Below are 144,179 nucleotides of genomic sequence, written 5' to 3'. Positions count from 1 at the left end.
GGTCTATAAGAATTAAAAATTAATATATACGATTAAAGCTACTAAAAATTTATATAAAAACCATCTTTGTATTCAAGGAAAGTAAGATGTATATTTTCAGTAAAGAAGGTGTAAAGCATGGAAGTATTTTTCTTTTGTTAAGAAAGATAAATTTTTCCTAAAGTACTAGAAGGGAAAAAAAGAAGACATGGGACACATTCTGAGTGTAAAAAGAAAGTTATAGAAGGTTTGTGAAAGAGGAATTATGAAAAAAAAAAAGGGTTTTGTATGTGGTCAAGTTGTCTAAGATTGAAATGAATTTAATTAAGTTAATAAGTTTTAAAATCAAAAGTAAACTAGTGTAAAATTAGAATGTGGTTTTTTTCCCTCTCTTAAAAGGAAAATTTTCTTAAATTTTTAGTCTGTTCTTTGCAGAGATTATGAAAGGATTGTATATTTTATCAAAACAAGTTTTCTGTATTGTTTTTATCAGATCTTTAATCACAGGCACTAAGGTTTTTCTTACAGCTATTTAATTCTCTGCATTCACCTGAAAATCTTTGTTACCATAGTTAAATGGATAGCTAAGCATTCTTTTATAGGGACCTATAATATTATGTGGGTAAATGTTATTTATATAAGTGTTTTAAAGATTATATAACATTCCTAAAATTCTGATCTGTCTTGGTTATCAGTCATAATTCTCTTTCTTATCTTATAATATTATCAAATATAATATCTTTGAATGTCACAAAATTAACTGAATTTCTTTGTCAATTGCCACTTCTAAGTCTTTTTTCATTGACCAATAGTTTTGTTTTACTCTGCTTTTACAAATGATTTCATCTTTAGAGAGATTCATGGAAAGGACTCTCACACTTACTCTAGAACACAGGTTTCTGATAAACTTTCAGATCATAAAACTGAAGTGGGTAAAAAATTGCAGAACTCTAACAGAGAAACTGATGACTTCATGAAACTGCTAACAGATCAAGATTGAGAGTGGATTACATGGGACTGAAAGAACTGATGCCGATGATTATAATTTTTATGACTTTTGTTTGAAACATTGCCTATTTTTTAAAGGTTTTCTATTTTCAGATTTAAGGAAAACTTTTTCTCTTTTCTCTTAAGCTAACTATGACTTATAGCAATTTGGTAAGGAGAATTGAAATATTTATCTTTTTCTCCCTACCTGATCCCTCCATAATTTGAAAACTCTAAGTGAGTATTGTTATTTTCAGGGCAATATAGTTATTTGCATAAGTTCAATAAGAATCTGTTCTCCTTGTAACTAGACACAATCAAAAACATTGGTTATATTACCAAAGCTTTGACTGGAATGTTGTATTTGAGAGAAACATGCATAGACTCAGATATGACCAGACAGCTTTTGAGGAACAAAGATTGGACTTTATGGAATAAAGCCACTTGGGAATATTGACCTGTTATCTTGTTTACAGGGTTCCCAGCAACTTGACTAGGTAAATAAAGATGGTCACTTCTCTGAGGGGTGCACGGAATCTTAAAATATTTTGGGGAACCTCAAAAGAAGAGAGAAATTCACCTAAATCTATAGGTATTGCAGGTGTAGTCTGATGACAAGTCCTTGGTTTTGCTTTCTTGGCCTCAAGAGGTCTTTACATTTCAATCTGAGATTCCTTATAAAAAGTTCCAGCAAAGCAGATTTAAATGAGCCTATATGATCAATTGCTATTCTTACTTATGTAAGATGTACTTATGTAAATAATTGGGCCAAATTTATTAAAACTAGACTTATTTTGTAAACCAGTTAGCCTTAATTTGGCTAAAAATGAGGGTGATTTTAGATAGAAAAATTATGTTTCAGTAAAAACTGTAATATATAATTGTAGCTATTAGATTCTAGTTCTGTTCATTGTCTTTGAGGTTTTTGTTTTCTACCTATAAATTGGACTGGATCCTGAATTCTTCTAGTCTCCTGAACTATCTGTCTACAAATCTCCAAACTAACATTTTAAATTTTTTCCATCGTTTTCATTTGGAATCATTGAGAACTAAAATCATCCTTATTCCTGAAGTCCTGCAAACTGAAGCTGGACAACTTGATATAAACTTTGCAGAGGTCACCAAGATAGCATGCCTGTTGCTGTGTAAGCCACTCAAAAGGGTACCTGAACACTCAATGACATCATCAAACACATGCAAGCTGCAAAAAATGCTTTGACCCTGACATCTCGAAATCTTCTTGACTGACTATCCCCTGGACTCAAATACTGTTTTAGAATTAGCTCCAACCATTAACCTTGTTTTTCTTTTTGTTTCTATAGAAATACTTCTTATTAAATATCTGATTGCTTGCTTACACAACATAGGCCTATTTTTGGGAGCCCACCTGCATCACTGCCTCCCAAAATGAATTTAACTGGACTGATCTATTATCAGGACTAAAAAAATGTGTTCAGTGAGATGGAACAATCTACCAACTCAACTTCTGGGCTATGAAACTTCTTAATGTTTCCGAGGACTGTGAAACTTCTTCAAGTTTCAAAGGTGGGACTGTGGGGGATCAGAATTGGCCACCCCAAAAGTGTCTCTTTGGTTTGATTATTTTTAAGAACAAACGACTCTGAAAAAACTTTGACCTTCTCCCTAACTGCCTAAAAGAATTTAAACAGAAGGCCTGTTCCAGGAAGGAGCTAATACCATAAGGTCACTGTAGTATAATGTAAAATGAGTCTCATTGTCTATAGAGGGCCCAGCAAACACTTGTTTAACCAACATTTACATTTCCATCTCCATGTAAATTGCCTTCCTCCCCTTTGAAGTCCCAAACCACCACCCCCAACATCCTCCTTTGTCTTTAGTTGAAGATGGTATTTAAGGTGGTGGCTTCAGCCATTCTGGCTGTGTTACTTAGTTTTCCTGAGTTTCTCTCATGTACATGTTATAACACTTTGTTTGATTTTCTCCTGTTATTCTGTCTCAAGTTAATTTAATTGTTAGAGCAGCCAGAAGGACCTATAGGGTAGAGGAATTGTCTTTATCTGCTACACCTTCAGCCTATAATAATTTTTACATCAAAGAGGCATATTTTGAGGTGACATATTCTGGTTTCCTTCATATACATACAACCTTCTCTTCCTTGCCTGTCTCTCCCTCTTGTACACCCTTTCCAAAACTCCAAACCTGGAGAAATCCACTCTCTTCCTATTCCATGCCTTCACTCAAGCAGTTGATGATGGATAGAAAGGAGCTAGGAGGAGTTACATTAAGTTTAGAACTCAAAGCTCAACTGGACCTCGACACTAGCAGGCAATACAAATACCCTTCCCTAGTCAAGTAAGTCAAGTAGTTCTATTACTATTTTATAGTCTTTTGTGTTTCTGGACCCAATTCCAACATGTGTGTGATGGGGAGGTGGGGGCTTCCCCATACTAACAAGCAATTCTCAGACACCAGCAGAGAATCTGAGAATTCAATTTAATCTAACTCAATTCTGCCACTATCTACCTGGAGACAGCCTTAGATTGCAGAGGCTGAGGGCTCAGTCTTAACAAGAATCCCCCACCCTCCTCCCACTTTTGGTGCCAGTTGCAAGCCCAGGTTGTCACCTGTATTTCTGACTGACACTATAAATCAGAAGTTCCCATAACCCCCTCCTTTCATTTTCCCTTAGGAGGGTGACCTTGAGTAAAACAATGCATTCTTTGCTAATAATTTCCTTTCTTTCACTCCCTCTCTGCCTCTGAAAACCTTTCCTTTTCTGCAGCTCCGTGGAGCTCCTGCCTATTGCTAGATGGGATGTCGCCTGATTCATGAATTGTTTAATAAAGCCAATTAGATCTTTAAATTTACTCAGTTGAATTTTTACTTAAATACATATATATGTATTTAAGTAAACACATATATTTGTTTCTCTAGTAAATTGCAAACATTCCCCAAAATGGGAATCACATCATCATTTTTGTATCTTAGAGTTTCAGACAATTGCAAGGGGATTCTTTAATACAATAAAATACAGATCTTCTGATGCTAGTGATTGAGAGGGTGTGTCCATGGGAGAAGTTTCTGACTTGTAACCTCCACTTGTCTCTGGAAGGTCACGTTTCCCCTTAGGAGTCTCTATGTGCTGTTGCATCAACATGTTAGCCTCAGAGTCATGGTTCTCTTTGGTTAAATATGGACCATTGTCTCTTCCCTTTGATACTCTTGACACAAGAGAGATGAGGTCAGGATATTTAAACAAGACTTTGCAAGAGATTAATAAAAGGAAAATAAATCCACAAATAATTCAAAACTTTATAATTTGGGATAAAGTTACCACTTGCTGTCTATGTTCAAGGCCTTGTTTCTGTGTCCTGGGGCTGCCCAGCATTCAAGAGCTAATGTCTAAACCTCTGCTTCACTAAAAGTCTAGTCTGAAGAGAAAAAGACCAAGTCTGGGGACAAGAATTCCTTCTTCAGCCTTTTCAAGGCCAGTCTTCCTAGTCCCAGCTCCCTACCTAAACCCCTGTCCTTTCTTCAAGGATTGACACTAAGAAGATTCACCCCTTCAAGGGAGACTCCACCCCCTAAGCACAGGGGTGTGGCTTTACACTGTGACTTCAGCAGGGCGTCCAGGTCATAGTAGAGATACATAGGGTAGTGATTAAAATGCAGGCACTGGAGTCAAATCCTAGGTTCAAATCCCCAGGCTACCACGTACCAGCTCTGTGATTTTGAGCAGGTTACTAAATCTGTCTGTACCTCTGTGCCCTCCTTTGTAAAATAGTGATAATAATAATATTTACCCCATGGGGTCAATGGAGGGATGAAGTGAGAAATAGATGTCAAACATTGGAAACAATGCTTGAGATATAGCAAGGGCTCCCACTGTTAACTACCTGTGACGCAGAGATATGACTACCACCCGTTCACAGGACACACACAGGTAACCTGGAGAAATGTTCTCTTGTAAGAATACTGATTATGGAAGACCTGGTCAGAATATATTTGTTAAGCTCAAAAGGAAAGTGAAAGCAGAGCATGGCAGAACCTTGACCACCAGGTGAAGCAATCCCCACAAATCCCCTCTGAAAATGCTCATTTAGAAATGATGGTTTCCAGTTCCCTCATCCCAAGCCTCCTTTGCCTCATCCCCATTTAGAATTCAAAGCTATTGACCTTCCTTCTGTACCAGGATCCTTTGAAGTGCAAGTTTTACTCTAATCTTTAGTGGAGTCTCAGGACCTCAGTAATTCATCTGCTCCTTTTATTATGCCAGTGTTTTTGATCCAACAGAATTTGAGGAGGAGACAGACTCCATCCTGTCAAACAGTAAAGAAAGAACCTCTCATAATAGCCCAGTGTTGTCACATGGCCTTGAGCCTTAGGTGTCCTGGAATGTTCCTGATCTGTAGAAAGGCACTTAACTGTCTTAAATACAGAAAAGGGACAATATAGTGAAAGGACAAGTTTAGCTGTTAACTGTATCTGTGCCTTATAAAGTGTTGGGGAGAAAGAATTTTCCTCCACCCTACAAATGTTCTTTTGGCTGGTCTAATAATCAAATTGACATAAGACAGATTAACAGGAAAAAAATAAAGTTTAATTTCATATGTACAGGAACTCCACACACATGAGAGGGTCAGAGACCCCCACATACATGAGAGATTTGAAGACAGAAAGGTAAAATGAAGTATTGCCCATCTTGAGCTGGGCAATGGGATAGGGATCTGGGGCTCAGAGGTGAGGAGGATAATTCACTGGATGATAAGAAGAGCAGATGTTTGGTAATTAGATGTTTGCCCTATCATACAGATAGGTCACAAAAAGTTATTTCTGATAACAACTGTTACTATGGGCAAGGCCTCTAATTTAAATTCTTTAAGGAGAAGATAGCTTCTCTTCAGCCCACAGGGTCTCGATTGCCTTTAGCTCAAAATATATCACATGCCAAAGTGGCACATCTTAGGGAAGCCTGTTCTGAACCCCTCCAAAAGTCATGATTATACTGATTGTTAAGTTTTTAAAAATGCTTTAATAGTATAGCTTGGTAGAAGGGTCAGCAAAGTTTTTCTGTTAAAGGTTAGATAGTAAATATTTTAGGCTTTTAGGGTTATATAGTCTCTGTCTCAACTACTCAACTCTACCAGTGTAAGGGAAAGCAGCCACAGGCAATAATAAATGAATGAGTATGACCGTGTTCCAATAATATGTTATTTACAATCCAGCAGGTGGAGAGCTGGATTTGGCCCAAGGGCCATAATTTGCCAAACACTGGCCTAGTCTTATGTTTCTCAAACTTGACTAATGTCCATACCACCCTCATAGTTTTTTCTAAATCTATGCACATCTATAATCACATTGATTATAAAATTAAAGCTCACTCTTTTTAAATAAATTGATTGTAAAATAAAAATACTACTACTGTAAAAGGAAAACTAGTATTGCTTGTACTAAAAAGGTCACCTTAAAAAATAAATATAATTAAAGCAAAACATTGCAATTAAAATGCTAATTGAAATTTCAAGAAGAAATAAGATTTACTGCTAAAGGCAAAACTCCTTAACAAAGCTGGTCTATTGTACCTCACCCACTCCCACTGGTCTCTCCACCTTAGCCACGGTAGCATTCTTGAAGTCCCTCCTTCCTGCATTATCCCTACCACCATAAAGAACATGCACATGCTGTTTTGCCTACTTGAAATGCTTGTCCTTGCCTCTTGGTTCACTCTAACCCATCAGGGAAGCCTTCCCCCTGAATAAGCCAAACCTCCGATTATAGCTGTTCATAGACCAGGAGGCCATTCCTTGGACGTACATGTCACAAATGCTGTTTTATATTGGCTGGGAAATTATTAGATTATTTTCTGACTCCCCTGCTATAGCATCTTCTTCTTGAAGTCAAGGGATCAGGATCTAGCAGGGTACCTCACCACAGCAGCTTCTGATAAATAATTACTGCAGTGAATGAGAAAATGAAATAACTAAAATTTTAAAAATATCAATTAGTCAATTCTGGTTGTAACTTTTCTTTTCCGTAATCTAAATCTGCATTTTATCCCAGAGGCACTGTATAGTTGTATTCGTATAATTAGTTAAAAGCACTTTCTTAAGAGAAATGTTTAGCTGTTTCCAGCAAAGTCAGAGGTTGAGATTACTTCCTTAAGATATGGAAGAGAAAAGGGGAGTGATTCTGGGCAGTTTGGAGGTTTGGCTTTCTCCAAATCTTCCCAGATGTCACCAGTCCGAACATGAGGATCCCTTTCTTTCTTGATCGGTGCCCTCACATCTCATGAGACCTAGTGAGAATGTCAATTTAATGCTTTAAAGTAAATACACAATTCTTAAAATAAAAAATGTTCATGCCCATACCACCAAAAACGATCTTGCATTTTACAACTGTGCTGTGCATCCTTAGGAACAGTGGTAAATTAAACAGCAAAATTCTGGACTAAAGCCAATGTGGGTTAGAATCTTAGTTCTGCCATTTACTAACTTCTGTAATCTGGGTTTCCTTACGTGTGACACAGGGATAACAAGAGCTACCTCACCAGACTATTCTAAGGATATTGTTAGGATAATAATATAGAGTAAATGCCAAGCCCAAGAGCTTACTGGTATATGATAAACACTAAATAAATATTCGTTATCGTTGTTAGTGTTCTTTATATAATTCACATGCTACATTCTCTTAATGAAGATGAAAACAATGCTATGCACGTCAAAAACATTTTTTTAATCAGGAAGAAAAGGATTACCTAAAATGAATTTCCTAACTTAAAATACAGCATCATTTCTTCAGCATTTCCTTTTGCCTTCATTTAGTACAAAATATGAAAAAATAAATCACAAAACAATTATATAATAATAAACTCAATTTTATGTTTAACCAATATAAATACAGATGAGAAGAACAGAAATGTAAAAACTGCTAACCCATAGATCCGGGGTTGATATCAAAAAATGTTAGGTGCGGGGAAATTTGTGATGCTTTCTTAATAGTTTAAAAAAGTGTTGTTTTAATGAAAAGTGTGTCGTTGTTGTTGTTGAATAAAAGCTCCTTCGCCACTTCCAGTCTTTGTTTAAACGTCGCTTCTCAATGAGGCCCACCCTGACTATCACATTTACAACTGTAACCTGCCCCACAACTCCTCCAGGAACACCTGACCTCCCTTACCCTGCTCCATTTTTCCTATTTTCTATAGCACTTGTTGCTTTCCAATATTCTATTTAATTTGTCTATTTATTATAATTTATTGTTTATCTCTGCACTGGAACCTCCACAAGCAGGAATCTTTGTCTCTCTTCTTCGCAGATGCATCCCTACTGTCTGGAACAGCGCCTGGCTATATTGGTACTCAATAAATACATGTTGAATAAAAGAATTAAAGACAACATAGACTACAAAATGCCTTCCTATAAAACAGTTATGTCCCACAAAGATTTAACAAAATCCTGAGAAAAAAGTAGAGGGAAATAGCAGTGTATAAAAGATATTGTCTTAGTATCATATGTGAGTCCATACTTCAGGCAATGAAAAGAGCTAAACTGTGGCACTAAGACGTGAGCTGGGTTGACCTTTTGGTGCATGACTAGGAAACCCTGCAAAGGAATAAATCAGGATCTAATTCCAATTCCCATCATGATTTGCATGTAATTAGCAAGATAATTTTCCATTTATGAATTTAAAAGTCTCCTATTCAATAAGAGATCTTTGGGTAGAAATCAATGTCTTGTCTTCATAATACACATTTTCAGAATTAAGCTTAAGCTATCACCTTATTTCTGCAGAGGTCACATCAGTTATTCAGTGTTGTCAACTGACCTAATTAAACCAGTGTCAAAATTAATAGGAAATAGAAATCTAATGAATAATATCTTTATTTGGTTTCCAGACACGTCTAGAAACTAGAAAATTATAATGCATATAACTTCTCTCTTAGTGCACATATGTATTATCTTTTTCAAAAAGTCGTAGATTCTCTTCCATATGTGAATACTTATTTTTCTTTAGAAATTTGATGTAAATAATTATTTTTGCTTTATAAAATGGATTGTTCCAGGCACAATATGTTAAATTGATTCATAGTCAATCCTATCACATTTTAAATGCTCAAGAAATTCCTTATTCAAAGGAACCCTGGAGTGGAAAAAGAATTGACTTAAACAATTGTTTTTTTGTTAATTTAAAACCTATTAGGAATATGATATACTAATTTTGCTTCTTTTCTGTTCTCAGAGCAATAGAAAAATCCTTTGATGATAGGATTTAAGCAGACAGTGAAAATGGCAGCTTACATCATCAATTCAAATGAAAAATGGTAAATGCTCTCAACCAATGACAACTTTCACTTTTTGTTTACACATAAACTTTCCCTTACTCCAAACACTGTCTTCTCCTTCATTATGTGGTCTTTCTCATTAATATTCCAAATCAGTGCCTCTTTACTCTTCTTTAAATATGCAAGGCATTGGGCCAGCCCCGTGGCTTAGCGGTTAAGTGCTCGCCCTCCGCTGCTGGCAGCCCGGGGTTCAGATCCCGGGCACGCACCGATGCACCGTTTCTCCAGCCATGCTGAGGCGGTGTCCCACATACAGCAACTAGAAGGACATGCAGCTATGACATACAACTATCTACTGGGGCTTTGGGGGAAAAATAAATTTAAAAAAAAAATAAATAAATATGCAAGGCATCTTCATTGCTTAATACCAAACAGCTAAGTCCCAACCGGGAACAGGCTCAGAGTTTGAAGAAATGGTCTGAGACCTTCCTTTTATGCAACATCTGGTGGGAGCTGTTGATAATAGGGGAGCCTGTGTGTATGTGGTGGTAGTAGGTATATGGGAAATCTCTGTACATTCCCCTCAATTTTACTATGAATCTAAAACTACTCTAAAAACAGTGCCTGAATTTTTTAAAAAAGGAAATTGCAAATCAGTATGTGAGTATGATTCCATTTTTTGGTAAACTATATAAAATTATATATGTTTATTTATATGCTTAAGAACCAGCCTAGAAGAATTTTTTATTTACTTATGCAATTCTGCATTGCTTACATTTTTTTCAGTATTTCCTACTCTCATACTTAAATTTTTTCTTATTAATGCTAAAACAGATTTAATTCACAATCACCTAAGAAGCATCAAATTATAGATAGTTTTATAATAAGTAAGTATAAACTTACTTATTTTAATATCTGTTACATATGTCTACTAAATAGGCCTTTAAGCCATAGCACTCAGCCAAAGAAGCCCATCAACCCAAGCATTTGCCTTAACTGGATATTATATTAATGAACACCTTCTTATCTGTAAAGAATGCCAGGAACATTGAAAACAGCTAAGATTAGAATCACGGAATGTTAGTGTTTGGAAGGAACTAATAATACCCAACAATTATTGTGTTTAATATTTGCCTTCCATTGTTCTAAGAATTTTTCAATATAACTCATTTTATCCTCCTAACAACCTTATTGTTATCCCCATTATACAGCTAAAGAAATTGAAAAACAGAGAGTTTGAAACACATGCCCAAAGTGACAGGTAATACGTGGTGGATCCAGGATTTGAACCAAACAATCCAGCTGCAGACCCCACACTATTTACCACTCACTAACCAGAACTCATTCCAGGGGAATTCTTTAGATAGTTTAAACAATAGCATACATCATAAGGTGGACTTTTAATGAGGGTAGTTCTAAGTATTTGAGAGGTTTTGTTTTTAATCATATAGACCCAAAGTTGGCTTCCCTTCGACAGTCTTGGTACTTCCATGTAGAACAACATAGAACAACTCAGAAAATCAGAAATCTTTGAGTGGAAAAGAACCTTAAATTTACGCTGTTTGAACATCCTTCAAGAGCTTCCTCATCTAAATGGAATTTGAAGAGAGCTATCATATCTTCCTGCATTATCCTCCAAGCTTCACTTTCTCAATTTTTTCAGCCTAGGCTCCTTCTTTGGGTAACACAGCAGTTTGCCAAACTTTCTCTTGAGTTTTGATATGCGGAATTGAATTTAACTTTCAATATTTGGTATACTTCAAAATCAGAGACATTATTTCTTAATGCTGGTGGTAATATGGTTTTATGGAAAGGACATCTCTGCTCTGTTCATATGTGTGTATCTTGTACTAGCATTGGTTTATCATATTATGACAGGTTGTCTTATTAAGGCCAAAGTAATGCCAATCACAGGAGTAGAAATTGGGGTCTCACTGTAATGAAGCAGTCATTCCCAGAGTCGTGTCAGTTATCCACGGAAAAGAAACATCTTGGGAATAGAATTATAGCTTGCAAGGGAGTATACAATGAAAAAGAAATGGATCATCTGCCTTTCTCTACTCTGGGTCTTTAGAAGTGTACGGAGGCCTCTGGGGGGTGGAGAAATTAGACACTGCCCAGAGAGGAAAATGAGTGGTTAGCAAGGAGATACAACTCTGGGGCTGGACGGAGGTTACACCAGCAGGGGACCCTGAGGAAAGCTAGGATTCTGTTCTCTGAGAAGAGCCATTCCTAGAGGCTGATTGTGTACAGTAGTCCGTGTGGAAATTCCCTCCAGTTTCCTGGAGCATTTAGTTAAATTATGGCTTGTTCCAGAATAAGGATATATGGGGTACAACTTGTTGGTGCCAGTGGAATCTCCTAAAGGTCCTAAAGGATAAGAGAAGAGCAGTGAGGTCCATTCACCCCTCCCTAACTGGAGACTGTCTACTCCCAAGCCTGGAGAATTAGAAAATTTTTCTATTAACGGAGCTGGTGAGTTTCCTTGCAGCATGCTAATACTTTTAGCTTTTCAACAGTTACATTACAACTTATAATTATGGTAAACTTCAGATCAACTAAAATGTTCAAGACTTTTTCAGATGTCTCAACTGTGTACATACACCACGCCAGTTCAAATTAAATTTTTTAACCAAAATATGACAGCTCACAGTTTTTCAATTAATTTTTTTTCCCTAATGTTCCAGAATGTCAAGATCATATAGCTGATGGTGCTCAGGGCAGGCCACCCCAAGAGGCACCACTCCGGTATGCAGATTATTTCGAGCTGCGGTATGCAGATTATTTCGAGCTGAAGACGATAAAGACTCAGAAAACTCAGGAAGAACATTTGAGTTTCCCCTCCCAAACTGCCTAAAACACTTAACATAAAAGATCTGTTTCAGGAAGGAGTTACTATCATGATGCCTGTAATAAAATGTAAAACAGGTGTTACAATAGGAAAGGCACCAAGCCCCTCTTATCAAAATTCTGTCTCTTCCCGGCCACATTCTCTGGGTGGCCCTGCTGGGAGTTGCCAGACAAACATTTACATTTATAAGGGAAATCTCCATTTGTAAAGGTATCTCCCTCTCTGTACTGGGAGGAGGGGAGGATGACCTCATCTCTAAAAACTTATCAATGTGAAAGGTGAGGCCTTAAATCTGCATAATAACTTGACTCTTGTTTACTGTGCTTTTCTGGTAATCTCCCGGAACTGATTCCCCCCACCCCCAACATCCTCCTTTGTCTTTGGCTGAAGATGGTGTTTAAGACAAGAATCTCTGCTATTGTGTTGAGAAACTCAGTTTCCCTGGTTTCTCCCATGTATACATGTTATTAAACTTGGTATTATTTTCTCCTGCTAACCTGTCTTTTTAATTATTTGGCCAGCCAGAAGAACCTTAAGGGAAAGGGCAGAGGGGGATTCTCCCTCTTCCCCCACATAGCCAATATTAGTTTGATTGATTACAGTGCTAGTGAGCCCTCCCAGCTTTGGTCACAGTCAAACTGGACAAGTGTGTGTTATTATGTCTTCAGTCAAACAACTTGTAAAAAAGATAAATAAGATAGGGTCAACGATAGAACCTTGCTTTATTTATTTGGCCAGACTTGAAATAAATTCACTTAATATTATCTGGGATATCATTCATCATCAAATCCTCAAGGATATCATAGGAGGCTTGTCAAATGCCTTGCTGCACTTAAAATACACTATGTATAACCTAGTAATCTTACTTGACAAATAAAAAGAAGAAAAAACAAGTTAATTTGGGTATCAAACTTGTCTTATGATTCTTGTGATCAACTTATTCCTTTCTAAAATGCTAAACTATCTGCTTAATACTTGTTTTAATCTTTTTGCCAAGAATTAATTTCAGTGTTAATAGAATTCACACCCCCAGTCTTTGAATATATGAACAGCATTAGTCTATCAATCCATTTTCTTTTTACAGAAGAGTAAAGAAAACAGTAACATACCGGGTGGCTCTCCCACTGACATCCCTTTTGCTGGTTCTAGAGGTTAGGTGACAGCCACAGAGCAATAGAGATGAAAAGTCAATTATCAGGGGCCGCCCCGGTGGCGCAAGCGGTTAAGTGCGCGCGCTCTGCTGCGGCGGCCCGGGGTTCGCTGGTTCGGATCCCGGGCGCGCACCGACGCACTGCTTGGCAGGCCATGCTGTGGCGGCGTCCCATATAAAGTGGAGGAAGATGGGCACAGATGTTAGCCCAGGGCCGTCTTCCTCAGCAAAAAAAAGAGGAGGATTGGCGGATGTTAGCACAGGGCTGATCGCCTCACAAAAAAAAAAAAAAAAGTCAATTATCAGAGATGAGCTTCCTCTGGTCCCTTAGTTCCCAAGTATGAATGACCAGCAGAACTGAGTGGGAAGTGTTTTTTAACTTGCTGTCTGGTTTGTTTGAATATACATTCCTCGAACTCGTCCCCCAGTATTCTGATTCAGCAAGCAATGGGAGGGATCCAGAAATCTGCAGGTAGTTCTGATGAACACCTGAGTCTGGGGACTACCATGTTCATATCTATACGTTTTTTCTTGGATATGATGCTGCAAATCATTTAGTTAGAGAACTAATATGATTTCTTTTTTTTTTTTTATAATTTTATTTATTTATTTATTTTTCCCCCAAAGCCCCAGTAGATAGTTGTATGTCATAGTTGCACATTCTTCTAGCTGCTCTATGTGGGATGCGGCCTCAGCATGGCTGGAGAAACAGTGTGTCTGTGCGCGCCCGGGATCTGAACCCGGGCCGCCTGCATCGGAGCTCAAGCACTTAACCGCTAAGCCACAGGGCCGGCCCTATGATTTCTATATTTCATAAATTCCAAGACATTTTTATGTTTTAATATTTTTAAAAATTGGAATGTATCTTAGGATTGATGTTTCATGGTTTGACAGCATTTTTTTCTTTCTTACTGGTGTTTAACAAGATGGTGTATCTTATGTCAATGCAAAATAACCAATAACCATTCCACAGATAAGAGAAATAAGGTGAGTTTTACTTGCACCAGAGTGAGGATTATAACCCCAGAAGGCCTTAGAGAGCGTTCTGGAGAAGCACGGTTTTCAGTACAGTCTTATATCCTTTTAGAACAAAGAACATACATTAAACACACTCAGGATACATTTTCATCAAAACTTCAAAAGATATGCAGTTGCAAATTAGCAGGTCAACATGACTGTGATGTCAGGAAAGGGACTATCTGGGCGTTACCAATAGGGTGTTACCAATAGGGCGTAGGAGAGAAAGTACGCACTCATCTTAAGAGAGCGAATTCTTTACTTTAATGGTTAAGCAGATATACAATGTATGTTTGATAGACCATCAGTCAGGCTTTTTAGTTCAAGCCAAATCAGTTTTGAACCTGAATAGTTACCCCATATACCTCAATATGTGAGAATCTTGTCACATTAACTGATGACATATTAGATTCAATGAAACACAGTTGTAACAAGTTGCAAATTAATTTGACTGTGTTTCATAGTCACAACTTATCTTTAACCTTTAAGATCTTGGCAAATAAATACATGCCTTTGGTCAAAAGGTGGAACTAGGTGGGACATGTGAGAGAAACTACACATTTCCTTAGGACTACTGGAAAAATCAACACTCTTTGTATTGCAAGAAAAGCCAGTAATGTTTAGGGGTTTTGGTAACAAAAATTGAGGAAAAAAATGAGAGGGGTCTATGAGGAATTATAGACTATTCCAAGTTCTCAGTGTAATGTGGTCATAAGTGAATTTTTAGTAATAATAGTTTGAAAACTATGTTTAATAAATTACAGAGGATGAAAGCTTACTGCAAATGAAAGCTTACTGCTATGTAGTAGCCTTTTATTTTCTTGCCTTCGGGAAAGCTTCCTGAATAGGAGGTAAAGATAGAAATGAAACTAATAAGCCAAGGCCAAACTGTGGCACAGGTGTGCACCTGGGAGTAGGTTGCACAATGAAACACGTGACATAGTCACAGCAGGAAAAGGAAATAAGTACTGACCTGGACCACTAAATTGTATGAAAGAAGAAAATGAAGAAGAGTTGGAGAAATACCTAGTGACAGAGCAGGAATGGGAACCCAGGAACATGACTCCTAGTCCAGTGCTCTTTCAACTCTATCTCTCTATCAGGCTACCTCGCTTGACACCTAAGCCAAGTGTGTGATTTTCTTGAAACTTGGAAGTCAAGACTTTTAAAAAAACTTTACATTTTTTTCAATAATCTAAGAAACTTAAGTATCTTCCAGTTACGTGGTGCTAACTACATTTCAGTGACACCTGATTTCTTTTTTCTTTTTATGAAAGTACACATTTTTTCAGCAAAAATATATTTTATCTTGGGAAGGAAGTTTGACCTTAAGCATTATCCCTTTCATTTCCTGACAATTATTCAAAAAGAGGTAAAAGTAAAACAAAAGCCAATTTAAGTTGCTTTCACAAGACCATGGCAAAAATCCAAGACCACAGTCGAATCTTGTGGTGGTCTTGGTTTAAGGATCATTAAAATGTATCTCAAAAAACAAGTCCACATAAGCAAAAAAAAAAAATTTAGAGAAATCTTTCACCATAGATTCCAGATACTCACATAAACAAAAAGAAGTATAGGTAATGGAAAAAACACATTTTTCTCAGGTTTTACTCCATTTGGTTAGTGTTATTAAAACCAATAGAAAAAGGTGACACTGAAGAGCAATGATCTTACCACTAAATGGTGCTGGTTAAATTGGACATCCATATAGGAAAAAAAATGAATCTTGACCCTACCTTTTACCACAGAAAAAAATAAATTCTAGGCAGGTTGCAGGTTTAAAAATGAGAGATAGAATAATAAAGCTTCTAGAAGATAACAGAATGTATTAATGGCCTTGGGCTAGGCAAAGATTTCTTAAGCAGTTCACGGAAAGCACTATTCTTAGAGAATAAGACTGATAAATTGGACTACATTAAAATTAGGAACTTCTGTTCTTCAAAAGAAATCATTAAGAAAGGAAAACGGCAAGCCACCAGACTGGAAGAAAATATGCTGATGGATATTTAGGTTGGACTAGTGCAGCTATGAGCATTCTGGAATCTGTTCTTTGGTGCACATTCCACACATTTCTCCTGGATATAACCTACGAGTGGTTTGTTACATAAATTAATATGTATATATTCATACAATAGAATATTCTACAGCAATGAAAATGAACAAACTACTATTGCAACAATATGAATGAATCTCCCAAAAGTAATGTTGGGGGGAGAGACAGGCAAGCACAAAAGAGTAAATACTGTATTATTTTATTTATATAAATTTATCATACAGAAAAATAAAGCTATGATGATAAAAGCCAGACTAATTATCTTTGATGGAGAGGAGAGTGACTGGGAAAAAGACAAAGGCATTTCAATGAGAAAATACTCAACTGTAGATGTATGATCGGTACACTTTTCTGTATGTATGACACACTTTGTAGGGGAAGAGGGAGAATCCCGCTCTGCCCTTTCCCTTAAGGTTCTTCTGGCTGGCCAAATAATTAAAAAGACAGGTTAGCAGGAGAAAATAATACCAAGTTTAATAACATGTATACATGGGAGAAACCAGGGAAACTGAGTTTCTCAACACAATAGCAGAGATTCTTGTTTTAAATACCATCTTCAGCCAAAGACAAAGGAGGATGTTGGGGGTGGGGGGAACCAGTTCCGGGAGATTACCAGAAAAGCACAGTAAACAAGAGTCAAGTTATTATGCAGATTTAAGGCCTCACCTTTCACATTGATAAGTTTTTAGAGATGAGTTCATCCCCCCTCCTCCCAGCACAGAGGGGGAGATACCTTTACAAATGGAGATTTCCCTTATAAATGTAAATGTTTGTCTGGCAACTCCCAGCAGGGCCACCCAGAGAATGTGGCCGGGAAGAGACAGAATTTTGATAAGAGGGGCTTGGTGTCTTTCCTATTGTAACATCTATTTTACATTATATTACAGCCATCATGATAGTAACTCCTTCCTGAAACAGATCTTTTATGTTAAGTTCTTTAGGCAGTTTGGGAGGGGAAACTCAAATGTTCTTCCTGAGTTTTCTGGGTCTTTATTGTCTTCAGCTGGAAATAATCCACATACCAGAGTGGTGCATCTTGGGGTGGCCTGCTCTGAGCACCATCAACTTCAATAAGACAATAATTGTAATAAAGAAAAAAAACATCATATTAGTAACCATCAATTGTAGAATTGATCGTGAGTTGGAAATTCTACGAGTTGCAAGGTGGAGGTGATCCAAAAGAATCATTGAATTTCAGCTAAAATAATTACCTAACATGACTCTACACATTTCTGATTAAGGAGGAAATTTATTAATACATTAATCTTATTCTAGGTAAAATTCATTTTACTTTTGCAGTAATTCCCATTACTTCATTTATCAGGTGGTCTTTTCAAATTTTTTTATTTTCCTTGCTTCTATAACATAAAGTAATTCTGCAAAATTTGATGAATGGCAACTTTTCTTCGGAATTGGTTTTTCCTGATTAATTTTCTAATATTCAAGTTTTCAGTAGGAATTATATTCTGTGGTCTGTTCTCACCATAAAATGAAAAATCTAGTAGTTCAGATGTTCAACAGACTATAAAACTTTCCTTCTCTAAAGAATACACATTACATCCTCATTTGAGTTTGATGGAAAAATAAAAGAAAACACAGGCTTCACAAGAAAAGTACATTGGACAACAATGAAGGCAGTCCTTGGTCACATGTTACCCTTCAGAAGCCCCTCAGTGGTACAAAAATGGGCTGTGGGACACCTACAAGGAACCTACTTTGTGGAGTGTCTTATTGCTTTCAGACCACTAGAGGGAAGAACTAATAAACTATCAGATTAGAAATCATCTCACAAAAAGGAACCAATCTACTATTGAAATTGCACTTCCAGCAGAAAAATTTTCCTGGAGATTGGCATGTAGTTGCTCAGATTCCTAACGCAGACGACATACATCCTCATCAACATTTAGAGGATGAGTGGCAACTTTTCTCACCCTCTGGGAACTGAGGCCGGAGGAGAATGAGTAATCTTGCCCTTATGACAGTCAATAGTGGCTTCCAGGTCTCCTAAAATACACATCTGTAATGCTACTCAATGTTTATCAAATGGGAATAACAAGCTACATCCAGGAAATATGATTTGAAGAAATTATTAGTAATGATAAAGTAGAAGTTATACATGAACTAAATGAGGAATAACCCTAGTATAATAATAAATCAGCTATTTAGTTACATATTATTATTATTATCATGAAGCACTTCCTCTGTGCCAGGCAATGGACTGAGTTCTCTTATGCTTTATCTCATGTAATCCTCATCACAACTTCCTGATTTTACCAGTGAAGGAGGCTTAGAGATGAGTTAACACTTAGCCAGGGTCCACAGCTCCGAAGTGGGCATCCAGCTCTTAAACTGGCATTTGCCTGATTCCACAGTGCATACTGGCTCGTTACGTGGCAAGAATAAATTTAACAATTTAGAATTAGATATATGTCTTTATCTCTTCTTCACATTTTGCTCCGTTTTGATGTATATCTTCATTTGATGGATTTGCAAGTTGCCATACCCACAACGAAAATGGATAGCATTAATTTGGGTTGGAGTGACCACTTTTCCAGGTGTCATATGTGATGGCTGCCAAAGGGCTGCTTTCTCTTGGGCAGAGCCTCCTGGTGACAACATCAAGTGGAGGAGGGGGACTCTCCAGGAAACTTTGATGTCCTATGCCAAAAAGTGCCTTTTTTCACTACTTAAAGTGTTTTCTCATCTATTATCCATTTTCTTATTTTGTCCTCATAATAATCATGTGCATTAGATAAGATATTTATTAGCCTCCTCATATTAGAGAAGAAATTGTTAACATTCATACTAAGTAATTTGCGTAAAGTCAGAGAGCATGTTGATTGTAGCTTTGGGATGAGAACTGGTAGTTTTTTTTTTTTTTCTGGGAAAGATTTGCCCTGAGCTAACATCTGTTGTCAATATTCCTCTCTCTCTTTTTTTTCTTCCTCCCCAAAGCCCCAGTACATAGTTCTATATTCTAGTTGTAAGTCCTTCTGGTTCTTCCATGTGAGCCACTGCCACAGCATGGCTACTGACAGACCAGTGGTGTGGTTCCACACCTGGGAACCAAACTTGGGCCGCCAAAGCAGAGCATGCCAAACTTTAACCACTAGGCCATCAGGACTGGCTCTGATTTTTTTTGTGTGTGTGAGGAAGATTAGCCCTGAGCTAACATCCGTTGCAAATCCTCCTCTTTTCACTGAGGAAGATTGGCCCTGGGCTAACATCTGTGCCCATCTTCCTCTACTTTATACGGGACACTGCCACGGCATGGCTTGACAAGCAATGCATCTGTCTGTGCCTGGGATCTGAATCTGCAAACCCCAGGCCACTGAAGCAGAGTGCGTGAACTTAACCACTATGTCACCGGGCCAGCCCCCTCTGATTTTTTTTTTAACTGAGCTGTGTGTTATTTTCCTTCTTAAAATAAGATTTATTGAGTTAAACTTATATATAATAAAATTCATCAGTTTTTAAATGTACAATTCAATAAATTTTGTTAAATGTGTACGCTGTGTAACCGTCACTACAATCAAGAAACAGAAGAGCTCCTTCTTGCCCTCTGCGGTCAATCCCCCAGTGCCCGACAGCCACTAATCTGCTTTCTGTCACTCTAGTTATGCCTTTTCTAGAATTTCATATAAATGGAATCACACATTCTTTAGTCTTTTGTGTCTGCCTTCCATTGATTAGCATAACGCTTTTGATATTTATCTATATTGTTACATGTATCTATAGTTTGTTTTTTCTTATTGCTGAATAGTATTCCATTGAATGGATATACCACAACTTGTTTATTCATTCATCAGTTAATGGAAATTTGGGTTGTTTTTAGTTTTGGGCTATTATGCATAGCCATTATGAACATTCACAACAAGTCTTTGTGGGGATATATGTTTTTATTTTTTCTTGATTAAATACATAGGAGTGGAATGATTGGATTGTATGGTAGATGTATGTTTAACTTTATAAGACAGTGTCAGACAGTTTTCCAAAGTGGCAGTACTATTTTAAATTCCCACCAGCAGTGTGTAAGAGTTTCAATTGTTCTGTACCCTCACTACCACGTGGTATTTTAGGCACTTTAGTGAATATATAGTGGTATATCATTGTGATTTAAATCCCATTTCCTGGTAACTAAACCATTCAATTTTTTCCCACTACAAATGGTACTGAGGTATAGACATTGGAAGGAGGCCTTATGTTCCCCAACATCATGGGACAAGTTACACAAGCTCTCTATGCCTAGGTTTCCTCATCTTTAAATTGTGATTGATAACAATGCCAACCTCATAGGATGATTGTGAAGATTAAATGAGTTAAATATGTAAAATCCTTAGAACAGTGTCTGGGGCTTAGTAAATGTTTAGTGAATATTAGCTGGTTGTTTTGTTGTTACTGTTATCACTATTTTTGCTCAAAAGGGCGTTGAATACTTTTGCTATGAGGTCACAAAGATTATAAATAATCTTTCTGGAGCTATGAGATCTATTATGACTGTTTGATAGCACTAGAGGAGAAGCTTTAGTAAGGAGTGGTTTGGAAACATGTCCGCTTCTTCCGTCTCCACACACCCCAGATACCACATCCACTGGCAGGAAGCAAGGGGGAGTTAATCTGATTTCCGCACAGAGAATGGGCAAACTCATTTAAGCAGCCACAGACAATGGCAAATTGGAATGGGAGTTAAAGGTAAAAGAGACAAAGAAGCAAGAGAAAAGTACTTCAGGATAGATGTTTCAGGGACAGGAGGGGAAGGAAGAGGGAGAAAGTAGAAGCAAGTTGACAAGCGCAGAAAGGTATCTGAAGGTAAGGCTGGGGCACGCTAAAGAGGCTTCATGGACAGCTCTGGGAATGATGGTTTGGATGAGGTAGGAGAAGGCAGACAGGATGGGGAAGATTAAAAGTGCAAGATCAGGGCCAGCCCCGTGGCGTAGTGGTTAAGTTGTCGTGCTCCGCTTCGGTGGCCCAGGGCTTGCAGGTTCAGATCCTGGGCATGGATCTACACACTGCTCATCAAGCCATGCTGTGGTGGCAACCTACATATAAAATAGAGGAAGACTGGCATAGACATTAGCTCAGGGCCAATCTTCCTCACCAAAAAAAAAAAAAAAAGAGCAAGATCTATGCTGAACTAAGGAAAAGATCCAATTGGTGCTGGGGAATTAAACCAGATTTGGGGAAAGGGAACTTGGTAGTTTCTGTAGGCTGAAGGTAGACTCTTTTCCAAAATATACCAGTTCTTCCAAGTTGAGAATTATAAGCTTCATCATACCTGCACAAAAGCCAGCAAATATTTCTACAGACAAAACAGCAAAACCTCACAGTGGATGGAGCAAGCTGACATCAAGGACAGAAGGTGGGTCAGTGTTCTTTGCAGATAATTTCCCACTCCCGCCCTTTCCATTGTAGTCACTAAACGTCATAGTCTGAGTGACCTTGAGCCACATGCCCATCCACTCCAACCTCCCTGCTTTGCCTACTGGGCCAATCAAACCTCACATTAATCATGCTTTAGTTTTTTTACATGTTATGATGTTTTGACATCTTTTAAAAAGCCTTTCTGGCTGGGGAGAGACTGCCCCTTCCAGGGCTAACCAATTCTCGGAGACGGCAAAGGGCATGCTATTTGACATGCAAACTCATCACTCCAGAGGTCTACCCTCCTCTATCTTGCCTGTATACCCCAGGAGGCAATATTCCTCAGCCATAATCATCCCAGGGCCAGGTACTAGGCAACTAGAGACCCCATTGAAGCCCAAAGCCTCCTGAAATTAATCAGACTAACCAATCCTAAACTGTTTACCCTGCCCTGCCTTGCCTTTCCCACAGAAACCCCAGTAAAGTCCATGGCCTAAGCACTCATCCACCCACCCTCACCCCCACTCTTGCTTCTGCTTACTGACCAAAACCTGATGTTCCTCATGTGTCCGTGTGTGGCGAGACGTGCCTCTTGTTTCTAGAAGAACTGTGAGTAAAATTAAACTCCTCTTCCAATGGTATTGACCTCTCCACGTTGTCACTCAGTCTCTCTTACAAATTAAGACCCAGACACAAAACAAACCTCTTCCTACCACTCTTTCTAAACCTATGTCTGACTGCTTTTCCTGCTCTACTCCCCCAGCCCCATCACTTCCACATTCAGTCCCAGTGTCTCTCTACCTGCCCTTTATCCCCCCGTTTGACCTTTGATCCTGCTTTCTTCTTCCTGTCTCCCCACACTGCCCTTTCCTCATCCCACTCCATTCTCTGATGCCGTCTCAGTCGAGGAAAGGCACATAGCATACGTTTAGCATCCCCGTCCCCTGAATTGCAATGTCATCCTATGAAGAACACCTCCAGCCCTGCCACACCCCCCCGTGCTCATCTCTTTGACTTTGTTGAGCTAAGAGGGATTGGTTTGACATCAAGCTCAGGTCCTGTTTCTGTCTGCTCTGGCTCTGTCTGTCTCTCTCTTTCTCTGTGACCTTAAACAAGTCAAACAAATGTTTTACCTCCCACTTGGAGGCAGATGAAAAATGTCCCACTTCACAGGGGATTTACGAGGACTCGTTCAAAGCTCCTGAAATATTTTGAGAACCTGCTGGGTCTCAGGCAGAGGAAACAGAAGTTCTTGACAGCATGGCTGTGCATGCTCATTGTAAACATGGCAGCCCATAACAAGCTCTCATGACTGGGCTATAGAGACAACTTCCTGGAGGTAGGACCAGACTGAAATGAAATTGCGGCGTGGTGGGCCATCACTCCAGATGTAACCGTACTGTAAGTGGCCGTTGACACTGCAGTCCTTCTTGTGTGCAGAGTGCTTCAAATACAAATGTAGCATTTTCTTTATTCTGACTTCCTCATTTAGAGGTTTTCTTGTAGGAGACTCAATGGTTGATATATGCCACAGTGTATATGAATATTAAGTTATTATAGAGGTTTCTCTTATATTATTAAAGTTTTTCTTATATATTTGGCTGAAAGAAATCACTCACTAATCTATATCTGTAAATATGCCTTTGAAGCGACAACAAACCTAGCTCAAAATATATTGGATAGTCAAAATGTGGGTGAGAGACACTAAGAAAAACAAATTGTGGCACCCAGAAGGTCCATCTGTGTGACTTTCAGTGTAACTATCTCAGGCAGGAGGAAAGATTACATCCACCACGGCAGGGAGCACGAGACACTATTTTCAAATTGGAATCAGAAAGGAGCCCACAGGTTTTACAGGGCTGTGGATGACTGCACGCTTAGCCCAGATCTTCTCGACAGGGGTGGAGGGGGCAGGAATTCAAGATTGGCAAGTCCCGAGTTTAATTTTCTGCTTCTTTTCCTTTTTACTGTTTACCATGTTACTTCACAAAACCAACCTAAATAAAATAAAAAGGGCAGAAATCAACTGCCATGATTTGAATGTTTGTGCCCCTGTCAAATTCATATGCTGAAATCCTAATTCCCACAGATGATCCTATTCGGAGGTGGGGCCTTTGGGAGGTTCTTAGGTCATGAGGGTGGAGCTTTTATACATGGGATTAGTGTTCCTATAAAAGAGGCTCCCGAGAGCTCCCCAGCCCCTTCCACCACGTGAGGAAGCAGTGAGAAGGCACCAGCTATGAATCAGGAAGAAGGCTCTCACCAAAACTCGACTGTCCTGCTGCCTTGATCTTGGACATTCCAGACTCCAGAACTGTGAGCAATAAATACCTGTTGTTTATGAGCTACCCAGTCTGTGGTATTTTGTTATAGCAGCCCAAATGGACTAAGAGATCATCTAGGATGCTTTCATCCTGTAACCTCGAGCTGGATGGGTAAGATAATTTGGCAGGGAGGAAATTCAGAAATGCAAACAGTTAAATCAAGCTAGATCCAGTTGAAGTCATTTCCTTCAGGCAGAATGAGCTCTTCTATGGATTGTAATCTGACAAAATTCCTCAGAAGAAATGAAAAGAAACCCAGCACTTGTTTGTATAGACCCCAGAGAAATACCTCGCCTCCACTCCGTAAGCACCTTTTTAAAAAATCTGTTTTTTGTGTGTTCTTTTTCCTTTCTCTCTTTCTCTGTCCTTCGTGTGCTCAGTTTCAACATACAATTGAGACCCAGAGCAGTCACAGCTTTTGCTTAACACATTTTTCATGTCACTCAGAGGTAACAGGCACTTGTTTCTAGGATATTCCAGGAGAAAGTATTTTACTTGGGCCTGACAATAGCTCACTGGTACCTCGAATCGTCTCTCCCAGATAAACAGGGGCCTGCAGCCCTGGGCCCTAGCAGGGTCACAGTGTCCCTCAAAACCAGGTCAAGTGGGGCATGTGTCACTTGCACACAGACTGAGGTGTTTGCAGCCAATAGGAAGACCTGAGAAGCAGCCTCATGGAAAGAAATCAATCGCATGTGAGCAGAACACCCAAGGGAAGCATCTTTCTGAAGGGCTGGCCAGAGAGAGTGAATCCAGGCACAGAGCTCACTGGACACAATTGAAGACCAGCTCCCAGAGGAAATTTAAAATCAAGTATAGGAAAGACCCTGATTTAAATGCTGGCTTTATGGCTGCTCTTTGAGAAATTTTTACTATGTCTCTTAACCTATCTAAGCCTCAGTTCCTCATCATGGACATAATGACATCTTCTACCTCAGCTGTTATGAAGACAAAATGTGATGACACATGCAAAATGCGTATACAATGTTGTTGTACTGTATTACAAAACAGTAATACAATACTTGGCACAGAGTAGAGGCTCATTATAGTCCAGCCATTATAATTATTACTACTATTATTGTTATTGCTATTTAACTTACAACAAAGGGGAGGATGGCTGTATCATTTTTATAGGGTCTTCTTGTACCTCGTGTGGCCAGGAGGGATTAAAGAAATTCTGTTTGAACAAATACAAGATACCTGGCACAAGCTGACTCTCAAAGGCGGTCCCCATATTAGAAATGAGGAAACTGAGGCAAAAAGAGATTAAGTAACTTGTCCAGGGCCACACAGATAAATAGCAGAGTTAAAATTCAAGCCTAAGTAGTTTATGCTGTCTTTATAGCTGAACACTTCCGGTATAACTCTTAGAGCCATCCACACTATCCACATTTCCTAGATTATGGAGTCTCCCTTTTTAGTTTCTGTCTGGAATGTCCTTTCTCCCCCTCTCAACCTACTAAACTACTACTCACCCTTCAAGTTGTAGCTCCAATGTTATCTCACCGGGTCTTTGTGAGGCCTATTTTAAGGCCACCAGGAAAGTGGGTCTCTCCCACCATTGGGATCACATCCATCTTTGTCATCATGTTGGATTTGGGGTTTGGTTGAAGCTACTGTCCAGTTCTTTACAGCACGGCTCTTAGCTTGATGTCTATGGAAGGGTATCAGAGCGAGGTCTGTGAATCAGGCACATGGATATGCATGTGCACACACACATGTACTTGGACAGAAATGCACACACACATACACAGCAGTAATATTTTATGTGATTTTTCCAAATCATTTTGGTGAATACATTATTTTTACGTCTAGTATGGCTGCTCTTGTAGACAAACGCTGTATACTCATCAGTGTTGTCACGATATGTCAGAACAGCTTTCCACCAGTAGGAATTAAAAAAATATGTGCCCTGCCATTATGATGATGAGCATGTCTTTGTTTACTTCAGGGTTGGCTTAAGCTAGAAAATGTCAAAATAATAAAGAACTACTAAATATCCTTTGGCTTTTGCTTTCCGCCATGTGTGATAGAACACCAAAGCTCCAGTGCTTGTTTCACGGCAACATTCTTGCCAAGGGAAGGAGCATGAAGCCAAAAATGCTGAAGTAGCATCTCATGCTTTTGGTTCCACAAATATATTAGTACAGGTCTTTTTCAAAAAAATAAGGCTGGAGTTGAAAAGGCAAGACTTTACCAAAATTTGATCTGCCCTGATACAGCAGCCTGGTCTTAAAATAGCAACAAGATAACTGGTAAAATCTGTGTACCTCAGAAATGGTCAAGTTAGTGTGTGGTTTGGAGCAGAGGAGGTGGCTTAAAGCAGTTTCTTGAAAAATAAAATTATTCCATGATGGTTGACTTTTTAAAAATAATATTTGGAGGCATGCGATGGAGGAATTGAAAGCTTCTTTATGCAGCCAGCTGATGCCTTCAAAAATGAATTCCTCTTTAGCTAGTCCCTTTTTTAAAATTTTAAATCCATCAACATCTCTGAAATGCTGAAAAGTTCCTTGTGCAAATAAAACTCAGTGGGCACTTTGTGAACAGATAGGACACCTGTGGTGCTTGGTAACACATCTTAGAGGAAGTATCTTTATGCAGTAAGGTCTACAACCCATTGCTTTCTATGGTCCTGCTTCTCTAGAGCAAGGGATCAACTTCGTTAATGCCAGGGCCTTGACTCATTGCCTTTTCAAAGTGTTTTCTCATGAAATGAAAGCAAAATATGAACTTCTTCTCTTTTACAAATCTCTGATACAGAAATATGCAGACAACTTAAAACTCTGCATAACTCTTTTTAAAGTACTTCTGCTCAGACAACCCGAAAATCGAAACATGAGTTCTCAGTCCTCCTTTTGCTGACATCAACAGCATCCCCTCGCTGAAGATGAAACTCAGTGATGTGAAGCCAATTGAAATTAAAGGACATAAATACAATTCAGATAGTCTTGGAATATCTTGGTGTTGCCTTGTCATAAGCCCATTGTGTCATCTGTGAACATGAACTGATTCTGTTTGCTACAATGCGCTATTGTGAGCCCAGCTTTTCAGTTACCATCAAAACGGAAAGTCGACAGGCAAGTGCACGTGCTGCCATTCGGAGGACCCCTCCGTAATTTCAGCTTCTCATTCAAGCTGAGGGAGAGATGCTGTATCATTGAAATGTATTTTATAGTAAAACCAAAGGTTGTTTTTCAATTTTATTTGCACACTTTGGATTTCTTTCTTTCCTTCTTCCTATTTCTTTAAGACTATTACCTGAAATTAATTTTGCATGCAAAAGGTGATGAAAAAGGCACAATTCTTCATAAAAAATATTTTGATCCAGTACAACAAAATAAGTTATGTGCATAATTTTGCTTATAATCTTATATAAATACTCTGGGAAGAGAAGCTCAAGCTTTCCCCAGATTCCCAAATCTTCCATGATATGAAAAAGGTTAAGAAAAATAGCATGAAATTATAAATATCTTGAGGTCAGAGCCATCTTTGTAACCTGCCTCCTCCCACAGCACCTAGAGGAGTGTCCGCACTTATTACCCAGGGATGGTGGTCAAGGTGGTCATGGTTTTCCCATTCCCTAAAGGACATTGACGACAAGAGAGAGTTGGCTGAATGAACAGGTATACCTATTGATTTTAACTTTAAAACTGAGGCAAATTTTTATTCCTGACCAAGAGAATGAGGAAACCTCCTTTACTAAGGATCTTATGAATTGGAGAAGGAAAATCTGACTGGGAGGATGCAAAACAAAAATTTATTTCCTTTGGTTGATATCACAAAATGGTGGAGTAGCCACATTTCTTTACTTGTACTGCATTTCTATACTGGTTCCATCAAAGTCTTTAACAATTAAAGTAAATATCATTGGGATAGTGATATTGTTATGGGCTTAATTATGTCCACTCAAAACTCATAAAGTTCTAGCCCTCAGTACCTCAGAATGTGACCTTATTTGGAGACGGGATCTTTACAGAGGGAATTAAGTTAAAATGAGGTCATTAGGGTGGCTTGTGTCTGTGTCCTAATCCAATATGACCGTGTCCTTATAAGAAGAGGAAATATGGACACAGACAGGGACAAAGGGAAGTAACAGGGAGGAGAGGGCCATCTACAAGCTAAGGAGAGAGGCCTGGAACAGATCCTTCCCTCACAGCCCTCAGAAGGAACCAACCCTGCCGACACCTTGATAGACTTCTGGCCTCCAGAACCCTGAGACAATACACTTCTGCTCTTTAAGCCACCCAGTCTGTGGTACTTTGTTATGGCAGCCCTAGCAAACTAACACAGACACACAGAATAAATCCTAGGAAACTTCTGGCAAAGCCAGTGAATCCAGGCTAGGGAACCCTGGAGGAAACACTAAGCTGGAGCACAGAAGCAGATATGATTATTAATCCCTGTGGCCACTGCTCAGGGAGAGGAGAAAGCTCTTAGGACCTAACATAGACCAGCAGCTCTGAGGTTCTAAGTTTTAAGTACCTTCATTATACATTAAATATATTAGTTTATGTGATGCCTCGGTGTAGGATTCAAGATCCACGGGTCTATTTAGTTTGTTTTTTTTTTTTCACACAGAGAGGTGTAAAATGTAAAATCTCAATATTAGAGGTAATGGAAGAAGAGGGCTTAGAAGAACACACTGAAAAGGAAATGCTTATCTTACTGAACCACAGTTAACAATCGACTTGCTCTGCCCTCACCCCCTCTTACAGAGGAACGTTGGTATTCCCTGGCTTCCCTCCCTTTACACACTGTGTCCCCAGGTGGTTTCATTCACTCTCATGGTTTCAAATATCAGCTAAATAGGCTTGGACTTCTTTGTCCTTCAGAGTTGAGTTTGTATCCTGGCTCTGGCCTTTATTTCCCAGCGGGTTACTTTGGGAAAGTTGCTCAGCCTCCCTGAGGTCTGAGTTTCTTGAGATAATAACGGTGTCACCATCACAGGATACTATGGAGATTCACTGAGATATTGCCTATAAGCTCTTAGCACAGGGTTGGCCTAGAGTAAGTATCCAATAAATGAGAGCTAAAATAAAAATAACAATACAACAAACAAGCATATGGCGCTTATTATGTGCCAAGTACCAATCTGAAAGCTTTACCTATATCAACTCATTTAATTCTCACAACAAATGAGGAAACGAAGGCGCAGCGTAACTTGCGCAAGCTCACACGGTCAGAAAATGACAGACCTAGAACTCAAACTCAGGTAGTCTGGATCCGGAGACCTTCTTGTCAAACTATTAGGCATCCTATGTCCCTCTGACTATTATTAGTCATTATCAATGACACAGCCCTAATCTTTCCCTTGAGTTTCCAAATCATAGGGCTTTAAAAAAACAACTGTCTGATTACCCCACAGGCACATCAGGTACAACACCCTCCAACGAGTCTAAACCTGCTCTCCACCCGCGCTCCTTTCTCAGGGGTGGATCACGCTGCCTTCATGAGAAACTCAGTGTCACAGCAGGTTTCGTGCTTTCCTTTGACCCTCCTAGATCCCATCAATCAATCATTGATTTCTAATTCTATCCTCTTCTCTCCATCCCTAATACTTCGTTAGTTCAGGGCTTCGTCATCTCTGCTTTAGATAATAGCAAGAGCCTTCTATTCGGGTTTCCTGCCTCCAGGCTCCAATTTCTTCTCAACTTATCTCCACAGACTTAAAATACAAATCTGACCACTTCAATCCTGCCTAAAGGATTAATTACAGGTTCATTAGCATAGCCCAGAAGACTCTTCATATCTGACTCCTGTCTACCTTTCCAGCCTCAACTCTCACCTCCCATGAAGTCTCACTTCTTCCTCGCACATCAGCAATCTCCAGATGTTCTCACACTCTAACACACACACTCACACACGCCATGCTGTTTTACAACTAGTATTTTAGAGTCTACATTTTAAAACATTGTTCAGATTACATACTAAGAATACATAAAACAATCACAGGGAAGATAGGATCACTTATCTTCCATCCACCATTTCCCTCACTGCCAACATTAACTTAAATTTGTTACTTGAAAAAAAAGTCATTTTTAAGCCAGTTTTATTAAGTAAGCAACATTTTTAGAAGTCATCTTCAGAAACATAGAACTTCCAAAACAATTACAAACCAGCAACGTTATTTATATGTTTTTTAGCATCTTAATACCCATTTTCTTATCTGAAGGTTAGGCTGACTGATTTTTTTCTGATGACATAATGGGCTAGCTTGTGACTAGTTATCATATCTACTGAAACCGAAAGGTGTCAAGGACATGGGGACTTTGTTGTTGAAGCAGCCCAGGGATTGACACCATTGTCCTACTGCCCCCTGCTGCTGTAAATGTGAAGTTTACCACTGTGTGTCCTGAATGAGCCCCGGAAACATCAAGATGATGCAAACTTCTAGTAGCCTATCTAAGCCTCCTCTTTCTTTGAATGCCAGTTTCTCCTTAAATCCATAAAAGGTACATACTAAAAGTATATATGCAATTAAGTGTCCCTTGATCACCTGCATGCTATGGTCTAGCACTCAGAAAAGCTCTCAATCATCGGCAGATGCCCATGATTAGATGCTGTTTTGGAGTGTGGAATGAAAAAAAGAAATTGGAACTAGTTCTAAGTTCTGTGTGCCAAGATGTTATCTCATTTCATAACCTTATGGGAGGGCAGCATTGTGTAATGGTGGAATGCACTGGCTTAGGAGTCAAAGCCACCCAGGTCTTCTTTTCAACTCTACCTATGTGACCTTCGGTGAGTCATTTAATCTAAGGCTCAGTTTCCTCATCTGAAAAAAAAAATAGTTAAATGAGAAGTTGCATGTAAAGCATATAGTTAAGTGTTGAATAATAAACAGAAGCTCTTCTTATTTATGAAGAGTTATAAAGTAGTGATTAACAATTTCAGCCAGGCTAGTTCCCAACATCACGTGGGGATAAGACATCACTAAAATGATTAGTCACTGAAGTCAACTCTCAATGCTCAAGGATTAAAGTTTTCTGCAGGATACAAAAAGTATGTTTATTTTTGGCTGCTTAACTCTCAAAAATATTTCTATGCTATGTACTACAATCTTAATGTTTTTATCTGCTTTTATAAAATGACTAACCTAGAAATCTCATTTACCTGTGCTCTTTGATTAAAACCTATCAAAGAAAAACAAAATCATGCATAATGATTTGTACCCTGAAAGTTACAAAAATGTATATTAACCCAAGCCCATGCTCTTCCCTATATCTGTTATTTAGGATAAGCAAATTGGTGTGGGGGAAGTAATATATATTTCAATAAAAACTGTATGTGCTACCCACTCCCCTGAAGTTTGTTATTAAATATGTGCTGTAATGAAAGGATTGGAGACCAAAAAAATGAGCAAAGTTTTATTAACACAGTGTGTTAAAATTTTATGAGGTCTAATTATAGATGTAGCACATCAGGCATAAGACAGAGACCCCTGTAAGTGTTAATCTTTTTCTGATAATATTTCTACACCTGTATAATAGCACATTGTGCCAAAATTAGATGATTTGTGGTTTTCCATAAAATTAAACATATTTACCCCTTTTAAGTAAAGAACAAATATAACTACATTTTACTTAATATCCTATTCCTCAAAATGAAAATTTTAAAGCCAGTTTTAGATTCCAAATGTAAATTCTGAATCATCTAATAGAGAAAAATTTTGGAAGGTATATAAACGCTTCAAATCAATAATGATCACTGTCTGTAAAGTGCCTACCATTCTTATGACAAGCACTGTGCTAGCTGACTTTTGCTTATTTTTTCTCATCTTCTCAACAGCCTGGCCTTCTACAGTGGAGGAAACAAACTGAGAGAGGGTAGATAACTAGCCCCAAGTCAACAACTTGCAGATGGCTAAACTGAGATTGGCTTGTTCTTTCCCTGTATCCTACTACCCAGGATTAGGCTTCCCATGAAAAACTACTGGAATTTTATTTAAAAGATACTTCTTATAAAAGAGTTATTTGCCAAAACTTTATGAGGCTTTATGGCTGCATGAGAGCAATGAGATTCAGTGGTTAGATGAATTTGTAGCTCCTAGTGACAGATATACTTTAAAAATATAATACTGTAATCAAAGTCGAATCCATATAAGAAATATGTAGGCAGAAGAAATAAAATGTTCTTTTCCAACCTGGTCCTTGGTTTCCTGTTTCATATTATAAACTGTTGATATCTGAAAAAATATATCTTAATTTTTAGAAAGGGCAACTTTCCCCAAAAAATATAATTTGGGCATACATGAGAAACAAAACATGGTTTAGTCTTAAAAAAAAAAAAGTCTTGGGCAATAAAAAAAAGAATACCCTTAACAAACAATGAAAAAAAAAGGTTGACTTTACTATTTAAGAACCAAGGTCTTAAAACAAGATGCCATTTTCACCTATGGACTAACAATATTTACAGAACTTGATAACGCCCAGTGTTGGTAAGAAAAACTGGCCCTCTCATTCACTATTGGTGAGATCCTTAATTGGAACAAACTTTTTAGAAGATAATTTTGCAATGTCTATCTAAATTGAAATATTTATAGCCTTTGCATTAGCAATTCCATTTCATCCTGCCAAAAGTGTGCCAAGATATATATGTACACAGGTGCCAACTATGACATTGTTGGTAGAGGAGGAAAAAATCTCCAGAAAATGAAATGTCTGTTAATTAGAACTTGCTAAAAGAAAAAACGGTCATATCGTGGTATAGTGGAGTACAATGTGGTCATGACAAAATATACTGATACAGACAGACCCCCAAAATATATTGTCCTGTGGGAAGAGCAAGTTATAGACAGTTAGGGACACCATAGCCCTATTTGTGTTAAATATATTGTTAAATTCATTAAACAAGGAGGCTATTAGACTGAGGTAGTTGTAAGGCCTTGCCCGCCTACATAAGCAAACCAAAATATAAGCCTATAAATTCTTCAAAGCTATGAAATCAAAACTGTAAAGACAACCAATAATGAACAACCAACTAGGCTGTAAGCTGTAGCCAATCAAATAATTTCCTTTCTTTGCTTCTGTACTTTCTCTGTAGAAGTCTTTTCCCAGCTCCTTTCGGTGAAGCACTCCTAACCACTTCTGGTGTGGCGCTGCCCCATTCAAAACAATTTTTGCTTAAATAAACTCTTAAAATTTTTAATATGTCTCAGTTTATCTTTTAACAATATACACACACATTTGCTTCCATGTTCCTAGGAAATTTCTGGAATTATATGCAAGAAACTATAACGAGGAGTTATCACTGGTAGAAGGAGAAGGGAAAAAGACTTTTAGTTTTCCACTGTGTAACTTTGTATTATTTTACCATCAGTGACAATGACTTTATAAGAATAAAAAAGATTTTGAAGCAACAGAATATGAAAGACAATACAAGTGTTTCCATTAAAAAAAAATATTGGAGCTTAAAAATGTAAAATAATAATTTGAATCACTTTGATTGCTTTTGCAGCTCCATCTCAAGTCGAACATTAAACAAAGTTTAGACATAAAGATATAAGGTCTGTCGCAAATAAAACACTTTCCTTTTTCCTAACAGGAAATTTAATGACTCAGAGAGTTTACTTTAAGATCTTAGTGACTTTGTACCATAACCTGCGAGTACATAGCAGACTGTGGATTTGGCACGTCCCAAACGGTACCTCCACTTTGTGGCTTCATCCGTTTTGCTTCTTAAAGGAAGTCTGAGGCCAGGGAAGAAAGAGAAGGCAGTGACATATGTGCAGGTCAGCTCAGATAGGGCATTCAAGTACAACCACTCCTGGCTCTTCAGGGAGTTGAAGGATAATTGTGTCTACATCAGATGTTCTTTTCAATCCTGTGCAAACCAGAGTCCTCAGTGGAATCAGAGAAATCAAAGAATTCTAGTTCTTTTCCCTTATCTCTTCCCTCCTTTTGTTTTCTTCTCTTCCACCCACTCTCCCCCACTTCCTGCCTTTACTCTCTCTTTTATTGCAAGTAGAGGAGAAAAGAGAAATATCCAGGCTCTCAATTTTATTGATGGATTTTATCAATGGGTTTTCACATTCAAATTCTTAACCACTCCATGTCAAATTTCAGTGTCATCAAAATGTCAATATCTTGTGTAGAATGATTGTGGTGAAACAATCCTGGCAGTTTTGCAAGTGAAACAGATAATGTGAGTCCTAGTATTCTATGCTGGGGAACACTGACAGGCAAGCTGCTGGGTCCTGAAGTATGAATCCTAAACCCAGGGTGGAGATTGCAGTGTTGGTCAAATTCAAAGGAAACTGCCATTCGTTAGGTAGAGCAATTCAGAAAGGCCTTTCCAAAAATGACGTTTCAATGAAAGATGCTCCCTTCAGAGTTAGTCTAAAAAGCACACTTTAAAAAGGACATACTGTTCATTTTAGCTAACATGTGAAGTTATGGATTTACTGCAGAGGAAGTCACGGTGAGAAACAAACTATTAACAAAGAGAAAAGCATTTCTGCTTTCCCATTTGCTCTGTGCCAGAGTCTTAATTTATAAAAGTGACTGAGTGATGACGCAGGGGACCACAAGAGGAGCATCAGGCTTTGGACAGGAAACAGGAGCGAAGGGAGAGCCTACACTAGCAGCCTTTATCGGAGTTGCCTCGGGAAAGTCAAGGCAGGGCAAGTTGAACAGTTTAAGACTGGCTAGTGTGAATAATTTCAGCAGACTTTGGGCTGTAGGGAGGAAAAAGTTCTCCTTGACCATCTTAGGGCTCTTGGCTGGGTCTGAAAATTAAACTGACAAAGAGATTAACAGGAGAAAAGCATACACATGTATTTTATGTAAGTTTTATGTGACATGGGAGCATTCATAAAGAAATAAAGACCCAAAGAAACAGACCTGTGTGTTTTTACGCTGTGTTTTTATACTAGGTTTGATGAAGAGTGAGCAGTAGTATAAAATATGATAGATTAAGGAGTGTGAGGTAGGTGTAGTAAACTGGGGAAAACTTAGCAAAGTCTATGGGTTTGGATTCATCTTGGTATCTCCTTGTCTTCGGAGATAAAGATGTTCCTTTCCTCCAGGTATATACAGAGACCACCTTTCACGTGAGGGTTTTTTGTTTTTATTTTTGTTTTTTGGTGAGGAAGATTGGCCCTGAGCTAACATCTGTTGCCAATCTTCGTCTATTTTGCACGTGGGACATTGCCACAGCATGGGTTGATGAGCAGTGTGTTGGTCTGCGCCTGGTATCCGAACCCGCGAACCCTGGGCCGCAGAGGCGGAGCATGTGAACTTAACCACTACTCCACCAGGCTCACCTGAGGGTTTTATGGCCTGTTTCAGGGAAGAAGGGCAGGGGAGGTGGAGGTCAGAGTGACCCTCTTGCTTCTGTTGTTTTCTCAATCTCCTTCAGTTTATAATATTCAATATGCCAAGGTGCCATATTTGGGGTAGTGTGTACTGAACCCCAGCAGGGCTATAGAGATGGTCTCTAGTTGCCTGGTACTGGGTCCTGGGATGATTAATGCAGAAGCATATTGCCTCCTGAGATGTACAGGCCAGATGGAGGAGGTAGAGCTCTTTATTGGTTAGTTTGCATTTCAAATAGCATGCTGTTTGCTGTCTCTAAGAATTGGTAGCCCTGGAAGGGACAGGCTCTCCCCAGCTATAAAGGTGTTTTTTAAGATGTCAAAACATCATAATATACAAAAAATTAAAAAACATGATGAACACACCATTACCTTGGACTTATGAGGCAGGAGTAGAGGAGTAAGATCATTGTCACCACGTACCAAAAGAAACAGAAGAGAGTGGCGGGGAGCATTTCCAAAATAAAAAATAATTTCAGATGAAGTGTTTCAAAATAAATACCCTCTCAGCAAAGGTAAAAAAATGCATTCATCCGTGGTAGCTAACCAACCGAATTTGAAACTTATCAATCAGTAGCTCAATTATTGCTCAATTATATTCAATACTCAACAGTATTCTCAATAGTTATTGCAATATTTTTTTCAACTTTTCATTGAGCATCTATTCTGTGCCAGGAATTGTGCTATGTTGTAGGATCCCAAACACGTGGTTGTGCCTTCACCAAGCTTATTTGGGAGTGGGGTACAAAGGATTGAGGCCCGAAATCACTCTTCCATTGCAGTGTGAAGTTACGTGGTCAGTAAATGTCCTCACAGTCCTCAAATATCTAGTCACAAAATAGTATGTGCCTAACTGTCCTCTTCCTCCGTGGTAGGTTAGACGCCATCTAAAGATCATTATTACTTTGCCAGCAGCCAATTTATAGAAAAATTTGAGAAATTAATTTCTTTCATTATTTCTTCGTTAACAAATAAAGGTCAGCATTTTGGAAATATTTCTCATTTTGTGGCCTTCTACATTTCCTTTTGTCCTTTACACTCCTATGGGCTGTTGTTTTCCTGTTAGTCACTTTTGTGTTAGCATAACACAAATATTAATGAATAGTGCTAAATCATTTTTCATGATCTCTTAGTGAATATCTGCTTTCTTCCAACAATATTGAATATAATTATACAATAAATCCAATGGTCTACTTTATATCTATTGTCCTTTCAAATTCATTTTCAAAAATAAAAGCAGATATCTTCTCTAATAACTTTGGAACCGAGTCCTCTGCTATATTAGGGAGACATGTTTTGTATGACACTTGAGAGTTTAGGGATTCAGTCTACATTTAACAAACTAAACTAATTCCACACCTTTTAAAGCTAAATTACTCAATTTCTTTCTTTCTTTTTTTTTTTTTGTGAGGAAGATCGGCCCTGAGCTAACATCTGCCAATCCTCCACTTTTTGCTGAGGAAGACTGGCCCTGGGCTAACATCTGTGCCCATCTTCCTCCACTTTATATGGGACGCCGCCACAGCATGCCCTGACAAGCGGTGCATCGGTGCGCGCCCGGGATCCGAACTGGTGAACCCCGGGCCGCCGCAGCAGAGCGTGCACACTTAACTGCTTGTGCTACCAGGCCGGCCCCGTAAATTACTCAATTTCTTTAGCATTCTGTGTTAATTAACTGGATAAACCTGTGTTCTTATAGGTCTTCAATGTTCACACTTTGTGCATATGCCATAGTCTATGGACAATTTCTGTTTACATGCCCATCATCTCCATCAATGTGCAAGCTCGTGAAGAGCAGGGACACCTTATTATTCTCTTCGTACCAGGAATACAAGCATGGTCCCCAGCAAAAATACTTGATCTGGATGGAAATACAACTTTGTTTCTGTAAACCTAACCATACACAAAGTTGCATATTACATAAAATATTCCTGCCGAGTCTCTTTTTCTATTTAGTGGCCTCTTTTCCTACAGGGTTCATGCCCAAGTCTGCCATGGCAGAATTCTACTCTTTTGACATTCACTCCAACGACAGCAATACAGGCAACTTCCCATGCCCAATAAAAACGTATCCATCCCCTTTCTCCCACAGACATTTATTGCATTATTTCTAAGGCCAAATGCTTGCCATGTATTACGTTATTAAATCCTCTCAAGAACTCTAAAAGGTATATATTATTGGCATTTTATTAGAATGGAAGCTGGGCCAGGTTAACTCTCTCAAGCTCATACAGCTAGTAAATGTTGGAAGCTGAGATTTGCCCTTATACCTGTCCAACTCCAAAATCCATGCCTATTCCAATTTACCCTGCTGCCTCCATTCTTTCTAAGTCCTGACCACCTCACAGCCATTTATGTATTCTAAGTAAACTAGTCCGTATATAGTGTCCTTTCCAGATCATTATCAAAGTGTTTCTTTTTGTGGCTTACTTATGAAAACACGGCTTTGATAGTAGAATCATAATTAGAGTGGAGCATGAAGGGCAGAACTAAGGAAAAGGCCAGCATTGGTCCAAGAGGACCCAAATTGTGAAAAGTGGTATGATACCTCCTATGCTTAAAATACTTTAGTGGTTCCCCAATGGCTTTTAATTATTCAACAAATATTTAGTGGGCACCTACTAAATCCCAGATAATGTTCATCACATTGTAGATATAGCAGCAAGTAAAACAGATCAAACACCTGCCCTCATGATGCTTATATTATAGGGAGGTGGAAGGGAGTAAAAATAGATAACTGTATCATGCTGTGATATGTGTGCATGGAAAAAAATAGGGCAAGTTAAGAGGTTTTGGGGTGTCTTCCTCATAAAATCCAAACTTATTAGTATGATTTACAAAAGTTTCATCACTTGGCCATAATCTACTGCATGCTACTCTAAAAATTACACTCAATGTTCCATTCTTCTGAAGTTCCTTCTGTCTCATGGCTCCACACTACGTAACTGCTATTCAATCTTCAAGGCAAAGGACATATCATCTCTTTCATGACAGCCTTGAAATTCTTCTCTGACACTACCAAATTCTTGTTTGTATGCCAGAGCATGCTGAACTTCTGACATAGCATTTATCACACACTATGTTGTAATTTTCCACTTTCAATGTTATACAACAAAGTCACTGATGGCAAGAAACATGCTACCTCACCTTGAATCTGTGACATTTAATACTGAGCCTGGGAGAGAATAAGCACTCAGTAAATGCTATCTGAAGGATGTGAATGGATGTTTAGATGAAATGAGGCATTTTAGGTATGCAAGATTGTGAGATTTGACAATCAAATGTGAAAAGAAAATTAGGATACTTTATATATGAAATCTGAAGACAATAAACCATGTACAAAAGTTGACAGGATAATCACTTTTTAAAGAATATCTTTAATAAAACACAACTTGAACAAATCATCAAGAGGAAATAACTAAAACATCGTTCTGTGCTTGAGGCAGACTAGTACATTTAAGATATTTCATTTTAAAAGATAAAGTTTTTCACCTTAATATTTTCTTGACATTTTTATTACAAATTACGAACTACTTATAAAGACATTCATTTGCGGCAAATTGGCATTATTCAAATCTTCACATTCGCAGAAGGAAACTAGACCTCCAAGTGTTTTAGGCCTTACAATCATCTTTGATAGGACCGAGAATATAACAGGTACCTCTTAGTTCTATTTATACGTTCAAAGTATGTAAAATATTTGCTATAGACTCATGCCAATTAGAAAATACAAGATTGGATGTCATCTTACAAAATGAATTCTATGCTATATTAATAATCAAGATTCCACTTTGAGTTTCAAAAGCAAAATGTAGTATCAATGGATTTAGTAGTACCACAGCGCTGACTACAATTTTGTAAAATTCAAGGTGCTAGTCAACACCCTTTGCTTATCAATCAATAATAATTTCAAGTTCAATCTGATCATGAAAAAGCAATTTTTGCTCAAAAAAATCAAGGTACTTTCTTGGCTACAGTTTTGATTTACATTTCAAATATAAAACTTCCAGTGTATAGGTATGATCACTTGTGTAAAAAAATAATTTAAGCTAGCTAAGTTATTAAATATAAAAATGTAAAAGATATCAAAACATAAAGTATGTAGACAGGAAACTTAATAAGCACTGCACTTGTACTCGAAGGGGTTGTATCAATTTCCTTGTTTTGAATATCTGTACCACCAGAGGTGTTTTTCCGGTTAACACTCTGACAGCCCTTTTGGGCTGGCACTGAACACTTGGCGTCAGGACATGCACCGAGATCTTCCTCAGGTACACATGGAGACGCTGTGGCAGGTGGTGAGGAGGTTGAGATACTGAGAAAGGCGATAGAAGGTCTATCTCTATCAAAGTGAGAAGGATGACCACTGCGTTGTGAGTTTAAAAAGCCATCTATACAAACATCTTTAGTAATACATACATTGACAGAAGCAATGTTTTTCATATTAACTCTCTCTTTACAACGGACGTTGGCATAACAGCTGCAGCAAAATTTTTTGGAAAATTGCTGCAGGTCTTTGAGTGTGGGTTTCCCATGTACTGTGTATTTTCCATTTTTCCCAATTTGAATAGCAAAATTCTTTGGGTTCAGATGAAGATAGTCACTTGAATTCCAGTGTTTCCTTATACACACTCCTTGCTCCTGGCAAAGCACTTGGCTACACATTTTGGCTGCTAGGGTGACGTTGATTATGTAAGGATTCAGTGTTGTCTTCACGTAATTGCCTAGGTTTGTGCAAGATTGCTGTAAAATTATAAAGAAGGTCAGAATATCAATGTGCAAGTTAGTTTACATGTGAATTAATTCACTATGATAAGCCATTTCTAAGGAAACACGAAAAAATAGACCCAATAAGAGGTAGGAAATATTTTATCTTTTTTATCTTAACAAGCGAGATTATTCCAACTGTTTTTGTAACATTTATAAATAAGTTTCACATACCTTTTCATGCCACTGAATAATTGAACAGTTGAAGCTTAACAGACCCTAGCTTTGGTCTTCCTCAGTAATCCATAAACTAATGGAGAGGGGTGAAGGATGGTATAACAGTTACAGCATGGGCTCTGGGGTCCATCTGCCCTGACTGGAGTTCCAGTTCCATCAATGACTAGCTGTGTGAACTGGGGAATCTCTCCAGCTTTCTAAGTTTTGTTTCCTATCTAGGTGACCTTGAGCAAGTTAATTAACCTGGCTATGCTTCAGCTCCATCACCTGTAAAATAAAGACAATTATAGCACCTACCTCATAGGGTTGTTGTGAAGATGAAAAGATACTAGGTATGTACAAGCGCTTAGCCCAGGGCCCGGTGTATCATCAGTTAGCCCTCAAGAAATTCTAAATAAATGCAGTAAGTATCACATTTGTCAGACAAGTTTAAACAGCATTGGAAAGAGTGGTTTCTAAATTGCCAGCTCAAGCAACTAAACAGGTTCAACTGAGTATACTTTATATTTCTGTACAGTTCAAGGCGTAGGTGAATTATGACAACTCTTTTACCAATAAGCTTATTTGTCAGAGTACGAGCGACGAGTAACTAAAATGATTAATCTTGAGACTGGTGCATTCTAAAACTGGGACATTGTCCTTTTAAAAACATAAAAGATAGTCACTTTCTTTCATGATCAGCAGTTCCATTGAGTGAGCTGGCTGTGCTAGTCCTTCAGCTGACCAAAGGAAGTGATGGTGGTAGGTCAACAGGCAAGTTGAGGAATCTTGGCAGCTTCCACTTGAATCTATTTCCTGTTACCTTCCTTGAGATGATGCCATTGATGGTAGGCAGAATAATGGCCTTCCAAGGATGTCCACACCCTAATCCCCTGGAATCTATAACTATGTTACCTTACGTGGCAACAGGGACTTTACAGATATGATTAAGGGTATGGACCTTGAGATGGAAAGATTATGCTGAATTATCTGTAGGGGTTCAATCTAATCATATGAATTCTTAGAAATGTAGAAACTTTTCCAACTGGGATAAAAAAAAATGAGATGGAAGAATGAGGACAAATTCAAAGGTAAGGGAGACTCAACCCATCATCACTGGCTTTGAAGATAAAGGAGAGAGCCTTGAGCTAAAGAATGTAGTGGCCTCTAGAAGCTGGAAGTGACCCTTAGCCACAGCCAGCCATAAAATAGAGATCTCGCTGCTACAACCACAAGGAAATGAATTCTGCCAACCACCCAAATGAGCAAGTGAGGATCCTCCCCTAGAAAGGAATGTAACCCTACCGACACCTTGAGTTTAGCCCATTGAAACCCATGTTGGGCTTCTGACCTACAGAACGGTAAGATAATAAATTTCTGTTGTTTAAACCACTAAGTTTGTTGTAACTTTTATGGCAGTGATAGAAAACCTCTTCTCAACCCTCAAATAGCTTTGCATAGTTGTTAGAATAAAATTCAGCTTCTCTTGACTTGTATACAGCTTGATGTGGCATAACCCTTTCTTCCTCTTGTACAATCCTGCCTCACTACTCTGCTTTAGACATACTAGTTGTTTCACAAGCATAGCTGGTTTATTTTATTTATTTATGTTTTTTGTGTGAGGAAGATCAGCCCTGAGCTAGCATCCATGCTAATCCTCCTCTTTTTGCTGAGGAAGACCAGCTCTGAGCTAACATCTATTGCCAATCCTCCTCCTTTTTTTTTTCCCCAAAGCCCCAGTAGATAGTTGTATGTCATAGTTGCACATCCTTCTAGTTACTGTATGTGGGACGTGGCCTCAGCGTGGCCGGAGAAGCAGTGCGTCGGTGCGCGCCAGGGATCCTAACCCGGGCCGCCAGTAGCAGAGCGCACGCGCTTAACCACTAAGCCACGGAGCCAGCCCTGTGGCTGGTTTATTTTAAACTGCACTTACTGTTTTCTCTGCTTGGAATCCTCTTTCCACTAATTTTTAACACAGTTGACTCTGTCTTGTCATTCAGATCACAGCTTTAATTAGACAATGCCCTCCTCAGACACTTTTCCTGTCTATTGTCTCATAGTTCTGTATTTTAATTCTCTGCATAGTATTTATCACAAACAATATTTTTCTTGTTTGTGTATTGTTTCTATCCCTCCAACTTTAACATAAGCTCCATGAGTGCCGGCACTCTGTCAATATTTTATAACACTGAATCCCCAGTGCCAAGGATATATGAGAATTCATGACAAGTTCAGATGACTTGCAGTTGTTCACAGGGACAGGGGTTAGGCAAAAAGAAGAGTAAAAGGATGAGAATGGTTTGAGAATCATTAGCCTACACAAGATGTGATCTTTGGAAAGATCTAAAACTAGCTCTCTAAAAGATAAGGCCTGGTGTATAGCATTTGTCAATATCCATGGTGTGAATAATCCTACCACGGCCAATTTTAAGCTACCAACCTGACATCACTTATGCAGAACTGGGAATCAAGTACCCCACTATTACACAGTATGGTAGCATGGTTTGGAGTAGCATACCATTATATAATATTTCGACTTAGACAGATACTACAGATGTAAAAGACCTCAAGAGTATGGATAATAGTAAAATGAAGTAAATAAGTGATACATTTTGAGTATTTATTACTATTTTTTAACAAAATTTATTTTATTCTAAGTTTTTATAATTTAATTTTTGTGTGTGTGTGTGAGGAAGATCAGCCCTGAGCTAACATCCGATGCCAATCCTCCTCTTTTTGCTGAGGGAGACTGGCCCTGGGCTAACATCCATGCCCATCTTCCTCTACTTTATATGGGACACCGCCACAGCATGGCTTGCCAAGCGGTGCGTCAGTGCGCGCCCAGGATCTGAACCTACAAACCCCGGGCCGCAGCAGTGGAGCTCGCGCACTTAACTGCTATGCCACCAGGCCAGCCCCATAATTTAATTTTTAATAATGGCTGTGTTTAATAACCAGTTCACAAAATTTCTGAATATTTAACAATTAGGTCTCATGAGCTGGGACAAGTAGGAGCTGGCTCTGTCACACTCCTGGATCTAATAAAATGGAATGGAACAAAATCATTTGCTTACATTTGATAGCAATTGTTTTAAGTCAGTTCCAGTCATTGCAAGTAAATCTACAATTACCAGTTTCTCAAGTTGTCAATGAATCAGAGGAAACATGGCAAGTAATCGTGACTCTATTGATTACAAACAACATAGAAAAAAAGGGGAAGGAATGACAGAACTAGCATTCAAAATCTTCATAAGTTGGGAAAGGTAGCAGAAATATATAGAACAGAGGCCGCAGGGGACAATTCCAAGGCAGTGACATTAAGTAGAAAATAGTCATAGTAAAGTTGATGGACAGTCCCTATATGAATAATACTGAAGTCATGGTAGAAGAATGTGAATCTAAGATTAAAATGCAATTAAAAAAAAGTGTGACAATTAAATAGTATGTCATGTTATCCTACTAATTGGGAAATGCGTGATTCATTCCTCATCAAAGTAAGGGTGGAGTTCTCAGTTCTTTAAAAAAAAAAAAAAAAGAATTATATGGACAACATATAAATGGTTCTATCGTAGAATTAATAAGACCTTGAGAAAGGAGTTTATAGATTTGAGAAAACAACTAATGAAAATTAAGAATCTACTTAGGAGAATTATAATTTTTAAATAATATTCTGACATTATGAAAGATTTTGCTAAGGAACATATACCTTTCTCTGAGCTCATATTTTGTGTTATTTCTCTTTATTAGTGATCAAACCAGAGACAATAGAATTAAATAGGTAGAAGGGCTCAGATTACCTTGAAAGAATTTCACAAGGGTGACCGCTGTTAAGTACTTTTATAAATGAAGTAAAAACATGGCTATGGCTAGTCTATCTGAAGGAAAAAAGATCCAAAAGTCTCTTCTGATCTTAGAGTATAAAGTCTCTTCTCTATAGATCCTAGGATAAGATCTCCGGGCCATGAGCTTCATTAGACATTCTCCGTGGCGCATACGTCACTACTATTTCCACATCCATCAGAGAAGGAAAAGCTCACCTCCAATTCAGTAGTGCCCATGTGACAGCTTTACTCTTGAAAAGGATTGAAGAGGTGAGGGGTAAAGACCTGACACGGAGAATTAAACAAGGATGAAAATAAAGGAAGAGAGAAAAGGATTAGATCACAATAGTGAAAGGAGCTAAAGAAAATGTGTTAGAAGAAAAGGAATAAAATTCATATTATACAGAATGAAACAAACATTTTTCCTAATAAAACAAGTTTTATTTAAAAATTTTACTTAAAATGGACACTACTAAATCTAACTGTGGAAAGAAGAAGAAGGGCTTCTTTTCCCCTCCCTTAGGGAAGCTTTGAACAATTAGTAACATTTTCCAAAATGACCTCCCAATTGCCTACGCCCCTCCCTCCCCGACCCCGTTTTCTTCCCTGCCCAGCCCCCATCAAACCACTCCTCCTAAAGTCTTTCCCTTTTCAGAGGCAATTCCTTCGAGACAAAAGCCTTGGAATTATTTTAACCACTTCTCTTATCCAACATACTCACCTAATCCCTCAGCCAATCCTCTCAATTCTGCTGTTGCATTATATGCAAAATCCAAACATGTGCTGGCACCTGTTGTCCAAGCCATCAATGGCCTCCTCTCCCTTCCCCCACTCTTGTCTCTCTACAACCTATTCTCAACTCAACTACGTAATTCTTCTGAAATGTTCCTCAGAAATTGCCACTCTTCTCTTTAAACCCTCTAGTGGCTTTCCATCTCAGAGTAAAAGCCCCCTCATGGACTATGAAGCCCTCCGTCTGACCCTCTCCTATCTCACTGACCACACCTCTTACCACTATCTTCCTTGCCCACTGCATTCCAGTCAAATTTCTCGCTCTTTCTTGAAAAGCACATTCCAGCATCAAGGCCACTGCGTGCACCATCTCCAGGTGTCCAGAGATTTGGTCCCTTATTTCCATCAGGTCTCTGCTCTAACAGCACCTCATCAGAGAGGCCTTCTATGACTACCCCATGTAAAATAACACCATTCCATCACTCTCCATCCTGCCTACACTGCCTCATTGCTGTTCATTGCAGTTATCACTACCTGACATATTATATCTGTTTATGTTGTATTTCCACTTATGAGAATGTAGCTCAATGGTGAAGGGACTTTGCTTCATTCAATAGTACATTTCCAGCAACTATACAACTACCTGGCACTTAATCATAATAGGTGTTCAATAAACAAGGGTCAGCAAACTTTCTGCAAAGGAACAGTCAGTAAATATTTTGGGGTTTTGAATAATACAGTCTCTGCAGCAACTACTCAATTATTCCTTTACAGTGCAAAAGCAGCCTTAGACATCTAAACGAATGAGTATGACTATGTTCCAATAAAACTTTACTGATAGACACTGAAATTTAAATTTTACGTAATTTTCACGTTATGAAATACTATTCTTCTTTTGTTTTTTTCATCCATTTAAAAATGTAAAAAGTCATTCTTAGACCATGAGCTGTACAAAAACAAGCAGTAGGTCAGATCTGGCCATGGCCATCGTTTGCTGGCTCCTGCACTAAACAGTCATTGAATGACTAAATGAATACATAAGATAAGTGCTTAATAAACAGTAATTGAATGAAAGAAAGAATGAATGAATGCACATTGACTAGTTGGAGCTCTTTTGAGAAGAGACGTAGCACAATGTAGTAGAGAAAACACCAAATACAGTATCAGAAAACTGAGATTATAATCCTGTCTTTACTATTTACTAGCCACGTAGCCTAGAGAATTTCAACTAATCTCGCTGAATTGCTGCTTTCTCACTGGAAAACAGGTACAATATTTTCTGCCTTATAACATAACCACACAAATGATAGTTTGATTCAGCCAGTATTAATCGAGTACCTATCACTCTGTGCCAAGCGCAGCAATTGTTTTATTATTCAATACCACAACAATCCTCAAAAACATTAAAAGTAGACATGTTCTCATCTATTTCTTATCGATTCAACTTACCTCACTTAGGCTTAAATTGAGGCTTCCCCATATTATAGTTCCAGAGACACCTAGAGCAATATTTTCACCAATTGTATTCACAAGGTCATCCTGCAAATATGATAGAAAGAGTCAACAGATAGGAATACAATGAAATGTTATACATAGGACAGTAACGCCCAAGCTAAGCACACTGACCCAACAACAATAGTTTAAATATTTCCCCACTATTTATTCTATCTTTTATGCAGCTGCTGCCCTACAATAACAAAAATAGATTTTCTATTGTTATTTTAATTACTTCTATTGACAAGAGAGCAGGCCCATGAAAGAAGAAAAAAGAAACTGAGTTAATACTTTGTCTATACTGCCTAATTTTCCATGGTTGCTAAGATATTATATGATTATGTTAAAAATGAAATATATTCTTTTTTTGCATTCATATAGTGATGCAGAATTACCTGTGTGCATATTCCTGAAGGATATTAAAAACTAAATTTCATTTCTTTCAAAAATGATGTTAAATTCCACTAAACACCATTTGTGCATACTATTTCAAAGGCTTCATATCTTGATTCACTTACCTGAGAAATGTATTCCAAAGACATATCAGAAAAAATTGGACGTGCATATACGAAGACTGGAAGTGGACTTTTAGCATTGGGTAATTTAGAAATCCGAATGGCTTCCTGAACACGATTTCTGACAAAGAGTGCAGCTTGTGGAGAAGACTTTAAGTGGCTATTCAAGTAAATGGATGGAAAAAGGGCAGTGCTTTCCTTCCACAACCATTTGAGCTCATCATTTCTGCTCTTTTCTATGTCATAGCAACTTCCATCGTAATTGGGTTTTTTATAACGGTGATTGTAACAATCAGGAAAAAGGTAATAACCCCATAAGTGATTTGGCTTAAGTGATTTTCCCAGTTTTAAAGTCTCTCGCATGAAACTCTTTGCTGCCTTTTCGAAATCTTCTTTGGCTATGTTGGTGGCTTCTGTGATGTTAAGTCGTAAATTTTGCTGCTGAACCAACAAAATAGACTGACGCTTGTAAACTTCTTTAGATTTCCAGTTTCTCACCCAGGTAGGCCTCCATTCTTCCCAGTCAATGACAGCCAAGCCCACATTGTCTGTTGGCATGTAATAAGCAATGTCTCCCTTAACTTTGTCCAAATGCTTTTTTAAGGATCCCAACTGAGGGATTCCTCCATTCACACTTGTGCCTGTCTTTGTATTTATATGAGGATAGTAGCCAAGTCTATCAGCATAAAATAATGTAATATTTTGTCCTGTGGCATTTCTTTGGGGGCTTCCTACTAAAGAAAAGAGGCTCAGATCTACCGACACATTAAACTTTCCAGCACAAGTTTCAGTTGGGGCATTCCAGGCCCAGAGGAAAGGAGTATTTGGGATAAGGGGAGGTGCTCTGAAATCCAGAGTCAAGCAACATGGAGTTAAAAGGAAGATGAACACTGCCTGGCATGCTCCACTGGGCCCAGCAAAGCTATGCTTGAACCTTAGCACTCCCATTGCAAAGATAATAACTATGAAAATCACTTATTTCTTCTTACACACTTTGGTTTATCCAATACTTGATGCAAGATATAAGCACAGAAAAGAGAGAGTGGAATGAAGCCACTTTGATGGATAAAGAGGTATAGCAATTTATATTTAAATATTATTATTCTTGCTTTGTATTTCAGGAATGTTTTGCAAGTTGCTTCATCTATAACTGAAAAAAAAAAGAAATATAGAACGTAATGTTACACTACATTTCTGTATCAGAGATTGTAAGATTTACCAAGTTCTCAACTTTAAGTACAGGCAGTTTAGTTCAATTTCTGAAGATGGAGGACCTACTCCTGCATTTGAATCAATAAAATTATTTCCTCTTATATATGATACAAATTCTATAATAGCTAACATTTATCTCGTCTTCTCAAATCATTACTGAGCCTGCAGAGAGGTAAATGCAGCTATTTTTTTGTTTGGCCTTCTCAATTGAGCAAAATGCTGTACCAAGCAATGCCTTACCAAAAGCCTGTTGAAAGAAAATAAATTTCAATTCAAACTTCTCATTCTTGTTTGTTATTTCTTGAAAGATCTCTTTGTAGTGGTCTGCCAAATATTGAAAACAACAATCTCTCATAGAATTGTAAAGTTTTATCTTTTTTTTTTTTTTTGAAGGAGAATAGGGAGAGGAAGAGGTAAAAGTCACTTCTGCCTAAGGTAATAAGTCAAAAGTTTGCTTGAAACTATTGAATCAGCGAAAATCTCCTACCGAAGGTCAAGTTTAAGTGCTCTTTGGCACATTGCTCCACCATATCTTAAAGTAATTTACTGTTATGTTTAAAGGTAATAAAACATTTTACTACTTTATATCATCCACTAAAAGGATTGGTTCTGGCCTAGCTTAATAAAAGCAATATATGAATTTTGGTATTTTATAGTCTTTGATAAGTGAGATTGTGTTGTCATTCTGATTGTCATGAAGTGAAGTGTTATGGCACATTTTGTGGTACAATAAAATGGTCTGAGCCAAGGATAAGAAATTAAGCTATGTATTATTTAACACTGGTATTTGCAAAAATTACCTACAGGAAGACATATTTAGATGTTCTGTGATAACCAGGAGGAAACTAGAACCTTTCTTTTTAATTAGATTAGTAGTATATTGCTATTCAAAGGTATAATGAGAATTGTACCATTCTTCCCAGAAACATATATCCTTACCATAGCAAATTATCCATTCATTCCCATTGCAGAAAAAGCAATTATTCTGAGGAGAACACCACAGACAGAATAAAATAAACTCTTAAGAACCATTACTGTCTCATGCTTTGAAGATAATGGATTTTCCCCTAATGTATAGAACATGTAAAGGAGCTAAAGATTTTCATAGTTTAAGCCCTAATAAATTTCCTTACTCAGGACCTAGAAACTCTTCACCTACAGTAATATTGAAGGAAAAAATGAATTCTTTTCAACTACCAATTACTGATACCAATGACTGAATGGCAGAGAGTGGGAGAAGTAAATGGAATAAAGAAAAGATTAGATTTCCCTGTATCTCAGGGAAGAAGGTTAAACTTATGGAAAAATGAACATTCACATCTAATTTCCACGTGATCATTTTATATAAGAAAAACATGGGGCAGAAAGAGCCTATTGGGAAGATCTTTACCCAGAGAACTCTTCAAAAAAGAATGGATACTTTGATCCTTGAAAACTGTCAATTTAAATTTTATAATTTAAAAAGTAATAAGGCTGTTGACATTTAAAGGATAGCCCCTCTAATGGGTTCAATAGTGTTCCCTCGAAATTCATTTCCACCCAGAACCTCAGAACATTACCTTATTTGGAAATAGAGTCTTCGCAAATATAATTAGTCAACGATATTGAGATGAAAACATCCTAGATTTAGGGTAGGCCCTAATCCAATGGCTAATATCCTTATAAGAAGAGGAGAGAATGCAAAGACACAGAGATGCAGGAAAGATGGCCATGTGACCATGGAGGCAGAAATTGAAGTGATGCAGCCACAAACCAACGAATGCTAAGGATTGCCAGAAGCCAACAGAAGCTAGGAAAACACAAGGAAAGATTCTTCCCTGGAGTCTTGAGAGGGAACATGGCCCTGCCGACACCTTAGTTTAGAACTTCTAGCCTTCAGAACTGTGAGAAAATAAATTTCTGTTGTTTTAAACCAGCAAGTTTGTGGTAATATGTTACAGCAGCCTTAGGAAACTCATTATAATCACCAGGGGTAAAAAAAAGGATTGTGGTTTCTACAAGTCTCTTTTCTTTCCTCAAATCAGTTTTAACTTCAAGAGAAAGACTGGTATACTTGTAGGTTTTATAATATAACTCTTTTACCCAAACCTGAGAACATCAAACCAGGGACAGAGCCTGAACCAGAACCCAGATCTTCCAGACTCTTTCTATGGAATAAAGCCTTCTTGGGGACTCCAGAGTTAAGGAGAAAAGGCAAATTCCTCCAACCTATGGGCCACCTAATGCTTGTCAACATACCTCCTCAAACATCACCGTTGCACACAATGCAAGACAGTTGGTATCTGTGTGAGCCAAGGCCATGGACAGAGTGAAAAGGACACGAGGCCAGGAAGACTTGCTTGAACTTGAAATTGAAAGCAGGTTTGAGTCCCAGAGGTAAGAGTTGTAGAGGAATTTAATTTCTCTAGGCAAAAAGACAGACAGCTGAGAGACTGATGGGTAAGTGTTAATATACAAGTGAGAGGAAAAAAAGAATAGAGGAGACAGAAACATTTTCAGATCTCAAGTACAAAGACAACATCCAGAAATCACAGGTCATAGGTTTACGACTAAAGTCAAAGAATTAAATAAATTCCTTTTCGACCATTAGTACAACTTTACGGATTCTCAACATTCACTTCTGAGACCTAGTTAGAGGAACTAGCATAAACCCAGAGCTTCTTGAGTAGTAAAGAGTATATTTAGGGTGGCCATTACGTTAATTGCCCTAAGCACCTCGCAATCCACTTGGGGTCTTATTGCCTAAAGATATTTAAGCCAGTCAATCACTCACCCAACATTCATTGAACCTCTACAGTATGTCAAGTACTTGGGAAGCACTGGCAATTTAAAATAAAAAAGAAAGACAGTGTACACTTGTTAACAGTTATAAGAAATGCAGACATGGATGGCCAGAACTGAAGAGCACAATAATAATGTTTTAGGATATGCCTAAAACACCATGAGAGCCAACACCAAAGACACCTGAGTAGACGAGATGTGGCTCCAGGCAGAGAATGATACTCAAGTACCTTTTTCTTTTGTCTTGTCACACCTCCAGAACTTATCATTTTTTTTTCTTTTTTTGTTGGTGAGGAAGACTGGCCCTGAGCTAACATCTTTTGCCAATCTTTCTCTTTTTGCAATGAGCGCTGCATAGGTCTGCACCCAAGATCCGAACCCATGAACGCCGGACTGCCGAAGCAGAGTGCAGGAACTTAACCACTATGCCACCGGGTGGCTCCTGGAACTTATCATTCTTTGTTGAAATGGTATATATGCTCTCAGGCCTATCTGTTTCTTTGGGTCTTCGCTTATTTTCTATAAAGGCTCCAATGCCATGTAAAAATATTAACACAAAATAAATTTTTTTATGCTTTTCTCCTGTTAATCCATCTTTGGTCAGTTTAATTTTCAAGCCCAGCCATAGAACCAGAGAAGGTAGAGGAAAAGTCTTACCTATGCTACAGAATTTTATATGGTAAAGTTCACTTGTTTTTAATGTCCCACTCAATGGGAGAAAACTTTCTTATCTCAACAGGTACCGTTTTGATGATGTAGCTTCAACAAAATTCCACTGAACAAGAAAACCTTTTATAGCACATTTGTTCACAAATCCCCAACATTTAGCAATCAAAGATGTTGTCATTTTGGTATATACTTACTGAACTCAGATTTCTGACTCCAAAGTTTACACTCTAAACCACTAACCTAACTAATCTCTAACTAATCTCCAAATTTTTTTGAGCACACCTGATAAAGCATATTCATTTTATAAATGTATACATGTGTATATGTGTCAAAATGTATATTAACGACCAGTAAAATTTATCTTACTTCTTAAAATAATAAAATCTAAAAACAAATAAGAAATTAAATCAACCTTCAAGCATTGGCACCACCTCCCTTTTCTACATATTTCTACAAATTTTAAATGCAGTTTAAAAAATCAAAAAAAAAAAAAAACTGTCTGGTAAGGCCTGTGCCTCGTATGAGTAAAAAAATTTCAAAAATGAAAATGGTGGCAAAGTCACTAGAATCCTCTTGTTTTAAGACATCTACCAGTGAAATATTGCAAGATAAATAGCCTCTTGAGGAATTCAAAAAAATGATGAATTGCGTTTACTTGTCAGAATCTTGTAGATATGATTCTTGCATTAGGTTTCTGGAATGCATAACTTAAGGTCTCTTACATATCTAAAAATCTAAATTTGAGGGACTCAGTTTCTCAACTCCATTTCAATTATTTTATCATTTGACCTATTTTCTCCATGTGAAACTTTTTCTCAGTTCAATGTACAACTCCTAACTAGAACACAATAAATCAGTTAAATAATTACAGAATTAAATTTTTTCTAAAACTATTTTCCTTCAGAAGCATACTAATGTACAGAGTTTAATTTACTAAATGATCTAAGAATATTTTGATTTATTAATGAAAATAAGAAATATCCAGAGAAATCTAAATCTAAAAGTAATGATTTCTTTTTAAAAATTCTGTTCAAACATAAAGAACAGCAATAGGACCAAAGAACATCAGCGAGATAAAAGAATCATTGAGTACATTTCATAGAATTCATATTTTATTGAATTTGCTAAGGAAAGGTAAATCCATTATGTAAAAGATGCTGTTATATATATATATTATATATATATATACATACACACACACACATATTTTTTTGGTGAAACAAAATATCTCTTCTTTAGTGTACATCTTTGGACAAAGCCTTAGGGCACAAAATTGGGGGCAGACCTAGAGGTTAGCATGTAAAATAGCATCTTCCTTTTATTTAGAGCATCTAATAGAGAACTTTACACAAGAACTTCATCTCCTTAGAAAATCTTATCTGACTGAACTCCAGATAAGTAACATCTGACCTTATCTCTCCACTAGCATGTGTAAAGTCTGTACTCAATTATACCCATTAAGGTTGCTTTTCAAGTGTCCTCCTTGCCCATTGTCTGGATAACTGCTTCTTAAAGCACTCCTGCTAAGTTTTTGAAATCCCCCAAGCCCTAACAATGATATTTACTAGAAATCCTTTTATAGTTCACCCAACTTGTCTTCAGTAGTGGCAAGGCAAGAAGCCTGTAGATTTTGATGTCTGCCTAGAGCATTGGCAAGTCATTAACAGCCCTTAAAAAAAATCCTTTTGTCTCAAAATAGATCTAAAATCTCAAGATCTGAATATATCCAAAATCCTATTTAAATTAAACTATTATTCTTGTTATAAAGGAATTTTATCAACAGAACATATGCTAGCTAAATCCTTTGAGCCAGGAATCCCTTGTTTGAGGATTAGTCTTGATTGCCTTTAGCTCAAAATATTCCACATGCCAAAGTGGCACATCTTAAGGGGGCCTGTTCTGAACCCCTTTATTAGGGATCAGCTGGATCCTTGCCTTGGTGCTACCAAAGACAGGCAGTTTTTGAGATATACAAAAACATGTTAATCAGGGCTGGCCCCAGGGCGTAGTGGTTAAGTCTGATGTGCTCTGCTTCGGAGGCCCAGGTTCATGTGTTCAGATCCCAGGGTGGACCTACTCCACATGTCAAGCCATGCTGTGGCAGTGACCCTCATACAAAATAGAGGAAGATTGGCAACAGATGTTAGCTCAGAGTGAATCTTCCTCACCAGAAAAAAAAACATGTTGAGCGCATGCTTAAGGAATTGAAGGAAATCTAGAAATATGAGAAAATATTCCTATTTTCTGAGGGTCCATTATATATTTTGATCTTCTAATTTTCATTCAGTCAACTACCATTCAGTTTCTCAAATTAAAAATGGTAGCAAAATCAAATTTAATGCTAGAAATTTGTTTGCTTCAAATCTGTGATTTGAAGCTCAGCTTCTCTTCAGTGGGGAAAGGAAAATGACCATCTACCTCCTAACTTCCTATTGACTAGGATGCTCATTCAAGGGGTTCCTGTTTTATTTTTTGGAAGAGGAGTGGCGATTGAGATTTTTGAGGTAAGGAGAAGAGAGTCATGGACAGAAAAAGCTAAACAAAAGAGCTAAGTTTCTTGGCTTTCTTCTTCCATATTTTTTTCCACAACAAATGCTTTATTTCCAGAACAAATGCTTTATTTCTAGAAAATGATAATTAACAGATAAAGAAGTCAGTCATAGGACTATCTCCAGAATCTACTCTTTTGGTTTTCCTATTTCCTGTGAAGAGTCTTTGTATATATCATCTCAATTGAATTGAGATATAATCCTCTTACCCTTAAAATTGTTATAGACTTTGAATATAAACTATTATTACAAATATAAAGGTGAAAATTCAGAAATATGAACAAATATTGATAAAGCCAAGATTATAACTTTGGTGAAAGTTAATTTAAATGTGACCAGAACACAACTTTACTGAAGGGAGGGGGAAGGGCGAAGGAGAGAGTCCTAAGTTGAAGATGTCATTCCCACAGCATCTCCTCGGGCTCCACTACTGTACAGTCCTCAGGACAAGTAAACATGTTAAAGACATTGTTACAACATGAACAAATAGCCTGTAGCTTCAGGAAGCCTCAGGATACTGAAGGTAATTTCAATGTGTCTAAATTACCTCCATAGATACTTCGGGAATTATTCTTTAACATGAAAAGTAAAAAGCAAAATTCCAAGTGAGCAACAGGCCCCAGATTTATTGCCCTGTAGCCCTCATATACTAATCATCTTAGGTAGCGTATGTATCATTTTCAAAGTACTTGGTTTATAACTTCAATCCCAAGTCTGACTTCCACCTCCAGTTACAGGTTACAGCGAATCCAAGCTGAGTTCTGAGCAAACTTTTAAAATAAGAGATCAGCATAATTTCCCCAAAGCAGAAGAATCCAGGTGCAAGTTTCTTCTCTTAAAATTTATATATGTTTTTAGGAAAGAAAGGAGCCGTCAAGCAAGATGTTTTTTCTAGGAAATTTCTTGTTAAGCTATGATATTTTATAAATAACTTGGCAAGAAATAGATATGATAAATTTAATTTAACAACAGAAGTTAATACCATTTTTGGTGGCATTCCTTCAACTCCTTTTTCCTTCCCCTCTTCCTTTATTATTATTATCATTATTATTCCCCTCCCCGGGTTTCTTCTCTTCCGTTTGTGTTAACTTTGTCAGTGTCTTCCCCAGATAAATGTTGTACAAGCTGGAGACCCTTAAGGCTAAAGAAATTGCTAATCCTTAATCTGTGTGTCCACTACCAAGCACGATCAAATGCCAGACAAACTACTCCCAAAGCTAAAGAGGTAACCTTAAACACATGGCACATTGTGGAACTTCTAGTCCTTTTTCACAGAAAGCCATATCTGATTTCCCCTATCAGGCTATGCAGTAGAAAAAACAAGATAACTTACTTTTGAAGTAAAAATTTTAAAGTTTTCTTCTAAGATGTCAGCAGGTCAGAAATTGCTCCAGATAATCTGATAGCTCTGCAGGGTTTAACCCGTTTGGTGAGAAAAGGCAAACTTTTGCCCGGTCAATTAAAGAAAGACTTTTCTTTTGAGTTGGAATTGTGTGATGGGGCAAGAGGGTCCTGTGAGTGTGCGTGCGTGCGTGCGTGCGTGCTTGCGTGTGTGTGTGTGTGTGTGTGTGTGTGTGTGTTTGAATGGCGGCAAATGTAAGTGCCTTGTAGCAGAAAAGATTAGCAAGGATGGTAAATTACATAAGAATGCTATAAATTTTTTATTAGCATTTGAAATGAGTTTAAGAACCCAGTGGTAAAACAAGCTCTCATTGCATTTGCTTTGATTGTTAAGTATTTTGTTAAATTAATGACAGATTTCTGTAGGGTCATCTAGATGAAGAATGAACTTTAAGGCACTTGTTTCAAGGAAGCACAGCATTTTTGTAAAAGTTAAAGTAATTTCTCCTCACAAAATTAATAAAAGTTAGAATTAATGTTTTCAAAATGATAAAGAAAGCCATGTTCAACATTTGTCAGTTATAGGAAAAATACTGCTTTTCTGAATCCTGCTCCCTTCCCTAAGGTGGGAAAAGAGAGGGGAGAGGAGAAAAAGAAGAGCCAAATAAATAATAAAATCTCTCAAAAGCAGTTCCCAAAATCAAATTTTATTTAATTGCCTTAGTAGAATGTAGAGATATTAAGACTATCCTTTCAGGGATGATTTCTATGGTTTGAGAGTTAATTTATACGTGCTTATTTTATGCAATAAAAGTTTATACTGTTGTGCCATAATATAATTAAGAAGTAATATATCTGAAAAGCTAGAAAAACACAGTCTGATTAAATACGAATTCTAAATGTTGAATCCTTAAGCAAGTTATATCAATATGTTATAAAAGATTAATATTTCAGCTTTTGGAAATGAATGATAGGTCAATACTAAGAGTGTTTCATTGAAAATAAGAAAGTAATTCATCTTATTATTGGAAGAATATTCCTTTGGAGAGAATATGAATGTGCCTATAATAACATTCCGTGTCTGATATATCTTTGTAGACCCCAGCGGCCTAATTAAAGAACATACATAATATATCTTTAATTGTAGGATTAGGTTATTGTTCAAATTTCTGAGCCACTTAGTTGCTACTCAATAGATACATGCTAAAGGAGTTTATTAGTTAATTAAATGAATGACTTTTATATACTTTGAATTTCAGTAAACCCAAAATTGTGGCCAGTGGCGATACTTTAAAATGAAGATGTTCAAACAAACACCGAAACGCACCATCCAGAAGCCACAGAGCCGTCAAAGAAAAAACAGAGCTGGACAGTAGTAAAAAAAAACTTTATGAAGAAAAAATATTGCAATAGAGGAAAAGAGACCTCAGCTCAGAATTGGACTCAATTCCGAATACAATAAGGAAACGTGGGAATTTATAGCCAAGGGGCAGAGTAGGGGGGGGTCAGTGGATGGAAAATTACTAAGAGCAACAAAAAAATTACTAGGGGGAGATTCTGGCTAAACTGACCTAACAGAATTCTTGCTGAAGGCGAACCAGGGTGATCAGGCATCACCTGGGGGATGGTGGAAAATGAGGAACCTGATTAGATATCCCAGCTGATCAGATGTGGAGGATGGGAGATTCTTGCTAAACTGACTCAGCAGGATTCTTGCTAGAAATGGACTCCACAAAGATGGACTCAGAAGCCCAGGGGTTGAGGCCTAGTCAAAAAGAGAGCCCAATGAGCCTGATTAGTGTGGTCAAGCAGAGAATCTTTGTCAGTCCTCCCTCTTCTGCATCTAAATAAATTAATTAGTGAATCAAATAAATGAACTTGATGTACTTTGAATTACAGTAAACTCAAAATCATGGACCATGGTGACACTTCCAAATGAAGATGTTCAAACAAAAAACGAAGTGTAGCATCCAGAAGCCACAAAGTTCAAACATTACTCAGAAGATGTGTGTCTTCTATAGCCAAGCATAAAGCACTGACACACCCAGATATGACTGAAACTGAGTAATTGAATACTTGAATAAAGTCTTAATGAGTCTCTGAATTCTAGAGGCTAATTGAAAACGCAATAGCTTCACTAGGGATGCTCTCTGCAATGCCACTGGTCAAACCCCGGGCTGAGCTCAGTGATGCCTGACTTGCAGTCAACCCAACATCCCACCATCATAAACCTGGGACCAATCCTAGTTCTGTGATGGCAGTGGCTCAGCTGCCTAGCACAAATAGGCAGAAGGGCTTAGTACCAATCAAGTCAAAGTTTAAGAAGAATAACGAAGGCCTCTGTTATCACTGGTGCCTTGCATAATTAAGTTCATAAAAGTGTAATAGCTATAACATGGGCTATGAGTTTGCAATTGGTCTTCTATTAGAGATAAGCGATGTTTCTCTTCCCTTGACCAGTCAAATGACTTTTGGTTTTTATTTCTCTGAATTGTCAAAGTCATAGTTACTAAATCTTCTACATATGGGATTATATCAAAGATCCAAACGGCCACCATAGTCTAACATGAACAGAAAACACCTATCTGTTCGTAAATTTCCTTTGTTTAAAGGCAATAGGGATCCAATCGCATCAAATGTAACTAAGTACATTAATAATGCTAAAGATAAATGCTACTTAAAAGAAAAAGGTATGAGCTCAGTTTCAAAAGACAATGCAAAAGGTATTTTTTCTCTTATCTAACTGAGGTATCTGGAGATACCAGGCCTCTAAATGGAGCACTTAGGATGCAGACGGAATCTTTCCTTAAGATAAAGGACTGGTTCAAAAATCTTGTCAGTTTTAAGTGTTTAATATTTATCTTCCTAAAAAGCCGTGTTCTGCTGTCTACCTTAAGAACGCACATTTTGTGAAAGCAAAACTATGGCTGAAGTCTTAAGCAACCAAATGTCTTCCCAGCATGTTCATCTCTTTCTCCACTTCTAAGGAATGTGTGGCAACTCAGTCTAGGCCACCTTTGCAGCCAAATCTTTCATTATCTGCATGAAAATTCCTATTCCTTTGAGGAAGAGGAGTTTTGTGGTTATAGGTTCTTATCATTCCACTGGGATCTTGCCTTGCACCTCTGGTATAAATTTCTCTGCCCTAGATCTTTTTTAGTCCCTGTTCTGAGTCTAGAGATGTATCTCTCCGTGACTGCTCCCACTGTGCAGCCTTTCCAAACAGATCTAACTATTGAAGTGTTAATCTCTGACTGCCACCAAGGCTATTTTAAATATATCAAGGCTCTCATAAAAGTTGTACTTATTTCTGAGTGTGACTCACAGTTTGTGTTCAAATTTGACAGTCTGTCTCCCTCACTAGACTGTAAGCTCACAATTTTGTCCCCAGTTCCCAGTACTGTGCCTAATACATAGTAGGAGGTTCATAAGGTACTTAATTCAGTGGGTGAATGAGTGAATCTGTCTATCCATCAGTTAATTCTTTGATCAAATTATTGTTTTCTTTTCTCCAGTTTCACTAAATTACTTTTAATCTCCTACCATTCTCCCAAAGCACAAGTTCATGTATTGGATAAAATCCAATTTATCATATCTTAAACATTAACAAGATAAAGAGTTGAAGAGGTAACAAGTATCAACCATAAGTAACAATAGCTACTTCTGACCTTACCTCTTTATATGGAAAGTAAGGTGTATCTTAGAGGTTACAATTAGCAGGGACTTTAAAGATCACTAATTCTAATCTAATGTCATTCTTTCAACTGCCTCCAACTGCCACCATTCTGTCTAGCTAATGGTGTAATATGGTCCAAGATTAGAATACTTGTGCCACACAGCAGCACAGGAAACATTTATTGGTGTCTCCCTTTACAATGTCTTTTCCTCTCATCTTCTTAAATTCACTTTTAACCTTTTTCTGTATATCTTAACGGAGTCTTCCATCTCATGGCTCCAACTCACATCTTATCATATCTCAAACATTAACAAGATAAAGAGTTGAAGAGGTAACAAGTATCAACCATAAGTAACAATAGCTGTTTTTGACCTTACCTTATTTTATGGAAAGCAAGATGTATTTTAGAGGTTACAATTAGCAGGGACTTTAAAGATCACTAATTCTAGTCCAATCTAATTCTCTCAGAACTGCCTCCAAATGTCACCATTCTCTCTAGCTAATGGTGTAGTATAGTCCAAGATTAAAAAACTTGCACCACACAGCAGCACTAGAAATGTTTATTGGTGTCTCCCTTTACAATGTCTTTTTCTCTCGTCTTCTTAGATTCACTTTTAACCTTTTTCTTTCTGTCTTAACTGAGTCTTCCATCTCATAGCTAAAGGGATTAAGGAGCCCACATCCAGAAAAGGATAGAATCTTTTTTTTTTTTTAGTAAGGAAGATTAGCCCTGAGCTAACACACGTTGCCAGTCCTCTTTTTGTTGAGGAAGGTTGGCCCTGGGGGCTAACATCTGAGCCCATCTTCCTCTACTTTATATGTGGGACACCTGCCACAGCATGACTTGATAAGCGGTGTGTAGATCCACACCAGGGATCCGAACCTGCAAACCCTGGGCCGCCGAAGCGGAGCATGAGAACTTAACCACTACGCCACTGTGCTGGCCCAAGGACAGAAGCTTTATTTCCATTTTTAGCTCTATTATGCAACAGCTGGAGGATTCAAATTATTCAATCTTCAGGTATCTGAACTCTTTAAAAATATATTGGTAATACCTAGATCAATCTAACTCCCAGGGATGCTAGGAGGATGTGTGAAATGATATCTATGAAGTATTTTTTACAAGAAGCTCTGTAAATCTGAAGTGCAGTGTTATTTTCCCTGGACTATCTATATTACTAAATCTTACTTATTTTGGTTCGTTTGCATTTACTCCAAACTATAAGAAAGACAGCTGTATTAAGGTGTGGAAAGAATTGTTTTTGACCTATAAGAGCCATAAAAGCCAAGATATGTAATTCAGTTAGGGGTATCTCTATAACAATTTAGGGGTTGTGAATTCCTAGGCCAAGAACACCAAAGAAATATTTACTACGGATACTGACAGTACAGAGAAGTTTGGGGATAATAGCAGTAATCTAAGTCTACTTTAAAGAATGTGGTCAATGAAAAAGGAGAGATGGGAAGAGAAAGAGTCATACCTGGCAAAATTCACTTCAAATGGCAGAAACTCAGTAAAAGTTGTATTTACAATTAAAATGTCCCTTTATGGCTCCCTTTATATTGGGAGGCTGCTGATATTTTGCCTCAACGGAGCTCACATGCTCCTAGGTAAAGGAAATAGGAGAGCTCAGTCAACCCTTCCATGGGAGAGCTCAGCTAGCCCCTTCACACCGACATCCTGTCTGGCCAAATCTAATTTCAAAGAGCATTTCAGAGAAAAACCAAGTATCACCTAGTAGTTCTATGCATTTTAGGCACAAATGAAAGGGTAATTGTGAACAAGATTATTCAAGCAGTGATGTTGGGTAGGCTATTCCTAGCATTTTTTTTCCAAATTACAGGTCACAAACTATTAGTGGGCCATAAAATTGATTTAATTGGTTGTGATGCAAATGAAGGAAGGGCTCTCTGGCCTCCTCCTTTCTTCCTGAAGCAAGACATCCCACTCGAATGGTGTATTCCCTGTGCCAGGAATAGGAGAACATCTTATCACCAGAGACGGAGTTGACACCAAAATGCATCCCTACAAACAAGCCTACTAAAATAATCCTTATCTTCCATTGGTTTCCCTCATATATTTCCTAGTCATTTTCCCACAGTTCACTGCCCCTAGAAGCTTAAATCCCTTTTCCTTTGTTTTGTCACTCCTCCACAATTTATCATTCTTTGTTCCTAACCGCTTCTTTAGGTCTTCATTTTTCCTACGAAGGTTCCCATGTGCATGTAAAAATATTAAATAAACTTTGTATGTTTTTCTCCTGTTAATCTATCTTTTGTCAGTTCAATTCATAGGCCTCAGCCACAGAACCTAAGAGGTAAGAGAAAGTTCTTTTCCCTCCCTTACATTTGGAACATTGTAAATACCAAATAAATGTAAGTTCTTCCTGTTGATATTATTATTAATAATATTATCGCTGCCTCTACCCTCTTCTGTATGAAAGGCCGGGAAAAACATGAAAAAAGAAGGCAAAGCCCAAGACCACATAATGATTCATAGAACTGCTAGCATTAAAGCTTCCCTAGGAGGGGCTGGCCTTTAGCAAGCTCCACTTCAGCAGCCCAGGTTTGTGGGTTCGGATCCTGGGTGCAGACCTATACCACTCATCAAGCCATGCTGTGGTGGCAACCCACATACAAAAAATAGAGGAAGATTGGCACAGATGTTAGCTTAAGGCCAATCTTCCTCACCAAAAACAAAACACCTTCCCTAGGAAATACAAAAAACAATTTTTTTTTAATCTAAATATGTAAGCCGTTAAGGCACTGTTTTGGTGGAAATGAATCACTCAGCAAATTCATACCGCAGTGGAGCCAGGTCTGATGATGGTGCCTTAGCAATGGCATCCATTAGCCATACAATGTGCTCTGAGAGGGAACCTGCTTGAGAAAGTCTTCATGGATCATGACTCTATCAGCAGATCAGGCTGACTCAAGCCTTAAATGTGCGCTGCATGGATTTGGCTGCCTCTTTACATCTCTGCAGAGGAGTCCACTGAGAAAACACTCTATTCAAGCTCAGACCCCAAACTGTCTTCCCTCAGCCTGATGAAAATATTTTTCTGACTTGTCAAATGTGACTTATCTAGACAGTTTTCAGTCTTGTAAATTGAATTAGTGGAATAAGCAAGTGGCATATAAGTAAGTGACATTTAAAACAGATAGTAGCAAAACAAATTATTAATATAGAATCCAGAAATTTTTACAATGTTTGGTGGTTATATATTAGTTTGGCCAAACAGGCTGGTTCTGCTTCTATTTCACAAAAGAAAAGGGAGGGCAGTCACCAAAAATCAAAGAAGCAACAGTTAGCAAGATTATCTCTCAGTATCAAACTTACTTTGTCTATTAGCATGTTAATTACATCTACAAGATATGAGTAATCATTAATAACCGTTATTGTTGTTGTTAGTTAAATAAACAATACATCTAGCACATCACATAAACGTACCAAAACGTGTGACAGATGCTATCCAAAAAGAAAAATTAACTACAAAGTCAACCCTCTAATGCCATTATAGAGATGCATTACTATGCATACTTATCTCTGCCCCTCTACACTACTCCATAAAAATCTGAGCACATTTACCCTTGTAGATGAGAAGAGCAGGCAGTTGTGTTTTTGTCCTCACCAAGAACAGAGGAAAACAGGAGTGCCCTATGATTCTCACCTGAGACAAGAGAAACAGGAACTCAGCACTAGAGTGCTAGGCCACTAAGTAGCTGGCTAGTTTATGACAAGATGGGAGTGTCCCTGAGACTCACCAGTGGGGAGATGGCACGGGAAAGGAAGAAACTCTGAGAGGATGGATAAATCAGCTGTGAAAATATCCAGGAATATTCATTTGGATTGGATGCTGTTCCACTTTAGAATTTTTGAAGAGTTTGGACCAAGTATGAGGTTGGGGGATGGATGGACCAAGTATGAGGTTGGGGGATGGACCAAATATGAGATTGGGGGATGAGGACAAGATCTTTATAAAACCTACTCTTTTGCTAAAAAACAAAACAAAACAAAAACAAAAACAAAAAATAGAACAGACAGATAACAAGATAACTTCAAAGAGTTAAAAGAAACTTCAAAGGCACGTGCTCACTTGTCAACATAATTATAGGGCAGTGAGTCTCCTAAGGTTGCATCTAATTAGTACGTTAGCTTCATAATGAATGTTTATGGCTTTGACAAAAAATATTGTTTTTATTCAGTTGTGTATGGCTTGTTTTCTTTTAGCATGCAAATAGCTACATTCAAGAGCTACAGCTCTAAAAATCCAAGATATAAGTAATATTTATTGATGGCCTAAACTGCTTTAACCAAATGTGCAATATTTGTTATATTTTAAATGTTAACATGAGTACAGCAAGCCTTTCATTAAAATGTCGTTAAGAGACAATATTTATAGGAAAGCAATTTCAACCAAATCTCTAAAATCAGACAATCAACAACTAATTATGAAGTCATTGAAGGATTTTCAGTAAACAATTAGTTACGGCATTTACATGTTTCAGTAAGAATTATGATCCTCATTTTTCAAATGAAGAAATAGGCATTAGAAAAAATTAAATAACTTGCTCACCATCCCAAAGCTAGAAAACCCAGTTCTAGCTAATTCTGAATCTCTTGATCTTTACAATGCCCTCTAGTGGACAAGTCACTACCTTATGGAGATGAAAATATGAAACAAACACAGGACATTTTCTGAGAAAGTGTTACCACACAAAGGGCACAATCTGCTTGCCGCAAGACAAAAGCCAATCGCCAAGATGCAAGATGGTGGCAGAGAAAGGGCATTTTATTAAGCAATAAACTAGCAAATCAGAAGATGGAGAGACTAGTTTCCTAAAAAACCATCTTAATGAGGGCACAGAATCTTGAAGCAGTTATATAGGCCACTGGGTTATAGGGGTTGGGGGTTAGGAATGTTGACCCTCTGGTGTTACAGACTGGGAGTCACCACACCAGATCTTTCAGTTGTCATTGATGATACCAGCATAACTCTCTGGCCGGTGCTCATCACATTCCTAAGGAACTCAAAAGAACAAAGTTATCATCTTATCACAGCTGGGAGGTACATACACAAGCAGGGGTATAAAATCTACAGAGTGGGTAGATCTCCTGGAGGGTGCATTTCCATCTGGGCTAGTTAATCAGAGGTCATTCAAAGTTATAATGTGGTTTCTTTTCTACAATACGGCTTCCCTTATGTCAACCTTGTGTTGAGTCAGTATCAAGTGGAGACTGAGTATCTTGATTGTCTAGTACAGTATGTAGATGATGGACATCTTTCTGCTTGTATAATTAACCTCATACTTTGCTATTAGAATCATCCTCACTTGAAAAAAAGGAATTAAAGCTCAGTCCAAATATCTTCCAAGTATACGTTTAGTTGGACCCCACTACAGTGCTCTTACCCCTAAGCCATCTGCCTGTTTTTGGTTTAGATATCTTTAACAGAATGGTTACCTCTTTTCTTAATTCTTCGCTCAACTATTGTTTTTTGTGCATTTACTCCAAATGATTAGAGATGTTAGCACGGCAATTATGATTTATGTTTTGACGTATTACTCAGTTTTGATCAGGAAAATGGAAATGCTGTATTTATGTTTACTAACTTTCCACATCGCGGGACCTAAGAAGTTAGAATAAGAAATCTTCTAAACTAAGAGACTAATAGTTTACCTAAATTAGAGGTAAATTTGTATTATTTATGGGAGTCTTTTATCTCCTGGTTAATGTATATTATCTTCTAACTTTGCCAACAGTGATTAACTGAAGTACTGCCTTGTCATATAGGTTTCTCAGAAAAATACAATGGAGAACGGGTGAAGCCTGGGCCTATCAGTATTTTTGTGCCTACACATTTTTGTGATATAAAACACAACAAGGACAGAGGACAAAGAGCACTAGCTTAAGTCTAGCCTCAGCCCCAAATCTGAGAAGAGAGTTGAATAGTCACTAACATTTTAATTTCTCTGTATTTCCTTCCCTCCCTCTCCCTCCTCCCTTCTCTCTCTCAGACACTTGGCATGTATTAACATATTTGATCCTAATAATAACCCTATGAAGTAAGCATAAGTATTGCTTTTATTTTACAAATGCCATTCAACTTCCTTTTACCTCAGGTCAAGCAAATTTCAGTCTAATCCCTTGGATTCAGATTTCAGAACCATATCTACTCCTTTGGCAAGGTCCTGGAGGGCTTTAGTCCAGTTGAGGAAAATAAAACAGTTGCAGTGAGTCCAGGCGGTTCTTCAGCTCAAGAGATCTGTTTCATCAAAAGGCCGGCTTGGGTGACATGTGAGATGTTTCTGGCTATCTTTAAGGATTTAGAATAAAATTTTAAAATCTGAGGGGGAGAACTCTAGAAAGTGCCCAAGGTAACAAACCAGAGTTTTGGCTAAAACTAGACTGTGTCCAGGACCCGCAGTCTCTTGTAGCATTGGTGTCTGCAGTCAAGTATAGCTCTGGCAGCTACTGAACCATGACACAGAGAATTACAAGAAGGGACAGAGATTGTTCCACCCCTCAACCCTGCCCCCTTCCATATTCTTGCTAGTGGCAAATTAGAGAGTCCCCATTTCTCCACTCAGAGCATTGTGATAGACACGGTAATACTCCGCCTGCTTTGGTTTTGATTCTGATTTCTCCCCTATACTCTATCTTAAGAATGCTCTTGGCCACGATCTCTAAAACTCAGGTAAGGCTTCCCACACTACTGCTAAGTTCTGCCATATACTCACTTGCAATTAATTAAAATCTACTGCATGATTCTGATCTTACCTGGCCCACAACTTCGGTTAAAATTTATTTCTTTCTTGCTCTAATTCCTTAGTTAACTCACTTCTATCTAGATTTTCACGATATAATAGTTCAATAGGTTCCCTCAGTGTCTTCACTGACTACTTAAGTGGGAATTTCAGACATGGCATGATACTGAGATGCTCCAGAGTCCCTGAGGTGTCTCAAACCATGAGTGCCAACTATTTAACTTATTGATTCAACCATTTAAAATGGAGCATTGATTACATGCCAACCACAAGCATGGAGGATACCACATGGACCAGTCTCTGCTCTTATGGAGCTTACATTCTAGTGGGAGGAAATAGACAATAAGCAAGTAAATAAACAAGTAATTTCCAAGTGATAAATCTGTCTTATCTGTTCAGGCTTCTATAACAAAATACCACAGACTGGTTATCGTATAAACAGCAGAAATTTATTGCTTACAGTTCTCAGGGCTGGGAAGTCTAAGATCAAGGTGCCAGCATGGTCAGTTGAAGGTTCTCTTCCAGGTTGCAGGCTTCTCATTGTATCCTCACATGGTGGAAGGAGGCTAGCACACTCTCTGGGGCGTCTTTTATAAAGGCACTAATCCCATTCATGAGGACTTCACACTCAGGACCTGAGCCCCTCCCAAAGGCCCCACCTTGTAATACCATTAGGGCATTAGGATTTCAACATATGAATTGTGGGGGGACACAAATATTCAGACTATCGCAAATGTTATCACAGAATTTTAAAAGAAGAATGAGAGAGAGAGCAATCAGGATTGAAAAGGCAAGGCTTGTCCATTTTAAAGTGTAATATATCATGCTGACTCTTAAAGAGATTGTATCAGTTAACACTTCCTCCAAAAATTGAGCATTATTTCCCCATACCCAAACTAACACTGTCCTATTATACTTTGTAAAGTCTGCCAATCTGAGTAATGTAAAGATGGTATCTCATTGTTATATTAACCATGATTTCTTTTATTTTGAGAGACTGAGCCGTTCGTAGTTTCTTTGCTATGATTTTTGTCCATGTTTTTTTCCCACGTTAGATTCGGGTTGTTTTGAATTTATTTGCTTAAGAGCTCTTTACATATTGCATTAGGAGAATTCGTATTTTGTCACGCTGCAAAATGTGTTTTTCCAGTTTGTGTTCTGACCTGTCCATGGTATTATTTCCATGTGAGAGGCAAGCTCCATTTTTTATGTTTGTTTCCCAATATTTGAAGAATAAATGGGACTTAGGTCAGGTTCCCCAGTAGTAGACTCTAAGATGAGGTTTTATGAGCAAGTGATTTATTAAAGAAGATTTCCCAGGGAAAAACTTTTTTGAGAATGAAAGAAAAAGAAAAAGAAAAAAGTGGTCAAAGGAGAAGAAAGAGCTTGAATCCAAGAGAGGGCGCAATTTCAAGTAAAGTCCTGAGGAGGGCAGCATTAGCCTGATCATACAGGGGATCCCCTTAAAGGCTTCAGGAAACCAAATCCCATTGAATGGCAGGGAGGGCAAAGGAGAAGCAAACAGAATTGGGGGCAGGGATTCATGATGTACAATAAAAGGGACCTTGGGGGATCTGTGTGGGCACTGCCAGTGTTTGTTAACAATGTGTTGGTCAAGGGTCATTGAAAGGATAGAATAGAGAAGTTCAAACCCAGCATTTTATTTCAATGTGGACATCTCTTATTGTTTACTTGTGATTAATTATTAAACCAGGTAACAGAAGGAATCCACCCAGTCAGGACAATTTAGTCCACCCTGACCTAGTAACTAATGATTACTCATGTATAATTTGTTTTCACCTCTCCCTGACCTCTTCCCAGATTTTCAGTCAGGCCTGATGGTGCCAAAGCTATCGAGAAAGTCAGTTTTCATTGAGTTGAAGACCAAGTAAGTAACTGTAGATGTACATCTTGGGAGTCTATTAAAAGAGGTAATGGATTGAAAAGGGGATGTTTGGTCTTGGTTAAGGAACACAGAATTTGATCTTGCACCGTTACTAATAAAGGAAATCTTTGCTATATTTCTGGAGTAACTGGAAAATAACCCCTGATGTTGACTCTCATTAGCATCTCAGACTGTTTTCTTCTTGGAGGATGCATAGGCTCCACTAAGGAAATGTTTTTCTTAATCCTCTTGTGAAATAAAAATTTATCTTGTGACGTATCAGGCTGAGAGCATTTGAAAGAATCTTATGACGCTTTCAATGGCAAACACTTCTCTGGCACAGAGCATTACCAATTTAGGGCTGCCCTCTCCCAACTGTCACTCCAAGGCATGCCCATGTGTGTGTAGATTAGTGGTTCCCTAGGGTTGCAGGGAGGATTGGAGAAAAATGAATAGTGACTGCTAATGGGTTTGGAGTTTTTTGGTGGGGTGATGAAAATGTTCTAAAATCTAATGGGATAATGGATGGACAACTCTGTGAACATACTAAAAAGCATTGAATTATACACTTTAAATTGATGAATTGTATAATATGTGAATAAAATCTCAATTAAGCTGTTATGATCAAAAAAATCTTCTCTGGAGAAAAGCAACCCAAGTTTTGACATTTAGAATTCCCACAGACTAAGATCAACAAAATATGAACTCATATTCAAAGATCACCAAACACAAATAAATAAGCTACCATGACTGAGGTCAGCAAGAATAAAAAACAACAGCTATAGAATCTCCTGATGTTTAAGGAATTATAAATACCAAATACAGGATATTAAATATCTACATATAAAATATTAAAAATTTAAAAGATGAAATCACAAAAAAGAGTAAGCAAAAAAGACTGTCAAATGATAAGCAGGATAAGCAGAGAAAAAAATGGCCACTTAGACACAAGACCAAAACTATAGAACTCCAAAACCAGGCATGACATGTTAAAATGGGCCAGACAGAAAAAGCAGATTACTTACAGAGGTAGGCAAACAGATAGAAAGCAGTATTCTCAACAAAAGCAACAGAAAACTGTCATCTACAAATGCTAAGGGAAAATAACTACCAATCTATACTTTTATACCCATCAAAACTATCTGTCTATATTAAAGGTAAAATTAAGAAATTATTTAATTAAAAACACAGAGAGTTCTGCCCCAGCAGACCTTCATTAATGGAACTTTAAAAGATGGCCTTCAGTAAGAAGGAAAATGATCCCAGACAGAAGTTTGATATATTTATAAAAATGCAAAATGAGGGACTAAAAGGAAATATGTAGGTAAATCTAAACAAACTATGTCTATATACAATAAAAATAATAATGATATTTAACTTGGAAATTAAAAATAAAAGAACTCAAATATTGAACAGAAATGCAATTTAACTGGAAGGAGGGGAAGGAAAAAAGAAAGAAAGGAAGGAAGGAAGGAAAGAAGGCAAAGAAAAGAAAGAAGAAAGAAAGGAGAGGAGGGAGGGAGGAAGGAAAGAGAGGCAAGCATCCCCATGTTATGGCTCTCAAAACTCCTGAGATTAATCTAGTTGTTTCTGTGGATACTGCTTATGATATAAAGCAGAACCCCAATTCATGTTCTTTAAAAGATCACTTTACTTTTTCTTTTCTTGTTATTTATTTTAATTTTTTTCACTAGGAATGCACATAGTAGTCAATTGGAGAGCTTTTTCAAAATATGCATGTCAGCTGGAGACTTCTGACTCCACAGTAGGTGGCAGGCCCATGAGTGTTTGTTTTGGGATGGGTCCTCAAAGGATTTTAATGTGCATCTCTGGCTAGGAATAACTGAGTTACTATTCACTGTTTTAACAAACATCTTCAAGGCCTCCTGTGTGCCTGGTCTGAGCTTGGCCTAAGAATAAAATGGTGAGCAAGATGACTATTTAGGAAGTCTTTAAAATTAAAATCAGTAAGTGCTCCTAGGGAAAGGGTATAGTGCTCTGTTACACTTAGGTGTACACGGTGCAACAGTTTGTACATTAGAAATACAACATTTACCATCTGTTTTGACTTGACAAGAGAATCATAAGTTACTTTTGGGTAGCAATAAATTTGTAGAAAATTACTTATCTCAGTATCTTAAATAGAATAGAATGCATTAAGTGGTCTCAATGATGACCTAAGACTTTTACTTTCCAGACACAGAGAACAGAGTACCCTGTTCTAAGTTTGCACAATTAAAGTGATACTTGAAGTGAAAAATTGATGGTTCCTGGGCCTGCAAAGAAGAACGAAGTGTCAAGTTCATAAATAAATGTTCAGGAACATTAAAAATTTTCCATGTTCTTAAGATTGATTAGCATGAAAGACAAAGGAAGCAGTAAGTTAATATATTTAGTTCTCTGATTGAAACAAAAAACATAATACGAACATTCACTTTGACACAATATTTTTTCCCATTATTAAATTTTATTTTATAATTTTAAACTATAATAACATCACAGAGCTGCTGCTCAAGGTTTAGAAGAAGCAAATATCTAAAAAAATTGATAGCACTATATATTACTTTATATTTGATGTATATGGCTTAGTAATGGCTTCTTCTGGTTCCTTTTCTTGATGAGATTATCATTTCCTTGAGCTTAGTTGGTCAATCATTTATGGCTTTTGCATTTGTGTCCCTTAGATTTCCATACCCAGTAGATGCTTAAGGAACTTTGGATTACTTTAGCCATCTCCAGAAAGTCTTTCTAAATTGTGATTAGAAATAAAATTTCCAATGTATAAGATCATGAGTTTCCCTCAGTATGATTAGACAGAAGTCAAAATAAAGTCTAAACAAGACAATTGTTATTTTAGACATTTTTTGACTTCAGCATATAGAGAACTTCCTCATTCCTTTTTAAAACTGAATGCTGTCCCATTATATAGATGTACTATAATTCATTTAACAAGCCCTGCGTTGATATACATATGGGTTCTTTCTCTCTCTTTTTTGTTTTTTTGCAATTTATTTGTTGATAAAACCAGGTTATTTGTCCTGTAGAGTTCCCTAGGATCTGAATTTTGACCATTGCATCCCTGACATATTGTTCTGCATTTTCCTTTGTTCCTTATGTTTCCTGTGAATTGGTATAGGCCTGATTAGATTTCAGTTCGATTTCTCAAAGGATTTATTCTTAACTGGTGTTACATACTTCATTTAGGTGGTATATAATGTCTGGTTTTATCTCTTTTTGTGATGTTAGCAGCCATTGAGGATCAGTGCCTAGATCCATTAATTCATTGGGAATTGCAAAATAGTTATATTCTATCACACCTTCTTCATTCATTGGTTTACATAAGAAGAAACTTCCCTTCCTCCACTACTTGGTCACCCTGAGGTACAGTTCATATAGGAAATGTATAATATATGGTTGATTCTTTCCCTCTATTTACCAGTTTTCAGAGTAATGAGTTAATTCCTCAACATCTTCAAAGGTAGCTAGTGAAAGTTTTTCTTTATTGTCATTTTGACCTCATGGATTTAAATACATTTGCTGCATTTCAATCCATTGCAGTTATTTCTTTAATGATTCTCAAATTTTCCCATCTTTGGCAGTGGGAGACTCTTTAAGTTGGTGCCAGAGTACTTTTGATACAATCCTAGTGATCCTTGATAGCATCCTGGCTTTATGGTATAACAAAATAATCCAGCTTCGTCTTGTATATTTCCTGTCTTAGACCTGGAATCAGACATTTTCCTAAGGGACCTGGTTTCTTTTATGGGTAAATGATATTTAGATATTTAGAGTATGAGAGTTAAGGGTACATTGCTAGTAGATTGGTTAATTTAATAGTTTTTCTTCCATGGGGTCAAAAAAAGCACTGACTTCCTGATACCAGAATCACTATACTTGTGGGTTATGCTTTTCTGTAAATTAATTTTTAAAAATTTGGTGCAAATAAGTCTTCTGTAGTTTCTGCTGAGATCTAATGAAAAGATAACTAGTTTAAGCTTCAAGAGCAAAGAGTTCAAGGCCTGAGTACTTCTGTATGATAGTAAGTAAAACATTTCACTACTCTGACTCATACATAATTTCTTCTACTTCAAAATAGAGATAATATTACCTATCACAGCTTTTGTAGGGACCAATATTGAAAGTACTTGATAATGATAACTAACATTTGCTAGGGGTTTTTAATGTGCCAGATTTTACGCTAAGTATGTTACCTACTTGATATCATTAAATCTGTATAAAAGGACAAAAGAGACCATTATTATCTCCCTTTCGTAAAAGAGAACACTGAAGATTAGAGAGGCTGAGTGCCTTGCTGTTTCCGTAAAGAGAAGTCAGGAAGATCCTAAGAAGCTTCGGTCATTGAGCAGTTTAGGAGGTGGATTTCCTATCCAGGAGCAGTGAGCCAAATTAAGCTCAGAGAATCTACAGCTGGAATATCTGGAGGATGATTGAACATAACCAGTAGTAGTAGCCCAAATTATTATAAAATGCATTAAATTCACGGTAAAAAGCTGAACGAATATATTTGGATTCCATTACAACCAGAATTATGGTGGAAAGAAAACTGGCAACTGGGATTCCAGATTGGGCTCTTTTACAAACTGGCTCTTTGACTTTGCTGAGTGATTTATTCTCTTCAGGCCTTAGCTCTTCACAGAGGAGTTAAACTGTGATTTCAGAGGCTAATATGCTAGGATAAGAATAGAATAGCAATACTCGAGAATGACTTTGCAATAACTCACTGTTAATGTGCAGAGTTTAAAAAAAAGCTTATAACAAATTTATAGCTTCCACTGATTCAGATTTTTGAATCACTCATTGATTTACTCATTCAAAATACTTATTGAGCACCTACTGTGTGCCAGGCATTGTAGCAAAGAGCATTCCAGCAGTGAACAAAATGAACTCCTCTTTTTCCTAATTTACATCCCAGGGAGGGAAGACAGAAAATAAGTACATGTATAATATATACCATATCAGATGGTGATAAATGCTCAGACCAAAGAATAAACAAAGGAAGTTGATGGTGAAGGGAAGGATCTAGCCCCAGGGTCTTTGGTTTCCCTTGAATCCACCAGGCCCACTACCAAATACGCACCAGCTGACTCATTTGCCCAGAAGACCCGCTTCTCCCAGTATCGTCATGGCAAATTGTCTCTCATTCAAACAGCATCTGCTTAATGAGGCCCAACACCTGGAAAGTCCCATCCTCCCCCACTCTGCTCTCTATTTTCTTTCCCATAGATCTAACTTATGGCATAAATTGCTCATTTGTATGTTTAATGTATGACTCCCTCAGCTGGAATGTAAGTTCCAAGAAGGCAGGGCTGTTTGTTCTGTTCAAGAATGTATATAAAAGCCTAGAACAGTGCCTGAGAAGTAATGTTTAATAAATTGATTAGTATACAAATTGATTAATAAGTAAATGAATGAATTAGGAGGGTGATCTGAAAAGTCTTCTCTGATGAGGTGACTAAATAGTAAAAGCTTGATGTTTAAAAATCAAAATTTAAGGAAAATTGTTAATTAAATTGTGCTTCATCCAGTTGATAGGCTATGTGGCCTTAAAAATGATATTTAAATGATATTTTCGAGGATTATGAAATAGCATGAAAACTACTTACAATATATGGTCAAGTGAAAAATGGAGGATGCAAAAATATGCATATATTATTATTACAACCATGTAAAAACAGTCTTTAGAAGAAATGTGAGAAAGAAATACACCAAAAGTTGCCAGTACATGTTATAGTGATTATTGGTGATTTCCCTCATTACTTTTCCAATTTTACAAATTTTTCTATAATGTGATTGTATTATCTTTGATATGAAAATAAATTTAATTCTTAAAAAGTTAATCTATGTAATGCTACCTCTCATTCATGGTATTATAAAGATTTTTTGTTTTATTTGTATTTTACATTTAGAAATTAGATCTTAACAATGTCAGTAACCTCTGAAAAGCAGGGACCCAGAGCTAAAAAGATCACACCTGGATTGCAAATGTTTCACAGAAAGACAAAAGAAGTGGAGGAGGTTGAATCAACTCTCATGCCTTCTATAATAGCACCATGTCTATCTTGAGTTTACCTTCCAAGTAGATGTCTCCAGGGGAAGGAAATCCTATCAACTGGACACACCTCTCAAGAGAACACAATGCACAAGTGATTATCAATAGAACATAACATCAGAAAGAGGAAATTGCCCAAGACTGTTTTATCCTAAGTGTTTCCATTACTTTGATGGTCAAGGGAAGATAATTGAAGATTAGCAACACGTATTAAAAGCTAAAGTATGCAAGGGATGTGTTATTCCATTTACTCCTCAAAATAATTCCCTGAGGTAGGAATCATATTACCAAATTTCAGATAAGAAAATGGAGAATATAAATAACTTTCCCAGAGTCACACAACCAGATGGATAGTGAAACCATAATTCAAATTAGATTCAAACTGACTCTAAACCCACTACACAAAACTCATATTTGGGGGCCAAAATATCAAATATTTCTTGGTGGATCCCTTCCCAAAAGCACTTCTGGGTCCTTAAATATCATTTATTAAGTATTTTTTTAGTAATGATTTTTTTTTTTTTTTTGTGAGGAGATCAGCCCTGTGCTAACATCCGCCAATCCTCCTCTCTTTTTGCTGAGGAAGACTGGCCCTGGGCTAACATCTGTGCCCATCTTCCTCCACTTTATATGGGACGCTGCCACAGTATGGCTTGCCAAGCAGTGCTTCGGTCGCGCCTGGGATCGGAACCGGCGAACCCCGGGCCACCGCAGCAGAGTGTGCACGCTTAACCACTTGTGCCACCTGGCCGGCCCCTTTAGTAACGATTTTTGCTTGCAAAAGACATTAACTCCATTTTTATTAACATAGCTCCAGTTTCCAAATCTAGAGCAATCTCAGACTAGCAAGCATAAATACTATACTAAGGCCTTCACCATATTCAAATTACCAGTCTCTGAGGGAAGGACTCATAGTGGGTGAGAGAGGCGCCATACCAGAATAGAGTTGAATACATCTCCACTTGTGTCAGTTGCTGCACCCTAGTGAGAAGTCACATCAGGAACCAGTTCTGCACTCAGTGAACCCAGGCAGGGAGCGGAAGCCTAGTTTGAACCTAAGACTGGAATAGGAAGTCTGCGTTAGGTCATCTTCAGGAAACCAGGTAACCAGGTCACACCCTGAGGTGACTCTGTCTGTTGTATCAGATAATTACTTAATAATCAATCCTTAACTAAATTGCTAGCTGGAAAACCAGTCTGTGAAATCAATAATTTAATATTTACCTGTATACTTTTATGTATATATGTTCATATAAAGACTAAAATATATTAGCTCTAGTTTAAATACCACTTACACATTACAGTAAGGAAAAAAAGTACACTGATTTTACTCTGGACCTGGTTTCTTAGCTCAATTGGAGCCAAATAAAATAATATGTTCTTGTTTATGTTAAGTGACGTGTGTTTACTTATAATATCTCTCAAAGGATTTCAAAAGGGAAAAAAATTGTCCTAAGTTTCATCTCTTCCCTAAATGATTACTCTAGAGGTCACACAAGTCCCTTTAAACTCAGTTATCTCACAACTGAATGCTCTGATAACCTGCTAAAACCAGAAGACATAGTGTTATTAGTGAGCCAGAAAAAGAGGAAACCCCAGAGCAGCCACCAGCCGTCTTCGTTTCTCTGCAATCAGCCCCTTCGTATCCCTGATAACAATGACAGGAAAATTTCTCTGCCATCACTGCCAGGTCTGTATCAGATGCTTTTCCTTTCACAATAAATTCTCCATCCTTGGAGGCCTCTATGTAGTAACTTGCAGGGTTCAAATGAAGGTAATCGGGAGCTCTCCATGCCTTCCTTATGCATCTCCCATTATTCCTGCAGAGGTGGAGGCTGCACACCTCAGTGGCTCTGGTCACGTTGACTATGTAGCTCCCTAAATCAGAACTCACAAAGTGCTTCACCTTTGTACAGTTGTCCTAGAAATGTAGAAACAAATGGGTTTTAGTGTTTTTTCTGGTACTGACAGGGTTAGAGCATCTAGGCCCACAAGGCAACTCTTAGGACTTGACTGAAACCTAAGGGCTTGGTTCCAGTTGGTGAACTCAGGCTCAGGTGGCAAAACACAGGGACCCAGATCAGGAAGGATAAGAAGTCAAAGGGACAGGAGATGGAGAATATGTTACAGGAGGGCTAAGCAACTGCATTTGCAAATGGGCCCCAGAGTCAGCATATGTGACCTTGCCTTTTTCCAATTTACATCCTCTTTTTTCTCCTTCTAGCTCCCAAGTTAATGGGTGTGAAAAAAAAGAGGAACAAACCCAAATTAGTAATCATGCTAAAGCTGCTGTCCTCTGGCCACCCTTCAGGTGGGTGGTACCTATCATGGTTGTGTTAGAACCTGAATCATCATATTCTATCGATTTATTGTTGACGGTCAACCTATAGCCTTCTGTATTTTCCTGTTAATTATGTTCAAATATCAACTGCCCTGGGTTCTATGCTGTATACAGTTCAAACACAGGAAAGCCTGGAAGGCTAACTAGGTCATTATTTTTGTGGTTCCTATTATGTTCTAAACCAAGGCCACCTGGTTTGTGCACTCGCCTTCCTGATGAAGCTCTTCTCACGGACCACATGTGCTGGAGGGGAAATATCACACCTGGAGAGTCAGAATTGATCCTTGCAGTTCCTACCTAATTATCATATGTGGACAGAGGAGACTTTTAACCTTATATCGTCACAAACAGTTTCATGAACACTATCTCGGTAGCGCCAAATGGAGACTGTGAAATTCTAAGAATAATATCAGATCATCATGAACTTGCAAAAACTTCAATTTAACTAAAGTGTTGAAGATACAAATATTAAAATTCAAGGCAAACTGTATTACACTATAAAGATATAAACAAACAACATCTGGAAACACAGAAGAGATTATGATTAAGGTGGATTGGGGAAGACCACTTGGAGTAAATAATATCTGAGCTGGGAGAAATTTGAAGAGACATAAATGTTGTTTTAAATGCTATTAATTTTCAGCTAATTTCTCCATAGAGGAAAAAATAAGTTCAACATGGAGATTAAAAAGTTACCATCTGTTTCTACTTCTCAAAATAGGATATAACACATTTTATGTAGTGGTTAAGTGCAGGGGCTCCAGAGTCAAACTGTCTGTGGTTAATGTCAGCTCCATCACTAACTAGCCTAACTAGCTGCTACCCTAGTTAGGTTTCCTCATCTATAAATGAGGATGGTAGTCTCTACCTCATAAAGGTGATTATGACCAGTGAGTAAATCCAAAACAAAAAAGCACTTAGCACAATCCTAGCACATAGTAAATATTCAACAAATGTCAATATTATCATTAGTCTCTTAACAAAAGTTAATAATATTAATTGAACTCCATCTATGTATCAGGTACTGTTTTGGACTTTTATTGTAAAGCAGGTTCACTGTAGGAGCCATGAGAGTTCTGATTACAGTGAGCTCTACAGGAAAACAGAGCAAATCCTTGAAATAATACTAACTATACCTTCAAGATACTGACTTACCTCAGATGAAGTTAAGTTCATGTCTCCCCAAATAATAAAGCCTGCAGCTCCCAAGGCAGCACTTTCTCCAATGGTACTGATTAGATCTTGCTAGGTGAAGAGTAGAGTTCATTATTCATTTGAATATAAAGCAACCAGCCAGGGATTAGGATCGGAGGCTGAATTCAATATAATAGGATGAAACTACTCTCCACTTTCTTAGAGTAATGCAAACATTGAATGAAACAAGGCTCAAAAATTACACTCTATACTCACATGGAAAAACATATTAAATATTTTTAAAGAAAAAGTTACATTTTGCCAAACAGAATATTATTCTGAAGACAATTAGCTTGTAAATAGCCACCAAAAGTTGTTTAATTGAAGTTGACTAGGAGCATATACACACAAAGCAGCTATATGTATGAGATTCAGAAACAGAAGCCAAAAGTTAGGAATGCCTTGCAATCCTCTTAGCTAAATTCCCTTTCCAGTTTGCAATATCCCCCTGGGAACTTCACCTCTGCAGCGACTCGTGCCATTTGGATCCCATGCCAGGCAAAGGAACACAGTGTTAAGGACCTGCAGGCTCTTATTTGGTCCAACCCATATTTCATCCCTGAAATTATTTGTGTTTAATTTCAAAATACTTGACTTAATGGGGTGTGTTTATGACTCATCCAGTCATGGTAAGGCCACCAGAATTTTTCTCCATATGGTTAAGATAGATGAAAACAAAATTTTAGCAGGGAAAATTTTGGTTTTGTAATCCTAAAGGATTATTGTTTTAGTGTTTAAAGATTAACATGGGTCTAGGCCATTTCAGAGGGAAATTAAGAATTGAATGTATGCAGTCGGTTTCCTAAATTAAGTTCCTACAGTAGGTTTCCTAAATAAGTTTGTTAAATTATAATATGTTCCCCTGCTGTTTAGGATACTAAGCATTCACCTCTTACGCCAGGGATGAATTTCCATCAGTTATGTCCTGGAAAATGTAATTGGGTGATTTGGTGGAAAATAAAATCAGAACTTTAAAATGTATTTTGCCTGGGGCATTTTCTATTAAGATCAATACTTGAGAGATAAATCTCCTAATCTAACACTTTTATGGTCCACTCAAATTAAAGGTTTTACAATCTCCATTTTTATTTTTTTATTTATTTTTTTTTTTTATTTATTTTTTTTTTTGAGTAAGATCAACCCTGACCTAACATCTGCCAATCCTCCTCTTTTTGCTGAGGAATACTGGTCCTAGGCTAACATCCATTCCCATCTTCCTCCACTTTATATGCGACGCCTCCACAGCATGGCCCGACAAGCGGTGTGCACCTGGGATCCGAACCAACAAACCCTGGGCCGCTGCAGCAGAGCGTGTGCACTTAACCGCTTGCGCCACCAGGCTGCCCCCTACAATCTCCATATTTAAAGGTTTTTTTTTTTTTCTTGAAAATTTTCAAAAAGAGAGGAGATTTTGGGTTAAGCTGATTTTCCTTTCAGGCTCATATCTGTTTCCATTTCCCATGACCACGGTGTCTGCTGAACAGGTCAAAGCTGACATGACAGGAAGAGAGGAGTTTTTGTAAGGCTCAAATGAGCAAGTGTAAGTGAAATGGTTTTGAGAATTATCCATGATATGATGAATATGGGACAGAGGAGGAGCCAGCCATGCAGTGCCCAGAATGAGGACTCTGCTGGGTCCAGGTCCATTGCCTCTTTCGGCAAAGATGTAAGGAGACAGAGCTCCTCTGTCCACTCAGTTTGAAACTTCCCTGAATATAGTAACGCCATAGTCACATGATGTGATGAGAAAGGCCAAAATCCCCCAGTAGCCTTCCATGAATTCCTATTATGTGTACGTTACCCTTTTTTCAGCTGTCTCACAGTTCTTGGATATTCTGTTCTGGTTTTTTTCTCAGTTTTTATTCTCTTTGCTCTTTGGAGGCTTCTATTGAGATATCCTGAAGCTCAGGGATTCTTTCCTCTGCCATGTGCAAACTACTAATAAGCCCATCAAAGATCTTCTTTTCCGTTATGGTGTTTTTGATCTCTAACATTTCTTTCTGGTGCTTTCTTAGCATTTTCATCTGTCTACTTACATTGTGCATCTGTCCTTGCATGTATCTACTTTATCCGTTAGAGCCCTTAGCATATTCATTACAATTGTTTTAAATTCCCAGTCTGATCATTCTAACATCCTTGCCATACCTGAGTCTGGTTCTGATGCTTGCTCTGTCTCTTCAAATTGCGTTATTACCTTGTAGCACGTCTTGTAATTTTTTTCTTGATAGCTAGACACAATTTAATTTTTTCTTGATAGACAGTTCACACTAGATAAAATGAGCCACTATAAATAGGCTTTTAGTAATGAGCTAGTAAGGTGTGGGGGGAATGGAAGGGTTCTGTAGTCCTATGATTAGGTCTCAGTCTTTTAGTGGGCCTGTGCCTCTGTACTACGAACTTCATAAGCAGTTCTCAGCTGTTTTCTCCCCCCTCTGAGGTGTGACAGGCTGGCTAGAGGGGGCTAGAGTTGAGTATTTCTCTTCTCCCATACGGAAGGCTAGAGCCAGCTGGAGTTAAGTATTTCTCTTCCCCAGGTCACTTAGGATCCGATAAGACCCCAGCAGGCTTGGCTCTGGTTAAATAGTTTCTCCTGAGGGCAGACCTTGTTAAGAAGAACAGAATGCTCTGAAATATTCAAAATGGTTCCTTTTCTCCTCCTCCTGCTGGATGCAGGATGGGATTTTTCTCTGATATTTACTGTGCAAACCTGGTAGAGATACAGGAGGTAAAACTCACAAAACTGTATACCACCCCCTGCCCCCCCATGACTGGGTCCCCTGGAGTTTTTATCTCTCAGACTTGTTCACATTGAGCTGCCAGTAATTCGTCAATTACAGTTCAGGTTTTCCTGCTCGGGCACTGGTTCCTGCAGAGGTGTCTGCTCATGGGTTTCTGATCTGGTAAGAAGTGATTTTCTGCATTCACCCCTCTGTCTCTCCAATTTTGAGGGCAGCAATTTGCCCTGTGTCCTCACTCCTCTTATGAATCTAAGAAGAGTTGATTTTTTCAGTTTATTTAGCTTTTTGCTTGTTAAGAAGGAGAGGGAGTTTCAAAGCTTCTTATATGCCAGACTGGAAACCGGAAATCTCCCATGAATTCTTTTGGATTAAGAATTGTCATCAGAGGGAAGAGGGAGACATAGTATTTACATTTTGTATTTATAGGTTGTTGATTATTGATCAATATTAATAGATTATTGAACTTATTGATTTCATATTCAGTAAGTATTGATCTCATATTCAGGAAGCTACAGATGTTTGTGGTGAAAGCTACACTTTCTGAGGTTGATATCAGGAGAGAATGTTAGTTTCTTCCCAATGTGTCCTTTAGCGTCATTATGAGAGAGAGTTTATTGGGACTGGATCAAAACGGCAAGCCTTCATGCACATGTTGACTGGAGGTGAGGAGGCAGTAGCAGATGTTAAGGCAAATTTCTCTACCAAATTAGTTCACAGTCCCTTAGCTGAGAGCGGGATCCTAAATGAATCACAGAGCAGCTATGTTTTGGGGACCAAAAAAACAAGAGTACTCTTCAGTGAGGGAAGTCACAGATGGGATGTCTCTAAGAGTAGATTGGGACCACCTGAGAGCATGAGTCACATGAGTGATGTCACATGAAAGGAGAAATAAAGGAACAGCACACAATGTAATGGCAACAAATCTCCCAGGTCCTAACATGATGTAGGGCTGCATTGCCCTACTCATGATTTTGGGCTCAAATCAAGGTTTTGGAAGTAGAGGGTAGGGGCACCCAGAGGACTCATTCTTCACACTTGGGTTTCAGTCGCTGATGCTTTATCACAGTGCATGTAAGTAAGGCGCCCACTGTGGGTCGCTGGAGCATCATTAATGAGCTCTCTGTGTGTGTTACCAGAGGGAACATTAATTAATTATAGAGATAAACATTTTTAAATCTAGTCAAGAAAACTCTTTTCATTATTTTTTAAAGCATAGCATCAAGTTATATCTCAGTTGTGTTTACGTGTATGTAGTAGAAAACTGCTGCTTGAAATGAGATGTTACTGCCCCTATGCGACCTCCCAAGCTATGGCTGCTGACTGAGATTCTGTTCTTAGATACTCCCCTTTCAAGTTTAAGGCTTTGACACCTGTTAAAAAATGGTAGCTGTACTACATATATTTTTATAGTGCTTCAAATTTTCCTATATGTTTTCTCATTTGATTTTTCATAATACTTCTGCTAGGTAAGTAGGGCAGGTAATACTTTCCCATTCTGTAGATTAAGACAATGAGGCACTGAGGTCTGGAGAGATTAAAAGATTTGCTAGTATTGGTAAATCATTTTTCTAATCCTAACTATAAGTGTGTGTATACACACGCACACAGTCTAAAATGCAGATATCTTTGGGAAAGTCAGAAATGGAAGCCAGGGGGAGGGAGGGGGCTGAAGGGGATGGTTCGGTACATGTGTGTGGTGATGGGTTGTAGTTGGTGTTTTGGTGGTGAACATGATGTAATCTGTGCAGAAGTGGAGGTGTAGTGATGTACACCTGAAATTTTTACAATGTTGTAAACCGATGTTACTGCAATAAACAAAAAATTAAAAAAAAAAAAAAAGAAATGGAAGCCATTACTAGTCGTTTACAGTTTGATATAAATGAATATCAGGTTTTTAAAAATTTGTGGGCAGATTTTTATGGATAGAATAAAGTGGTGGGTAAACCGATGGTTTAAAACATTTGGAAATACCTCGTAATTCAGAAAGGTTTTAGAACGATACAGAATGATAGCTTGGGACTGTCACAGAAACCTGACTGTTGTTGCTTTTTTCCTTAGAACAGAAGCATTTCTGGGCTGCAGCTATTCAAAAAGGAAGCTTACCCTAGATTTGCAGAATGTGCAGAATGTACCAGTAGTCCAAACTAATCTTTTGAAATGAACACTTTGTCCCTTAAAATTTATTGTTTCTTCCAAAAGTAACTTTATTATCACTAAAGAAAGGAACTTGTTTGAGCCAAAGATAGAAAAGAAAAAGAAGCTTCATAGAAGAAAGTGGTATTTAACTTTCAATTTCAGAGTCAAGGCTATTTTGTAAAGATTTAGATAACTTTTTAAAACCTTCCAGATACTATTGATTACCTGTCATTCTCAATCATTTTTTGCTGATTTTTCTAGGTAGGATAAATATCAGTTCACAATAGAGACTTTTTCCCTTACTCATCTCATTAATGGTCTCAGAGCCACAGTATTCACCAAATCCCGATACTACTACCCGTGTCATTTCTCCTGTGGAGTAACTCTACGCTCTACATGCTCCACAGATACCTCCTGGTCATGAGAGAGCCCTCACCTGAGTGCTTCCTGAGCCTCCTCCTTTGGGTGCCTAACGCTCAGAATATCTTTGTATTTTAATACAGCTGATGAATTAAATTTTGTAATGGTGGAGAAAGAAGAAATGCCTCCATTAAAACATAATAAACCCTTGGTATTCAGTTATACCTTAAAACACCACTGCTTCACAAATGTGAAGATCTAAACAAGTCTCAAGTCTTCTCATCATAGAAAGAATACACATAATTATCCAAGTTCAAAGATTACGTGGCAACTACTTTCCCGAGGAGTTTCCATTTAAGTGATGAGAGTAGCAAAGGGAGAAGAAAGGAGAGAAAACTGGGCTGAAAGTTCATCTATTTTAAAAGTTACCCTCATGGTGGTGTGAGGTCTTTGACTATGTAAATGACTTAAGTAAAACAAACAGACAGAATACAACTTCAATTTGTAAGTTTTAACCTAGAGTTATGAAAACATCTACTGGTGATGAATTTATTATCAAATTTAGAAACTCACCCCACTCTTACCAACTTTCCATTTGGTTGGACCACTCTATGTGGTCATAGAGTCAAGAATAAACTAGATGGCTACATCTATAGATTCACCTACTTTGGGCCAATTTGCAACTTCCTTATACCTTTTTTAAAAACATTAAAAAAATTTTTAATTGTGGTATAAAACACATAACACATTTACTATCTTAGCCGTTTCTAAGTGTACATTTCAGTAGTCTTAATTATACTCACATTGTTGTGTCTCCCTTATATCTTTTATCAAATCTGGTTTTATGCATTAAAAAAAAAATAGTTTTTTTCTCTTGACATTTTTTTTTTGGGGGGGTGAGGAAGATTGGCCCTGAGCTAACGTATGTGTCCATCTTCCTCTATTTTGTATATGGGACGCCACCACAGCACGGCTTGAGGAGCGGTGCATAGGTCCATCCCTGGGATCCAAACCCGCAAACCCCAGGCCACCAAAGCAGAGTATGTGAACTTACTCACTATGCCATGGCGCCAGCCCCATTCTCTTGGCATTTTAGGTGGTGAAGACAGAAGCAGGGATGCCTTCAATTCCACTTCTACATATGTGAGCCAACTACTCCATTTTAAAACATCCTTTCTGATTTTCCAACCTGTTCACCACCAGCTGTTCTTAATAACCTTCCAAAAGGCCCATTATAAGGCAGCACAATCCAAGTTAGGAGGAGGAAGGAGTTGCTGATTTGCACTTTAACCCCTCCCCCCCTTACTTGGTTCCTTAAAAGAATAATAATAAATAAGATAATCAAAATTTAGTTTGCATAGATGAAGAGTCTAAGTGGATGATTAGTCAAAGCAAGAATTATGCTCCTATCTAACAGACAATTAATTGGGAATTCTTCAAAGAACATAATTAACAAAGAAATGTCTCTTTCAGGGATAGGGAGGAAATCCCCCTATCTTTGGCAAGAGTTGTCTTACCTTAGAAAGAAAATATAAAGGTTCATCTCTGTAGCCTAGTCTTGTGTAGACGAATACAGGCAGAGCATAGCCGTGGGATGTCATGGTGGAGATCCTCATGGATTCATGTACCCGAAATTGCGAGAAGCGCAAAATGTTTTCGCTGTCTCCAAGAGATCTCCTGACACCAATAGAAGGATATAAAGCAGCACTGCTATTCCAGAGCCAAGAAAGCTCATTATTTCTCAAAACTTCCTCTTCTGGGCATGACCCAGTATAGTTCGGGGAATAAACATTATAATTGTGGCAATCAGGATATAAATAATAACCCCAAAGGCCCTTGGGTCGGCTCTTAATTCCCAGTTCAATGGTTTCCTTCATGAAAGCTTTTGCACTTTCTTCAAAGGTTGCTTTGGCTAAATATTCAATATCAGTAGCTGATACATTCTCTTGCATATCAGAAATAAGCTTTCTTGACTTCTGTCTGTAGACATCTTTTGTGTTCCAGTTCCGGGCCCACTGGGGTCGCCAGTATTCCCAATCTATAACAGCAAGTCCACTAAAATCTTCGGCAGGGATGTAGTAATTAATATCTTGGTCAGCTTTTTCTAGATGTACTTGCAAACTTATGTTCTGGGGGAGACCCCCGTTAACAGGAACCCCCTGTGATGTATACCATGGATAATATCCCAATCTGTTGACATAAAATATAGTGATATTTTGCCCCCTAGCCTTGGCCAGTGGGCTTCCAATCACCTGAAACATTTTCAAATTTAGTCTTATATTATATTTTATCAAACACTGATCTGTTGGAGCATTCCAAGCAGCTATAAAAGGTTTCCTTTGATAAATTGGAAGTCGGGCGGGTTTTAGAGAAGAGAGAGATTTCAGAATGAAAAATATGAGCAGCCATGATGTGAGATGTATTGGTTGAACAACATAAAACCTTAATTGTCCTTCAGATAATAGTTTCATGATACGATAAAAATCTTATCTTCTGTTTTAATGGACTCTGGAAGCCCTGTGGAGAGATTTAATTCTCTGTTAGTGATAATTTTGAGGAAAAAGACTCAAATATTGGATGGACATTATTATAGTTGTTATATATATATATATTTTTTAAATTGCATTTTACTTAAAGGTCTTAAAGAGGCCTATAAATAAATTGAGATACAGACACAAGTGTTGAGACCAAGCTTCTATTCAGAGGCAAGCAATGCAATTCAACAAGCATTCACAGCATGTCAGACCCTGTGTCCAGAATACAAAATGAATAAGATGTGGTCCTTGCCCTCAAAGAAGCTCATGATCAAATAAAGATGTAAAATAATATTCACTGTCATTTTGGAAAACTCATCAAATCCCAAGCACTGTGCTTAAGCACCTTATAAATATTTATTTCATTTAATCTTGTAATAACCTTTTATTATTTCATTAAATAAGCCAAAATATCCAGATGCTTTCCCAGCCTTCCTTGCAGCTAAGGTGCTGCTATGTGGCCGTGGCCAGGCGATTAGATGTATCCTACTCTAGACTTTGAATTGAGATCTTGGGAATCAAACAGGCTGAAAGGTGGTGGTGTCAGTGGTGACAGAAATTCCAGTGTCCAGGAGTGGCAGTGCCTGTCGGGGTATCTAGAACCTGATATCCCTGGTGTTAAAGTTAAGTTCTCAGGGGACAGCACTTTTCTGCTCAAGTCAGTGAGGTTTTGTTTTGATTGCTTACAACCAGAAACTCTGATTGACAGAGGTTCTTTCCATGGAGTCTGCAGCTTTTCCTCCAGCAAAGCCAATCACCTATGTGCCGCATGTTGCATGTAATTATCATTTTTAACCACCAGGTGTTACCAGCCAAACCTTATGGCATTTCTCGAGCCTAAGACACTGAGGTAAACAAAAATTTTAAATAATTTATAAAACATTATTCAAAGACATTTAAGAAGTCCTAAGTAAATGGATATACACAAAATATCAATTTTTTAGAGCTATGAAGGTAGATATTTTTTTCCTCTGTTCCTTGAATAAATATCTGTACTCCCCCACAACACAAAGATAAGATTACTCCACTTAGTAACATGAAATATATTATTCTGAAGGTATAAATTATGATTTAAAGAGAACAATATTTTCAAAAGAATATAATTTTATGAGTACAATAAGAATTGTGGGCCTCAAAACTGCCTCTTATCTTTGATCATTTTATTACATTCTGCCTCAGGGTGAGAAAAATGAATTTGCATATGTGATCATTAATAGGAAAAAGAAAAGCTTTTCTTTTCGTATTAGAGAAGGCTATATATGTGTAAAAAAAACAATCTATTCTACCAGAATACTTCCTGCTTTCAGTTTTATTCAAAACATAGCTTTCCACTGACGATTGTTTCTTCCTTGGTCGGCCCCCTCATCACTGCCACAGAACATCCCCATTCATTTATTACAAAGTTACCAAGTGATTCTTTCCTCCTATCCCGAAACAATATTATTCTCCTTATTCCAGTTAATGGAAGGTACACATCCTATGGCAGGTGGCAGGCAGAGCTCCTGATAATATGTGCAGGTACACAACGAATACAGGCAAAATAAATAAGGAAAATTCGGTGGCTGTGTCTTCTGTTTGCTGTGCATCTCAGGTTTCTGCTTCCCTTGCAGGCAGGTCATGGTGCTGATGCAGCCTCTGTCACTCTCCTAATTAAACATGGCTTGCTGGGAGGAGATCCCTTCACGTGGCACCTCCCTGACACTTCAATCCCCTGCCCCCACCAGGCAATCATGAGCTGTCTGCTTCTCCCATCCTCCTTCCTTCACCAGGGAACCTCCCAGGCCTGCCCTTTCCAAAAGTGCCCTTTCCTTCAGAATCCCTCTAGACTCCTTACCCTCACCCCACCCATGCCATCAAAATCCCCATTACTGAGTTCTACTTGTATCTTGATGAGCTGTTATAGCACAGCAACCTGTGCAATTATCCACACTTACCGTGAGTCACCAATAGCAACCTTCCTTTCCTTTCTCCCTTCTTCCCTCTCATAATCTTTCCAGGGAGGTTTACTCCTTTAAACAAGTCTCTAACTGGTGGAACTTTGGGAAGAGTTCTCAAGATATTGAGGGTGGGGATGAGTGAGGAGTTAGTACCTTGGACTTTCCCCCTAAATTTTATCACCCAGTTTTCTCTTCTTAGGAGTAAGGTTTGTTCTGGGAACGCATATGAAGGACTAGTTCTCTTCCTTCAACAGGGAAACCTCTGTGAAGACATTTTGAAAGCTCTTGGACAAATAATTCCCAGCAAAGTGACACATCCGTGAAAGCCAGAGGGTAAAGGGAAGTAGCTTTCTCCTTGGACGCGTCCACTGGTGGAAGAAAGATCCACAGTGAGGAAGGTGTAGCTGCTACTGCTTTGAGCTTGGCTTCACAGTTCTGATCCTCTTAACCCAGTGAGAGGGGAACGCAACAAAAACAACAGAGAGGTGGGGACTGCCTTCTATCAAGCAGGCCTCAGACCTCGCCTCGGTACGTTCCCCTGTTCTGACAGTGAGGGATGGTGAAGAAGGGGGTCCCCTCTGAGGAGACAGGCCTGCCCTGTACAGACACAAGAGTCTGCAGAGGTCTCTGTCCCCTGCTTATTCCCCTCTCACTCCTTCCCCACAAAAGCTTACTTGCTTATGATAAATTTTAAAAAAAAAGCAACCCCCAGATTTCCGAAGCTGGCTACACTCACAGCTAGGCCAAATTATTCTCCTATCGGAATAAACAATCTCACAGAATACCAACCTCGAACAAGTTTTCTCTCAGACCACATTAAGACGAGACAAAGAAGGCCACTTTTTCATTTTGTCTAAGTACAGATAAAAACAAGGTCGTTGTGCAACCTTGTGCAAAATACCAAACGTCCCTCTCTCGTTATACGAATGACTGTCATTCTTTACCCAATCATAGGAATGCCCCTGCTTTCTGACAATCCAGTCTAGAGAAAATCCTCATTTTCTTGGACCTCTGCCAAATCACCCAACTAAAACCTAAATCCTATAACAGGTTCTTTCTGATACCTTTGTGCTGAGACACCCCACTGTTCCCCACGGAGCGCGTTTTCCCTTGCTGCAACAAGTAATAAACCCAATTCATTTAAATGCAGGTGTGTTCCTGGTGGTCTCTGGGGTATTGACGCCTGTGTGAAGGCAGAGGTACTTAGTGTTCAGGAAATTTTTATTGAGTACCTTCTGTATACCAGGCTCACATTCTAAGTACTAGGAATAAAATAGTGAACAGAACAGACAAAACCCTTGCCCACACAGAGCTTAAATTCTTGCAGAAGGAGACAGATAATAAACAAGATAAGCAAATAAAATATACAGTACATTGGCAGGTGGTAATAGCAAAGAAAAAAAATAAAGCAGGGATTCATTTCAAAGGCGAAGGCCTCACTGATCTGAAGGAGGAGAGGAGTGAGCCTGGAGGATGTCTGGGGAAGCATGGGAGAAAGCAAGTGCAAAGGACCTGAGGCAGGAGCATGCCTGCCATATTTGAGGAGCTTCAAAGAGGCCAGTGACTAAGTAAAAGGGACGGAGAGGTCAGAGAGAGGGTCTTGTAGGGACTTGTTGGGACTGGCTTTCGCTCTAAGTGAGATGGGAAAGAATCAGAGAGTTTTGAGAGAAGAATGATATGGTTTGACTTGAGCTTAACTGGATTCCTCTGGGTGCTGTGTTGAGGCAAGCCTGGAAAAGAAAGGGCACAAGAGAGAAGCAGCAGGAAGCCTGTAGGGAGACTATTGCAATAATCCAGGACAGAGAGGAGAGCGGTGCAATCCAGTTATTTAGAAGAACTGCACAATATTTTTAATAATCACTGCACAGAAAAACAATAATATTATAAATCAATAAATTAATCCTGCTAGTTTTGCTTTAATTTTGATTGCAACTCTAAACTTCTGTTCTCATACACACAATGTAGTTTTTTCTTTCATGTGGCATGGTGATCCACACTGATCCTTAAGATTAGAGGGAATATTCTGGGAACGCTTTTAAAAATATGCACATACAGCACCCTTAATATTAATGTATTAGTGGAAGGAATTAATTTTCCAAATCTACAGTTCTTCTGTTTTGGTTTTTTTTTTCGTGTTACTGGGATTTTGTTTTCAAAACCTTCAAGATGACAAGTGTCTGACCCTAAATCCCTAAGAGTTTAAAGAAGTATCCTGGGGGTGGCTCTGTAGCCTAGTGGTTAAGTTCAGTGTGCTCTGTTTCAGCGGCCCAGGTTCAGTTCCTAGGTGTGGACCTACACCACTTGTCGGCAGCCATGCTGTGGCAGTGACCTACATACAAAATACGGGAAGACTGGCACAGATGTTAGCTCAGGGAGAATCTTCCTCAAGCAAAAAGAGGAGAATTGGCAACAGATGTTAGCTCAGGGTGAATCTTCCTCACCAAAAAAAAAAAAAAAAAAAAAATATATATATATATATATATATATGTATATATATCCTGAAGGTCATGATCCCCGAATGGGGATCCCCATGATCCCTATTTTTTACTGGGAATTAAAAATGCAATGTTTTATTCCCAAACCGTTAAGGAAAGTACTGACAAAGTGATATTTTGTTGCCAAGAAAAATATATATATATATGCATAAATATTTATTAGAGACAGAGCAGAGACTGAGTTCAAAGCTCTGTCCTCAGTCCTGCAGAACTGATTGTTAACCTACTTTCTAATAACAGCTTATTAGAGCAAAAGCCAATAACAGGGTTCCATTTTCTTTTTTCTCTGAAGGACGTTACTGCCTTAGTCTGATTGTAATCAATCTTCTATCCTGATGGTTCTTAAATTCTTCTCTCTTGAAATATCAGTACCGTAAAAGCTGGCTTTAAGTTTTCCAGCAGAAGAAAAAAATGTATTTTAATGGACAGAGGTTTCTCAATTAAGTTTTTCCCATATATTTTTCTTAAAAACTCGGTGCCTGTTGGTTTACAACATAATCTGCTATATGATAATCTCTCTTTAAATCCCACAATTCATCAGTATTTATTGAATTTTATTCTAACACTATTTCATGTCATTATCAAAGAACACTGGTGTCCCTCTGTCTGAACAAATTTTAGAACTACTGTGCTATCTTGAATGTACAAAACTGCTTCCCTTCCAGTCTTCTTAAAAATAAGCTTAAGTTTTGTAAATATATAAAAATGACTATTTCAGTGTCACTTGTGCTAATGGAATAGTCACTCTTCAGTGGGAAAGGCTACATTTTTTCTGAAGCAAGAACATTTTGCATTTTGAGAAGTGGAATCTGAAAGAGAGTATAATTGTCTTTATATAAGAGTATATACTTAGTCTTTGTCAAAAAGTATTACTTCTCCTTTAGGACTTGAAATTTCTTGCAGCCAAGATCAACAGCTTTCTTGGAAAAGCACACAAAGTCTTAGGACCACAGTTTGAATAAATGTTCCTTCTGTCAACCTGTTTTTAACTAAGCTCCTTAAAATAACATTAAGGTTATTTAAATCCTCAGTTTTCTAATTAAATTCTTAAACTGTAAAGCAATCTAGTGATCTTTGAAGTGTTATTAAGTCCTTTCAACATCCATAGTCAAAATTATAACTTAAAACCCCCCTTTCCCCAAAATATGACCCAAGACATTGACCAGAAGAGCTGGGATACCAGGCAGGGTAAGCAGACAGAAATGAGGAACCTGGGGAGCTGAAGCTGAATCTTAGACCTGAGGACTAGAATGATATTTAAATAGGAGAGTTTGATTCGGGTTCTCTAGATCCTAGATCTGAATGTCAGCGTACAAGACTGGAGTGGAAGGGCAGGCACTTGAGAGGCCAAAGACTGTGGTCAAATCACATTGTTTTATTTCAGGTAAACATGTCTTAATTTCAAGTTCTGACTTAGTCCTGGCAGCAATGGCTTGGAAACTAGGGTTGACCTGGCTTTGCAAATGTCACCCATCTCTCTGTACATGCATACACGTCTTAGCAAGGTACAAAAGTTAAGCAAGGTGAAAAGTGCAGGCGTGGACTCCAAACTATTTGCAGTGGAGAAAGAGTAAAGAACTACAGTACATTCCTGGTGGAAAGAGAAGATTAGAAATTTCTATCTGAATTACAATTGCACGAAAACTTTCACCTAGAAATTCTGCTTCTGTTTCTCATTGCTGCATTGTCTATAATTACCAAGGTTGCAAACAAATGTCCATCATTAAGGGAGTGGTTAAATAAATCATGGCTTTCCAGACAATGGAACACTATGTAGCTGTAACAGAATGAGATTGTCTGTCTATGTATTGATATGAATATTCACCAGATATCATAATTCTTTAAAATTTGTATTTGTTTTATACATGTATCTGTGTATATACTTAAATTTTTTAAAAAGCAAGATGTATATAAAATGCTGCCACTATTTTTCTGAGAAAGGGATACACACACACACACACACACACACGTAGTAATTTTTGTACTGAAGAATTTCTCTGGAGGTGAACTCAAGAATTGATAACATTGCTTGGCTCCAGGAAGGAGAACTGGGTGACTGAGGGAGAGAAGTGGGTAGGAGTTGGGTGAGATTCTTTGGGAGGCTGGTTCTGCTGAGATTTTTGTACTCTGTTGATGTAGCAGTTATTCAAAATCATTACTTTAATTAAAAAACTAATAAAATTCTTTGGAAACACAAAAGAAGATGCAAATTGATTCTGACTATAGGGAATCAGGCGTGGCTTCCTAAAAAAGGTTAACATCTTGAGTTGGATTTTATTACAAAGACCATTTTTTATAATGTTATTTGAGGAAATGGTATGCTTTTCTGCAAACTGGCAAGAAAAAGCTCTTTTCAGGAAATAAGAAGGATTTTTTTTTTTTTTTTGTAGTCGAAGTAAACAGCATCAGCCAGAGCTTTAACTGGCTCTATTCTGACATGTGGGTATTAAGAACTAATTGTAGGTTAGTTGATTATCTATGGTAAAGGAAAACTAACAGTGGTTAGTGGTTTAGTAGATATTCAGTAGGAACACAGAAGATAGGCTTAAGGAAATTGCTTAGTATTATTATGCACCACACAATGCAGTGCACGATACCAGTACATTGTTTATTACAAGTGGAAAAATATGCTGTAGAGTAATAGGCCTTCTCCAGTTGTAAACAATGCAAAACTTGAGTTACCACAATAAAAGTATTTGGAGGAACTGAACATGAAAAAGATGCTTTGGTTGTTCTTTCTTATTTCCTTGACTATATATCAGTTTTGGTGATTCATCCAACCTAATTTTTTTTTAATTAATTTTTTTTAATTTTTTAATTTTAATTAAATTTAAAAAAATTTTTAATTCCTAATAACTCAGGAAACTAGATTTTGCCTATTCAACTTGAGATCAGTTTTCTTGGATTGTCTTAAGCACTTTAATTCCATTGTATTTTATCCATTACATCTTTTTAATGAAGATTAACCTCTGACCTTTTTTTCTAATTCTTCAGTGTTTATGGCATTATTTTTATTTCTTTTTATTCTTCCTCACACGTTCCTCTTATAAATCCTTTCTCAAATCTTATCACTTTCTTTGAATTCTGTCCAACTACCTTGGTGTGTTTACAGCACAAAATAAGGAAATCTCAGTGTAATATAACAAAAGCCAGCATGGAACAGAGGTTAAAATTTTATACTCCAAGACTAGTCACTATTATCATCACACCAGAAAAAGTTTCATTGTCTCACATATTCAATTTTAATTTTTTTTGTTTTAAATTGCCTTTCCAGCAATACTGTCTTTTTGGGGGATGACATGGGTATGATGACAAATAATCATAGTTTTTTATATATCCAAACATAGTACTGATGTCTATTCTCTGCCTAAGAGCTGAAGTCTCAGCTTTTGAAAATTATACTTATGAACTGGAATTTAAATTCTGATTTTTAAATTTATGAATATGAGATGGAATCTTGCCCATCACACTTTCCTCTATGCCTCTCTGCTATTCTGTAGCCCTCTGGCTGACATTTTCACACAGGACAGCGTTTCTAACCAAGGTGACAATTCCTCCGAATTGGATTGCTCTCTGGACATTTCACCACGATGGTCTGAGCTCCTGGTACTCAACTGATTCATGCTGGAGTTTGCAATGCCCTTTGACGTTGCGGTTAATGTTTCCTACCTGAAATAACCCTGTCAACCTTCAGTAAACTTGAATATAAGCATCAAACCCACCAAAATTAAGCAATCTGATAATATCGTGGCACATGAAGAAAGTAAGAATTGGTGACGTTACGTTTGCATGTATTTTTCTTCACTTTTTAGGTTTGGATCCCGTAGGGTTAGCTACATAGATATCTCATATCTCCTTCCAAGGCAGTAGGCTTCCACTTCAGGTACACCTGCTGCATGAATGATGAAGCTGTTGATGTTACCAATGACTGTGCCAGTTAGACTAATGTCCACCAGGTTTTAATAACAAATAGTATGTATTATGCAACCAAGTGGATTATGCTTTGTTTCTAAAAAATAACAATAAACTATTGAAACACAAAATATAGTAGCAAAATAATCAATAATTTGCATGCATTTTAAAAAGATCATTAGAGAACTCGTTCTCTACTTTAGTTGCCCATTCACATTATATGAGAACTGTGTGGCACCTGGGTATTTGTAAAGAATGGTGAGTTTCTGCATTCATTATAATTCCATATACTAACCATAAATGCGGCACAAATACTTTTTCATACAATGACTGTTTAATTCCTTAAAAAGAAGTTTATTTGTTCAAGACCATTAATTGCATGCAATCTAATTATACAAACCACATAACCTGACAATATTTTGAAATAGATTTTTATTTCCAAATGCAACCTTGAGAGGGTGTCCTAATACAATAAGGAAATTCAGATATATTCCAATCACAGGTTCTGGGTTGGACTAAGGATGCAATAAGGTTGTTCTGGAATGCCTATGACAAAGGCAGAGCAATTCCAGCCAGCATAATAGCAAATTCTTCAACTACCCAATATAATTTGTCTAAGAAATTGTGCTCCTTGAAGAGTGGGATTTGTTTTTTTCAAATATACTTAATAAGAGGGAACATGGGATTCATTCATTTGGATTTATTGTGAACATTGGACCTAAGCTTAGTCATTATTCTGTGAAAAAGACAGCTGGAGATTGTTCCTGTCAGAAATTCACAGCATCTGCCATTCCAATATATGTAGAAAAATTCAAGGAATGTGCTAAACTAAGGAGAATAAGGTTTTAATAAACAAGTAATTATAGATGATGATGTAAGTATAAATATAACTTTAAATACTGAATTTGCTAAAGCTTTTCCCAAGAAAGAATCAAGTTCACATAGAGGTTTATTGCTAAGAAAATATGGTATATATTATGATTCTCAAAAAAATCATAAAGAATATGAACCCTGAATCTCTGCTCATGAAGTTTTTATAACTTGTTATTTTTCAAAATTCTCTTTCCTTTATCCGTTTAACAGCTTTTCAACTCTTTGCTCGTAATTTACTTAAACATTAAGAAACTATGAATACTTCAACAAGAGATCTTCCTTCCACCATCAAACTGAATTCTAATCTACACACAGGTTGAAATAAATCACGTGAGTAAACTTTCTCAGATATTACTACAATATCAGTATATATCATAAGATAAATGCAGTAGTCCCCTCTTATCCATAGTTTTGCTTTCTGCAGTTTCAGTTACCCCCCCATCAACCGTGGTCGGGAAGCAGACGATCCTCCTTCTGACATATAATCAGAAGATCAAGAGTAGCCTGATGCTGTCACAATGCCTACGTCATTCACCTCGCTTCATCTCGTCACATAAGCATATTTGTCATCTCACATCATCACAAAAAGAAGAGTGAGTACGGCACAATAAGATATTTTGAGAGAGAGACCACATTCACAGGACTTTTATTACAGCATATTGTTATAATTGTTCTATTTTATTATTAGTTATTATTGTTGATTTCTTACTGTGCCTAATTTACAAATTAAACGATCATAGGTATGTATGTATAGGGAAAAACATAGTATATATAGGGTCCAGTACCATTGTGGTTTCAGGCATCCATTGGGGATCTTGGAACGTATCCCCCAAGGATAAGGAAGGACTACTGTATCTCAATTAACAACGATTCCAAATGAAAGTTAGTTACTCAGGAGTTGGCAATGAAGGAATGAGAGATATCAGGTTTATTGCCTAAATTATCTTATTCAACTCATAGTTTTTCAGTTCTTTCACTTTACCTTTGATATATGCAGCCACAGGAGTAGACAGTTGTTTTCTCCATTATTAGGAAATTGCTTTTTTTTTTAATTGAGCTAACGTTGGTTTATAACATTATATAAATTTCAGGTGTGCATTATCATATTTCAATTTCTGTGTAGACCACATCATGCTCGCCGCCCAAAGTCCAATCACCAGCCGTCACTGTACACATGTGCCCTTTTACCCCTTTTGGAAATTACTTGACTTTAAGATTTTCTCTCTTCAATGGATTAAATTATTTAAGATTTATCTTTCTCATATTGTTTTGGTACTTGTTCTTTCTTTTCTGGAAAATCTAAATCTATCTATATCATTGATATGTATATATCTTCTTCCCAATTACTAAGAGATTTTCTTATTTGAAGTGCCCGTTGATTATCATCTCTAAATATTTAGTCCCTTTATTAGTGTTTGGAAAGAAAAATTAAAACTTATTTTTATGACCAAAAAATATTCATTTTCTGTTTTCTAAAATCTGTAATACTTGTTCCAAATAACAGTCCTCTAATACTGCCCATCATGGTAAGTATAACTATGGAACAGGTCTTTAAAAACATACTTCATTAAAGATTATGCAAAAATAAAATCTGTATCAAATAAGGAAATGCACTTATACTCTAAAGAACACCATTTATATCTATAAAGTTAGCTTGAGGAACTCTTCACAGCTATCAATTATAAAAAATGTTAAAGTCATGGCTCTGTCATAAAGCTATATGTTCCTATGGCTTATTAACAGTTAGTTTACTAACCTGCTTGGGTGAATACCTTTTGCTGCTATTGTAAGTTAAGATTAGGTTATGATAACATACTGCAACATACTCCAGAAAGCAGCTTTTCAGAGAAACTGTACATGTAGAGGAGAAATGAATCAAGCTTTGAATAGTCATTCAAGCGAGAATCATTTTCAAATATAAACTTATAATAAATTTAAAAATAACTGGAATTTAACTATCAGTGACAAATGTATTTTTCATGGTGCTAGGTTCACAAAAGCAAGCTCACATTTTGAAAGGTACTATATTTGAAAAGTAGTTAAAGTAAGTTAGGCCTGAAAAGAAATAGGGGTATTCCAAGAAATGAAACAAAATTAGTTTTTTTCTAACTACTCTAAGAAAGCATATTTCTAAAAACAGTTCTTAAATTTTTTCAAACAAAACAAAAAGGATATTTTACCTTTGCTTTTGTTTGCTGCTGGTCCTTTAGTCACCTGATGCAAAGCAGAGGTTGAGTGGCGAAGGTTGCCTTGTGGCGGTTCGGAGAAACATGTTATTACAGAGGTGACTCAGTCCTCCAAGTTAAACTGGAGGCTTGCATTAAATCTCTTTATAACCAAAGTCAGACTCTCTTAAAAGCATATTGGTATAAGTGACCATTGCTTTCTGAAAATACCCAATTTAAATTCACTGACTTAAGAAGAAAGAAAGAAAACTTTGATTGAGACTTTAGTTGGAAGACAGAGAGATAAAGAAAACTGTATATTTAAAAGATTTCCAGATTAAAGAGAAAAAAGGGGTCAAGTGCCTTGTGTACTACAATATATATTACTTTAAAAATGGATCCTAATGTGCTATCTTGAACAATAATGGAATCATTAACTGTTAGTGGGGCATTAGCTATCAACCTGAGTAAATACAACATTAATTTACTAGAACTAACGTTCAAGACCATGAACTGAGCACATGTATTTACTGCTTCATATTCAGTATATGTCCTCAGAAAAAATACAATATAAAGCTGAAAACAAGAAGGGGTGACATGACTCAAAGAGGGAAAACAGATGAAACTGAATCAGAAATTTAAATTAAAAAAAAAAACAAAACAGTAGAAAATTATTCCAGAGGTATGAGCTGCCCCTTCCCTTGGAGAGAGAAACCCTTAGTGCAGACAATGGATCTAAAAAACCCAAGTGCATGGAGGACTAATTATCAGAGCAATCAATTAAATATTGTTTCCAGTATAGCAGAACTAGTCAGACCATTCAACTTCCCAGAGTATGTGGAATGACAAGTAGCAGAGACATTTGACCCTAGGACATTTAAATATAAAGATCTTCTTAGGTAGCGTTCAGTTTTCGGCTGTTGGACCAAATACAAACACGAAGCTGAACTGGATAGAGCTGGGTGTCCCCAGCAGACATGCAGGGGATAAAAAAGGAAAAGGTGCTCAACCCAGGAGGGAATTTCACCCCTCTTCCATGATAATTTTCTCCTTACTTTGATAATTGTGAGGGTTCCTACCAACCTGCCTGTTTTCTGCTCACACGCTCCAGAAGGAATCTTGCTTGTGAGCATTACTCAGCCCCTTTCACAGTCTACAGTCCATCCTCCCATTGAACGTAAGAATCCTGTTGAGTAAATGTAGCCAAACAGATGCAGGGGGGGATATTCCTATGACAGTTTTTTCAATCACTCTGGTCCTTCATAAATATAAATGGGTGACCAAGGTTCACCAAACATTAGATACAGACCAACAGTATGAAAGAGAAGAAATTAATAAAGGGGCGCCGGCCCCGTGGCTTAGCGGTTGGGTGCGTGCGCTCCATTGCTGGTGGCCCGGGTTCAGATCCCGGGCGCACACCGACGCACTGCTTCTCCGGTCATGCTGAGGCCGCGTCCCACATACAGCGACTGGAAGAACGTGCAGCTATGACATACAACTACCTACTGTGGCTTTGGGGGAAAAAAATAAATAAACAAAGGGAACAACTGATCCCAGAGAAAATGGAACAGAATAAAACATATAACAAGAACAGCAATAAAAAAAATCTAATTGATATTCTCAGAGAGATTTAAAAAGCTATTGAATACACAAACCAAAATAAGGCTACTGTGAAAAAGGAGCAATCACATTACACACACAAAAAAGAATTCTTTGTAATTAAAAATGAGTGTCAAAATATGATGGACTAAATTAGTATTCTAGAAAAAAATGTGGGCAAATCTGTAATACAAAGCAAAAAAAGATAAAGACAGAATATGTGAAAGGAAGGCAACACCAAGTGTAGATCTAGAAGAACTAAGATCCATCTAACAGTAATTTCATATGTGCACAGAGAGAATGGAGGAAAGGAAATCATTTGAAAAATAATGAAAGAATATTATTCTAAGCTGAAGATGAGAGTCTAAATTAGAAGAGAAAGCTAGAAGGCTTTGTAAAGAACATCTCCAATACAAAAATAAACATAATGAGATGAGTTTACTCTTCACCACAAAGTATGATTATGACATACTGTTTCTGCGATGAAGATATACATTCCTTTTGATTTAAAAGTGAGTTGTGTGGAACAATTAAGAGACTGAAAAAACCAAGCATCTGATCAAAAAGTTTATTGTGATTTTTGAACAATTAATAGGAGGTGAGAAACAACGCTGCCCTAGGTAACAGACAGAGTGTAATTGTTCAGGTAATTTGTGAGAGAGATGGGTGCTCTGGGTTTCAAACAAGTACTACCTACCATCTTAGAAGGTGTGTTTCATTTACTAAAGTGACTTGTATTTATAAGCTGTTTTGCTTACAGATATATCCTTTATTAATGTCTCTTGGAGAATTATCAAAAGCATAGGAATAGAGTTTAAATTTTGATCTTTTATTTAAGAAAAGTAAAGATGTGTGTATTTGTCTTTGGGTTAGACATAATTGATAACTTCTCATTTTTATGAGATAATCGACTAGGTATTATAGAATGGAAACCCAAAATTATGCAGGTCAAAATAATTTATAATAAAAGTTCAATGTTTTCCATAATCTGTTTTTAACTTGAGCAAATTTTTTTTTTCACAAAAACTTTTGAAGAATGTTATTAGAAATGTAGCAGTTCCTTTGGTTTTAGTTTCTTCTTTTTGTTTCCTATTAAATTTAAGTGAAATAAAATTTAACATTATTTTTTATTTAGAAAAAGTTAAATGAGTATTTATGGGTAATAAGATTGAGTGTTTCCTATTTTCTTCATGTGTTTTCTATATGTTTTCCCTTTTTCTTTCACCTACCTCAACCTTTCTTCTTATGCCCTGATTATTTTGGAAGCACTGTAAGTTTAAATAGTAGAGAGCTGTAATGTGTATCCTATCCTTGACGTATTCACTGATTACTGGGTAAAATTAGCTATACCACTCATTCTTTCCTTGTCTCATTTTTCTTCATCTTCAAAATGGTGATAATATTTATTAACATGTCAAAACCCTGATATAAGCTTGTTGAGAAACTTACCATCACTGTAAAGATAAAAGGAGCCATTCCTTTTCACTTATTATGGCTTAGCACCAACTTGAATAGTTGTTAAAACAGTTCTTGCTTGGGCACAAGAATCTAATTACTGTACTTGCAGCCTTAGTGCAGCAGGATACCAACAAAATAGGGGAACTTAGCAAATAGCCCTCGATTTAGCTTACTATATTTTCCTGCCTCTTTAACTTTTACTTCTGAAAATGAATGAAGGAATGATGAATGAATGGACAAACAAATGAATTAAGTCTGAATCTGACTGTGATCTATCAATCAAAGCTCTATATGTATGCCATATAGAACAAAGTTCATATGAAAGTGCCGTATTTGGAAGGTGTTAGACAGGAAAATCTCTTCCCTAAACTAAGGAGAGAAATAGCACTTGGAGTAATACAATTTCTTTTGAGTCTTTGTGAAAGAAGATGATCTGGATTATAACTAGGTCAGGTCAAGAGACCACATGAATTTTTCAAATGACTTGCCATGCATTGAGAACTGAAAGGAAATGAATTTCTTAGATATGGTATACTTTAATAAACCAAGTATCAAATCAAAGAATTTCCCATATAAATTCCATCTTATGGGAATCCAGCAGGACTTACCTTCTGATATTGAGGATTGCCAAATGAATTTCCAAGAGCCCTAGATACTTTAGATAAAATTGAACCCTTCAGCATTCAGTATGGATCGCTCTCACGCTATAACTTGGTATCCTGGGTCACCTGTATTATTTAGGAATTCCTAATCCCTGAAGTGTGAACAGCTGTAACATAATGGTTGCCTTCTTTAGCTCCTATGTTATTGTGTGTTCCACGTCCCATATGACCTTATTACAAATTTTTAACTTGCTCTAAACGATTGAAGTCTCAAGAACATTGTCGCAATATCTAATCATAGTAGATGCTCTGGTTATTATCCAATTTAAGTGTATATTTATTTTTTAAAAAGTAGATATAGCTTATTTGACCTGCGTTCCTCCAGAAATTTCTCTTCAATTATTAAAAAAAAAAAAATTCCCTTCACTCAGACTCTTAGTTTGAATAAAGTTAATTAATGACCTACCTCCCCACTCCCCTTACTCTTCCTCCTACATAGGCCACACTAACCTTCTTGATGTCCTGAAACATTCCAAACCTGCTCCCGCTTAAAGGCTTTTACCTTTGCTCTTTCCTATTCCCTCTGCCGAGAATGGTCTTCTCAGATACATCTGTGACCTGCTCCTCCTGCCATCAGGTCATCTCGTTAGAGAGGCCTTATTTCACTACCCAACATTCAATTTCCAGTGCTCTCCCATGCTCCCTAATCCCTTAACTCCACTTTATTATTCTCCACAGCACTTATCACCATTTGATGTATACGTATTTGTTTATTTATTATTGTTCATTTTCCCACAAGAATTTAAGCTCTCTGAGGGCAGGGACTTTGGTGTGTTCAATTCCATATCCCTAGTGCCCAGCATGAAGTGAGCACCCAATAAATAATCACTCTATCAAGGAATGGAGTCAGTGATTACTTTTTTTTTCTTTAAAGCCAATATTTTAGAAGTAGGTTGAAGTTAAAGAAGAAAAAATCAACATTTTCTTCTCTTCAGTATTTCAAGAAAAAATTGACATTGTAGTAGGGGGTAAAAAAATTCAACAGAATCTCAGATAAGGTCATGCTGAGAAAAACTGATAAATTAAAGTTTGCCACAGGAGCCTTATTCTTCTCTCTCAGGAGATCTGAAGGGTGTTGTTGGCAAGACTCTCCATGCCAGCCGTGATAGCAGTGACACACAAATGCATTCTGCATGTCCTTTATTGTCTTCAGCTTGTTGGTTGGAGAAGTGATGTATTTGAAGCTCTTATTTAGGACGTATTTCTTACTGCTGCTTTCAGGCATATGCAGATAGGAGGGGGATTCAGGTGTTTTTCGAACACATCTTCCATTATTGTTACATAGACTTTGACTGCAGAGTTTGGCTGCAGATGTAACATTAACAGCGTAATGGCCCAATGGCCCTTGAATAAATTTTCGCACAGACAAGCAGGCCTCCTGTAGAAAACAAGAGGTCTATTTAGATCACTCTCAAAATGTGATTCCATTATCCAGATGGTGTTAATGGCTGAAGTTTTGTATTTGGTAAGGCTGAGGAGAAAGATCCATGTCTTTGATTAGGAATATTATGAACTACGCATTTCATATCATTCCAAATGTGGAAGATGATTCCACATTTTCCCACTAGAGACTACTCCTTAATACAAAGAGATATTTCTAGTAACACTTTAATAAAATAATAATTCATATGGGATGGGTTTTTTTTTATTTAATTTTAATTGTGAAACATTTTCAACGTTGATACTTACAATATGTTAACATCAGGTCAGATTTTTCTAAGACTGCGAAGTTACCTCGTCTTCTCCCTACCTATGCAGAGATAATGGTTCTCCTGAAGTTGGGAGGTAGTCTTTGCATCTATGCTTTTATAACTTTACTACATACATATGTCATTATGAGCAATATATAGTGTTGTTTTGTGTTTTTAAACTTTTATATTCATTTATATCATTTGGAATATTTTATTTTCTGCAACTTGCTTTTTAAGCTTAACATTTTCTAGAGTTTTTTTTTCATGTTGATACTTGTATCTCTGCTTTTTTCATTTTAGCTCTGGATCAGTATTTCATAGTATAAATATACCATACTTCATTTATCCATCAGTCATGTTGTAGGAGGTATAGTATAAAAGATCATTATTGACAGCCAAATGCACAAGTCACTTGTACTAGCATATAGTGGTCCTCCGTTATCCGAGGGGGATACATTCCAAGACCCCCAGTGGATGCCTGAAACTGGATAGTACCGATCCCTATATACACTACCTTTTTTCCTGTACATACATACCTATGATAAAGTTTAATCTATAAATTAGGCACAGTAACAACAACTGATCAACAACAATAACTAATAATAAAATAGAACAATTATAACAATATACTGTAATAAAAGTTATATGAATGCAGTCTCTCTCTCAAAATATCTTGTTGTACTGTACTCATCCTTCTTTTTCTTGTGATGATCTGAGATGATACATACAATGCCTACGTGACGAAATGAAACGAGGTAAATGACATAGGCATTGTGACATAGTGTCCTGGGCAAGACAGAGCAGGATGGCTCAAGATTTCATCATGTTGCTCAGAATGGCTTGCAATTTAAAGCTTATGAATTGTTTATCTCTGGAATTTTCCATTTACTATTTTCAGACCACAGTTGACCTCGGGTAACTGAAATCGCGGAAAGTGAAACCATGGATAAGCAGGGACTACTGTATCAAGTCCAACGATAGTAAGTAAGGTTGTCTCCCCACAGGTCTGCCTTTAGGTGTCATTGATGCGTCCAAACTTTGGGCTTTAACACTAGGACACATTTCCACCTATTGATGATCACACTGCTGCTAGGATGGGCTAGCCTAAGTGAAATGATGTCATCAGCTAACCCAGAAGAATCTGGCTAGAATCTTGATAAATGCCTGCCTTGATCCATATAGGAAGGACCATGGGAAAATCCTAGTAGATTCATTAATTACATGAATTGAGTTTTCTATTAGTGCTTCAATTATTTTAATCAATATTAACACTAATACTTAATTAAATTCGAATTAATTTAAAACAGTAAGATGTTTTCTCAGTAAAAAGAGGCCGTTTTTTTAGTGAATCCATCTAGTAAGGATTTAGGGGGTTCAAATGGAAAATCAAAGACAGAATAAAGCTCCTGATGACAGGCAGTTGAACTAGGTATCACTCTGGGAAATAAGTCCTGAAAATCCTGTGTGTAATATTTTTGTTCCAGGCACATTCAGTCTAGGCCGGCCTCTTTCTATATTTAGGAACAAATGCTATTTTTAGTCAGGACGAGACTCCTTGTCTGAGGCATCTGAGAGGTTTCCAGGACAGACGAAATAAAAGAAAAACAAGCAAACTATTGAACAGAAAAAGAAAGAAAGAGGGGGGCCAGCTGGCAGCATAGCGGTTAAGTGCGCATGCTCAGCTTCGGTGGCCGTGGGCCGGGGTTTGCGGGTTCGGAGCCCGGGCACGCACCGAGGCACCGCTTTGTCAAGCCGTGCTGTGGAAGATGATCACAGATGTTGGCCCAGGGCCAGTCTTCCTCCAGAAAAAAAAAGAGGAGGACTGGCAACGGATGTTAGCTCAGGGCTAATCTTCCTCACAAAAACAAAAAAGAAAGAAAAAGATTGAGGGGAGACTGTTATAAAAGACAGCATAGAACACAGGTAAACACAATCAAGTTCAACTTGGGCATCCCCTGTTCTGTCCCAGCCCTCTTCCTTGAAATACCTTCTTCACTTAGCTCCCAGGATATCACACTCCTGGTTTTTTCCTACCTCACTGGAGGCTCCTTCTTAGTCTCCTTTATAGCTCCTGCTCATCTTCCCTGCCTCTTAACACTGGAGTGGCCTGGGCTTAATTCTCGGACCTCTTCTCTTCTCTAGCTGTACTCTCTCTGGATAAACTCATCCCATCTCATTGCTTTAAATAGAACTCCCAAGTGTGTACTTCCCAGACTCCATCCCTGAACTGATTGTATACCTACTGGACCTCTCCACTTGGATGTCTCACAAGCATTTCAAACTTAGCACACTCCAATCTGATCTCCTAATCCTCCTTTCAGCCTGCAACTCTGGCAGCCTTCCCCATCTCAGCATATGCCAACCCCCTCTTTCCAATGCCTCAGGGGCAAAACCTTGCAGGTACAAATTTTGTGGGGGATGAAGGTGTGTCTAACCAAATCTCAGCAGCCCCTGGTGCGAGAAAGAGCCAGCCCCTATGTGGCAGCCATGCAAGAAGACCTTCAAGAGACAAAAATAATTATAAATGCCACCAAATAAATAAAAATTACATTGCCCACTTTGCTTCCTCCCCAAACCAGTCTCCCACACCCATCCTTGAAGTAAATGAACAAAGTAATTGACCGTACTCCTCTTTCCCATACCTTAGAGCCAAGTTTGGGGTATAGGGAAGAGGGGAGAGAAATTTTAACCTGGATAATAATAACCAACACTTACATGGCACTTACCATATGCCAGATACAACATTTTTAAGTGCTTTACATCTATTAACAATGTAATTCTCATAACAGCCCTATGAGATAGATACTATTATTCTCCCCGCTTTACAGATAAAGAAATTGTAGAGTGAATGACTTGCTCAAGGTCACATGTCTAGTAGGTGACAAAAAGCGAGCATTGGAACCCAAGCAGTCCAAGTCCAGGCCTCCTGCTCTTAACAACTCCATGATACTGATTTGTGTTATGCCCAATGAGAGAGATACGGCTGTTCTTATGTTTCATGAGACTAGATGTTTTAATACTCAAATGGGACTATCTGTTAATACCTGAAAGTGAGGAACAACCGTGATCTCAGAATTTTCACTTAGGCAGTGAGATAGGCAACCAATAGAGCATGTTCCAAGTCAGCTGTGGAAAAATAATAGTGATCTTGTGTGTGCACTACTGTGAAAAGTAGATTGGTAATAAACCTTTATATACGTATGTTTTTCCTCCCACAAACATTTCTATCATAGGTAATCAGAAAATAAAGAACCGTTTTTGGAGACGCCATCCTCCTTGGAGTGGATGAAATAATATTTATTTTTTAAATGTAGTATTCTTTTTCTTTTGTCACATATATATTATATCATTTAATTTACCACAATTCCTGTAGAGTAGGTTTTATTTCAGTACTTTTATTGAGATGGAGAAATTGAGACTCAGAGAGGTTAATTAACTTGCCCAGCATTACACCTCCAGAATGTAAACACTGAATTCTCGCTCAGGGTGGTCTGATTGGAAAGCTGGTGCTCTTTCCACGCCTCTACTAATCATAGTAGGTGCTCAAACAATGTTAGTCCCTGTACTCTTTGAACTTCATTAAAGTCAAGTGAGCAGATAATCAGCAACCATTTGCCTCTGACACGCAACAGTAAAATAAAAAAAAATATCTAGGATATAGTCAAGATGCTGACAGAGAAATCACAGCTTACCTTTGAATCAGCATATTCATATCCTCCCCACAATATTATTCCTGCTGCCCCCAATGCAGCGCTCTCACCGATTGTATATACTAAGTCCTCCTAGAAAAGAGAAGTACTTCAAGGAGTTTCTGCCAAGCCAAATTTAGTCATTGACAATTCAATCATAAGACTCAACCCATCAACTGTGGTAAAGAACACATTGATAATATTATCTTTGATACTAAAACAAAGGACTATAGAGCAGAATTGGAAAAGGCAATTCTGCCTTGGATACTTACACTTATTTGATAAATATGTATGATGTTCCAGGCAATAATCTAGACACTGAGAACATAGAAATGAAATAGATTCCAGTTCCTGTCTTTGAGAAAGTGCTTTAGTGTGATGGTTGAGACAGACATATAAACAAGTAATTATAGTATAATAAATTAAGCTCTATATTAGCACCCACAAGACATATACGGATTGGAGCAAGTGCTTAATGCTTCCTGGAAGAGTCTGGGAAGGCTTCCTTGAAGAGCTGAAATTTCAGATTGATCTTTGGAAATGAGTATAAATTCACAATACAGACTAGAGAGAAAAGAGTTTTATGTCCAGTAGGGAGAATAAGAGCACAGGCTCATGTGTAGGAAAAAGCACAACCCATCCAGAGAACTGCCAGTAACTCTTGTGGTAAAGCACAGGAGATTTAGGGAAAAACGAGGCCCCTGAATCCTTGTATATAAACAGGATCCAAATGCAAAGAGTCTTTTATGCTGTTTTAAAGTATTAGGACTTAACTACAAAAAAGTTTCAGTACTATAAAGCCACCAATTTGCAACTTTAATAGATATTTTTGGCTGTCATATAAAAAATGTACTGGAGGGGGATGTCAAGATGGTAGGCAGGGATGCCAATTAGGAGATGATGGAAACTGCTCAGTGAGAAATGATGAGGGCCTCAGCAAAGGCAATGTCAGTCCTTGTAAAGCAGAAGGGACAAATTGAAGAGTCATGTGGAAACTAAGATGGATGAGTCTTAGTTACCTATTGGATAATGGAAAGAGAAGGGAGGCATCCAAGTGACTTTCAAGTTGGGTGACTAAGGAGATTATAATTCACCAAGATGAGAAACTGAGGAGGTTATGTTCCTGATTATAAACCAAGAGCAAAGACGCAGGAAATAGGGAGAGATGAAAGATAGAGGAGATGATTGATGGTGCAATCTGCATTCTTTCCTTCCCTGCAAGGTGTGGAAAATCAGAGATCCTGTGCAAAGGTGGAGTGTTCAAAGACGAGACTGAGAAAATGGCCATGCTACAGCAAAGCTTTCCTGCATCATAGGAAGGCTCCAGTAACGCTAGCACTTGTGTTCTGCAACTTGTCTAAGTAACACACAAGAAAGGAAATCATTTTTCCATTATACTAACTAGTATCTCATTCCTTAAATATAAATCAAGTCTCTTATTTAAATTGAGGCACTTCTGAAAGAAAATATCAAGCAGAGTTGGTTTTAAATGATTTCATTGAAAAGTTGTGTTATTTAGACAATAGGTGAGAAACAGCCATACTGTTTGTTGATATGTGAAACATGGAAGGCAATAGGATAATATTAAAACACTTCAACATAATAATACTCAGGTAATTCTATAGTTTTTGGCGAGGAGGATATGTGGTCTATTGATTTCTAAAGTAGAGTTCGGAGGTGATACTTATAATTGACTTCTAAAGTCTAATATTGCAAATAATGGGAAAGTTATGAACAAGACCTTCATTAAAATGTGGCTCATCTCATTCTCTCATTTTCTATCAAGACAAACTATGTGGATTATCATTATTTTCTACTATTATTATTAACAATATATCATGCCTGGGGGCCGGCCCCGTGGCGCAAGCGGTTAAGTGCGCGCTCTCCGCTTTGGCCGCCCGGGGTTTGCAGGTTTGGATCCGGGCGTGCAGCGATGCACTGCTTATTGAACCATGCTGTGGCGGTGTCCCATATAAAGTGGAGGAAGATGGGCACGGATGTTAGCTCAGGGCCAGCCTTCCTCAGCAAAAAAAAAAGAGGAGGAATGGCATCAGATGTTAGCTCAGGGCTGATCTTCCTCAAAAAATAAAAATAAAAAAAATAATATATCATGTCTGACACATTGTAGGCACTCAATAAACAATTTTTGAATGAATAAATATAATCTAGTCTTTTTTCCAAAAGGATTTGAGAAAGTGACATGATTTGAGACATCTGTTATTTGAGGAATAACTTCTTAAGAAGACTTTAGTAGATGGCTGATGTCTTCAAATATCCAGACAAGTGGTTTTGAAAGAAGGATTTGATTTATTCTATGTTGCACCAGAAGGTAGAATTAGAAACTAGTGGTATGAAGTAATCCAGAGGCAGAGGAGATTCATACTCAAGAACATTCTAGGATTTAATACTGTCTCCAAACGGCAGTTTTCCTTCTGGAATAGGGAGAGCCTTATTAAAAAGTGCTAAAACAGAGGCTAAGTAAGAAAGAATCCATGTTTGGATGAGAAGTGGATTGGATACCTCTGAGATCCTCCAACTTTTTGTCATGATACTTTGATTCTCTTTTTTTTTGTTGAGGAAGATCAGCCCGGAGCTAACATCCATGCCAATCCTCCTCTTTTTGCTGAGGAAGACTGGCCCTGAGCTAACATCTGTGCCAATCTTCCTCCACTTTATGTGGACGCCGCCACAGCATGGCCTAACAAGCGATGCCTCAGTGCGCGCCTGGGATCCGAACCCGGGCCGCCAGCAGCAGAGCGCGCACACTTAACCGCTACGCCACAGGGCCGCCCCCATTCTTGGATTCTTTTCCTTCTAAACTTATTGAATGAACATTCCATTTTGAATAACACTGAGTAATCCTACAATGATAGAAATGTCAAGTTTAATTAACAGTGTTTGGGTCAATAGATTTTATTCTGAAATATTTGAGAAAGAATTGGTACTGCTTTTAAATGCCTTTATCTCAAACGTTAAGTGGTCTAAGAAGGTGAGCTGTGTACTGTCTATCCAACAGCCCTGCTTCTGTGTTGGGTACTGGAATAACAGAATTGTGGGATCACAGATATGGATAAAGATTTAAAGGTTTCTTATCTAGCCACCCATCCAGTGATTGAATCCCTACAATAATATCCTAGCTAAATGACAACCTAGCTAAAGCTTGAACACTTCCAAGTGTCTGCAAACTCATTGCCTTCCAAACAAGCTCATTCCCACATCTCTGTGCTTCCTATATTGAGTTAAGTTTGACAATATCTGTCTGTTTATATAAATCACTTTTAATGCCTTGACATTAACCAGCAGATCACATTGTAGACTCTTAAAGATAAAATCAACAGAATCTATGTTATTTTTCAATTAACTTAATCAATTAATACATAAAAATACAATATAACAAAAAATGTAGTTGGTTAGTAATTTACCCAAGCTCTATTTTGTATGTTTTTGATTTGGAAAATTGCTGCTACTCTTTCATATTAAAAAGCTGATTTTGAAATTTTTCCCTGGTTAAAATTAATCTATCTGTTACATGATTTAACTCAAGCTTAGCAACTGTTCTGCAGGAAACCCCTATAAATGTTAAGCTTGTAAGAATCATCATCTAAAAACTCTAAGTAAACATCTAATTGTCAGTGACACTGTTTCAGAATTGGCTTGACATTTGAAGAAATGTATACCTTTAATAATAGAACACTATTCTATTATTAAAGGAAAATAAGCATCTTAAAACATTTTTTCCTAGACTTTATATAGTCATTCTACTAAATTTCCATTTTATCTGTGAGTGACTGTACTTTTTCTTACCTGTGACAAAGCTTCAATGCTATGCAAATAAAATGGTCTGGAAAAAATAAAAACTGGCAAAACATAGTCAGGTCTAGCCTTTTCAGCAACTCTCATGGCTTCTCTAACTCGATAATGAACAAATTTCAAAGCATTTAAACTTGAATTCAATATCCTATCCAAATATATTGAAGTATAAATTGCGGTGCTTTTTTCCCATAGCCACTGGAGTTGGTCGTTGAGGAAAATTTCATCATTTGGGCATTTACCTGTATAGATCTGTGGATTTATCCTGTAATCATAATTGTAGCAGTCTGGATAGAGATAAAAGCCCCATAAACATTTTGGTCTCATTTCTAAAGCCAGTGTGATAGTAGTGTTCATAAAACTCCTTCCAGCATTTTCAAATTCCTGTTGGGCAACTGTTTTCACTTTCATTTCTGACCAATCAGGATGGTGGTTTCTAGCGAAGGTTAAGGAGTAGTTTTTATATATCATTCTATTGCCCCAATTTCTATCCCATTGGGGTTTCCAGCTTTCCCAGTCAATGACAACAAGACCTTCTGATCTCCACCAAGGGACAACTTTTGCAATGTCATCAGCAGTCTTCCTAAGGTGTCTAGAAAGGCTCATATTCTGTGGTATCCCTCCATTAAAGGATTTTCCATCTTGAGAGAAATAAGGGTAATACCCTAATTCATTTGGATAAATTATGGCAATTGTTGACCCACTCTGAGTCTCTAAAGGATTTGATATAATATTAAATAAGTTAAGATTCAGATCCACGTTGAAGAAATGTTGACACTGCGTTGTTGGGGCAGCCCAGAAAATGTTGAAAGGTCGGTTCTTGATCACTGGAGGCATTGCTGGCTTGAGGGCTGAATGAGTGGACTTGATCAAGAGCAGCAGCATTCCTAACCATGCCACCCACGGGTTACACATGGCTTATAGTTTTCACCATTACAGTAGTCTCCTTAAAAACAAAAAGGGGAAAAAAATTAGACATGATGGAGTCAAATGTCCCTTTAGTTTTATACTACACAACAAATAGCATATCAAGTAAACTCGTGGTGGTGTTTAAGCTGTTCTTTAAGTGGAGACCAAGTTTTTTTAAAGATTTATGAGGTTTATTGATATCTAGGTGTAAATTATAGTTTGATCTGAACGAGGAAGAAAAATAAGGCTTTTTTTAAAAAACTTGAAACGTGAAAAAAAAAATTCAGTGAATAAAACTAAAGTAAAAATTTTCACACAAATCCTGAGCTATGCAAACTCTATCTGCTAGCTGTTCTGTTTTTAATTTCCTATAATTCTGACAACATTGACCTAAACCATCCTGTACTGACAAACATTTAGTTGTAGGGGAACCAGAAAAGAAAGTATAAATGGATTGCTATGTCTCCTTATTGATTACTGGAAAAGTGACTCCAAGAATATGCCCTATTAAAAATTAACAAATATTGGCATTTTAACAAATATTTAATGGAACGAAAAGAAATAACAAGTGGTACTAACAATAAGTAATACCTTGCTTGCCATTTGAAATGCACCGACCTCAAAGATTTTTCTGTTTGCTTGTTTTTAAAAGACAGCAATTACCCTTGGAATTAGCACAGGCTGAAATAGAAAACAGATTGATATGGTATTTACCTGCAGTTGATTATGGATTTGGTGCTATCATCTTCTCTCAGGTACATAAATCAGCCTAAAAACCTGTTAGTTCTTTAAATCCATGATTTTTCCCATGAAGAAATTGGACTATATTTTCAGTAGTTAATTTCCAAATGAAACTTGGCTCTTTAAGTCCCTTTGAAATAGTCAGTTGAACCAAAAACTGCCAGAGAATCTTCCCAGAATACAAAAACAGTCAAATAATTAACACATTCCAGCCAACAAGATCTCATCCTGAAAGCAGTGTGGTTGAAGTTATGCATCAAAATTATTTTATCATATACATATTTTTTAAAATAAAGGAATTTAAAAATAAAATAAAGGATGTAATAAACGCAGTATCTTTCTAAGAGTCATACATTACTTTTTATGTAGTTCTCAAAGTCTTTATTTAATATATTAAATGCAGGAATAGATACCAATCAAAATCACATTTTAACTCTTGCGACATAACACCCCAAGTTTGTAAAGAATCTTGACTAAGTCATAGGCTCTCTGAACATTGAATTTTTAAATCAACAACTGTGAATGATGATTTACTCTTTTAAATAAATTAGATATTATTGAGACAATTGACTTCATGAGGAATTTGTGTTATGGCACCAACCGGAGGAATCACTAATTCAACAGAAATGACTCCACCCCTTCACTCTTCTTCAACCATGAGATCTTAATGTGATGCCCCCCCCCCCCAAAAAATCACAGTAACCCTTCTTCTTATCCTTGTCTGGAATTTAGGGAAAATGTAAGAACACCCACTATCCCTAAATATACTCTTTATGTCCCTCTTCTCATGACGGCATGTATGGTATATATGTATATATATGTCATAATTTAATAAATCATGACACCTTGGAAAAAACTCTTTGTTAAATGTCATATCACATTAAACTTTTTAGACACAAAGTTGCTAAAAATCCAAAATACTGTACTTAGTAAAATCCAGTTACAAGTTTTCTTTTCTAAAGGAATTTTTTTTTTTTTTTGTGAGGACATCAGCCCTGTGCTAACATCTGCCAATCCTCCTCTTTTTTTGCTGAGGAAGACTGGCCCTGGGCTAACATCCGTGTCCATCTTCCTCCACTTTATTTGGGACACCGCCACAGCATGGCTTGACAAGCAGTGCGTCGGTGCGCGCCTAGGATCCGAACTGGTGAACCCTGGGCCGCCGCAGTGGAGCGTGTGCACTTAACCACTCGCGCCACCAGGCCAGCCCCTCCAAAGGATTTTAATCAAGTTTTCTATGTATATAAAAATTACACAATCTATCTTTGTCACTAGCCTATAGAAAATTTATTACTTTGGCATTATCTTGGTTCTTAGTATGCATTTTATAATAAACTTCTACTGCCGTAACACATTATAAATAGTATGAATTTTTAAATATAATTAATTCTTTCCTCATGATGCTTACTGAGGTTTTATTCTATTTTCTAGCCATTTTTATTATTCAGAATATAAAACTAGACCTAAATTTTCTAACTTATAACATATATACATACATATATACACATACATACATATGCTTGGTTTTATTCAACAAGTCTTCTTTTTTTGTGTGTGTGAGGAAGATCAGCCCTGAGCTAACATCCAATGCCAATCCTCCTCTTTTTTGCTGAGGAAGATTGGTCCTGGGCTAACATCCATGCCCATCTTCCTCTACTTTATATGGGATGCTGCCGCAACATGGCTTGACAAGTGGTGCATCAGTGTGTGCCCGGGATCTGAACCTGCAAACCCAGGCCGCCGAAGCAGAGCATACACTTAACCAATGCACCACCAGGCCAGCCCCTCAACAAGTCTTCTTTGAGTATCTGTTTCAGGAAGTAAGCCAGGCCTAGGTAGACAGTGGCGAAACCAGTATAATTTTATACATTGCAAAAAGTTGTAGATACCTAAATGTAAGATGCAAAACTATAAAACTACTAGAAGATAACATAGCAGAAAATCTAGATGACCTCTGGCATGGCAATGATTTTTTAGATACAACACCAAAAGTACAATCCATGAAAAAAAGAACGGATAAGCTGGACTTCATCAAAATTAAAAACTTTAGCTCTATGAAAGACAATGTCAAGAGAATGAGAAGACAAGCCACAGACTGGGAGAAAATATTTGCAAAAGACCCATCTGATAAAGGATTATTACCCAAAATCTACAAAGAACTCTTGAAACTCAACAATAGGAAAATGAATGATCTAATTAAAAAATGGACAAAAGATCTGAACAGACACCTCCCCAAAGAAGATATACAGATAGCAAGTAAGCATATAAAATGATGTTCCACATCATATGCAATTAGGGAAATGCAAATGAAAACAACAATGAGATACCAATACACACCTACTTAGAATGGCCAAAATCTAGAACACTGACAACACCAAATGCTGGTGAGGATGTGGAGCAACAGGAATTCTCATTCATTGCTGGTGAGAATGCAAAATGCAATAGTCACTTTAGAAGACAGTTTGGCGATTTCTTACAAAACTAAACAGACTCTTCCAATATGGTCCAGAAATTGTACTCCTTGGTATTTACCCAAAATTACTTAAAAACTTATGTCCACACAAAAACCTGCACAAGGATGTTTATAGCAGCTTTATACATAATGGCAAAAACTGGGAAGCAACCAAGATGTCCTTCAGCAAGTGAATGGATGAATAAACTGTGGTCCATCCAGACAATGGAATATTATTCAGCCTTAAAAAGAAATGAGCTATCAAGCCATGAAAAGACATAGAGGAAACTTAAGTGCATGTTACTAAGTGAAAGAAAGCAATCTGAAAAGTATTCCAGCTATGTGACATTCTGGAAAAGGCAAATCTTTGGAGACAGTAAAAAGATTAGTGGTTTCCAGGGGTTAGGGTGGAGGGAGGTATGAACAGGTGGAGCACAGAGGATTTTTAGGGCACTGAAACTATTCTGTGTGATACTATAATAGTGGATTCATGTCATTATGCATTTGTCAAAACCTATAGAACTTACAACATCAAGAGTCAACCCTAAGTTAAACTCTCGACTTTCAGTGATATTGATGTGTCAATGGCGATTCATGAATTGTGACAAATGTACTACTCTGATGCAGAATGTTGATAGTGGGAGAGGCTGTGCATGTGTGGAGGCAGGGGGTACATGGAAACTGTCTGTACTTTCTGCTCAATTTTGTTGTGAACTTAAAACTGCTCTAAAAACTAAAGTCTATTTAAATGGGAGGAAACGTTATAGGTACAATTGCATTCACTGGAGCTATGTTTGCAATAGAGAAAAGCTAGAAACAACATATATATGTGTCAAAACAAGTTGTTTATTAAATATATTATGAAATACAGTGATTTCATCAAATAATATGAAATAAATCTTTCCCAGTTTGTCATTGTCTTTTAACCTCTTCTCTTGTTTTGCCATGAAAGCCCTCACAAGACAAAAGTCAGTTTTAAAGAGTCAATTACAGATTGATGCCTGTCGAGCAAAGATTTCTTGCGTCTCCTTGAAGCCACTCACATCCACCCATTTCCACCCAAAGCAGCAGCCTAGTGTTTGGGAGAAAGTACTTAGCAAGAGAATGGAGTAGTGAAAAACACCTCCTTCTTCTCATGGCAGATATATTCCCAATAGGTTTAAAGGAGAGGAAAAAGAAAAGAGTTAACTCTTTATTAAACTTTGAATTTAACTTTATAAATTTAATTTGTGACCAAAGTGCTAAAATCTGGTCATCATAACTAAGGGTCTGTAGATGACTGCAACTTTGAGGGGTTTGGTCTGATGTTCAGTTTAAATTGATGGCATGTGCTTCAAAAAATTGAAGTTATCCAACAAGTTGTGAATGGAAGGGCAATGGTCCCAAACAGCAACGAAGAGACACCTGCTCCCTCTCTGTCCAATGGCTGGTGATAGGAGGGAGAGAAAATAACCATCAATTAAGAAGGCTGCAAGTGGAAAAAGTCCTGGAGGTGGATATGGGAAATGATTGCACAACGATGTGAATGTACTTAATGCCACTGGACTGCACATCTAAAAATGGTTAAAGTTTTATGTTGTTTTTTTATTACAATTAGAAATAAAATAAAATAAGAATGCTGCAGGTAAAGCAGAGGACAGCCAGTTTTCTGTTATAGCAAGAAAGTATAGAGACCATTCAGAAAAGAGATGTATGATCTAGGGGATATCCTTGATCACTGATTTTATGGTAGAAGCCATAATGGGCAGGTTGGCCAGGCCAGGGAGTGACGTGAATTTGGCTCTATGAGAGGGGGTAGAGAGGAAAATACAAGTGTTGAAACTAACCTCGGAGTTGAGATTTATGCATTAGAGGCATGATGGAATGAGTTCTGATGGACTCTCAGAGGGAGATAGGTAATCAGTTCTAATTATAACCTCCTGCTTGTCATTGGTATCTTAGATATTTTGTAGTGAGAAGTATTGGGGAGAGAAGACATCATTTTGCCAATAACATTCAGTTTTGTGGGCCCCTTTTCAATTCTGCCAAGGATGGTGTCAAAGGTGAGAAAGTTGTGGTTTTACTACGGTTTTCATTATACATTTTCTTCAACTGAAATATTAACAAATTAAGATGGTTCTAAATATGTGTATGTGTGTTGAAACTAGAGTTGAAATTCTTATGTAATCGGGGATTTCATTCTTTCCACTCAATGACAGCAAATCTTGTGATGTCTCCCAGAGAGATAATGTTTTTTACATATGATGAAATCACCCATCACTAAGCTTATTATGATAACCCTAGGCACTATTAACCTAGGATCCAGTAAAAAAATCACAATGAGGTTACTAGTTTAAACCAACAAAGGTTTATATCTACACCATAGAGGCTCTGACAATGTGTTGCAGGGCATTCCAGGAATAGATGAAATGTTATCTCAAGACAGGTCTTGTTTGCATGAAAGTTTGAAGCCCTATTGAAGGCATCTAGCATAGATAGAATTTTTTTTTAACCTGCAGGTTATTTATAGTTTTGATTTTCTCAGAGAGAGGGAGAATAATAGAGTCTTCTAAAATGAAGAGACATATTGATTAAAGCAGATTTGACTCAATAGGGTATTTTGTATTTTGCTCAAATTCACCCATATTTCCAATTTCTAATGAAATTACAAACCAGGTCAAATTCCAATTATTTAAATTCCTATACAAAAAAACATAAAGAAGTAATAAAAATTCTCTAAAAAGCTTATGAGGTTTATAATTTCTCCAGAAATAAGTAGGGAAATTGTTATTTATCATATAGGCTTTAAATTTAGGGAAAAGAAATTGTATGAACCGTTAAAAGATAAACTGAGGCATATGAAAAATTTTAAGAGTTTATTTGAGAAAAACCAATTCAAATTTGGCAGTGCCAAACAGTAAGTGGTTAGGAGCACTCCAGGGACTTTTACAGAGAAAAGGCTGAAGCAAAGAACGAGCATTATTGATTGGCTAAAGCCTAGTTGGCTGTTTGTGATTGGTTGTGCTTAGGTTTCAATTTCATAACCTGAGGCATTTACAAGCTTAGGTTTTGGTTCACTTACATAGGCCGCCAAGGCATTAGATCCACCTCAGTCTAACGGCCTCCTTGGTTAAGTAATTTAACCACATTAATGTTATTTTCCCTCCTCAAAATGTCCAGGAGCAGGGGCAACTGTAGAACAACCATCGGATCAACAACCTGTGAAATAGCTGTGCCAAACTTATCCCTTCCCATTCCCTCAATACAAGGAGCACCTGGCTGAGGCTTTTACACTAAGGTGAAGCCTTGAGAACTGTTCTCTAAAAAGTGGTGGACGGGAGGAGGATTGGCAAGAGATGTTAGCTCAGAGCCGGTCTTCCTCAGCAAAAAGAGGAGGATTAGCACGGATGTTAGTAAGGGCTGAGCTTCCTCACAAAAAAAATTAAAAAAAATAAAATAAAATAAAATAAAATAAAGTAAAATCTGTTTAAAAAAAAAAAAGTGGTGGACTGAAAGTTCCAATCTTCTAACCACGTGGCTGGTTCCCCTGGTAACCAGCCCCCATCCTTAGGTGTGGTCCCAAAAGTTGCCTCATTAACATAACAGAAGACACCTTTCACGCCGTCATCTCATAAGTAAAAGCAGTGGACACGAGCAGAAGGAATGCAAAGGTGCTGATTAAATGAGGATCTTCCCTCTCCCTTTCTCTAGGACACCTCAAGGTGAAAACTGGAGAGTGCAATCAGGGCGAAGGATTGGATTTCCTGCTAATCACATATGAGAGTCCTCAGAACGCTGGGGTTAGTAGTATTGCTACACACGTGAAGCATTTATCCTCAATGGTGAGTAAAGTCAGGAAACATATGTGCATAACCACACTCACCATACATTTCTTTCCAAAACTAGTGTCATGCCATATATGCTATTTACTACTGTCCTTTATTCACATCAGGTGGGTGGTGGCTTGTGAGGATAATCAGCTCAGTTATAGATGGGGAAAAGTTACATTTTATTAGTATATATATGATTTAGTGGGAGAAAATTGTGAATTATAGTATAAAGATAAGACAATTATATAAATTACCTACATATCATATGGAGTAATGATTTATTTGTTCCATAATTTAGACATACCTAGAATGCCATGAGAGTTCAAAACATGAAGACACCAAATGAGGTTAAGGAGGTCGGAAAAAGCCTCGAGCTAGAAGTGGTATTTAAGGCTTGACATATAAGCAGAATTTCAACAGCCTGAAATTGCAAAGAAACTCCAGATGGAGGGAATGACAAGAGATGAGATACAGAAGAAGAAAGACAAAGGGCATGTACAAATGGTAACAGATGTTGATTTTTGAGGTGTGCATATTTCTAGATGGGAAAGTCTAGCAATCAGTTAGGAATGTTTCCAGAAGTATAGAGTTGGGACGCTTTTGTGTTGAGGTGATGGTTGATGCAAAGGCGGAAAATATCTACAGGGAAGAGATGAGACCTGAAGATAAAATTTTGAGGATTACCTACATTTATGTTGAAGAAGGAGGAAAAATATCCAATAACAGAAGGAAAAAACAGAAGTCATGAGAGAGTTGGGAGGACAGTACAGTGTACCTAAAGATAAGGGACACAAGCATTTAAGGAAGGTGATGAGCTGTGGAAGATGAGAACCAAGAAAAGGCTATTTGCTGAGTCAATTAGATGCTGACTAGTGACCTTCAGTAGAGCACTGTCAAAATATGAAGGGCTTTATGAGTAAATCAATTCAGTGAAGGCAGTATTCTTCCTCAGATTCAAGTGTAGGCTCTGTAGCCTCTTGATATCTCTCCTTAGAGATCCTTCAGCTAGAGTGGCGGGGGGATTCCTTCTCAAGAAGGGATGCCCAGATGGTACAGGCCTCTAGACTTTCAGGTACTCAACAAAATTTACATCTGAAGAGCTAAAGGAGCAGACTGACACTAGATTTAGAGTCTTAGTAAATAATCAAGTATGTGGAGTGTGGTGTCTTCTAGTCCTGAAACAATAGTGTAGTCAGTCTTGACAGATTTAAGACACAGGGGTAACACTGGCTAATACAGTAGTGTACAATTGTAGATATTTCATAATCTAAATATATTTGGAATGGTACTGCATCTTTCATGATTATTTATTAAGCCATCTTATTCTCTCAAGCAGTTGAAAATAGGTATTTGTTAATATTTAGTTTTGCCTTTAGTATATTGTGTTTCCATCTTTAAAACTAAAGATTCAGTACCATAAAAAGATCTATAGGGTGCTTAAAAGTAACGTATACTTAAACTGTACTCTTTTGTAGGGAAGTCTTTAAAAGAAGAAAAAACAAAACAGGAACTTCCCAACTTGGGTTCTACAATCTGGATTAGATTTTTTTATTTAGATTAATAATAAATGTAGTTCAAGAGTATGAAAAATAAAGTAGATGGAACTTGATTTATTTTCTAATAAAAGCACCATTAATCAATGCAACAAGACAAGAGCTCAATTTAAATTTAATTAAACAGGATTCTCAGAAACAGAGAAGGCATCTTTTGATGATACGTGACAATGAGAAGAAAGCTTTCATTTAAAAATAACATTTTACCTGAAGATTATGAAAAGATTTACAGTGGAGGGAGCTGTGGTGAAGAGAGAGATATGTTTAAATTTAATTTTCCAAAAGTCCATATGGACATTTAAAATTAGAATTATCAAGCAACAAATTATCATTTTATGTAATATCAGAAACGGCTGCAACAAGCATCTGGGGAAATCTTTATTTTTGGAGTGTCAAGCCTTACATTGGTTGCTTTGGCAGTACTTATACTTGGAGATTACATGCTCAGTTTCTTCTCCCAAACTCATCAATCAGCAAAATCACTCCTCCCTGCCTGGGGAGGGATAAGAGCAGAGGCAGAGAAAGGATAAAGGGGTTTCTTCCACACTATTCTGGAAATTCCTTGCCCTCTAGGACACAAAAACCATAGGGAAAAATGTGCTCCCCTAACACCTGTCTATAGTGTGACAAGACATTCTGGTTTGCTGGGGACAGTCACAATTTACACCCATTGTCCTAGGGTGGTTATTAGTAATACAACTTTTAATTCTCAGAACTGTCCTAATTTAGACAATAAATTATATGGACACCCTACATATGTAGCAATTACCCTGTTGTAGACTCAGGAGAAGTATGATACCAGAAGTAGAATTTTGATAATACTTTCTACTTAGCTGACAAAATGGAGAAATATGAAATTGAAAAAAAAGATTATAAAATCAAACATACAATAAAATTGGTGACTTATCAAGTAGATATGATACTTTGATTTATTAACTTTATTCTTTATATGTGAGAGTTTAAACTGGTGTTACATTAATTAAACGAGGAGGCCATGAGACTGAGATGGCTCAAATGCTATGTCGGCCTATAAAAGCAAATCGAAATCTAAGCCTGTAAATGCCTCAAAGCTACAAAATCAAAACGCTAAGGACAACCAGCCACAAACAACCAAATATTTTCCTTTCTTTGCTTCTGTACTTTCTCTGTGTAAGTCTTTGCCCAGCTCCTGTCTGCAGAGCACTCCTAAGAACTGCCAGTTGGATGCTGCACAATTCCAATCAATTTTTGCTCAAATAAGCTCTTAAAATTTTTAATATGCCTTGGGTTACCTTTTAAAGCCACTTAGAAATGAGTAGGTTTTCATATGCTTTTAAATTTAACTGTAGAATTGTTAGTCATCTTCAGTAAACTAATTTGTACTTTTTTACTCTTCTCCCCCTGAGAGAAAAGACTTCGTATAATCTTTAGTTCAAGCTAATGAGTACACTGAAACATTTCATCTATTTTTAAGAGAATATTAAGGTCCATAGATGGAAAATAGAGGAAAATTCCTTTTCTGGACTAATAACTCCCAATGCTACCATCCCATCCCCACTCAATACCACTTAAATTTAAAAAAACAATAGTTTTTAAATGCTTTTAGTAGGTTTAGTAAGATTTCTACAAGTACCTTAGTGTGGAAACCAGAAGTGAATGAGAAATAATATGAATAAATGCCTAAATTCATCATATTCTCATGAGCCAAAAAGGGACAAGGAAATGGGTGGTGAGTAAAGGAAGATTAGTGACACCTGTTCTTCAAGGAATTTACCATCTAGTGGATGAAATAGACATAGATAACAATGTTGCATAATACACTACATTTCAAAATAAAATTGAGTTTTAAAATGGATGAGTATTACACTAGAACGAATTTTTAAAATGCAGAGAAACAGAGTGACTGCATTCTAATTAAATCATAGCAGATGATAGACTTATTTAATATTTTAAGTATCAAAAGAAACCTCTATTTTTACTTTATAATGAAGTCACGTACCAAAAAATGTATTCAGAAAAAAATTCGTATTAGAATTGAAGTCAAAGAAAGACCTAGTTTAAAATGCAAGAAGTTCATTTGTAGAAAAATATGTCTGATAAAAGGAACAAAAAGAATGAAAAACACAGAGCCAAAATGAATAAATGAAAAATGATTAACAAAAGTGTTAAAAGGATTCATAATTGCATTTCAAAGTATTGTATCTTTAAAACTGCTAGAAAAATAAACCTGCTGATAAAAGAGTAGGGAATTGAAAATGTTGGCTAAAAAGGAGCCATGAACATAAATAATTTTTGCTATATTGCCTTTTAACAAGAAAATTAAAGGAAATGGGCAATTAAGACGTAACGATGTCTTTACATAAGTCTGTGAGGGAAAGGAAGAGAATCCATTGAATATGAATCCATCAGAGGGAAATAGCATTACTTTAACAATACTAAAGGAGTTTGTAATGAATCTATTGATGTACTTAGAGTTAACTCTCATAAATGTGGATGCCTCACCTGAATTATGGTAATAGCTTCTTGCAAGTCTCCCTGCTTGTACTCCTGCTCCCTCCAGTCTAGTTGCAACATGGCAACCCCAGTGTCCTCTTAAGAACCTAAGTCAGATCCTGCCACTCCTCTGCTCAAAGCTCTTAAATGATTCCCCATGTCCCTCAGGGTAAAAATTAAGGTTTTACAGTATCCTGGAAGGCCCCATTGGTCACAGTTACCTCTCTGACTTCCTCTCCTGTCTCTTTGCCCTGGATCACTCTAGTCACACTGGCCTCCTTGAAGTCCCTGCAACAGACGAGGAGGCATGTGCCTCCCTGGAGACTTTGCTGCAGCTCAGCTGTTCTCAAAGGATGACCCAGGGATCCCTGTGAGTCCCGGGACACTGTCAGGGGATGTACAAGGTCAGAAATAACACAAAAGCTCTTTCAGGTCCTCAATAAATTTTAAGAGTGTATGAGAGTCCTGAGACCAAAACACAGAGAATCACTGCCCCAGCTAATCCACTCCAGCTGGAAGTGCTCTTACCTCAGCTATCTGCTCGGCTCAGTCCCACACCTCCTTCAAGACTTTGCCTGTACTTCACTCTCCCCGTGAGCCCTACCCTGACCACCTCCAAATCCCAGACTTCTGATTCTCCCTTCCATTTTCTCTTTTCTATGCTATTTATTACTTTACAACATGCTATATAATTTACTTAAATATTATATTTATTATCTGTCTCTACAATTCTAGAATGCTACCTTCAAAAGAGTGGACATCATGCTCTGTTTTGCTCACTGATATATCCCAAGGGCATAGAAGTGTACCAGATACATAGTAGATGTTTGTGGATGAATGCATAAATGAATGATGAAGAGTTGATAAAAATAGATTTCTAAGACATGTTGAAGTAATGGCTTTACAAACTAAAGCAAGTCATACATACGCTTATCAAAATTTAATAAATTATTGGGAAAATGCTTAAGTGTCTATAAACATCTAAAGAACAAATAAAAATAAAAAGCAACATGAAGAATACAACTTTCTTGGGTGAATCCATGGAGAAGGAAAGAAATCTTTGAAAGATCTTGTATCAGTAGTTATATGCTCCAGTTTGAGAATGACACACACTGCTCTCATCACAACTTGTTACTCATTAGCTAGAACTAGTCACATGGCCCCACACAAACAAAAAAGGGATCAGAAAGTACACTCCTATTCTTTACCTGAAGGCAGGAAGCTGGAAATATTTGATGAATAGCACTATGCGTGATGAATTGTGTTTCAAATTTGGTAAAACAATTTAATAAGCAAGATTAATAAAATTTCTTGTGAAATAAACAGTGATCATAAAAAGCAAATAAATGCTAATTTCGTTATAAGTAATAAGTAGTTTATTATTGACCTATATAGCAGAAAATAGGTTAAGATATGTCACATTCATCATAATGAACTTTGTTAATGGCTTGGACTTAGGAGCATTCCTTCATTCCCCACATATTTCCTCCCTTCCTTCCTTACTTCCTCCCTCCCTTTTTCCCTCCCTCCCTTCTCTTTTCCTTTTTCCAGCAAATATTTATTGAGCCCTTCTATGTACAGCTAACGGTTCTAGGTAACGGGGATATAACAGTGAGTAGACAAGATTTCTACCCCCACAGAGCTTATAGTCTACTGGGGGGAACACTGACAACAAACAGGTATGCAGAATTTAAAAATCAAAATAGGGCTGGCCCCGTGGCTTAGCGGTTAAGTGCGCACGCTCCGCTACTGGCGGTCAGGATCCGGGCACCCACCGAGGCACCACTTCTCCAGCCATGCTGAGGACGCATCCCACATACAGCAACTGGAAGGATGTGCAACTATGACATACAACTATCTACTGGGGCTTGGGGAGAAAAAGAAAGGAGGAGGATTGGCAATAGATGTTAGCTCAGAGCCGGTCTTCCTCAGCAAAAAGAGGAGGATTAGCATGGATGTTAGCTCAGGGCTGATCTTCCTCACAAAATAAATAAATAAGTAAAACTGCTTAAAAAAAAATCAAAATAGTTGTATATTGTGATGTTATAATGGAGATAAACATTTGATAAAGAATAACTGAGACAGGAAATTCTTTCTAAAGTGATATTTGAGATGATATCTGTAAATTGTAAGGGAACTAGTCTTGCAAAGACGCAGAGAAAGAGAATTCCAGACTCACAGAACACATGCAAAAGTCCTGGCATGAGTGAGAAATATCAAAGACTCCTGTGTGGTTTGAGTGGTGGGAAGAAGAACAGAGTGGTGAGAGATGAAGTTAGAGAGGCAAGCAGAGACCAAACCACGCAGGGCTTTGTTGACAAATGTGACGGGTTTAGATTTTATTCCAAGAGCAATAGAAAGTCATGAAACGGTTTTAAGCACGGGATTGACAGGATTTCTTTTATGTTTTTGAAAGGTTACATTGGCTTCTGGGAGAAAAATAGAATGGATGGGGGACTGTTAGGAAGTTAAATGCAGAAATTTGGTTTTGAAAAAATTTAGATAACAGAGATGGAGAGAAAGAAATAGACTCAGCACATATTTAATAAGAAAGCCAACAAGATTTCCTGCTGGATTAGATGTGGAGATAAAAACAAAAGGAGGGGGCCGGCCCCGTGGCTTAGCAGTTAAGTGCGTGCGCTCCGCTACTGGCAACCCTGGTTCGGATCCCGGGTGTGCACCGATGCACTGATGTCTGGCCATGCTGAGGCGGCGTCCCACATACAGCAACTAGAAGGATGTGCAGCTATGACATACAACTATCTACTGGGGCTTTGGGGGGAAAATAAATAAATAAATAAAATCTTTAAAAAAAAAAAAGTATAATGTTCCTTTCTATGGAATAAAAGTACTCAGTGTCTCATATGATCTCCTCCATTCTTCTCCCTCTCTCCCTAGGGATGGTGCCCTTCTACGTGGGAGTATGTTGGGGGAGCTTATACAACCTCGTGGCAGCAGGGAAGAGTCAGTGGTCTTGAGTGTAATGTCTTTTGCCCCTTCTGCTTTCTAGTGTAATATTCTTTATCCACCAGGATGTTGCTTACCCTGGAGATATTTAAGGCTGGAGTTTAAGGCGAGTGTAATTGTGATTTGGTTTCTCTAGCTTTAGTCATGGTCTGGTGGTAATCCCTGGCTGGCTAGGTCTCATGTATCTCCAGCTAGTCCAGCTCGCTGCTCTAGGTCTGACTGTGCTTCCCATTTGGGCCAAGTCTCTTCTAAAATACTGGCCACAATGCCTCTTGTTCTGCTAAGGGGACTCCCTCTGGCAAGCTCTTCAGGCAGATGCTCAGTAACTCGGGGTCAGTCTATACCAGATAGGATCAAAGGCAGCCCAGGAAAGGTAAAATCTCCAGGCCTTCCTCCAGCTGACCACAGATCATTTTCTGTGACTCTGTTTCAGACTGGTATATGGCAGCCAGCATGATTGCTTCCTCCCAGGGTCTCAAATGGTGAGTAGGAGGATGAAAGAGTACATACCTTTCCACTGTCTGTGTTCTTCTCACTTAAAGAATGCCTGGCTCTACGCCAGAGCCAATACCCAGAGAGGGACAAATGCAGAGAGACATCTGCTCCCTCCGCTTTCACTCTCTTGCTCTCCTCTTCTTCTCATAATTCCCCTTAGTTCAAAAAGGAGTATGTCTCACTCATCTGTCAGCAGCCATGCTGTGGCGGTGGCTCACATAGAAGAACTAGAAGAACATACAACTATAATATGCAACTATGTACTGGGACTTTGGAGAGAAAAAAAAAAAGAAGATTAGCAACAGATGTCAGCTCAGAGCGAATCTTTCCTAGCAAAAAAAAAAGTGTGTTTTACCACAGAGAGGGCCTGGGTGTCACAGATCACAGGTAGAAGGGGTGATATCTCTCTGTCACTGGAGAACTGCTTAGCTGAGTCTGTGAAGCTCACACGGCTATTGTCTTGCTACACAATCCAAATTTATGTGTCAGAAGCAGAATTTTAATTTATTTTATTTTCATTTCTCATATAACAAATTTTAGATTCATCCTACACAGATGAAAGCCTCCTTAAAACTAAAGTAAACGTCATGAGCTCAGAAAAGCAAAAAATATATATATACTATTAATTTTAAAAATTACTCAAAATATATTTGCTATCTGATTTAGTCAATCCTCTTCTCAAACTAAGATCAGTGATGTTATTACTGCCATTTTAGAGAAAAGAAAACTGATGCTCATGAAGGTTATGGAACACAAATCACAAAATGACATTATTGGGACTCCGACCAGTTCTGTCTACAAAGCTCATGCTAAAATGCCTTCTCTTGAAATTTTTGCAATTAATCCTTAAAAAGAAAGAAAAATAAAAGTCAGGGATTTCAACACCATATGTAATACAGATGGATATAGATTGACTTAAAACCTACACCCTAACAAAAGCCCCAAAGATAAATAATCTGAAACGGAATCAAGTAGCGTATTGGTTAGGAGTGATGTAAGAGAGCAGCACAGCCTTGCAGAGAGAAAGCCGTCATTATTCTGGGCACATGTTTAAGGATTACAGTCAACCCCCCAATCTCAGCCACCTAACACAACAGACATTTATCTTTTGTTCACATTGCATCTATCCTGTGAGTTGGCCGACTCGCTGCTCCACACAGTCACTCAGAGACCCAGGCCATCTTTAGCTGCACCATCCTGAGCATGCAGCTTCCTCAGGTATTCCGTTAGGGGAAGAGAAGAACTTGAGAAACTTGCATGGGCTTTTGACTGCCTCAGACTGAAAATAATACACTTACATCCACTAATATTTCACTGGTCAGAACTAGTCTTCCGGACCCGTTTAATCGCAAAGGGGCCAGGAAATGTAGGAGAGCAAATGGGATGTTTGATCTGTCTCTGTCATAGCCCCATGAACATGATTCACACATCTAGCCACCTGCCCCTTCCTAATTTCAGCTCTTTCATTTCCAAAGTTTTGTTTAGGTTCAGGATAAATATTATTATCCTTATTTTAGAGACTGCTTTACATTTTATGATTGGGTAAGAATATTGCAAGATCTTTATAGATCTTTATTACAGGCTAAGTTCTAGTTCTAAGATCGTTGCAGGTAATTTTTTTGTTTTTTTAATGAAGCAATATTTATGGAATGAGAGCATATCTACTGTTACATCTGTTAGGAATAATGCACCACGCAAGTAGACGGGTGGAGTCCCTGGTGATTGCGTGGCTTCTATCACCACAGCTTGCCCATAACCACTTGGCCTTTCTTCTAGTTTAAGTCACCAGAGTGACTTAAAAGTCAAACATCTGAATGTGTTTCAACTGGCTTTTCAACTACAACTGACAGTTTTCCATTTACAAAATTCCTTATTACATTACAGAGTCTGGAATGATAGAAGTTTGCAAATTTGCTTATTAACACAGGGTACTTAAAACCTACTGTAATAAGTTCCTTCGGAAGTGTTGATGTCTTTCGGAAATGTAAGGAAGTAGCACCATCTGGTGGGTGAGAAGGAAAAGATAGTTGGGAGAATTGCTTATTGAGAAATGTGTAATTGTGGTCACTTTTTTAAATTATTACTGTTGCCATAGATATAATCAAGTTTCCAATTAAAAGCTTTTTGAGAGCTTTGGAATTGAGATCTGAGGAATGAAATCTTCTCAGAAAATAGGGACAAGAGTGTATGACTATGACTTTTCGCATTACTATCTCTGATTGATGGCTGCTCACACGAAACCCAGGTCAATTAAAGCGGCCTTTGGTAATGATGAGGCGGTTATTTACCACCTGAGACTATTATCATCAAAGAGCCGACTGTCTTAGTAATTTTAGAAAGTTTACATATGCTAGGCCAAGGCACTGAGTATAGGCCTCCAATTCACTTAGTACTTATTAGCAAAGGGCCAGCAGAGGATCCTTCACACCTATTTATTGGCCAGTATCAGAAATTAATGGTGAGATTTTTTGACAAATGCAAGAAAATAAAAGTTTTCAGCTTTTCAGCTTTCAAGTATCTGACACTTTTTTTTTTTTTTTTTTTTGCTGAGGAAGATTCACCTGGAGCTAACATCTGTTGCCAATCTTCTCTTTTTGTGAGCTGCTGCCACAGCATGACCACTGACAGACAAGTGGTGTAGGTCTGTGCCCGGCAACTGAACCTGGGCCACCAGAGCAGAGTGCACCACGCTTAACCACCAGGCTGCTGGGGCTGGCCCTGTCCTGACACTTTCATCCCAACTTTTTCTGTGATGCTCAGCAACAATGAGAGAATGGTAGACCTTTTCCATATGAAGGGAAGAGCACAAGAAAAGTCATGGCGAATAGATGTTGAAACCTCATATAATATGTTACACATCCACTTATCATTGAGCCTCATTAAGCCACGATTCTTTAAGGGACTCTTTTTAGTTGACTTTTACCCCTGTGAGTGTCAAAACCATGTGTATTTTATGGTATCCAAGTATATACAGCAAGAAGTTCTTGTCAGTAGGCTTCTGGGGTCAAGAAAGATGGCACAGCCTAGGGGATGTGAATCTAGACCCTTGAACCAGATTGCATGATTGTTTTTTTTTTTTGAGATCTCATTACCCTTTAGCTATATCCTCCCCACCAATTCTCATGCCCCTCACCCCAAGCAACTACGAATCTACTTTCTATCTCTACAGATTTGCCTATTTTGGACATTTCATGCAAAAGGAATAATACAATATGTGGTCTTTGTCACTGGCTTCTTTCACTTAGCATTGTTTTCAAGGTTCATCCATGTTGTAGTATGTATCGGCACTTCGTTTCTTTTTATAGCTGAATAGTATTCCACTGGATGGATATATATTTTGTTTATCCAGTCATCCATCAGTGGACATTTGGATTATTTCCACCTTTCAGCTATTATGAATAATGCTGCTATGAACATTACTGTATACAGTTTTATGTGGACATATGTTTTCTTTTCTCTTGGAATGGAATTACTAGGTTCTAGGACTGGAATTACTAGGTCATCTGATAACTCTGTCTTTAATCAAGACTTTCTGATTTTTTTTGTGTGTGTGTGAGGAGGATAAGCCCTGAGTTAACATCCATGCCAATCCTCCTCTTTTTGCCGAGGAAGACTGGCCCGGAGCTAACATCCAGGCCGATCTTCCTCCACTTTATGTGGGACGCCGCCACAGCATGGCCTGACAAGTGGTACATCGGTGCACGCCCGGGATCCAAACCAGGGCTGTCAGCAGCGGAGAGCGCGCACTTAACCACTATGCCACAGGCCAGCCCCAAGACTTTCTGATTTTTAATCCTGGCTCTATGATTTCTTGCTCTGTGTTTTTGGGCAAGATATGCCTCAGTTTCTTTATCTATAAAATGGAGCCAACAGCACCTCATATGATTGTTTTGAAGATTAATCAAGTTACTATGTGAAAGGCTAATAATATATCTATAAACATCATATAAGTGTTTGTTTAATAAATTTCCAGATCCTCTTCCTTAAAGATTTTGTGAGAATCCTTAAACCTGAATGACAAAAGGAGTACTCTCATGTTTGGTCGGATCTGGACAACTCCCCCTGTACTCTCCCAGCTCTACTAATCATTTTCCATTTGATGTCTAACCCCACACTGTTCTGCGTTTGAATTGTTGCTTCTTTTCTTCAGTGCCTTACAGGGATTCGTAAATTATTCTTATTCTTTGCATTGGCAAAAGTTCAAAGTTCACCTAAATACAAAATTTATAGAGGCTTCATTTCCCTGCAACATAGTTTGCAAACAGTTGGCTTCCTGCTTTACTTGTAAACTGTGGAGAAGGTTTTTATTTATTTTCTTGGCCCTACGCTCTTAGCTTGAGCGTCCTACCCTTTGTGTCTCTGTCACATGGCACTCAAGGAACCAGTTTTATTCTGCTCCATTTTTGGTAAGAATCCCTTGCTTGTTGGAGTTCAAGCTGAAACAGCTCCCACCGTGGTGCAGTACCACAACTCTCCCTGGGTAACTATTATACATGCCACGAATCATATTTCTGATTAAGCCAGTCATGCTTACAACTGTGTAGGCTACATTAGTAGTAAGCTCCCGAGTCCTCAGATGCTCTATTTAACAATATGACCCAGAGGATTTTGGGTGTCAAATTTTATCACTGTAAAAACAGTTAGCTTGGCATAAGGATAAAATATGTTTTATAGTCAACTGTCTGGCAAATGTATCAGATTGTTCTTAAGCAAAGAAGACAAAAAGGGAATTATATTTACTGAGAGCTCACTGTGTGGCAGACACTAGTTGCTTTAAGGAATATTTTGGACCAGGTCAAGGTTGGAGCATGACATGAGGACCTCTGAATGCCCCGATAGCACAACTTCCTGTTACAGAATGTTCCAGACGCTTTGTAATCATCAGAGAATGCTCCTAAGAACTGAAACAGATGCCCCGACACAGCTCTTGTTTTGCATGGGCCCAGGATATCTGTAGAAGAGAACTCAAACCTGGTCTACATATTGTGTTGAGGCATCCACAAATCAGTCTAGGGGACTGGGATCCCCCAAAGGAGACTGGCCTGGAGAAAGAGACCTCAGAACCTATGAGAAGATATAGAAGAGAAGGCATAAGCTGGTAGCTCGCCTAAATGTCAAAGGGAGCAGTAGATGTGGCTGCAGGAGGCTGCACTTGACCTTCCCTGACATTGCCCCCTCCCCCCTAAGTGTGAGTGTGCTATGGAAGGAGAAGGCTGGGACCTAAGAGACAGATCTGTTTCTAGGGGCCTAACTGTTGAAATATCTCTGATCATGAGACTCTAAAGCAGTTTTCCTGCTGTCCAGAGAGGGAAACAAGCATGAGATCAGCAGCTTAGGTATAGAGCAGAGGATATGAGAACAAAGTGGCTGCAGGCAAACCTCACCCACGTGGCATCCCAGACAGAATAAATTAATGGGAAGGGCTGCCACCAAAAGACTGAATTTTCTACTAGTCAAGCAGCTGTGGACTCAAAGCCTTGAGACTTGAAATATTATTATAAATGTGAAATAATTTATATGTCCTAGCAAGTGAACCCTAAGGCCATATGGGTTATGTGCATTTAACTTACACAATTAATTTTACAGAAGAAAAACTGAAGCTGGGTGAGGTAATTTACTTAAGTGCACAGAGACAATAAGTAGCAGGGCCAACAATCAACACCAGAGCTGTCTGGCTCCAAAAGCCAGGACCTTTCCTCATACCTTAAAATCTTATCAAGATACAGAAGAGTCAGTGGAGCACAATCCATATGCATTTATGGTGTTCTAAATAATAACCATAAAAAGCAACATATATTGAGCACGTAATATATGCTAAGTGATTTGTCTGTGCAACAGTGTGATTTATTGAGAAATTGATCAGGAATTTTTTTTTCTATTGTGTTTTCACCAAAGAATGATGTCAGGGCTCTATGCCCTTGAAGTCTAGATTTTCCTTATGCTCAGAGTGCAAGTTAATAGGACTCACTTCAAAGCCCTCGGCTAATAAAGGGATTCAACTGGACTGTCCCAAAGGAGATGAAACGGTAGGCTTTGGGAGAGTGGTACAACCCTGGAGTTTGTTTCCCCGATTGAAACATGAGGAGTATTGTGGATTTCTTCAAGTACCTGGATTCAGCATTCTGCAGATAACAAGTCCTTGTATGAGAATGGATGCTTCAATACATGTGAGAATTGGCCTTAAATGCTACATCTTGAGCACCTTGAGTAAGACGCTTGCGGCTGAGGAGTCAGCAGAGAGGAACATTGTGACTAGATATCAGTCAGCCCACCCAAGGAGGCCATTTACTTCAGGGTATAGCAAGGAAGCAGTGCTCAGCTATCATTGATTGTTTAGAAAGCTGAGCTGCCATTTATATTTGTGGAGACTGTGTACACAGTGGCCCCGTGTATGGCAACAAAATGGAGCCAAGGTGGAAAATAGCCAACCCTATTGATGAAGAACCAGGCCTTCTCCCATTTTCCTAGGAATATGTCAGCCTCAGGGATATTGTAAGCTTCAATGAGGATAACCCCAGTTAATAACTGGTATTGGACTTATTGACCTTCATAAGTTGTGATTTGGAGATGGCCTTATTTAGAAAATTAAGAACCATGACATCTTTTGCACGTTGACTGTCATGGAATTCATCCCTGTTATACATATAGTAATCCACTTGCTATTCACACAACACATTCCTGAGGTTCTATTATCACCCTCTTTTCTACAAATAAAGAAATTGGACCTTAAAGAAGTCGAGCAACCTGCCCACATTTACACAATTCATAAGCCTTCCTTGATACAAAGAATTGAGTCCTTTCAGACTTGCCAACCTTGTAAACAGCACTGCAACACAGCTTCATCCGCATGCCTTGAAAATTAACTCAAGGAGTCTGTCACCACAAGCAATATAAACAAATTATTACCCAGCCTAAATAGGATGTGTAGCAGAATTCACCCTTTTTTTAAAAAAATACTTACTGATATTTAATTAAATATAGGACATAAAAGGGTTGTCTGTAAACAGGCATGTCTTAGAATTTAGTTGGAGAGATAGAACATATATCAATAAAAGGACCTTTAACAAAGTTTCAAGAGAGTGTTACAGATAATAAATGCTGTAGGAATATTGACTGGAACACCAGTAGGTGGTGTAATGGAAAGATGATTCGATAATGAGTCAGAAGACATCGCTTCCAATTCTGACACCAACTGTGCCAATTTTAGCTCCTTAACCTTCAAGATTCTTAATTTCTCTGTGCCTCAGATTTGTCATTCAGAAACTGTTCATAGTAATATGCTCCCTTCTTTTCTCACAGGGATTTACGTTACGTGCAAAAATGTTTACAAAACTATAATGAACTATGTAAACAAATGAAAGATACTGTTCTCCCTCTTTTCATTAGTGCCATGGCTTCATGATTCGTGATGATGAATTTTGTGTGTCACCTTGACCAGGCTATAGGATCCTGTTGTTTCATCAAATATCAATCTAGATGTTGCTGTGAAGGTATTTTTTAGATGTGATTATCATTTAAATCAGTAGACTTTTAGTCAAGCAGATTACCCTTCACGACATGGGTGAGTTTCATCCAATCAATTGAAGACCTTAAGAGGAAAAACTGAAGTTCTCCAAAAAAAAAGAGGAATTCTGCCTCCAGACTGACTTCAGACTCAAGACTGCAACATCAACTCCTGCCAGAATTTCCAGCCCTCCAAATGTCAGACTTGCCAGCCCCTACAATTATATGAGCCAATTCTTTTAAATAAATCTCTCTCTCTCGCCAATCAATATGGGGTATATATGTATTTATACATACATATATGTGTATATATACACATATATGTACACATGCACATACACACACATTCACACACACCCACATATAGATCCTATTGGTTCTGTTTCTCTGGAGAACGTTGACTAATACAATAGCTGTTCTGGAGAAAGAACTTACTTTGACAAGAAAAATGTGGAAAGCAATCAAAGGAACTTCAGAAAGTACTATTTTACTCTCAACATATTTCTGTTGGTTAATTTTTGAATAATTATGAAGTAGCAAATATAGAGTATGTTTCATAATAATATTTTCCATTATTCCAATGAAATAAGCACACAATATACACAAGTAGGAGATATGATGAAACAAGAATGTTTGCTATCGTTTGGGGTAGCTGATTTACTTGTTGTGGCCTGAGTGTGTGTGTTTGCTCAAGACATTCCTTGCATTTGGAAGACCTTTCCTCTCAGTCATTCTTTGTTCAGATGGGATGTAGCCCGTTCTCTAAGACACAGTTCAATGACCTAAGCTGAAATGCCCAATTCCTTTAGCTGAAAGTGGTCACCACCTCTTTTGAACTCTGTTCCTCTTATAGTATTCATCACTTTATGTCCTGAATTATAGTTATTTGTGTGTGTGTTGTTTCCACCTCTAGAAATAACAATCTTCTTGAGGGTAGCAGTTACTGATAAATCATAGTTTTCATCAGAGCCTGCTAGAGCTCCTTACCTAAGATGTCTTGAAAAATATGTACTGAATAAATAAATCCTTGTGGGTCATTTTGTTCTCTGGAGTTTAAGCTCTTCTCTCTAATTTGTGCTATAACAAGTCCTATAAGTAATTTCTGTCAGAGTGACTGTAATCTTTTATGTATGATAGTGGTCTGGTGGTGAATATTATTAGGTAGTGAAGGAATGAAAAGTAGCAGCATGAGGCTTTAGCTATGAACTTGAAACTTGGCTTAAAATGACATTTTGAATGAGGAAATTCTATGAACACAGGTAGTAATATCACACAGGCTTTGAAGTGTACTCTGGTGACTGTACTGTAACCAAGGTACTTCCTTGTTCTCCCATGAAATGTTCTTGATATTCATCAGTGATATAAACTCATTGCTAAATGTGTAACAAAAGCAAAGTACAAATATCTGTGTACCCATCAAATATTTCACTTTCAAAGATATTTCTGTGCCCTCAATGAACAGTGTGTACTTTTCATCTAAATTTGGAACACTTTACTAACTTCACATTATGTGAATAGACACAGTGGCACAAAGAGACAGAATGACTTCTCAGAACTGCAATCTATTTTAGATCCTAGAATTTTAAAATTCCAATTTGGCGTGTTTGACAACCAATATTTCTTGTACCTCTGGGGGAAAATTCATTGAAATTGTGTGGTCAGAGAACAGAGATTTGTTCTTGAATTCTATTCAACTAGTTTTAGATTTTAATGCATCTAAAAGTTCCTAAAACCAGAATTACTCTAGAAGACAAGAATAATAATCAACAATATACTCAGTTCATTGATCCAACATTTACTGACTGATAACATATAGGAGCACTATGTTGAGTGCTGAGGGCCCATCCAAGAAGAAAACACGGCTCCTACCCTCAAGAAGACCACTGTTTATTGGGAGGGGTGAACATACCCACCAAACCAACTGGTAAATCTTGATTATTATTTAATGTTATTTTTAGTTTTCCCTGCTCTCAATTCTCCATGGTAAAATAAATGATCTTTCTTATCTTGCATGTGAAAAGATGAGAGCTATTCTCTCTGTATATTGCAATTGCCCCTCCTCCACTCAATAAGCACAAGCAGAACTCTTCAGAAAGAAAGTTAAACTATTTGAGATTCTGGCCCATTGAGGAAGATTATACTGGATTATCTCAAAAAAGGATTGGATAGAGGTCATTATTTGGAATTGAAGAGTGGGTGACTGGGCCTTAGAGTTGATTTCATGAAGTGGGTAGGGACTTGGGTCTTATTCCCATTCAGAATCCCAGTAGGTAGCAGGACCTCTGATAAGGAATACGTATAGGTTGCTGGTGGCTCAATCTCTACTGCTGTGGCCTTGCGAGCCTTGGAGGCGACCCCTAGGGCTGAGTTGAGCATGGAGGAAGGGTACTACACAAGCAACAGAGTAGCACACTTTTAAATAGGCCACATATGCTTGAGCTATGGGCATGACAACTAGGCAAGTAGAATGAACTCAAGCTAAGAATCTTGTCCTCCATGATGACATGGGATGATATGTCCTATAAGATGCCCTCTGGGAATCATGAAAAATCTCAAGGAAGGGCTCTCTAATAATTAATATTTAAACATGACAAGGGAGTTCAGAGCAAGATTTATTTTGATTTTTCAAAATAAGTTAATACAACTTTTGTTTCACCCAAGTCTCATGGGGCACATTCATATCCCTTACCGTTAATATATATATGGGGTGATAAGTACTAAAATAAAGAATGTACTACGTGCTAGAGATGCTCATAGGAGAAAGAAACCACCACATTTCCTAGATTTTAAAGCTTGTTTGGTCACTTTAGTGTTTCTCTTTTAGAACATGTCTTAAAACAGATACATATCTTTAATGTTCTGTTTGTTTTGCTTTGATTTTCCAAAAAGAGTGATATCTTAGAAAAAAGAAAATATCATAGTTCCCTGTTGTAAAGACAACATGTATGTAGATGGAAATACATGTAAAAAGCATGGCGAGTGCAAGAAAACCTGAGCATCACTGGCAGGCAAATGATGTGGCTCCTCTTTTAACCAACATACAAAAACTACTGGTTGAGCATTTATTTAAAGGGTGTGGAAAATTATATTAATAAAATTTTACATAGAAACAAATGTCTTTACTGATTGACTTCCACCAGTCAAAGCATAGTCAGTGCTCTGAAAAATGTGACCACTTAGTTGGATGCATATTCATAGGTTAAAAATTTAAATAAAAAGATGAATCATGTCCCCATTAATCAGCATTGTGACCTGCATTTTGGACCTTGGAATTTCGGCTGTTTGTAACTTCTTGTTTGCAAGAAACCTCAGTATAGATAGCTAATTCTAGCAAGGAGAGTTTTGTTTTGTCTTTTTATTTCTACTCAAGGGCTTGCCTCTTTTGGCAGAAGTGGGACCAAAAATTTACATTTTGCCAAGGATAGCAGGTCAAATCCTGCATTATCTGGCAACACATTGTCAATGTAATCCAGGGCTGTGCAGCAATTTTATTGGTTGGCATCCAGCTAGGGCTGTCCATGTGGCCCACACTCTGAGTTCTAAGAACTTCTATGTATAGCTCTGAGTTCAAGGAACTTCGAGAAGCAAGGATATGTTTGTAGGAGGGGTGGGAAATGAGGCAGTATAACAAATTATTGTTTTAATGAAATACTTTGGCATATACGATCTCTCTTGATCCCTGCATCATTATGATATAGTTATCATCACCTCCATTTTAAAGATGATGAAATTGAGACTCAGGAAATTAACCTACTTTAGACAAGGCTGATCAAATAATAAATAAGTAGAAAATGGAGCGTAGGTCTTCTGAATCTCAACTCATGTACTGTCTACCACCCCACATAATAGGCACTGTGACTACTCCAAGTGAGAGACTCTTTTTGTTCAAAGAAATCAATATATTTAATTTTGCAATAATTGTTTATGCCACAAGTATTAAAGCCAACGAAAGAATGAAAGTAAATTGTCCAACTGGTTTAGGTTAGAAAAACACCCTATCTCCCTTTGTTCCACTCTATCTAAGGGGCCTCTACACAATTAACAGGCTCATAGTGGCTAATGGTGGAGGCTGCAGCTCATTATCTGACTTCTTTTAAGATGTGACCTGTGACAAAAGGGACAACCACATAATCCGACCCTGTGACTGCCAGGGCCCCTCCCACATCCTTGAAGGCTCCTGGTTTTCAATGGAATTGGTAGCTGTTGTGAAAACTGGCAAATTCAAATCCAAGCAGTTGTGGTTCATAAAGCTTTTTATAGAGTTAAGGTAAGCAAATATATTTGTAGCAAAGTACATGCAGTGAAAGGCCTTTGGGATAAACATTCCTAAATAAAGTTGCTGGAACACTGTGGATTTTTAACCACAACGTAATTCCCTAGTAATCAGTTTTGAATGCTGACAAGCTTGTTTTCTTCCTGGTTTCTTATTTCTGACCTCTTTAATTCCCTTCTTTAGCAACAGTCAGAATATTCCAAAGTAATTCTTTCCAAGGATTCTGTCAGCAGCTGTGAAACCTCTAAACTTCTGTTTTTGTTTGGCTAGTCATTAAGTGAGGTCAGTGTGGGGCTTATGTCACACTTTCTAGTTGAATTAAGCAGCTTCTCAACTGTTGAAAAATGTAAGATTCTAGATTACCAACATCCCAAGAGTTTCTAATACCTACTATGATATTGCTATTATACACAAAAAGTATGTACTAAATTTCTGACTAATATGTTGAACTCATTCATCTGACAACTTATTTTATTTTATTTTGTGTGTGTTTTCTTTTAGTTTTTCCTTGCTATCTTATTTTAATAAATAGATTGAAATTAAAGAACTTGAAAAAAATCAAAGTTGGACATACTTTAAGTTACCAAAATAATTATTTATTATACAGATGGGAAACTAAAGTAAATAATATACAAATCACAGAATTAAACCCCCTTTTACAACTATACTCTGCTGCTATTACATGGACACACACATACACACACACACAGCAGCTGGCTACCTTCTGGAGGAAGTTCTTGCTAAAATAATAAGATTAGCTTATAAACACAGTTTATGACAATTATTTTATTGAAAAGGAGTGACCAAATGTTATTGTGCATGGTGGTGATTCAGCATATTTTATTTCTATGGTAGAGTTTTAACACGCCTAGGAAGATCCTCTTCAGGATCTTAAAGAGTTGGCTGTCCAATACTGAAGTGTACTCACCCGTGTCATAAAGTCATAGCAGTGAGAATCGTAGGTAATTTCTTCAAGATCCTTAAATAGTATTTAGCCTTCATATTTGGTTTCCAATTATCATTTTAAACTTATATTTCTCCCTGTCACCGTAACTTACCCCCAGCAGCATGAAACACGGACTTCTCTGGCATTCCTTCTTTCTACAAACAATTCTCTCTGCTTGAAAAGACTTCTACCCCTTCTGTATCTGTCAGCATTTTAATTTTCTCTACTCACATAGCACGTCCTCTGTGAAATTTTTTTCAATGACCCTGGGAAGAATTGAGCAGATACCTTCTCTGTGTCTTAATAACTCTTGGTTTATACCTGTGTTATAGCACCTAACACAATCACGTGTGCTCTACAACTAGATTAACTCCACTACATTTACAAATATTGGAAATGTGATGAGAACTAGAAATACAATTATACAAAACAACCAATCAACCAAAAATAGGGAAAAAGTCGCTGCGCAGAAAAGGCAAATCAGTCCATATATTTATGTGCAGCTTGAGGATCAGGATCATGTCTCATTCATCTTTGAATTATCAGTATTAGGCCAGGGCTTGACGTATAAAAGGCATACAATGAATGTTTATTGAATCTAATCGGAATTGCAGAGCTGAAACTCAGATTTCCTGATCATGAGTAAAAGAAACACATTTCCCTAAGCAGGTATCTGTTCATGTAACTGCTACACTCTCGAAAAAGGCAGAGAGGTTTATTGTATAAAGATTTTATATTTATTTACATAATGATAAAAAATAATTGTAACTGTTAGTCAAAGTCTGGCTTTGGGGCCAGCCCGGTGGCACAGTGGTTAAGTTCTCACACTCCACTTCAGCGGCCTGGAGTTTGACGGTTCGGATTCTGGGCCCGACCTATGCATGGCTGATCAAGCCATGCTGAGGCAGCATCCCACATAGAGCAACTAGAAGGATGTACAACTATGAGATACATCTATCTACTGGGGCTTTGGGGAGATTAAAGGAAAAAAGGAGGAAGATTGGCAACAGATGTTAGCTCAGGGACAATCTTCCTCAAAAATAAATAAATAAATGAAAATCCCTATCTTAAAAAAATATCCAGCCTTGAAAAATTCTGAGTATGGTTAAACTAGTTTTAAGTGTGTTTCTGTGGGATGTTAATGTGTATTACAGGAAAAAAGGAGTTCCACGATGAAGTAAATTTAGGAAACATTGAGTTAAACAAAGTTAAACAAGTTCTTTATTATATGACTTCTCAAATGCTAGTATGTGTTGTAAATTTCTGAGGTGGGGGATGGAGTGTGATTCATTTCCCAAACTTATTTGACCAAGGAATCTTATTATCAGTGACGATCTTATGAAGGGTGATCATGTAACTTATTGCCCAAACTGGGACACTTTTGAGAGCAAAAGAGAGAGCTGTTAATAATTATGCCAGGACAACAGGTGTAAACTAGGATTATGCCAGGCAGACCAGGATGTACAGTCACCCTGATCTTACAGGACTAGTTTTCTTTTGGAATACACTTTGAAAAAAACTGAACTAATATGGTCAAAGGATAAAACTATTTCTGTGTTAATACACATCTAATATTAGTATTTGTGTTGATAATAACAGCAAAGGGAAGATCATAAGACTATTAAACATAATGATAGGGGGCCGGCCTGGTGTTGTAGTGGTTACATTCCCATGCTCCGCTTTGGCGGCCTGGGGTTTGCAGGTTCGAATCCCGGGTGCAGACCTATGCACCACTTATCAGGCCATGCTGTGGCAGGCGTCCCACATATAAAGCAGAGGAAGATGGGCATGGATGTTAGCCCAGGGCCAATCTTCCTCAGCAAAAAAGAGGAAGATTGGCAACAGATGTTAGCTCAGGGCTAATCTTCTTCACCAAAATAAATACATAAATAATGACATTTTTATTTTTCTAGCACAAGGATCCTCATCATTTTTACATCTCTTCCACTGAAATTGTACAATTTGAATGAGGGAGGTGAAGATAGAGTTGTGCTGTTGGGGAAAGATAACACACAATGGAATTTCTCACTTAGTGGTTGGGATGATGATCGAAAAACGTTGGCTTCTGGCCGTGAGACCATCCCACCCAAAATACTAGGATTGCATAGACCAACAATCTCTGTCTTTTACATTATGAGTATTGACTATATTGTAAATGATTGCAACTACGCAAAGGCAGCAGTATCTCAGACTTTGGTGCAAGGGGAAAAAAGCTCCTTAAGAGTCACCGTTTATGAAGTAACCCAAGTTCTAGACTAGAACTGTCCATAGAAATATAATGAGAGCCACTATGTCATTTTAAATGCTCTAATAGCCACCTTACTAAATGTTTTAAAGTAACAGGTAGAATTAATTTTCATAATATTTTTAATTAAACATACCCATAGTATTACTTCAGTATATAATCAATATAAGAATATTAAAGAGATATTTAACTCTTTATTATACTAAATCTTTGAAGTTTGATGTGTATTTTGCACTTACTGCCCATCTCAATTCTAACTAGCCACACTTCAAGTGCTCAGTAGCCACATGTGGCTAGTGGCTACCATATTGGAGAGTGAGTTCTAGAACCTCTTAGATATTTTGTGTTTGGCTGTCCAGATGATTTCGCATATTCTTAGGTGATGATTCTAACATACTCAAAATAGAATTTTATAATGAACCCCCACATATCAATCACGCAGCTTCAACAGTTAACAGCACAAGTTCATTTCATCTATATGCTTACCACCACCATTATTGCCACTATTATTCTAAAGCAAATTTCAGACATCATATCAGTTCACCTCTCAATTTTACATTATATATCTCTAAAAGATAAGGATTTTCTGTGGAAAATCTCAAGCCTATGTTGAAGAAGATACGTCCTTTGTCCAAAAGACAGACTTAATCTGGGAATCTCAGTTTCAATTCCCTCTCACTGCCACTCTCTTAAGAGATTTCCAGACTATAGCGCAGATATCAGCATTTCGTTTAGTTTTGGAAAAAACTTTTTGTTCTCAAGATCCCTCTGTACTCTCAAACTTATTGAGGATCTCATATAGCTTTGGTTTAAGTGAGTTATATCTATTGATGTTTACTATGTTAAAAATCAATATCGAGAAATTTTTAAAAATATTTATTAATTCATTTTAAAATAACAATAAAGTTTAGTTGAAATGTGGAGTTGTAAACCCATAACACATTAACATGAATAACACATTTGTATATTAATAGCTTTATTTTCCAAAGCAAAAATAAACTAGTTGTAACTGTGAGCCCTCTAGGACCAGTTCAACTGACCTCATCTTATCAACAAAGTGATTAAAAATTACCTTTCAGAAAATGTGTAAAGTCACATAGCCAGAGTACGCACAGAAGAAGAAATCTTGACCTAAAATGACCGCAGTACCGAGGATCCTCCTCCCCATGGAACCAAAGGACCAGGACACGACCAAAACTTAAAAGTTGGACTCTTATCAGAAGAAAGGGGTCCCTCATTCAGGAAGATCTGGTGTTAAAATTCCTTCCTCATCTCATCATAAATGTTTAGAACCTCATCATAAATGTTTAGAACCTTACCATAAATGCTTGAAGACCACCAATCAAAACATGTCCCGCCAGCATTCTTGCATGCCAGCCTGTTCTCCCTAAGCTCTTAAATTTTGCCCCAAATCCTGAATTGGGAAGATAGATCTGAGGGCACACACCCGCTGTCTTTCAGCAGATTGATCTGGCAGAATAAAGCTGATTTCTTTTCCTGAAGGCTGATGCCGTAATTAATTGGCTTTTTATGTGCATCGGGCAAGAGAACTTCAATTTTGTGCAGTAATGTAGTCAGAAGAGTGGCATTGTTTTACATTTTTGGGAATCTCTTAATGTTGGCTTGACAGAATTCACCTGGATTCGCATATCTGTTTCTGCATTTAATCTGTTGCAACATATTTTTTGGTTGAAGAATATGAAGTATATTTAATTCAGGTTAAGAATCATCAACATAGGCTAAAAATATGGGTGAAAGTTTGAAGAGAAATAGGATATTTAGATAGTCAAAGTATCTCCCTCCTAATTATTTATGAATTATGAATTCATAAAGATTGTAATTTTTCACAATTGCAATTCTAATTTTACAGTGGAGAAACCTAGTGGACATCACCTTTAGCAAGCTGACATCACCAAAATGGGAAACTGACATCATGTTCTCTTAATGTGATACCTAAGAAGATCAGAGCATCACTTATGTCGTACTCCTGTCAAAAGATTCATAACCTGCATCTAATCACTGAAACTCACATCAAAGGACATGGTATAAAACAATTGGCCCAGACACTTAAAAATATCATGGTCATGAAAGACAAAAGAAAAAAAAAAGAGGCCAGGGAACTGTTCTAGATTAAAGGATACTAAAAAAGCATGATAATTAAATGCAGTGCATGCTCCTGAATCAGACCCTAGATTGGGGAGAAAATAACACAAAGACAATTGGTGAAATTTAAGTATGTATTGTCTAATAGATAATTGCATCGAATTAGTATTAAATTTCGTAAATATGATCATTGTACTATGATTTTATGAGAATACCCTGTTTTTAGAAAATATTGACTCAAGTATTTTGAGATAATGAAGTATAACATCTGTAGCTGTCTCTCAAATGGTTCATGGAAAAATTAATAATATGGATAGATAGAGGATAGATACAGAGTAATAAAGCAAATGTGACAAAATGTAAACAATTGATGAATCTGATTGCAGGGTATACAAGAGTATCTTGTGCTATTCTAAGTTTTCTGTAGGAAAATGAGTTCAAAATAAGTAGTTAAAAATTTGGAAATTTAGAAATTCAGCTAATATTTCTCCCTATTATACTAAATTATCAAAGTCTTATAGAAAATAAACAAACACCTTAATGAAAAAAAATGCCCTAATGCCTTTCTTAAATTTCCCATTTTAGAAATATAAAACGAGATAGAAAAATGTGCTCACGATGGAATTAAAATAATTCTGTTATTCATTAGCACATTTCCTGAACTGAATACTTTTTATAACAATACAAAGTTCTGTTTATAATCAAAATACACTTATCTAGGACACAAGCTAAAAGTAGCTCACAGTTTTATGGAAAAAAACAAACAGTATTTTTTAATCAATTCAAATCAAAAAGTGTGTAGTGAAACCTATCGCATGCTATCATTGCTTTAAGCACTTAGAAAAATGAAAAATAGAACCTATCTTCAAGGACTTTATAATTTTATCAAGCTAAAAAATTTTGCACGCATGAATTAAAAACTAAAATACGTGGCATATAAATTAGTGCCCAAGGGCCGGCCCCATGGCTTCACGGTTAAGTGCGTGCGCTCCGCTGCTAGCAGCCCGGGTTTGGATCCTGGGCACGCACCAACGCACCGCTTCTCCGGCCACGCTGAGGCCATGTCCCACGTACAGCAACTAGAAGGATGTGCAGCTATGACATACAACTGTCTACTGGGGCTTTGGGGGAAAAAATAAATAAATAAAACTATAAATTAGTGCCCAAATATTAAGTATTGTTCAGCCCCACCCAATGGAAATATAATGCAAGCCACATATGTAATGTTTAATTTTCTAGTAGCCACATTTAAAAAGGAAAGAGAAACATAGGAAGTTAATTTTAGTAATATGTTTTATTTAACCCAATATATCCAAAATATTATTTCCACATATAATCAATATAAAAATTATTAAGATATTTTATATTATTTTTTTATAGTCTCAGAAATCAGTGTGTATTTTACATTTACAGCACATTTTGATTCAGATCAGTGACATTTCAAACACTGAATAGACACATATGGCCAGTGGCTACAATTTTACACAGAGCAAGTATAGATAATGATGGAAGAATTTCTTCCATAAAAAATAGCACAGTGGCAGTATATGGCTTAGAAACTCCATCCATATGACCCTTTTGTAAATTTAATCCAAGTTTCTCCTGGCCTCATCATCCTGGGGATACAAGGAGTTGTTATTAATAGCAATTAGTCAAATTTGGTGAGCTTGTTGTTCTCCTTTGCACTTCATGGGACAAGGGTCTGTTGCAAAATTCACCTTCATCCCAATATTTTTTCAGAGTCTCCAGGGGTGTCTTGCCTGTGTTCATAACCCATCTTCTTACTAACATCAGTTGAGAAGCCACCTGAAGGGACACATCATTACTGTCAAAAGCTGTCTCTCCCAGCGCATCCCAAATCTGCAGTTTAAGGATCAGAAATGGCACAACATTCCAGTAACAACTCATTGCTACCAGCATGGCAATGTGTCCTGCTCCAAAATGTAGAAAATGTCCCTCTCCCAAACCTTGTCTTCTTTCATGAAAATAGTTCCTTCAGCTCCCATCCAAAGCACCTCTCCCCAAGATGCTCTGATTTAATAGGAGATCAGGAAAGAGACATGTTGCCTTCCAGAGCATTTGTTTCAGCTCCCAGGCTCCCATGCACAAAACTTCAGACTTCTAGCTCAAACAAAAGTCCTCATGACAATCAACCTATGAAAATCAGGCTCTTCTTAGGCCTGTCCTACCAGTTTTCAAAAGATGTCCACTCATGCCTAAGTCCCAGCAGGGGACTCAGTGTAGTTAGAATCTGAGATCCCTGTCATATAAGGATTTACAAGCAAATTAAAGTAATTCAAACGCAAAGACATATAGAAACATACCTTACCCTATGTAGTAGATATTTCCCTGAAACTTTTATATAAATTTAAAATTTGTAAATTA

General features: G+C 37.6%; 3 protein-coding genes across 3 annotated transcripts; all 3 read right to left on the bottom strand.

Annotated features, from left to right (window-relative positions):
* Window positions 1-39,349: 39,349 nt before the first annotated feature.
* Window positions 39,350-66,287, bottom strand: SPAM1 (sperm adhesion molecule 1). The gene is made up of 4 exons (XM_058529214.1): window positions 66,238-66,287; window positions 46,785-47,931; window positions 46,222-46,311; window positions 39,350-40,039 (listed from the first exon to the last, which is right to left on the bottom strand). Exons 2-4 carry the CDS (start codon window positions 47,727-47,729, stop codon window positions 39,350-39,352), a joined length of 1,725 nt encoding a protein of 574 aa, XP_058385197.1. The 5' UTR covers window positions 47,730-47,931; window positions 66,238-66,287.
* Window positions 66,288-75,251: 8,964 nt separating this feature from the next.
* LOC131422196 (hyaluronidase-4) lies at window positions 75,252-84,972 on the bottom strand. The gene is made up of 3 exons (XM_058569205.1): window positions 84,019-84,972; window positions 77,229-77,318; window positions 75,252-75,653 (listed from the first exon to the last, which is right to left on the bottom strand). Exons 1-3 carry the CDS (start codon window positions 84,970-84,972, stop codon window positions 75,252-75,254), a joined length of 1,446 nt encoding a protein of 481 aa, XP_058425188.1.
* A 16,095-nt stretch (window positions 84,973-101,067) lies between these two features.
* LOC131422189 (hyaluronidase-4-like) lies at window positions 101,068-110,266 on the bottom strand. Its single transcript, XM_058569193.1, has 3 exons — window positions 109,321-110,266; window positions 105,520-105,609; window positions 101,068-101,514 (listed from the first exon to the last, which is right to left on the bottom strand). Exons 1-3 carry the CDS (start codon window positions 110,239-110,241, stop codon window positions 101,068-101,070), a joined length of 1,458 nt encoding a protein of 485 aa, XP_058425176.1. The 5' UTR covers window positions 110,242-110,266.
* Window positions 110,267-144,179: the final 33,913 nt, after the last annotated feature.

Source organism: Diceros bicornis, chromosome 3 (genome assembly GCF_020826845.1).
Source record: "Diceros bicornis minor isolate mBicDic1 chromosome 3, mDicBic1.mat.cur, whole genome shotgun sequence".
Taxonomy (NCBI): Eukaryota; Metazoa; Chordata; class Mammalia; order Perissodactyla; family Rhinocerotidae; genus Diceros; species Diceros bicornis.
The sequence above is the reverse complement of the archived record's forward strand: the minus strand, read 5'-3'. Positions and strand labels throughout refer to the sequence as shown.

Coding starts and splice junctions, on each gene's coding strand:
- SPAM1 (XM_058529214.1), bottom strand. CDS start 47,729: ATGGGAGTGCTAAGGTTCAAGCATAGCTTTGCTGGGCCCAGTGGAGCA. Junction 46,312..46,784: donor CTTTGGAATACATTTCTCAG/GTAAGTGAATCA, acceptor TCATATTTGCAG/GATGACCTTGTGAATACAAT. Junction 40,040..46,221: donor TCAATTTAAGCCTAAGTGAG/GTAAGTTGAATC, acceptor ATAATTTTACAG/CAATCTTGCACAAACCTAGG.
- LOC131422196 (XM_058569205.1), bottom strand. CDS start 84,972: ATGAAACTATTATCTGAAGGACAATTAAGGTTTTATGTTGTTCAACCA. Junction 77,319..84,018: donor CTTTATATTTTCTTTCTAAG/GTAAGACAACTC, acceptor CTCTTCACCTAG/CAAGATCTAATCAGTACCAT. Junction 75,654..77,228: donor TGAACTTAACTTCATCTGAG/GTAAGTCAGTAT, acceptor CTACATTTCTAG/GACAACTGTACAAAGGTGAA.
- LOC131422189 (XM_058569193.1), bottom strand. CDS start 110,241: ATGTGTAACCCGTGGGTGGCATGGTTAGGAATGCTGCTGCTCTTGATC. Junction 105,610..109,320: donor GCATTGAAGCTTTGTCACAG/GTAAGAAAAAGT, acceptor TCTCTTTTCTAG/GAGGACTTAGTATATACAAT. Junction 101,515..105,519: donor ATGAATATGCTGATTCAAAG/GTAAGCTGTGAT, acceptor TGTTTTCTACAG/GAGGCCTGCTTGTCTGTGCG.